General features: G+C 37.2%; 1 protein-coding gene across 1 annotated transcript; it reads left to right on the top strand.

The window, feature by feature from the left end:
• Positions 1-23,366: 23,366 nt before the first annotated feature.
• CCDC91 (coiled-coil domain containing 91) lies at positions 23,367-135,765 on the top strand. Its single transcript, XM_059472159.1, has 13 exons — positions 23,367-23,444; positions 46,180-46,222; positions 46,328-46,406; positions 51,260-51,417; positions 54,355-54,522; positions 56,443-56,547; positions 73,837-73,914; positions 83,381-83,488; positions 95,683-95,775; positions 95,933-96,001; positions 97,620-97,796; positions 109,805-109,918; positions 134,441-135,765. The coding sequence occupies exons 2-13, from the start codon at positions 46,193-46,195 to the stop codon at positions 134,558-134,560; spliced, it is 1,299 nt and encodes a 432-aa protein (XP_059328142.1). The 5' UTR covers positions 23,367-23,444; positions 46,180-46,192; the 3' UTR covers positions 134,561-135,765.
• The last annotated feature ends 8,414 nt before the right edge of the window (positions 135,766-144,179 follow it).

Below are 144,179 nucleotides of genomic sequence, written 5' to 3'. Positions count from 1 at the left end.
TTTTCACCTTCCACTTTTTAACAATGTTCAGTTCATATACTCAGTTTAAATATTACTCTAGATTGAGGCTGGGGAGTATGGCAGAGCTGCCTTTCTCCTCTGCCAAGATAAAAGATTTTCATAATTTCTTTTGAAGTTTAGAGTCTATTAAGCAGCAATATAACATTCACATTTTGGAAAAATAGGGTTCTTGTGAACTGGCAGGAAGCATAACATGACTTCCTGGTAATTACTTCCATGATACTAAGTTATTCCCTTTTGAGGTTTGCTTCGAATGTATGTATTTGGTGGAGCTAGGGAGGTTTATTGAGCAAATGTGCATACTGATGAGTGACAATGAAATTTTAAAAAGAGCTGTGACTGTTTCTTCAGACCACTTTGATATGAGGCAGACATTCCAGGCCAGATCTTTGAGGGGAGATGTGCAATGTCTATTCAAGTCTGGAAATTGAAAGGCTCAGTGGAACTCAGTCCCATAGACAGTAGGAATTCTCCCTAAAGATTATTGTATCTCAGAAATAAAGATGATACCGTCACTCTTATCTCACATCCTATCTTTTGCAGAACCAGGTTACTTTCCCTTAGCCCACCACCAGTTTAACAACTCCCCAAAAATAATTTCAGCCCTTTTTGACCGCGCTTTCTCTGCAGTACCTTCAGCATGTTCTCTGTCTTCTCCCTGCCAAAAACACTTCCTGTCCCCCAGACACAGGAGCTGGGTCAGCTGTGAGAGGTTTCCATGGAAGCAATTAAGCCTTCCTGGCAGTGGGAATTCAGACACCGTGGGATGCGATGGGACTCACTTCACACAGAGTTTTGACCTCATCCAGTCTCTGAAATTGCTCCCTGACCTCCAGCCCAGCATCTCCAGTGCTGCTACTGCCCAGAACACAGAGTTCCCAGACAGACCAGGTGTGCAGTGAGCTCTGTGCCTCCCTCTGGTACCGGAAATTGTTTGGGATTCAGCAGAATCCCAGAGCAACGATTAATGCTGCTAATTTTTCTGACAGGAATCTAAATGGCTTGGAGCCAGTCACAGCATCAATAGAGTTGCTGCCAACTACTAAAAACAAGCAAGTCAACCATAATTTACTAGCATTCCTGACTCTTTTTCTGAATTAGATTAGTGCATTTTGAGCGTTTTCAGAGAACATTTGAAAGAATTCAGCTGGACGAGGAACAAGAATTGTTTCACTGACATAATTTATTGGGATTTTGAAAGCACTTTTGACAATATACCTCACAAGAGGCTAGTAAGGAAACTGAGAGGTTGTGAGGTGGGAATTGTAGTTGTGTGTTGATCACAAGCTAGCTGGAAGAGAACAGAATGGAATAAAAAGCTCAGTTTTCAATATGGCAGTGGTCAGCACAGAGCACTGACAGAATTTCAGTGAATTCATGGCTGTCCTGGAAAAGGCCTTAATCAGCATGGTGGCATGATTTGCCATGGAACTGTTTTTTTTAAACAAGGAACAATTATTTAACTGAGCAGTTATTTAAGTTAAGACAAACCTAGGCAATTAGGCAGCACAATGGCAGAGGAAGTTCATGATGGAAAATTCAAAATAAGGTGTGTTGGAAGGATATTACTAACACACATTGTTGAATTTTGAATTAACAGTAACCACCCAATAAAATGACCCGTGTGTCACCTTGGAGAGCTTAATAAAAACATCTGCTTCATGTGGGAAGGCAATGAAAAGCACATGAAAAGTGACCACAAATGGAGAGAGGGGTGGGGTCGCAGTGAACCTGCTCTGCCAGGATGTGCAGTGAGCGGGACATGTTCTCACTCTGCTGCGCAATCCCAGGATGAGCTGGAAAACCTTGAGCACCTTTGACATTGCCTCCCCTCCTCTGCCCCCAGCTCTCCCCAAAAGGCCTTCCTGTGGCTGCAGAGCAGCTGTTCCCAGGATTTCTGCTGCTGAGTTCACAAAGCGAGCCCACCGAAATGCCGTCATTTAGAAAGATACGGGATTTCGGAACAGATGAATAACACCCCATCCACTTCAAAATAATAACAGAAAAATCAAGTGAGCAGAGTTTTCAATGCTGAAAATTGGTCTGGATGCAAGGGCTAATGTTCCCAAATATAGAGACCAACTTTTTTTTTTTTTTTTTAATTCCATAACTCAGTAGTCTGCAGGCTCAAAAGCTGTGAATACTTACTAGGCTGTGATGAAGAAAGATGTTCGCCACAGGGCAGCAGGGCTCACAAACTTCTGAAAGCCTAAATTAAAAACATCAAGCACCCACAATACCCAATTAATCACCAGGTTTTGTCGGTGGGAATTCTTTGCACCTCCTTATAAGCTTAATCCAATAATGGCAAGATATTCCATTATCTCAAACTTACACAAACTATTATTCTGCATGTAAAATCTCATTCTCTTTGCAGGGAAGGTGGGGACTAGAAGGACTGATAGAACCAGTCCTGCTCAAACTTACAGCATGAGGCAGAGATCAAACTTTGATTATATCTGGTTAAGAATGCATTTTTACTCCACAGCACACTAAGTGTCCTGTACGTGTCTGAAAACAGGTAAGCCAAAACAATGCTGATTGGAAGTAAAACAAGAAAGCAGCTGATCAAAATGCATAGAGGGGAGGAAAAAAAAACCCCAGCCATCCAAAACAGAGTCTGGATCAATAAAAAAAAAATTCCAGGGAGAAGCAAAGAGACTGGTCCTTAATGGAATCAGGATTTATCAGGCATCATGTTCTTACTTTGGTAGGAAAAAAAAAGTATTATTTCTGTTTATGCTGGTTCACCTAGACAATGGTTAGTCATCCTGCAATCAATCACTCTTGTCAGTTCATGTAGGGCAAAGCAGTACAGTGGATTTGGGTTCCAATCCTGCTGACATTTCACATGCTGCCAGAATACAGTAATTTTTTCCAATTCATTTCTTAAAAACTTAAGAAGAAATAAAACATTACATGGCAATTATGCACTAGGGTCATAATGTCAACTGTTAACATTTATGAAAAGCCCAAACTAGAATTATTTATGAAACCTTCATTTGGCCACCATATGCAGGGTTGCAATATCATATTTAATTACATACTTGAAGAGTTTTTTATACACAAGATCCCAGGTTTTTTTTCAGTATAATGAAAGAAACTTTAGCTACAGCATAAGTCCAAGGCAAAGGGAGTCATAAGGCAGAGAAAACAGTTTAAGAGAATATCCTAATGACTATCAGACACTAGCCTGGAGGATTCTCTTCTAGACTCTGCTACTTCCCATAGAATATCAGACAGCTGACTTAAATTTGTCTTTCCCAGATGATCTGCAAGTATGTTCTCCATTTTTTAGGTGTCTGCTTGGCTTACAGAAATGCCTGCAGCTCAAGACCACATTGGGTATGTGTGGGACTTGTGCTTTGAGCACATGAAGCAGTGGATAGTTCTGAAAAGATCCAACCCACAATAAGTGAAAACTTCTGACCTTGAGACCTTTGTGCTTCTCTGCCCATAATACCATGTTCCATGAGACTGTCTTGTGAAAACCATACCAGAAATATTTGTGAAGCATTCATAAAGTGTAGGCATGAATATTAAACAAAATAGGCCAGGGAGAAAGGAACAATTCTGGGTTTACATCAGGGATTCAAAGTCTTGCAATAAACAGGGCACTAAATCACATGCTGAAGAAAACCCTGTATTAAAGATGCCTGTTCATTAACTGAAGCCTCTCCACCCTCTGTCCTCAAGGAGACAGAGATTCCCTGGAGAAAATAAAAAAAACAATATGGTCTTTAATCTCACAATCTCAATGGACAGTCTAGGTACCTTATGATTTCATCATACTATAAAAACTTTAAGGCTTTTAACTCAGTTTCACCCATGTGTGATGATATGCAAAAACTGTTCTTTTGTAACAAAGAAAGATGGACACAATGTTGAGTGACTTGATTAACTATCAACCTATTATTTGCATCCTATTTTACATTAAAATCACATCAAAGAAAATTCTCAAAGACCTCTCCATGTCATAGCCCCATGATCCTTCTCAGTCCCTTTATTTGTGCAGGTATGGGATAGAAATTGCATTGGCTCAATCAATCTGAGACTGAATTATGACTTCATGGCTAGGGTAACACTGCAAGGCTTCTCTTCCACATTTCACTGGCTTTCATATTACACAACAGTGGTGAACATTGCTTTGGAACTGCTTTTTTCTCCCCTGATTTGTTCTTCCCAGAACATCTCATGCAAAATTCATTTCCTTTGCCAGAAGGCTCTCTGAGGAGGGACTGCACTGGAGATCTGCATTGTCATATTTCCTGTCCAATGTGTATTTGAGACTGTTGGGTGAGAGGGAGGTACATAGGATCCAGGTATTGTTTCTAGGGTGTTATCACAATTTTATCTCTCCTCCAACCATCAGGGCAGTAGTGCCTTGCCAAAAGTCTGGGCAAAATGCAGAAGGGTGAAATCTGCTGATGCATCCAGTGCAACAGGGATTAAATTGATGGCGTGGTTGAGCATTGCAGCTGAATTTGTAAATCCCCTAAATCTTTCATTGTTTCACTATTTCCTTCACTATTTTTGTAAACCTGTGGTTTTGATGAATAGCAGCTGCTCTCTGATCACAGAGCAGAAGCTACCAAAATGCTGCATTGCCTATGCTTGAAGCATTACCTTTAACTGTGGAATTTCCTGTTAGGATCCTTGCTTTCACACTTCACAACTGAACTACCCCAAAGTAAACTACACTGTGTGCAACCCAAAAATCCTACAAAACACAGCACCAGAGGAAGATCTGTGGCTGTTAGCAGATCAATATGTGCCCCTGGTGCTTCCTGCTGTGGAATGATTCCTTGCTGGAATATAAAAACTTGATTTTGGCTGTAAGGTGCTGTTTGTGAGTCCCGAGGACTGCCTTCTCATGGCCTGAGTAGACACACTGTGTGTTTTTGGCCTAAGTCACCAAAGGCTGGAAATATCATCTCAGTGGAAATACCTTTGGAAAATCTCTCTTGATTGAAGGACAGCAGGTTATCCATGGAGTATCCTCAGCTTGGGAAGGACCCACTCTCCTCTCCTCTCCTCTCCTCTCCTCTCCTCTCCTCTCCTCTCCTCTCCTCTCCTCTCCTCTCCTCTCCTCTCCTCTCCTCTCCTCTCCTCTCCTCTCCTCTCCTCTCCTCTCCTCTCCTCTCCTCTCCTCTCCTCTCCTCTCCTCTCCTCTCCTCTCCTCTCCTCTCCTCTCCTCTCCTCTCCTCTCCTCTCCTCTCCTCTCCTCTCCTCTCCTCTCCTCTCCTCTCCTCTCCTCTCCTCTCCTCTCCTCTCCTCTCCTCTCCTCTCCTCTCCTCTCCTCTCCTCTCCTCTCCTCTCCTCTCCTCTCCTCTCCTCTCCTCTCCTCTCCTCTCCTCTCCTCTCCTCTCCTCTCCTCTCCTCTCCTCTCCTCTCCTCTCCTCTCCTCTCCTCTCCTCTCCTCTCCTCTCCTCTCCTCTCCTCTCCTCTCCTCTCCTCTCCTCTCCTCTCCTCTCCTCTCCTCTCCTCTCCTCTCCTCTCCTCTCCTCTCCTCTCCTCTCCTCTCCTCTCCTCTCCTCTCCTCTCCTCTCCTCTCCTCTCCTCTCCTCTCCTCTCCTCTCCTCTCCTCTCCTCTCCTCTCCTCTCCTCTCCTCTCCTCTCCTCTCCTCTCCTCTCCTCTCCTCTCCTCTCCTCTCCTCTCCTCTCCTCTCCTCTCCTCTCCTCTCCTCTCCTCTCCTCCTGACCCCCACTGCATGCCAGACACACTCAGCTGAGTGCCACAGGAGTGGGATTTTGAGGGAGATTTGGGATGATATTCCTGTGATATATGGCAGGGATAGCCAGAGGATTCACAGCCTTCCTCTTGTGCTTTCCTGTGAGTCTCATTCAACACAAATGTTGAAGATACCTGGGACACAGAAGGTGCCTGGCATGTGCCACTACATGAGCAATGGGAGATGCAAGACCAGTTTCAGATTGCAACCCCATGAACTAAAAAAAGAAAAAAAAAGTGAAGGAAATCCTTCTGTAGGGAGAGAACACCATCAGAGAGCTGTTTTTTATTTCTGTCATTCCTTTCTTTGGACCAATAAAACCCCGCAAACTTATGAGAATCTGCACTTGTTATTTCATCACTTATGAGCAATGTAGCAATTCCAAACTCATGTTTATAAGAGTGTTACATCCTTTCAACATCTGTTTCCAATATATGTGAGAGCTGGGCTTATCTTTGTTGTCTGCTTCAGTCTGGCAGTTTTATTTGGGATTTAAATCCCCTTTGAATGCACTGTTCTGTTGATCTGGAGTTTTGGACCAATCCAAAAAAGCTCAAGTGGAAATGATAGATCCTTATGTTACATAAATGTCTTTCTGAACTTTTTAAAGTTCATTACACTGATGGACTAGAATACTTAATTATTGTCCTTCCTATCATTTTTCTTCTACTGTTTTCCTCTAATATGATTATAGAGTCAGAATAATACGATGGCTGAGTAAGTTGTCTTGGAGACATTTCACACAACCCTATGAACCATCTAGTTTAACCCTAAGTCTGTCACTTCCTATGGAATTATTTCAAAATACATAATAATATGTGGTAAAAATTAATGCAGGGTAGATGATTTGAGGTAAATTGAACAGGTCTGGTCATGTGAAATTTTATACTCCTGGAAGTTAAAAGATAAAAAGCAATTTTTTACTGAACGTTTTCATCAAACTGATAGTTATTATTTCCAAAAAATGTTCAAAAATTGCATTAATTTTGGAATTAGTTTTCCCTACTCTAAGTAAATTTTTATATAACATATTCATAAGGGTATACTCTTCCTTTCCTGTCCCATCCTTTCTGTTTTTCCTTACTAGCCACACTGTTACTGTGTTTGCCAGATTGGCTGTGCTTATCACCTTTATGGGACAAATAAGGAGAAAGGAAATAGAGCTTGCTTCAACATGACTTGTGCCTGCCAGCACAAATATAGGCCTGAGAATGGAAAGACAATTTATTTCATTTTTTTAAATCAAAGACTGCCAACATATGAATTGATGGAAGTTGGAAGTTGCTCCAAAAAAAGGGGATGATCAGAGACAAAAGGAATAAGAGTGAATTTGATTTAAATGACTGTAATACACTGACACAACTACTTTTGTAACAACCTGGGATGAGTTCTGACAGCTTTTCCTAGTTTTTATTCACTCATTATTCAGGCAAAACTCCCACTAACTTCTCTCCCACGGTCTGACTAATATTTATGTACATTATCTCCATGTCACCTTGTTATGGATCACACAGATCTTACTCATTTAGCTTCAGGAGACAAGTATTTCACACTCTGGGACAGGCAGAGTTGTTACAGCCTAAACATGAAAAAGGATTAGAAACATCATAACACTCATTACTGCTTCTCTCTGCAGCTTTATGCTCCCTTATGTAAAAACCTTTCTTTTCAGATGCAGAACTGCTTTCATTATACCATTCTGACAAATAAGTATGTAGCCATATGATGGCAGCAATATGCTTAAATACATGGATCCCAACATTTAATATGTTTTACTTGTCCAAAAAGGGAGGATACAATGCAAACCAGTGTTCTGGAGAGCAAGACACAGCAGTCAAACATCACATTCAGACTGAAGCTGTCTCAGTTTTTGACTACAAAATAAAGATTGGCCCCCAGTTTTGCTGCTGAGTACAAGTCTAAGAAATCCAGTCATTTGTTCCAAAGCCATTTTAACCTCTTTAAGTGTAGAAGAAGCATTTGACAAAACAATTTGCCTCAGCACTGTACATGTAATGGATGGCATGGAATTACCTATGTACTCATCATTCCACAGTAACCAAAGATTATCAGCAAAAATTAAGCAAGAGTATCAAAATGAGGTCCAAAGGGAAGATGCTGGAAATTTAGATTTTCACTGGTTGATCTAAATTTCTCCAAAATATATCTTTTAGCAGGTGATGAAATTGAATGAACACAAAATACAAGCCAAAATGGAAGAGAGATTTCATTGAAGTGCCATGCTTGATAAATAATTCAAATTATTTCCCAGAGAATTCTTAAATTCTCCAAAAGTCAGTGTAAAAATAGTGGTATGTAAAACCTGCATGGACATACAATCATGCCTACAAGGCTTGGATGAATAATTACAGCATTGTCAAAGAACAACTTTCTTTGTCATTTCCTGGGTTTTCTCATCTTGTATCACTGGCTTCCTCAGGAGATCATCCTATCTCTATCTAGCCCGTACAACAGAGCTCTTTTAAGACTAGAAATCAAAAAAAAATAAAGGAGGTAAGATCTGCAAGGATAAGGGGACACTGGAAATATATTCCCTTAACCCTCTGATAGTAATTTACTCTATTTTTCTTCCCAAGGAGAACTCCACTGAAAATATATTCAACAGATATTTCTATCCAGTGATTTTGAACTCCTCTGATTCCAGGGGGAGAAATGCTTCATGGAAAGGAAGTGGCATGCCTACAGCCTGGACAGTAAGAGACTCTTTAGATAAATACAGAGAGATTCAAACAAAACTTGAGGTCCCTCTAGACTTTGGTTCAGAATAAAGGTTAGGGCACATCAGAAACTGAGGGGTCAGTTCCCCTCTAGTACCTGCTGTGTAATTCCAAATAGACCTAAAGGGGCACAGCAGTGTTTGAACAACTTGAAGGAAATTGGGTAACACAACTTTACACCTCTTCCTTCTTTATTTTAATTGCTCTCTCAGCCTTTTTTCCCCCTAATCCTTTACTAGTTTGTGCTGTTATTAAACAAGGAAGATTATTCAGAAACAAACCAAAACAAAATAAAACATATTTTCACTGACCTGATTTCTTGTTAGTGGAAAGAAGCATTTTGTAATTCAACAGATTAAACATCTTGCAATAGATTTTATTATTTTAAGAATGTTAAAGCACAACATCTCATCAAGGGATCCAAATAATTTCTGGAAACAGTTTTGTGGTAGGAGATGATAAATGGAGAAGATTAGGATGTTTTAAAAAACAATAAATATCCATTTGGTTGTGTGTGTCTATGATTAAGAACACAAAAGACTATTCTTTCTTTTTAACAAATGGTTTCTTACAGATCATTTTGAGGGTCCACCTGTATTGTCTACTTACATGGCCATGAAAAGAAAAGTAATTCATAATGAAATGGAAAACAGGAAAACTTTGTAACTTAATAGAAAAAATAAAAATCCAAAAAAATCCTGAAAACCACATGGTACCTTGTTCTTGAAAAAAACACTTTTACTTATTTATCAGCAACTGAGCTCTGGTATCTACTGAATGCTAAAGATATCATGTCATTACTGACAGATTCCACCAAATGAAAAATACTAAAGTAATGTGATTTTATTTTTTTAAAAGTAGCAACTTTTAGAGAATATAAATTATTTTCAGTGAGCCTTTCAAAATTTAAGTATTTGTACAGGTTCTAGAAATTAATGTTTACTATCAACAGGAGTTCACACGCAAACAGAAAATCAGTTAAGTCCAGTAAAAAGTTGTTGTTCCATTAACCTCTCCCACATTAATATTCTTTTATATAAGAAAGTGAGGTATGTCATGTTTTTCATCTCTCATTCTTGCATTATTTACTGGTTTAATCCTTTAAGCTGCAGCTCCAAAGCCCAGATCTTTCGGAATTAGCTACACTTGTACAGAAAAAGTGACTTGAAAGAAATGTGGCCTTATAGATTCATTCCCCAGTTATCCCTAAACCTCACCTATCACCATCCTCACCTGCTTTCAGGTTAAAAAAGCAAAAAAAGCAAAACTAAACTAACAATAATCTGCATTTAGGGAATCTCTTGTAATTTTCACAATGCTTTTTTATTCATAACTCAGGGCTACTGGCATGAGAAGTGTCTGATCAACCAGTGCTTTATCAGAGAACACCTTGAACCAAAGCTGCAGAAGGCAGGACTGGAGAACCTGCAGGGAACCCACGTGTCTGTAGCCTAGCCTGACTGTCAGTCATCCTTGAACCACTAACAATACTCTCAGCTTCTCCAAATATTCATCTTTGGCCATTAGAAATCACAGAAATGACCCATGGACATTGCTGGCCTTTGGATCACATCTCAAATGTAAGGGAAATCTGTTTAAACAGGTGGCAGCAGGACCATGAGAACTGAAAAATACCTGTATAACAAGGTATAGCAATTTCACTGACACATTACCAAATGTATACTTCCACACTTAACTGAGACTTAATGGGTGCTTCCACTATATTCAAATTTCCCCTGTGTATTTTGACCTTTTCTCCTCAGAATATTGCTTCTAATTTTCGGTCATTTGCCATATGAGATGAAATCCACACACAGTTCATAGAAGACTCAAACAGAGTTTCTGCTGCTTCTGTTTTCATTTTATTTAGGTTTATTTTTCTAAACCACATGTTACCTTATACCTTGCCAATGTAACTGGTTTGGAAATAACATATTAATTCAAACAGTGTTTGTTTGGAGGAACTCTCTGATAGCTTTCAGCTGGCTAAACACACTTAGATAGCATCCTGTTGGTTTCTGAGACAGAAGTGAAAGGCGGATCTGCTTACCAAGCGACAGCTTTGATGCAACATCCTCACAATATATGAGCACTTACACTTCTATATTCCTGGTGGTAGCTCTTTCTCAGGCGTCCTTCAAGTGCCAAAGTTCATGCAGTTCATGTTTATATTCAATTAAAATCCCAAGTAAAATATTTGCAGACAAATGCTGCATTCTCAAGCTCTACGGAAGCCATTCAGACACATCTTCTACACAGATAACAGCGTGGGCTAAGTAGATAATTCCATGACAAATCACCTCTACTGCTGTTTATTTTGGTAGAAAGTGGTTGCCAAGTTTGTTTTCATGCATCCAAAATGAAATGTAACTTGATAACGCTTCCACCGAAAATACAAAATGGGTTCAGAAAAGGAAACTGCAATTCAGATTTGTTTTCAAACATTTCACAAACTGACTGATTATTTTGTTTTCCAGGGGAAACAAAAATCTAAGTGTGCCATGTGCAAAACTGAATGAAATTCAGTGTGTTTCTAGAATGAACTTGAAATACTAGTACTTAAATATAATGGTTCATAACCATGTTTTGATAGTGCTTTTCTCTTTTACTGCTCTCTGAAAGCCTTGTAGGAGCAATCAAGGAAAGCAATTATAAACAAATAATGTTAAATGCAGTATGAATAACAGTATACCTCCTTTTAGCATGAGAATATTTCCCTCCCACCTGAAAAAATGAAGATATTTCACTAGTGTTGTGGCAACATATTTTATTATCTACTGTTATTAAGCTCAAAAACCCCTGAAGTTTACTTAGAGAATGGTCCAACAATATAAAATACTTTATTATGGCACACCCATAGCCACACATTAAATGTTTCCTTTTCTCGCTGCCTATGAGAATGGCATTGACTTAAAAGTAATTTGTAAGGGAAAGATACAGTAAATAAATGTCGTGAACTCTAGGTAGATATAATCATTATTATTACGGCACCATGTTGTTTACTGCTAAACCACTAATGGTTGAGGTTGATCAGGGAAGCATAATCAGGTGATCAGTAATTAATCATAATTAATAATTTCCAAGTTCCATGAGTTCCATGATGGTAAGACAAAGTAAGTATAGAAAAACAGTGTCTGCCACTTGCCTGTCTCACAAACGCCCTGCTCTATTTATTGTCTTTACAGAGAAGAGCATCTTTTGTGGGATTTTGTGGGCAGGATATTTGATTTTCTGTGAAGGAAAAGGCCTCTTTCAACTACTTAGCTTTAAAAAACAAAAATAAAAATAAAAATGAGAAAAAGAAGAAGTAAAATTAAATATAAGTAAAAATACAGAACGTGAATAATTTCAAGATTCTCCAGTTTCAGTAGAGTAAGTTATTACCCATTTCTGGAACCCATAAGCACTTTCCCACTAAAACCCCTGCCTCTGATTGTTATGATGGTATATATATACTACCAATAATCAATGGTATGATTATTGATAGTACCCTTCCTTTCAAATCCCTGATAAGCAGCCATGACTGCCACTGCCAGTCTATCATAACCAGACACTGTCTACACATCATTCATAGGGGGTTTTCTTCTCTCATTTCATATTTGCTGCACAAAAGAATCATAACTGGCAGTGTTGATGTAAGTCTTATAATTTGTTTCAAAAGAATGTACTTAATGAATGTGCTTTTTTTAAGGAAAAAAAAAAGCAAATTTTGACTTCAGTCAAACCTCAGGATATTTGCTGGAGTAAAGCCAAAACCAACCCACCCTAAACAAAATGGAATCCCTGAGAATGAATCCCTTCCCAAAACTAAGAACAGGTTCGGTCCTGTGTTCCTGAAGCTGGATAGATTCTATCAGTACCACATAATTACTCTCACAGCTTCTCACAATGCCTGCTAGAACAGAGCAGTAGACCTGAAATGTGTCAGTGGACTTCAGAATGACGGCTGTCTCCTGAATAAAGGATGTTTTCTGTCAGCAAGCCCTGGTACCAGTGTATAAAATCAGACCTGCACTGCCATGTGTTCACAATCTCAAGCTTAAAATGTATTTTCTGCAACAGCTTTATTGTCTGTGTGTAAATGCATGTTCAGACTCAGCTTCAGCATATACCACCATGCTCACTGGCTGGAAACTCTGTGCTGGAGAGGGAACACGATCAGAGGATTGGGATCTGATTTATGATTCAGCTCTATTGTTACAGAAAGCAATGGGCATGGCTGAATTAATTTGTCCTGGCTCCAGTCCTCCAAAAACCATATCAGCTTGCCATGTCCTTCCACCATGACTCAATAGCAACATAATCTCAGGATTCTATTAAAAATCTGTTAGGCATAAAACACACTTGTGCCTCCTGAGGGAGTCTTTATGGGATTACGTAGCTCCTACATGAAGCAGCTTAGTAAATTACAATATAGAAGAGAATTATGTGAGCCTAGGAGAAAAATAAAATTTTTGAAAATATTTAAAGGAAGAAAAAGTTTTTCTCTAACCACCAAACAAAGAAGACCACAGAGGGAATATAATTCTGATCTGGATGCAAGAGGAGAATACAAGACTAAAAAATGAACAATTTAATATTTGTTCATACAGATCCCCAATATGAACCAGCCCTGCAGGGACACACATGCCTGTTCCACGGAAAGCAGGGTGGATATAACCTACATGATTTAATTTTTGAGCCTCTGTAATTCAATGGCAGGATCACAAGTGAAACAGGTAAGTTGGGCCATATCCCCCACGATGCACTCAAAGTGTGAGACCACAGGGCATCAGACCCTAACAAGGTGGATTTTGGAAATCCCACTGCCGTAGCTGTGGGTCCTACACACACCTCAGCTGCAGACCATCACTGCAGGTCCTGTAGAGCAAACCCTGCTGAAGCACAGGTGTAATGCAGATATTTGCAGTGGTTAGCACAGGTCTGTCACGAAAGGCGCAGCACATATGGAAAAACTGGGAAATCTAAAATTCTATTGTGGAAATTTCCTAAGTGTTTGATCCCAGGATGAATAAACATAAGCTGTGGGGACAGTCTGTGCACAATTCTGTGGGCTGCACCTTTCAGATCCTTCATATTTCTGTGAAACACAAAAATATGGACATACTAGAAGGGCAAAGAGAATAGGTATCATACTATAGGAAACAGGTATTTAAACAATTATCTGGTGAAAATTCCTATCCTACATACATTTCCTAATTTCCTTGGCATGGCTGAAAATGAATTCTCTACAAACCTAGTTAGAACAGTGTGATAAACTGAAAACCATCACGAAGTAAACCTGAGTGAACAGAAAATGAACATTACCTGGGATATCACACCTTCCTTCACAAATAGGTGTACAAGCTCTGTAGAAAATCTTTACTAACAGTGAACTTTTAAAAGTACAGGCGCTTTTATGAGAGTGAGCTGGGTTTATCCCTGCAGTTTCTATGGAATGTGAAGGGTTAGGTGCAGGTAAGCCCTACAGCCTGTGGGTCAATCTCCCACGAGACACACATGCAAGTGTCATTTATGCGCTGCAGAGCTCGCCAACACTTGCTGACTTCAGAAAGTATGTGCACAAAACCGTGGGCAAGACTGAACAGCCACTTTTCAAACCGAAGTTTGTTCACAGAAATGCAAACACTTTTTGCAATCTGTTTCTAATTAACAATAGAGTCATTCATTCATTCTCTAACAAATGAGCAGAAATCCCCTTCCTTTAGCAATACGCAGACATTTGATAGTAACCGAGTATTTGAGGTGATTATGTGTTACAAGATCTGATTCTCTTGTATTTAACACTCAAGTCTTGTTTCCACCTCAGCTATAGGCCACAAAACCACTGTGCAGGATTATTTGCTTTGGGGCATTGGAAGAAGAAATCTTCTATACACAGCTGCAAAGGAAAGCAGTGTTTTGACACAATGAAGAGAACCTGAGGGTTGCCCTGATACTTAGCTCATAATTCCCAGAACAGAAAAGTACCTGCTGAGTGTCAGCAGGAGCAGCCAACACAGTCCTTTTTTATGGTCTGAGATCTCTCCCACATGAAACTTCCCAGTGATTCCTTTGATCCCAACTAATAAAACCAGATCTGTGAGGAAGCATCCCTCAAGCTACTGGCAATATCCAATCGCTAGTAAGCGCTTGATGCAGCTATCAAGCTATTGTCTCTTTAAAAAAACCCACAAAACAACAAAACAATTCAAACCAAAACCAAAGAAAAAATCCCGCTGACCACTAAGCAAGTACTTTAATTACAAAAGAAAAAGTAAAATGCTTGCTGCACTAGAAACTGAGATTCCTGCCACAAGAGCCTATTGTTGGCTTATGTTCAATTTGTTGTCCACCAGAGCTCCCAAGACTTTTCTAGCACAACTGCTTCTCCAGGACACTTGTTTAAATCATGCAATCTTCAAGTTTGGAAATTCATTTTTGCTTTCTTCACTCATGCAAACAATATACTGGTGTGATATTCCATTACAACGTGCTAATAAATAATGTTATTTCTAAAGTATGTAGTGTACTAAAACGCGGATCAATGGATTAAGGTCAAAATTCTCCTGAGTAATTTTGCAAGCATTCATCCTAATTTTTTTAACATGTGGACACATTTCTTAATACATATTTTCAAAAAGAAAGATGTTTCAATTATTTTAAAAGTTTAACAATCTTTTGTCCAACTGAAAAATGCAAATTTTGTTTATATGCACAAGTTGTCTTACAAACATCTTGTAAGTAAACTGAGAGATTGTAACATTTCAGACCATGCCAGATGTTCAATACTTTCTCAAAAATTTTTGTTTGCCCAAAGTAATTCTATGCAATGAATATGGCCCATGGTAGGGGGTTTAGAAATAAATGGTTTTTAAGATCCCTTCCAACCCAAAACATTCAAAGATTCTATGACCTTAATGGGTACAAAACTACAAAACATTGGGACCCAACTTTCTGTTGCCATGAATGTTCCCAACAGGAATATTCTTTTGCTCATTGTGAAATGTAAATTTTGGTTCATGAAAACCACCAACAGTAGTGGCCATCACAATCTGCCCACTGAAATATATCACCAGAAAGCTAATAATCAATTTTTTAAAATTGCTTGTTTTTGGTAAAAATAATTGCCAAGCATTTCAAGCACCACTGGCAGATCATGAGTAGAGGTTAATTTCTAATGTTATAATGGCATCTTTTGAGGATTAGATGCAAGAACCTTAGTTTATAGTACACCAAATAGTTTACTTTTTCTTTGGTAATTAAAATATTTGCTAAATGGTTAACAGGGTTTTGTGCTGGATGGGTTTTTTTTGAAGTAACAATATCTTGATAGCTGCATCAATGGAAGATTTTCCCTCTAAAAACAGTAAGAGTTGCTAGCATTTAGAACCTGCTTAGTAATTTCTGGGTTTGCTCAAAAAACCTTTCTTAAAAATTAATCATTAGGGGTGTCTTTTTCACTCATTTTCCCTGTGTGATAATGTAATTTATGAGTACCAAAAGTCTCCAATGCTACTTGAAATTCTTTGCTTGGCAGGAGGTTTCTCTGATACACTTGCACATTAGCAAACATTTACCTATTTTCAATAAAAATATCTCATCCAACTATCTTTTTATGGTCCTAATTAAACTTTTGCATAGCAGCTTAACTACTTGGAAGTGTTTCAAGTGGAAAAACAAACTCCAGTTTGTGAATGAATAATCAGGATCAGAATTCTGATCAGCTAGTTGTTACTAGGATGTTATCCCCCCAAAAAGGACCACGTGGTTAATCATTCTTCATAAAATTTAGCATGAAGAGATGGCAAAACACGTCTTCATTGAGGAAAGAGAAGCGGGACAGGAACACGTGTTCCTTTGAGCTCTGCAATGTCAAGCTCAGTCTTTGACTATATGTAGACATGGATATGACATTCCTGGCGGTGCAATGGCCCAGCGCTGCTGGATTACTGCTGGAGAAAGGAATGGTCAGTCCCCTCTGACTGCCAGTGGAAGGAATGCCATTCCCTGGCTAAGAGCTGTCCAACAGGGATGGCTGCAGCCACCGCCGCTGACAAAATCCAGGTCTCACAAAAAGGTGCTCACTTTTTACAACGAGAACTAATTGAGGGTTTTTTTTTTTTCTTCCAGAACCTTTCTGGCTGTTTGCCTGAGTCTGTCTCAAACATAACAAATTCATAGGTGGTTATAAATAACTCCAGGATTGCATTCAGACACTCAGTCTGAAGATTTTTAAGTCTTACCACAGGCTATTTTTAAGAGTGGACATTAAGACACCCATAAGGAATTACATGCTAATATGCTGAACAATTTCAGGCAGTACCGGGCTCCAGCAAGTTTGGTCAGAGAGGATTCCAGGACTGAATAATGTGGCACTGCATCTGGTACAGCTACTGCACTAGAGTCATGATTGCACAGTAGGACAGACAATTCCAAGCAGCTGCTCCAAAACAATAGTATTTGTCCTTCTTTGGGGCTCCAGCTCGTCCCCTGAGTAACTGGAATAGTTGCTCATGCAAGTTCTCTGTAATATTTTACACCCACCTTTTTAGCTGTTGGATCATTTACCTGGCATTTCTGAGATTCTAGAATTTCTGAGATTCAGCTCTGGGTTTCCACAGCTTAGAAGTAACTGTGCCAGTTCCTGCTTAAGGGAAGTTCAGGATGGACTGCACGAGTTCCTAGATTACTTAATGTCTGTTTCAAGTCATTACTACTAACAGCAAACTGATTATTATAAATTTTCTCAGTAATTTTAGCAAAATAATAATAAACAACCAAAATTGCTATGATAAAGCTCTATCTTTCAAATATAGGTACACTGAGTAGAGTTACTAAATGTAAGGAAGTGGCATGATTTAACTCTCTCATTTCTTGAGTTAGTCTCCACAAAACTGCATCGATAGGACAAATCCAGTAGTGCTGCAAAGCCTGTCATTTTCTTTTCAAGTATTTATTAAAAATTAAAATAAATGCAGAACAGTAACACTGCAAAAACTTAAAGAGGAGCAAAATCTTTTGGTCCATTGAATTTCTCTGCTACTGGACATTAACCATACGCTTAACTTCATTGTATTTTGGCAACATTGTCGAGAAGATACTGCTGATGTCATAAATAAAGTTGTGTTTCAATCCTATCCATAGAAGCCTTAAATACTGAAGGTCTAAGAAAGCCAAGTGTGAAAAGAGCATTGTTTTCAAGTGGCAATATTTTTGTCCTCCAAAACGATTTCTTCTGGGAGTTCTTACCCTAGTTGTTGAGAGAATTTATGGACCTTGTTTGTCCACTCTTTCAAACACCCACAAAACATGTGCACATTTGCTGCCAGCTGAAGAATCCAGCCCTACTTCTTGTTGGTGAGGTCTGGCTGATTTTAAATGCCCCAAGTATGTTCATAATGGCTTTAAACAGAACTACTTGGACATTTCCCTCACAGCTAAACCATTCTCCCAGCGCTTGTGCAATTTTTTGTGGTTTTTAGGTGACCTCTTTGTGCCATATTGTTTACACTGGAGTTTCTGTGAGCTCAAATATTTATATATTTTGACATTAAATAAGGGAAGCTAAAATACTGTAAGAAATTACTACCTGAAGTAAAAGCACCGTTCATAATCGCTCTTGCAGATGTAAGCAAAAGCTGATTTAAAAAGAATTGTGCTTGTGACCCAAAAATCTGTCTTAAACCATTTAACATTATTTCAAAAAGATGTCTCCAGTGTAGCATTGCTGCTTATATAAATGCACTTAACATATAAATCAATTAAACCAGGAAAAAAGGTAGCTGAAAAATAGATCACTGATTACAAATTCAAAAGTACTTCCACAAGATTTAAAAACCAGCAGGATCCAATATTTAAAAAAAATCCACTCAACTCAGAAAAAGACTAAGCCACCTAGTACAGTGCTTATTTAAATGCACAAAAGCTGGGATAATTAGGGAAGGTTAGTTAGGCAGATACTACTAATTAACTGTAAGGACAGGACTGCATGACTTGAGATGGAAGGTACAGTACAACATGCTGCCAGAATGACTCTTGGTGAAGCTGCAGAAACCTTGGCATTTCTGCCAATAAACAGATTCTATAAATGGTGAAAAAAAACCCCAAACCAAAAACCAACACTTTAGAATGTGGCCTCTGGGTTCTGTCATCTAAGAGAAGAAATAGCTTTTAATAGGTAGAGGAGAAACGTTACTCTATAGTGGTTTTTGTGTTACAGCAAGAGTTGTAACTGTCTACTTTTAGTAAATTTTCTTGAAAGTAAATGACAATGACTTCTATACTATGCTTTTCCTAGAAAACCGTAAAAGGCAAACAAGTATGGTATGCCTTGACTGTGGGTTTTTTAGTGGGTAGAAAAGGGTGGCAGAATTTTGCTAAGCTGGATTGTGGTCTAGCAACAAATAGACTTTTTGCTTTATTGCCAATTGTGAGGTCTGAAGTATGTGAGTAGCTCGGTAGGGTAAAAATCAGAGATTTAAGTTGAAACAGACTGAATTATCCTACACATGATGGCTACTTGGACAGTTAATGCAATTCTTCAGTTAATATAGTTAATACATTTTCTTCTCCTGCCCTTTCAAGCTGACTGGACATTGCTCCTAATAGGGGCCACAAGAATGAGAGAGGATGTTGGTTCTTGCTGTGGAAATGATAGTTTGGCAACAAGATGAACTTGGTCCATTTTTCCCTGCTAATCACCAAACAATGGATCATAAAGACTTTAGATTCCCCAAGGTTTGGCTGTGTTTGAAAAGATAAAAAAATTGTGGTTACCTTTCATATAAAGAATCTCACTGTCCCACACCCCATTGTCTCCATCTGCTTCAGGGTAAGAAAAGTAAATACTTCATTTTGTTGTGTTCTATCACCAACTTCCCTCAGTATGGAAGTCAGCCCTGTAGGTTAATGATGGCATTTAACAGTGGTAAATCAATCCATATCTACTTTAAAAATCATGCTTGTTTAGCAGTTTTGCTTATTTCTCTACTAGGATTTAAAAAAAGCCTCCAGTCCAACAGCATTACAAACATTGTTTCCTTTGGAAGATGCACAAATATGACTGGCTTCATACCACACAAAAATGCTCAAATGAAGGGGGGTATCATCCACCTATTTATAACCACCCAGTGCTACCATGTAAGGCTGAATGAATTAAAAAAAAAACCCAAAAGTTCCAGAACTGACAGGAATCTCTATAAACTCTGCTCTCTAGGAGACAAAACAATAACATTCAGCCAAAATCAAGATGTTTTTTGGTCTTGGATTGTTTCAAACTATTTTGGGTGCAATTATGCTGGACCTTCTGTTATTCAGTATTATGAAAGGTCTTTTTCATATTTCATAAAGTTTTAGTTTAAAGCTGAGTACAGCTAAAAAATATAAACAATCAACTTTTTGCTATTTACTACATGCAACTTTAAGCCAGAATACAAGCCTCCCATACAACTTCTTCCTGATTCCTTCTAAAAGCTGTAATCAGTGTATAATTTGCAATGTCTTTCCTCTTCTTGCTTTTTTCTCTACTTGCTGAATTTGCACTTAATAAATTGTCCACTTCAAGGAATGAGTCTGAGGCTGAGACAAATGGATTTTCTTCTTTCCATTTTGCTTCTCTGCCCTTCTGTTACCCAAAATACAGTGGCTGTCGAGAATCAATACTACTTTGGAAAAAAATGCCAACAATTTATACAGACAGTCTGACCAAAGTGAGGTATTCAATGAAATGCAGCGCAGGACAGTAATAAAATTTTGGCTCTGTTTCCTCAGGGCACGCTATGAGAAGAAATACTCCTAAAATATAAGGGGCATTATCCAGGGAGATTTTTAAAGTGAGCTCATGGGTGCCTTGAGACAGGTCAGATGAAGAAAAAATTGAAGTAGATTCACCAAGAGCAGCTTATTTCAAGGACTACAGTCTGGCAAATTAGTAGGGAAGATAGAAAGACAATTATCAAAAAAAACTCCAACACATCAGACCCCAAGGAAACCAAAAATACAGACATTTTGAAAATTATAGCCTTAAAAAACCCAATAAATAAGTAAACAAAAAATCCCAACCAGAGACAGAGGCCTGTGTTACAAAGATCTAAATTGTGTGGAAGAGATGTTGAAATGGATTTTTGGACAAGCTAAATATAATCATTCACAAAAAACCCTTAATATTTGAATTCTTTCTTGGAACAGTTCTAGTATACTAGGCACACCTTCCTCTTGTGCTCCTGGTATATAAATTAAGGATAGAAGATACAAAATTAATGCAGCCGTTTCAGTGGAAAATCAAAACAAAGGTGCTTTCATTTTTCTCATCTACCAAGATCTGACATGGAAAAAAAAGTAAGAGAAATCTTTTATTGGTCATAAAAAATTAAATAAAATCAGGAATAATAAGAATAGTAATAATAATAATAATAATAATAATAATAATAATAATAATAATAATAATAATAATAATAATTTCTATTAAATTTCAAAATGGAGAAAGTAAGCTAATTAGAGAAGTCGACATTTTGAGGGGACATTTTTCTTTTGATAAGAAGAAAAGTGTAGTTATGTGTATTAAATATTAATTTTCACAACCCAAAAAGCATAGCTGTGCTTTAAAGACAGAGTGAAATTGTAATTATCTAAATTGGCTTGGTAAGAGCTACTTTTTCTTGGCTTTTTGCCCAGAATACATTTATCCCTTCTTTAAAAAACAGTATAGCAAATTCTAAAACAGAAAAGGAACATGTTAGAGATGTAATACAAGAACACATTGATGATAAATAACATACTTGTGGATTACTGCCTTCAGTAATCCAAATTTACATTGATCTGTACAAAGAGAATAATATGGTAAAATTTGATAGCAAAAGTAAGTGAAATCTTCAATTTATTGACAAAACAGGAGCAGGCACTGCACGCCTCAGAGCAGGTTTGAACACCACCCTGGAAAGAACCTCCTGAAGTCCTGAGAATCTAAACATTCACTTTCAGCATTACAGAAACCCACCAAATAACTACTGATTAAAACTTTCAAAAACCTATTCAATGTACCAACATTAATATAGAATATTGAGAAGGTGTTTTTAGGGAAATATTTTTCCCCTTTATATCCAAGAAGAAATTCTGTTGTCTGTCTGATATAATGGTCTTTAGCTGGAGCAACACAGCAGTAGAAGATTAACTAATGCTGAAAACAAGCCCTTAATTGCTGTTTTGTCTGCTGAGTACGAATGATTTCAGAAACTTCTATCAAATTGTCAAATTTTATAGCGCTCAGCACACAGGCACAAGCTTTTTTTCCCAAGGAGTATCTTAGAAGAAGACTGATAAAGTTGTATGCTATTTACCCCTCCAAAAAATCATGTCCTATAGCTACCTTCAGGAACACTGCAATCAGGTATAATGGGACACAAAACCTACACTGTAATATCTCTTCATTTTAATAATGTTTTGGTGAGGTCCTGGCACAGGGTGCCCAGAGCAGCTGTGGTTGCCCCATCCCTGGAAATATCCAAGGCCAGGCTGGACAGGGCTTGGAGCAACCTGGGGTAATGGAAAGATGTCCCTGCCCATTTGGAAGCCAAACCAGTCTGTAATTCTGTGATCTTATGTTTCTTCATGTAGTATGGAACAGGAAACTGCTGCAAGGTGCTGCTCCAGTGGCACAATGTTACATCTTTTTCATTCTCTGACTTTCAATGTACTGTTCATTAAGTAACTTTCTACTTGATACTGACACAGTTCTGTTCACAAAAAAGGTTCAGTAGTGAAATTAACGAGTTGTTTTCCCAGTTCATCACAATGTGTCATTCACAGCTCAGCTGCCTGCCCTTCCTTTGGCCTCTTTATGCCATGTCCTCTCATAGAATGGCACAAAGTCTTATCTCCTCCTGTCCAGCCTAGGGCTGGCGTGATCCTCACTGTCCTGCCAGTTCCTGATTCATTTCCATGCTTCTCAGCAAAGGAAAGACAAGGAGAAGGGCCACAAAGGTGAGAGTAGGTCTGGTGAGGAGAGACTGCGGGAGCTGGGTCTGTTTATTCTGGAGAAGAAAGGACTGAGAGGGAAACCTCATTAATGCAGATAAGTATCTCAAAGGAGTGCCAAGAGCAGGGACCAAACTCTTTCCAGTGGCACCCACTGACAGCATGAGGAGCAAAGGCCATAAACTAAAACATGAGAAGTTTCATTTTAACATGAAGAAGAATTCCTTCCCATTGAGGGTAGCAGAGCACTGGGACAGCTGCCCAGGGAGGGTGTGGATACTCCCACCCTGGAGACATTCCAAACCCACCTCTGTGCCACCTGCTCTGCCTGACCCTGTCCTGGCACAGAGGTTGGACTGGATGGTCTCCAGAGGACCCTTCCAACCCTCAGGATTCCTGAGGGGATTCTGGGGTGACACTGAAGAGACACCGCTGGTGCTCTGCCACTCACCGAACCCACAGTCGGGCTGGGTGAGCAAACACGGTCCGGGAACCAAAGGGCAAGGGGCAGAGGTTCCATCGAGGGTCGGGGGTGATGCCGGGGTTGATTCCAGCCGTGATTTCAGCCAGCTGTGATTGATTCCAGCCGTGATTCCAGCCCTGCCCGGCAGGATCAGCGAGCGGCGGGGGCGGCCCCGAGCCCGGCCGAGATGAGCAGAGCAGCAGCGCCCGGCGCTGCGGGGGCTGTTCCCTAATTCAAGAGCTCCCTAAACACAAACACAGCAGCCTAGAGAGTTTACAGAATGAATTCTGTTTATTCTCCAAAGGGCGCACAGTGGGACTTTCCACAAACCACGCTCAGGTGGTAACAACTCGCAATCTTTTGTAAAGCAAAACACACACGGTGGACCCGCCTATCTAATCCACGCTCTCCGCCTACCTAATGCATATTTATCCGGTGATGCAATCTTACGCAATGCTACAAACACAAGGTTGTTTCCTTCATTAAGCAACCCGTATTGTAGAAGTTATCTGACGCCATCAGTTGCGTTTACACAAGGTGAGACAGCCCAGCCTGGGGACAGACAATTCCGCTCGGAGGCATCAAGGTGACCTCGGCCGCGGGGAGCGGGGGGGCGGCCGGATCCACATCCGGGTGAGGCCGCGCCGGCGGGGAGCGGGGACGGGCCGGGGCAGGAGCAGGGATGGTCCCGGCTGGATCCGAGCCCTGCCAGCCCCGGCCCGAGCCGGGTCCGAGCCCTGGCAGTCCCGGGTCACAGCCAGGAGCTGCGCTGGCCTAGCGGGCGGCAGAACCCGGCCGGAGTGTGGCCGCAGGGATGGGCCCTTCGAGGTCCGGCTCCACCTGCCGCCATTCTCCTGCCTCCAGCTGCTGCAGCTTCATCTGTTCCCTCCTGCCTCCACCTGCTTCCATCTGCCTTCACTTGCCCTCACCTGTCTCCACCTGCCTTCTCCTGCCCTTTCCTGCCTTTTCCTACTTGCACCTGCCTTCTCTTTCCTTCATCTGCCCCCTCACCTGCCTGCCCTGTGGAGGCTCCCTGTGCCGCAGCACTGACAGCGTGTGAGGCGCTGGTGATGCCCTTAATGATGGGGAACGTGAAAAACGCCGATCACTTGTTTTTAAAATTGTAAAAGTTTAATAAAGTAGTTATAAAAATAGGAATAAAGTAGAGTAATAATAATTTTGACAGATTGAATTAGGACAATATGAGACAATAGAGACAAAGAGTTACGGATGTCCGGGTACCTTTTTCTGGGCAGCACAAGCCCGAAAAACGACACCCGTTAACAAAGGATTAACCCTTAAAAACAACAGCCTGTTGCATATTCATACATCTCATACATGATGCATAAATTCCATTCAAACACAGGATTCTGTCTGGTCATCAACAACTTCCATCAGAATCCTGACAGCGCCTTCAAGGCGGGAAGAAGTTTCTTTCTTCTGATAAGAGGGCAATACATTCTTTTTCTCTAAAAGATTTCGGTGTCCTCTGCCTGATATCTCGCTGCGAGTCCTTTTAAAAAAGTATCCTACATAGCATAGTTTCTATTTTAACATTTTTTATAACCTGAAACTATATTTAACACACTACTTAAGAGAATTAATACAGCATTACTTTCTAACACAACACATATAATATTCATTTTAATATTTGCGAAAAGCCAATTATAAAATACATGCATTTTTCACAGGGCATAAGGATCGCTACCAAAGGGATTTTAGAATTAGTTCAGAGGAGCAGCAGGGGCCTGCCTTCCTTCCCTGTGTTTTCCCTCTCTTGCACCAGAAAATTGGTGTCCCTGTCAAGGGGAGAACCCTTGGAGTAGTTCTCTAGCCCAGAGGTTTGGAAATCCTGGCTATGAGTTCTTTGTTCATCTGCTTCCAAAGCCAAACTGTACATGGCCAAATTTTCAAGCATTGTCCAGAATCTTTCAGTTGTGAAATATCCTGCATGATTTTTCAGAGGTGCGTGGGCACCTAGTGTCTGCTACTGTAAATGGAGTTAGGTGTTGAAGTACTCCTGAAAATCTCTCAGAATCTTCAGGCATCTAAACCACTTTCTGTAAATCCGGTCTTTAAATATTTTAGGAGTTTTGCGGCTTCTGATCTGTGTCCTCTTGATTCCTCAATGCCCGAGCCTACCCTTCTGCTCTGGGACATTGTCATGCTGAGCCCTGCCTGAAGCTTTGGTTCTTGTCAGTAGACTCTAGTTTATTTCATAAACAGTTTTTCTTTTCTCTCCTGGCAATTCTTTTTGCCAGTCAATTGCACACTGTGAATGCATCTTTTGCCACGTTACTGCAGCATTTTGGTGGAATTAAGAGTAGTGTTTGTCACAGTTCTTGAACACCTGTTCCAGTAGAGCTGCTTGATAGTTTTTGTTCTCAGCACTCCCTGGCTGTTTGCCTTTCTGTTCTTTAGATTTTATTCTTCCATGTGTATTTTTTGAATAAATGACCATGATCTGAGTGCCTCCACATCCATGGCTTGACTGTCTAGAGTAAATATTGATGCAAGTGTTGTAATTACTTCCTTGTTTTTCCTTCAGGGGCTATCAGTTTCTCACTCGCTAGTTCTGGAAGCAGACTGCTGACCATCCTCAAACACAGACTGCAGGGCAGACAGTGTCTGTTGAGTGCAGTAGTGACCCTCATGCTGGTAGGATCTGAAAGAAAAAAACCACAGTACTGTTCAAACAGGTGATGCTTGGAAGCTCAATGAATGGTAGATAATCCCAGAGCCTTTTTTAACAGCTTCTTAAAGAGATTCTTAAGTGTATTTTGAAGACAATTAAATACAGGAGATAAGTTTCTGTGCTCTGTGCCTCAGTGTGTCTGTGAATTGATCCACCAGTAACAGTTTTTGCTGTTGGTCTGAGACACTGAAGCTGAGATGGTGTTTTAGCTCAGCTGAGGGGGTGGGTGGGTCATGTGCACACCAGATTGAGACAATTGGCATTAAAATGGGGTCTGTTGCCTTTGGATTTGTTTTCATCCAGATCTCTCTCTGACCATTGTTATAATTAAAGCTTCCTACCAGTTTGATTCTACCTGGAGTGGTTGAAAACTGAGCATACCAGATGACACATTTGCTTCTATTGTATTCACACAAAAACCTCCGTGAGGATTTGGAGGTACAGTGATCAGACCATGCCTCACTAGAACTCCCAGTGCAGTTTTAGTCCTTTTGCAGTTGATTAGGAGCTCCTTGACTGTTTTCTGCACATCTTTGAAAACAGCCATGGGCTGTTGGGGCAGCTCCTTCGCATTTCTTTCCAAGTGACGCAGCTACTGCCAGAGCTTGGTGAGGAGTATCTGCTGTCTGGGTACTGTTAGCTGTTTCTCTGGTGTCAGGCTAATGGCAACCACACAGATTGAGAGATGCCAAGATGCAGTTATGCTATGAAGCATATTTCTGCTCCAGAGGAACAGTTGGATTGCAATCTTAAGGGCAATAACTCCTCAAATCTTTACGAAGCTACTGAGACAGATACCTAAGCGTGGTGTCTCTCTGAGGGCTTGGCTGGAAACCCAGCTTCCAGGAAAGCTTGCAACACCAAATGGGAAAAGGTCTGTGGTATGATGGAAATACACCTTCTGTGAGTTCTTAAATGTACAGTTCACAGTGCCTTCCTGCCCATGTTCAGGTACTTGAGGTGTGGTTTGTGTGTGCAGGGCCCCATGTCCTCATGTGTGGTAGAATCTGCTGCTGTCCATATCTGGCCAGTGCTTCATGCTCAAGTGCCCTTACAGGGAAGTTCTTTCTGCTCAAGGAAAACGAATTTGGTTATAGTAATGACACAGAAAAAATCTTGTTAAACCAGTTTTGATACTCAGAACTTTTACAGCTGGGTTTTGTTTGTTTGTTTGTTTCCTTGCTTGCTTGCTTGCTTTTTGTGTAGGGCTTTCCCCTCAGTACACTCCAAGTCTCAGGCTACAGACTCTAAATTTTAAGTCATGTGGACTAAATCTACTTTTAAGCGCAGTGTAAGTGGTAGATCATCTGAAAAGTGTTTCAAGGTGACTTTCAGGCACTGTATTTTGACATCTGTTATGCTTCATTACTTCGTTACTTTGATATTTATCAATGCAAGAATACATCAGAAGTTCAAAGTACAGGACTTGTTTTTCTTTTTTCTACCTCATACTTCTAAAGACTTGAGAATTATGTGGAAATAACCCCTGCTAGTGTTAGTAGAAATAAATACCTTAAATTTGAAGGTTGGATTTATCTTTTCTGATAAAGCCTCTTGCAAACCTAATCTTCTCTCATTACTTTGCATCCTTTAAGCAAAGGTATCTGCTCTCTAGACCTGAGTCTTCAGAAGTAGTATTATTTTTACACATAAAAATCAAGTGCTTTGTAATTTTCTTAATGTAGAATTATATTATCTAAACTTTCTTGGTATGCAGTAGGATTTATATTACTTTATCCTGAAGAGTTGGGATTGACCAGTGTGAAGAATTTTGCTTGTCTGACATAGCAGGCTTTTTTCCTTTTCATTGTTCAGTTGGCAGATTTATTTTAGGTGTGACTGAAATGAATTCTGGGGGTTCTGTCCACTCTTTCAATTAAACCATTAAAATTGTAAATTCCATTCTAGGGAGTGGGTGGAGAAACAGAATTATGCACCCATAAATTTCTTTCTAAGTAATCACAGAGGACTTTCTGAATTAGGAAAAAGTGAATTAAGTTTTTTTTACTTACACATACAAGTGGCAATGGATGTTCCTCAAGTGGTTTTCAGGGATGAAATTTTTATTGAGTTTTTCTGCAGTTTCCCATCAGATTTATGTGGCATCTGTGTCTGCCTTAAGTTTGTTGGCACTCATGAGGCTGAAATTTCCTGTGATCACCTTGTTACAGACACTGCCTAGTAAATGTTCTCATCCTTTGAATCACAGCTAGAGGAATGGGCATATATAAAGTTATTTTAGATCCTCAGAAAGAGAAATAGTTCTCATACCTACATAATGCCAATAAGAGAAAAGCAGGTTTTTGTATTTGTCATTGGAATGATAAAAATTCATTCATTTGAATGTCTTTCAGAGAAGAATTTGGATTTAGCTTAAAAATATGTCTTGTGTTATATTTGCAAAAATTCTTAAGTTTTAGTTTTAAGAAAATCAAGCATGTCTAAATTATAGTGCTAGTTTAGTACAAGGAATAAAAAGACGTAAAATCTCAGGCAGTTTGTTGAACTCTGAGGTCTTTAAAAACCTTCCACTCAGTGAAAATGATATAGGGCTAAATCTTGATTTTTAGGGCTTCCATGAACAACTGTGGTAAGTTTTAGAATGTAGAGTTTTCATGTATTCAGCATTTTCCTTGATGAAAGGACCAAATTTGAACCTCTTTATCTGATAACATATGGCATCATAATACTCAAATATGAAATAGTCAGGCAAGTCTTCACTTGCAGTGAAACATAGGTCAGGTTCAGACCCATTCTTCCAAAGACCCATCTAGACCCATTCTTCCATAGACTCCAGGAATATTCCTCTCATTTTAGTGCAGTCCTGGAAAAGATGGCAAATTTTTGTGCATGTACATAAATTGGTTTTAGATGCCTGTGCAACAGTAATGGTTGGAGCTGTTTGTTTCCTTTGAGGAAAAGTAATTAAAATATTTAGTTTTGATTAAATTAAATGTAATTTAAATTTTTACCTCTCTGGTAGCAGAGGTGGTTCCAAATGGAGACTTTTGCTTATCTTCATCTTTCCTCTGGCTGTAGCAGATCAATCAAAGCAATCTCTGCTGGAGGGTAGATTGCTTGCAGGAGTATAGTTGGAATCTGGCATAAGGGCTGACAGCATTTAAAACTTGGTATCTTTGGAAATGAAGTATTAAGGGTGTACAAGCACATTTTGAAGGGCAAAACATCCAAACTCAAATTATTCCAGTGTGCAAACTAGTAACCTCAAGCTGTAGCCTAGGGTCTGTTACTAGAGCTGTTGCTTTTCCTTCAACAAAGGACTTTAAAAAGGGACTTAATGTGCTGTGTTATTTACAGAAAATAAGTTCTCAGGGACATTGCTATCAGTGTTTGAGCATGCTGGCTGATTGGGTTTTGTTTCTGTACATGCTGGAGAATTACACTGTGGTTATAACCATGACATTCATGCGAGCTCTCAGCACAGCCACACCAAAGCACTGCATCTCTTGATCTGAGTAGAAGATGAAAAATTCACAAATGGCAATCCACTGCGTCTTTTGATCTGAGTAGAAGATGAAAAATTCACAAATAACAATCATCTCTTTCAAGTGACGGCGAGTGTGTATGAAAATGGAGTGGAAATTCCATACTTCAGTACAGATATGATAGAAGGCATGTCCTGTGAGGAGCAGCCAGACAAACTTTGGGTCTGTCCAGTTTGGAGAGAGGGAGGCTTAGGGGTCCCTCTGTGAGGGTGGCCAGGCAGGGCAGAGGCTCCCAGGTCGGTGCCCCAGGCACGTCCATGTCCCAGAGGCACTTGGAAAATGCCCTTCCTAATGTGCTCTGACTTTTGGTGAGGGCTCAGGCTGATGGACCAGATGGTTGTTGTAGGTCTGTTGTAGCTGGAGCTATTCTGTTCTGTGAGCACTCTGGGGAGGGGATGCAGCTGTGGGAGAGGATATTGAATAAATACGAGCTGAAAGGGATGACAGATGCTTGCCCTAAGCTGTGGACATTTCAAGAAAATCACTGCTGTAGACATCCTTGCTGGTACACATGTGCTTTTGGGCACATCAACTGGAGCCAGAAGAAATCTGGAAGAAGGTGAACAGGTTTAGAGATGCTTCATCAGTTAATAACCATGCTCTCAAAAAGAAAATATAATCTCCTGCAGCAAAACAGGAGCTAACCTAGTGCTGGAAGTAGTTTAACATTTAAAAGCCCAGCTGTACAAACCCCCTTTGTCTGGGAAGCAGAAACTAACAATCCATTACATCAATTCATAAGCAATTTGATCTCAATATACAATATTATGAAAGGATTCTTTGTAACAACGTTATAAGCCTTAAAGTTAGAAGCTCATAAGTAATTTTGTTGTCTCCTTCCCAGGTGTTTATATTCAAGTGAAATGATTCCACATCAAATTTAAATATTAGCAATACAAAACTTCCAAAGGTTTAGAAATTATTTTGTTATCTAAACTTCTGTTAGATTGTAAATAGAGGTACTAAATGTTATGAATTCATTCTGTGTTTCCTTAGTGTTTATTCTGTGTCTCCTTAAGGTTTCTGAATAAAGTGAATGCAGGTAAGAGCTATCCAATATTCTGTGCATTGTTGCAAAAACTTGGTCTTGTAGTTCTTTATTCCTAAATACTTAGCCAGAACCCACTGCTAGAATTTTTTTATCTTGAGGTGGGTTTACAGAAAGATGGAATTGCTTTGAATTGGTTTTAGTGTCCATTTCTAATAAATACCTATGTTTTCATATAAGTATCTTCTGTTTATTGCAGAACACAGTAATGTTTCGGATTTTTAAAAAATTTCTGAGGAAGAGAGACCTACAGTAAAGTTCTTTGTGCTAGGATTACTTTTTTCAAAATTTTAACAACACATTACTGTGTTACAGTTCTTGAGCTTAGTGTGTGTGTATAGAGAGAAATAAAGTGGAAATCCTGTCTCTGAGGATTGGAATTTAGTGTAGATTTAGATGGAAACCAAAATATTTTAGCATGCATTTGCCAGTTAAGCTTTTAAAAGGACTTTCCATGGGGTGCAGCTTCTGAAATAGTGTGAGTTTCTGAAGAGGTTTCCACACGATGCACATACCACAGTCAGCTTGCTTTTAGTTCACAAACTGCCACAGTGAAAAATCAGTATCTTGGCCTGATCCACTACAGACTGAAGAAAAGTTGTATTTAGTTTGAAATCATGGAATTGTTAAGGTTGGAAAAGACCTTCAAGATAGTTGGGTCCAACCATTAACCTCACACTGCCAAGTTCACCCCTAACCCCTGTCCCCAGGTGCCACATCCACATCTTTTAAATGCCTCCAGGGTTGGTGGCTCCACCACTGCCCTGGGCAGCCTTTTCCAGTGCTTGACCACCCTTTTGTGGAAGATTTTTCCCCAATATTCCATCTAAACATCTCCTGGTGAAGCTTGACGCTCTTTCCCCTTTTCCTGTCCCTTGTTCCCTGGGAGCAGAGCCTGACCCCCATCTGGCTGAATTCTCCTGAGTTGTGGAGAGCTAGAACATCCCCCCCAAGAATCCTTTTCTCCAGACCAAACATTCCCAGCTTCCTCAGCCACTCTGTTCACAACTCTCTGGACCTGTTCACCCAGCCATTTATTTTACTCAGCCATTTATTTTACCCAGCAAAGAGTGCACAAGTTCAAGCCAGGAGCAGCCAGTTTCTCCAGGTGAAGACATTGGAAAAAGATAAGTTCTACTAAAGTCCACATAAAAAAATCCAAAGCCTTTCCCTGATCCAAAATGTGGGTCACCTTGTCGCAGGAGATCAGGTCAGATCCTCCTTTCCTCTCTGTTGGTAGGTGGGAGGAATGCTTTCTAATGTCCAGCCAACAACTGCTAAATAGCCAGGACTGCTGGTGCATGGTTGGAAATGGCTCTGTGGCTCTCTCAGCAGCTTGCCCAGCACCCTCAGGTGGATCCCAGCCAGCCCTGTGGATCTGTGTGTGTGTGAGAGGCACAGCAGCATCATCTTCTGGAATGTGGGGTTCATTCTGCTCCCTCTCAGGGCTGGCTACCCTGGGGACACCTGGTCTTGCTACAAAGACTGAGGCCAAGACAGCACTAAGTACCTCAGCCTTTTCCTCATTCTTCCTCACTATTATTTTCCACTGCATCCAGTGGAAAATAATAGTGAGGATGGAGATTTAGCCCTCCTTTTCTTGTTGTTGTATTTATAAAATCATTTTTGTATTGTCTTTTATGGTGGTAGCCAGGTTAAGTTTTAGTTAGGCTTGAGCCTAACTAAGTTTTAGTTAGGCTTGGGCCCCCCTGAATTCCTCCCTGCGGAACCTCATGCCCTTCTTGCAGTCCCTCTGCTGGGTTGGATTTCTGGCAGACACCAACTAAAAGGGCCAGCAATTGTGAGACTTCAAGTCCTTTAGAGAATATTTCATCTATCTCCATACTGGTTGGGTGGGCTGTAACACACTCCCACTGAAATATCTGCCCTGGTCACCTTTCCTCTGATTTTTACCCAAAATTTCTGCCCCCTTTCCCCTTTTTTCTTTTTTTTTTTCTTTTCCTCTGGAAAAGTTCCTGCACATTTGTTTAGTACTGATGGACAGTAGCATTCTAAACTTGCTCTGGAATGATTCTCAGTTGTTTAGCACTGATGGACAGTAGCATTGTAAACTGACTCTGGAAGGGGTCTCAGAAACTGAGAACTTCAAAACCACTTTTGTTTAATCCACTTAAAAAATATGCTTACAGAAATTTAGGGTTAATCACGGTGTGATGAATGATAAAATGAGATACTGATGCTCTGAGACCAGATGAAATTTATTATTGGGAGCTAAAAAATAGGTTCTGCTTTAGGACTTTCATAAATACTTTTTCTAATTAAAGAGTGCTCAGAAAGTGTGTGATACAGCAATTTAACTTCCATCAATATTGAATTACCTGGGATTTGGTTAAATTATCCTTACAAATACACTTATGAACTGCCTTTAATGTTTATAAAAACTCCTGACTTGCCCTCTTGTTGGGGTTGAAAGAACAATATTGATTTAAGAATCTTTAAGTGGAGAAGAGACAAGAACTAACATGCTTGAAAATTTCAAAAACTGAGTCAAATTATATTTGGAAACTTTTTCATTTAAATTGACTGTGTGCCCTGAAGACTTTGCTATACATAGATCCTTTTGTTTAACTATCTGAAAATCAGTGTGTTCATTGTCTTTATATATCTATATCTATATCATCTATATCTATATCTAGGTACACACACCTGTATTGCCTCAGTGGTATTTTCACAGTTGAGCAAAGTTAGTTTCTTTGGGTTTTGTTTTGTATTTGTTTATTTTTCATTTTTTATTATAGCAAGTTGAAATGATGTAGTGTAAATCCCTAGTATTTTCAGAGCATACCTTTAGAAGTTACCACCTTTGTAATTCATTTATAGAGGACCAAGGTAATACTGTTAAAAATGAACTTATCAGTAAAAGATTTCAAAATGTTTTTGCAAGATACTGGCTTGCTAAATTGTCTTAATGTATTACAGGGTGTGTTAAGGAAAGATGGAAGAGGTTAGTTTATTGAGTTATTGTGATGTGAATTGTATTAAAGACATATTTTTGGTAAAGCAGGTGGATACTGAGTTGCAAGAGTACTCAAAAATAGTTACAAAAATGTAAATGACTTTTTACAAGTTATGATCTAGATGTAATATATGTAAAACACACCCAGAAATGAAATAATTCTCCTTCTAACATTCTTGAATATTTTTTTATTGAAAAAAAGGAAAAAAGTTAACAAAGTTGTTGCAAAAACAGAATGCATTTTGATTTTAAATGGTTGTCTTTCCAATTTCCTCATGGTGTAAAATACACCATAATCTGATTAGAGTCTCTAGTTAATAAATGAGGGTTTTAATGGGGTTTTTTTAAAAAAGATTTTTTTATGTTAAATTTTATGTCAACATTGAATCCTATGGAAAAATTATTGCATTTAAAAATTATTTGTATTTAACCTGTTTTAACTCCGCATGACTGCAGAACATGTGAAGTTGGTAAAGCTAACAAAGGATGGAACACTGACATTGTCTTTGGTACAGCAGGGGCTAATGATTAGTTTTTGCTTATTAATCCAGTCCAGGTTCCTCCAGAAGGTTTGAATTATAAACCCACACACCAAATAAAAAGTGAGGGAAAGCTGAGAGGAGACCAGCAGTCTCGGAGCTGAGTTTAGTGCTGGTCTTAGGCAGACTAGAACAGGCAGGCTCCTGGTCAGAATTCTGGTGCCAGCCAGCCAGGCTCCCTCCTGAGCAGCTGCTCTCAAGAAATGCGCTGGGTTTGAATTTCTTAAAATTATTTTGGCATTTAAAAGGGTTTTCTCTTTGTTGCTATTTAGTGAAATGCTTTACAGTAATAATTTTCTGTGTAAGTTGTGCAGTGTGCAACTAGTCATTTGATGACAGGAATAACCTATGAATTATGAGTGAAGGAGGATACTTGTGAGCTTTTCAGTTGATTTTTTTTTTACAATCTTATATTTTAGAAGATGGCTGGATTAGCTTGAGATTGGCCATTCACATACATTTCTTTGTCAAAGCCTCTACAGAAGATTATAGTTATCGCCTGAAACTTTAAATTGCTAAATGAGTTGGGTTTTTTTTTTTAATTACTATTGAGTGCAAGTGTAGGGCACTAATGGTTATTGTTGTGATATTCAAGTTTTTTCTTGCTGACTTTAGTCAAGCAGAACTTGTTTTCATTGGGAATTTTGCTGACTGAAGACTGTGTAATTGCCCAGTAATTAACATAGTTAAAAGATATCACTCTACGTGTAGCGTGTAGTTTGCACTTTGGAACCCAAAGGTTCTGTTGGTTTTCGCAGCATTGCCAGAAGCCATATTAATTTGAATAAATTTCAGTAGTCCTCTTTAAACAGTGCTGGTGTCAAAAGCCATGAATACATAAGGCCCTTGTTACCTTAAATAATTCCATAGAGTCTCAAGTATATTATTTCTAATTTCACTGTGTGCTTGTATAAATAACTGTCCACTACAACTTGTAACTCGTTTGTTCTTGTACCTACCTGTATTCTACATGCCTGGAAGTTTTACACTTTAGGATGAATATCTGTTAGGCATGCATTTGCTTCCAGTTCAGCAAAAGTCTTAGAGGACTTACAAAATTGTGGTTTAAAATAAATTAGCTGGGAGGAGGAACAATTGGTTTCTTTTAAACCGGGAAGATGTGAAGCATTTTGGTTTTGTCTGTTTGTTTGGGGCTGGGAGGGGAGTTTAACTCTTCTTGAATGAGAAATAATTTTTGCTACATTGTTAACTGACGTGTGATATTCTTGGTATGTGCCCTCCTCACTTAATTGGTCCTTGAATGTCCTTGCTGAGTATGGAATCTCTCAGGAAATATCTCAGTAACTTGCTGAGTATGGAACCCTTTAGGAAGCATCTCCCTCTTTCTGAGAGGGGCCTGGTAGTTCTGACAAATCTTTGTCAAAAGCTTTGGGCCTTAGAGAAGAGCTGTATTCTAGAAATGCATAGTAGGCATAAAGAATCAACCTGAAGTGATAAATTACTTTAAAGTGTTGTGATCTGATTAAAAGAAAAGCATGTAGGTGTTGAACTCAAATCCTGTTTTTGCTCTGGTCTAATCTGGAATCTCTGCTTGCAGCTCCCTCAGCATATTACAAAGGCATTGTTGGCAATCAGCCCTTTCTGTGAGGAATAAATATTTTATATTTTTTGATTGCAACAGAGAACATACAATTATGATAATATCCATTTGGTCAAAGGTCATGTGATGGAAAGTGTTGCGTTGCACGCTTAGGAGCAGACCAAAAACGAAGATGAAAAAAGGAAAGATAATGTGCACAGACATTCTGGCAGCAGTGTTTTCTGTTGGAAAGTACATTAGCATTTTGATTTTACTTGTTTATGAGTTGGGAGTTGGACAATGTGAAACCTCTCCAGTTTGCTTCATAAGAGTCATATGAAAAGGAATTTTAAGTCACATCGCAAGTTGCTTCTTCATGAGCTGGACCATCTCTTTGGAGAGCAGGGAAAATCAAGTTATTCTGCTTAATATGTGAACAGAAAGTCATCAAGTCTTCTTTTTAAGCATTAATAAAGGGAGCAAAAGGTGCAGTGATGATACATTCTTCTTTCTGTGTGGGAGGGTAATATCTGGCCTTGATCTGCTTCTAACAGTATAGCTAGAGCTTGCAAACAAAGGATTAAAAGGGGTTTTTTTAATGATCAGTTGTGTTGTATTTAATTTTTGCATTAAACTTCCATAAAATCGGAATTTCTAATTGGTGATTGGGGCAAAATGGATATTATTAGTGTTATTTAAGGTTTTCTTTTTCAAGACCAGCAACTGACTCCTATAAAATCAGAAAGACTTGAAAATCTGAGACATAATGTCATAATGTCAGAGAAATAGATTAGTGTCTTGTTTCTTGCCTGAAATGAGTACCTTTCCCTGTGAGAGGTGCTGTGCTTTCAGGATTTGGAGGAAGCTGAGGAGAGTTGTTTTATTAATTGGAAAAGTGAGTCTTCCAGTTCATTGGGAGACATAGAGGAATGATAAAATAATGCTGTGTATTTTTATTTAGTACAATCGTATCTTAAATAATGTATTTCTTTAGTATAATCCTATCTTACGATGTGATGCTGATTTTGTGGAGGTTTTTGGTTCTTTGGGTTCTTTTGGTTTTGTTTTTTACTTTTAATAAGAGAAAAAAGCCTCATTTTTAAGTGCATGACAAGATGATCTACAGAATTTTTAAAGGTTTTTTTTCTTGGTTTTTTTTTTTTTTTTCTTTTTTTACTTCAAAGATTCTTCTTCTTGTGAAGGAGTGTTGGTTTTTAGAATAAGTGATTCACTCAGCACCAGATTTTCCTAGGTACTGCATTGTGCCAAAACCTGGTATTACCCTGGGTTTGGTTTCGTTTAGTTGTTTTTTTCTACTTTTTATTTTCCTGTGAAGCATATATTCCTTTTTAATGTGAAAGGTCTTGAGCACTCTTTTCATAACATTAATGACATTTATTAGTGCAAGTTACCACACATCCATACGAGCATGCATTCAAAGACCTAGATTTTTGTTTGACATGTTGTTACATTAAATTGTGTTGCGGTGATGCTCTTTACTGTTACTAAGATTGTGTCAAACCTTCTATTTTCACATACCTGTTCTGTGACAAAGTTCCCTTGAGGCAGAACTTGGTGCCTTTTACTCTTGGAAAGCTTCTCTATTGTGCAGACACCTCTTTTTAAGTTCTGTTAAAGCACATTACTGTGATTTGCAGGTAAAAATATTCATTGCATTTGCTAATGCTGCTTATTAACATGGAGAAGCAGGAGAATTTCAGGTTCAGTCTGAGTTCTTGAAGCTCAATAATATTTTAAGTGGGAATGCATTTGAAACATGTGACCCTTTCTTTTTGCTTTTAAACCCTCCATTTCTTTAGTTTATCAGACATGAACTGTAGAAGAAAGGCCACAGTTTGTTCGGGCATTCCCAAACTCTTAACAGGAGGTATTTCTGTATCCTCTATTTGCTTCTGAGTAAAAAGATTGTGTTCCTAAATCACAGTAGAAAAATCAAGCATATAGTTGGAGTGACTGGTTGTATGAAATTCTGGAACTGGTATCAGCTCTTCTCTTGAGAGGGAAGCCCTGAATTGCAAAGCACTGTGTCTGTTCAGAGGCTGAGAGGAAGGTAAAGGCTGAGACTACTGAACCTGGCTCAAAGAGCCACTGGTTCATTAGGAAGCGCTAGACTTTTCTTTTTGGGAAAAAGAGTTGTTATTTGTAATTGTCTTGCCATGTTCATGATCGAATTGTACCATTTAATGATTCCTAGGAAAGGTTTTGAATAAGTTAATTAATTTACAAAGTAATTTATTGCTTCCAAAGAAGAAGCATCCCCGTGCAGTTTTGCTTTCTTGTGGGGATATTTTTTCCTTAATGCCAAAAGTTCACCTCAGCCTTTTTCATGAAACATTTCTGTAAGATATGTTTTCTTTGAACTCATGATGAAAATATTTCTTAGAAACATAAGATCATGGGTTGGAAGTGATGTCAAAGCTCATTCATTTCCAACCCCTGCCATGGGCAGGGACACCTTCCACTATCCCAGGTTTCTCCAAGCCCTGTCCAGCCTGGCCTTGGGCACTGCCAGGGCTGGGGCAGCCACAGCTGCTCTGGGCACCCTGTGCCAGGGCCTCAGCACCCTCACAGGGAACAATTTCTTCCTGATATCCCATCTAAACCTGCTCTCTGTCAGTGTGAAGCCATTCTCCTTTGTCCTGTCACTCCGAGTCCTTGTCAATAGTCTGTCTCCATCTTCCCTGTGGGCTCCCTATTTCATTAGGCTTTCACTCCTTTTATTCCTCATACAGCACTGAAGATTCTAGGGCTACTCTTTCCCTTTCATGCTCCTTTCTTGAGGTTGGTTCTTCTGTCATCAGCAAACCCAGTCATAAATGGTCTTGGACAGATGTTGGTAGTTACAAGTACGGCTCAGCTGAAGAACAATGTCAAAAGTGAATTCACTTTTTTTTTTTTAATGGTACTGTTGTGGATTAAAGTGAATACATTGCAACATAGACCATCCATGGAAGGATTGAAAGTTTGGAATTTTTGGAAGTTTTTGGACCATTTGGAAGTTTTCTAATCCAAACCACTGTGTAAAGCAGATCTGGTTAGAACAGGTGGGTGAGGGCCATGTCCAGTCAAATTCTTTGTGATTATCCTCAGGAATGATTCTCTGTGGCAGGGTACTTCTTCAGGGTAATTCCTTGTGATTATTCTCAGGTCCAACATGTTTGTGGGCAGCCCTTTCCAATATCTGGTCACAATTTTCACTATTCCAAGTTCTGTCCCAAGGGTTTTGTTCTAATCCCAGTGCAGCTCTGAGAACAGCCTTGCTCTGTCTTTTAGAGGTCTGTGTTCAATTTATGGGTTCCAGTAAAATTAGAATACTTTAAGTAAGACAGTTTTTAGTCTACCATGGTCACTTTTTCTCAAGCATTTGTGGGACTCATGGTGTCTGATCTTTGTGTCCTAATTAGGACGTGACAAGTCAGGCTTTTCTCACCTTTCTCTTTTTTTTTTTTTTTTTTTTTTGTTGTTGTTGGTGTTTTGTTGTTGTAGAATACGAACTAAATTCCAGACCTTCTGATTATCATCAGTCTGAATTAGGTTTCAGAGATTATTGTTCTGGACTTGATGTTGATTAATTATACATATTGCCTGGCTGTACTTAACACAAATGTTTAATTCCAGTTTAATTCAAGCTGCTTTCTGAGATTTTTTTTGGAGGTGGGTCGGGAGAAGGCTTGGTGAAAGAAAAGGGATTTCCTCCAAAGCACAGTATGTTTGAATTGTATCCACTTTGCCAGAGTTCTCGCAGAAGTTTATGTGCATTTTGTAAAAATGTGGCTTTTGAAGTAAAAGGATATTTGTGATAGGGTAAGCTTAGAGAAGGCCAATAGAGAAATGTGAAAAATGGTTAACTGTGTGATTTATAAAGCAAAAACTAGCCTTTCCATGTTCTGGTCACAAGAAACCAATTATAGAGAAGACTGAAGATTTAAGAAGGTGAAGACTGAAGCACTAATCCTTGAGTTCCTGAAATTGTTAGAATTAAGTCTTGGGAAAGATAGGTTCTGCAGGTATTGAAATATGCTCAATAATACCGTATTTTAATAATTCTGCTGGAGTAGGTAATGTATTACTTGAAACCATCTTTGAATATCTAGAGAGAAGAAGCTGGTATTTTTTAAGTAGATGATTGTCTAAGTTGGGGGAAATTTCATGGAACATGGGTTTCCCAATTTTCTCTGTTAGTTTCTTCTAGGATATGGTTGAGAAATTGACAGTTCTTGAATATGTTTTCCACACAAGGCTGTGGTGCTGTGGGTTGTTTTGTTTCCCTCCTCCTATGTCATAAGTGAATTTAAAAACCAGTACTTGCCCTCTCTGTAGGAGCTCTCAGAGCTCATTTTTCTCTTATGGGTAAAAGTAGAACTCTTAATTTCTTTTTGTGTGGTTGAGTTTGAACTATAGAAGTGAAATGGACTTCATTGTTTTTTTCGTGCTTTGCTCACTGTTTAAAAAAGCCAAAAGCTATATGCTGAAGAATAGTGCCCTCAAATTCTAAACCACAAATTTTTGCGGAATCGATTTTGTAGATTGTCTTAATAGCAATTTTTGTGGAGTTTCTGAGGTTTTTTTTCTCATACAAATTCAGCATCTTGAAGATGAGAATATTATTTCTAACGATTATTCAAGTTTCTTTCATAAAGGCTGTATGAAGCTGAGATGTTTATTTATACAATGTGGTTCTTTTTCCTCCTAAAAAGGCTTTTAACATTGGGAAAGGCAGTTATGGAAGTCTTACAAATTGTGTAAAATGGTCTTGCTACATGAAGCTGATACAAATGCTACAGCTTTTTCTGTAACTGTTTTGTTGCAGCATTGGCATGTGAAAGTAGAGTTATTTCAAAATTATTGGTGATGCTAGGTGTGGAACATTGCGTCATAGCATATGGAATCTTACAAGCTTTTTGCAGGATCTGGATCTTTCACTTCAGGGGGTCTCCTGACAACAGGACTAAGTGGTTAAAAAAAGTTTTTTCCTTTTCCTTTTCCTTTTCCTTTTCCTTTTCCTTTTCCTTTTCCTTTTCCTTTTCCTTTTCCTTTTCCTTTTCCTTTTCCTTTTCCTTTTCCTTTTCCTTTTCCTTTTCCTTTTCCTTTTCCTTTTCCTTTTCCTTTTCCTTTTCCTTTTCCTTTTCCTTTTCCTTTTCCTTTTCCTTTTCCTTTTCCTTTTCCTTTTCCTTTTCCTTTTCCTTTTCCTTTTCCTTTCCCCTTTCCCCTTTCCCCTTTCCCCCTTTCCCCTTTCCCCTTTCCCTTTTCCCCTTTCCCTTTTCCCTTTTCCTCCTTCGCTGTTCTCATCTCTAAGCATTGAAACCTTCTGGAAACTCTTCAGAATAAATGGATCAATGGGTAGACCTGAAATGTGAATAGGAAAAGGAAATTCTCAGGGTGTTTTCTCCAGTGCTTGGCTTGCTGCTGCATCTTACACCAAAGTCTCAGACCTTGCAGATATTCTGAGCTTGACTGTGTGTGGCTTTAGGCAGTGCCAGAGCTGGCCTTGCTTTCAGGTTGGGTTGTATGAGTTGTCCTGAAAGACTTTGCAAACTAAATTGTGATTACTTTAATGTTGAGCTGCATTATTTGGGCTGTGGAAGAAAATTCATTACAATGGGCCAGGCTTTAATATTTTCTTAAAAATACCATAAATTTGAATGGAATAAATTGTAATATAAGCAACTACTACTGCAAAATAGATGGGTGTGCAACTGCTGGCTTTTTTGGGTTTTTTGGGTTTTTTTTCTATTAGAAAAGTTTTAACATTAAGTAATGTACTAAGTGATTATTGAGTCCAGTACTGGTAGTGAAATCAGAGAATAATTTAGGTTAGAAAAGACCTTCCAATTAATGGCTTAGTTATACTATTATAAGTTCTTAAGATGCCCAAATGCTTATCCTGCAGCTGTAATTCGTATAGAGCAGGAGGAAAGCCTGTATCAGCCGGATAAAAAGAAGGAAGTTTGTTCCTGAATTTTAAAATTTGTAAGGAATACTTGGAGTTTTGGTGAATGCCATGGGGAAAAGTGCATGTGAGCTAGTTAGATCTTGGTGATACAAAAATTTGTCATCTCCCCTGCTCTTTATCACAAAGGTATTGCCACTGTACATGCTTTCTAAATGATGTCTTTTTAGTTTTGTTTTATTGTTTTTTTTTTTTCTTTTTGTTTTCTTTATTTTATTTAATTTTATTTTTTTTTACATCTCATGCTTATCCTGAGTAGACTTTTTGGAACCTGCAGTTTTGGCCAAAGATTTATTCTTCAAAGGCTGTTGCCTATATAGTGTCCTGTCAAGGAACAACTAATAAGCCTATCCTGGACTGAACACATTAGATGAGGCATTTAGGAAATATAGGAATGAAAGTAAAACTGATAGGTTTGTCACAGATAGGAAGTTACCCTGGGGTCTGCCAGAAATACAGATGCAGCAGCCCCACCCTCAGGGCTCCACACACACCATTCTGACAAAACAAAAGCTGTATATTCTGTCAGTTGTTCCACTAAAATGTACAAAATTCGGCCTCAAGCTCAGACTTACAGGCCAGGTTGTACAGAAGTCACTTGATTGTACCTGGCAGAATCAGATCTCTATTACCTAGGCAAATTTAGGTTATCAAAACTTGATTAATTTGAATTCTCACTTATCAGAGGTGGATGTGAATGAGAAATTCTTCCTAATTCACCATTTGGTGTTTCCACCACTTCTGCCTTTTGCATATGAAGAATACCAGGATTTCTGGTGGGATTACAATGTTCTTTCTCCCCCTAACTGTTGGAATAGAAAAGCTTTTTTCCCCCAGCTTACATTTTTCTGCCTTATTTCTTGGTAAGGGCTCTTGATCTTCCTGTGTATAAAAACATGCTTTTGGTGTGTGTGTTAGGTAAGCACATTTCACAAAGTTCTCATGAGCTGTTTTAAGCTGCTGGCCAGGCTTTGGTGACTGGATTTGGCACAGGAAATCTTGTGAGCTTCTGAATAAATCCATCATGCAGCCTTACCAGCCATGCAGGAGAAAGCCTTGAGCATTGAAATGCAGTGTTGACCCTGCTTTGAGCTGGAGCTTGGGTTGGATGACCTGCTGGTCTGAATTTTGGCAGAATTCACTGTTCCATTTGGTGGATTCAAGCTTGTTGATAAAACCTTCTCAAAATTCAGTGGCTTGCATATTCCTTGTCCGTGGAAAGTTTCCTTCCTTTCATGGCATGTGACTGGAGGGCTTCTCAAGCCTTTTAGGACATGGCTGTCTGAGAACTGCAATGTTTTGGAAATGACCTGGGCTGGATGACCTACTGTGTCTTTTCCAACCATAATTTCTATGACTCTGTAATTTTGAGGTTGACTTCTTGTTGCCCAATTTTACAGTTACTTAATTCCAGTATCGGGCATATTTCAAGAGACCACATTTAGTCATGGTAAGACTGTGTGGGTTGTTTTGTCTTTTTCTGGTATTTTCCAAATCCTGGAGATTGTCAGCACTTAATGTATTCTTTCCTGTTCTGGTGCCACAAATAATTTCCTACCCAGTGAGGAAAGAAAAGTCTGATTCCCCATTTTGGAATAGATGGTTGATTAAAAGAACTTGCTCCCAGATTTTTTGCAGTTCTAAGGAGAGGTGTTAGGCTACTTCTGTTATTTATTTGTACCAGAAATGCATTTACATAATGAAAATAAGGGATAGAATTGAGGAATTTTGTATTTGGTCAGATTTTCGGCATTGTTATCAGTCAAATTTATAATGCATTATTAATACATTTTTAGAGCTAAATGCACATGTACTTTGAGGACTGTGAATGTCTCATATTTCTTTTTCTAAACATTTCCCATAGCATTGATGTGGCCTTTTTCCTTGCAGAAGGCTCCCTTTTTATGCAAGAAGAGATCATATTTTGGGAAATGCATTGCCTAACAAGAGCTCTTGCACCAACATTCTCTGAAGAGAACCTCAGACTCTGAGTTTTTGAAGTGCCTTATATCAGCATCCCTCAGGATTTATTCCATGCTTTCTATCCTAATCTGCTGCCTGCATATTTATGACACACATTGAGTTTACCAGTTTCTGGTATTTTTAGGGGTTTTTTTTGTCCACAGCAATCAAAGCATGGAAAAAAATCAGGATTTCCTTTAGAAACAGAGGTGCATGCACATGTATGAATATATATTATACACAGCTAAAGAGCACACAGACCTAGAATTCACTCACCTGGGGGCGAATCACTTGGCCTGGAATTCCTGTGGGGTTTCTGAAGAACTGGGAATTAGAGGATTATCATCTAGGTGTGAAAACACCATTGGTACTACAGAGAGTTCCTGGGGGGTTTGTTTATCTTTTGTTCCATTGGAGTGATATGTGGAATAATTCATAAATTAATCACGCTGTTACAGCCACAAAATGTCTGTGTTTAAAACTTGTGGGGTAAAGGTAATCTTAGGTCAGAATAGTCCTGGGATTGTTACCAGGCTTAAAAAACTGTATATGAAATGCAGTAAAAAAGGATGATGGATTCAATAACAGGTTGGTCTCCAGTTTTTCTTCTGCCCTACATTCTTTTTCTCTATCAAAAGCTCCGTTTTATTTATGCATAGTTTCTTATAAATGCTCTTGAAGGAGAAATGGAAATCCTCACATGTTTTCCTTTCAGGGCCTTCTGTCTTTACTGCCTCAGGTCAGTGTTGTATTTGAAGAGAAATCAAAGTAGTTAATCACTTCTTAGAACATGATTTTACATATTTTCTATTTTTGTTTGCCTTTTATTTTTTTAGAGACTCTCCATTTTAGCATGCCTTTCCAAAATTGCTTTAATTCTTGTTGAACTCCTCTGAACTTGTTCCAGTTTGTGTTTTTAAAATACAGTGCTGAATGTAATTTCCCTGGTTGAGACAGAGCCAGTTCTCAGATGATGGGAATAATGTCTCATGCACTTTGTGGAGAAAATCTGCTTTGAAGGAACTTTGTGTAGAGCCTGTAAGACCTGTTGATGTGATACAGAATGTATTGCAGATAAGATAGATCAAATACCTGTTTGCCTTTCTAAAGGCTCACTTTCTCCAGCTGGCTGCTCTGCCTGGTGCCTGAACTCTGGGTTGTGCAGTGATTGTGTCAATCCTCAGTCTGGTTTGGGTGGTTTTCCCCAGAATGTGGCATGAATACAGTGACATTCTCAGTCTGTGCTGTCTCCATCTGCAGTCCTGTGCTGTCCACACAATCTCCATCCATTATTTGTGCACACACTTGCTGCATTCTTGAGCTGTGTGTGTTAAAGCTCTGAATGTTGATAGACTGCATGAATGTTTGACCAATTAACCTTAACACTGATTGGAAAAATACTCAATTACCTTCTTTGTCTCTTGGAAAATGATCCAGCTAAATCCAAAACCCAACCGACACAAAACCCAACTGACACAGAGCCAACAAAACCCCTCCTAGTCCCTAGAAAGATACTTAGTTCTGATACCACATGAGGCTATAGAACAATACTTCAATTTAGACAAATATTTGTAGTTACACTGTGATAGTGATGATTTGTCATTGAATCACAGGGGTTTGGGTGGAAGGGACCTTAAGGATCACCCAGTCCCATGGCAGGGGTGTCTTCCACCAGCCCAGGTTGCTCCAAGCCCCATCCAGCCTGGCCTTGGGCATTTCCAGGGATGGGGCAGCCAAAACCTCTCTGGGCACCCTGTGCCAGGGCCTCAACACCATCACAGGGAAAAATTTCTTCCTGATATCCAATCTGAACCTCTTGTAAATCTCTTGTAAACAGTCCCTTTCCATCTTTTCTGCAGTAATGAAAGTTTATCCATCCTATAGACTGTTTTAACTGAAGTCAGTTAGCTTTATAAACATTTTAACATCCTATAAAGTCCTTATAGGTTTTTTGGATCATCCTTCATTTACCTCTCAGAATTACAGATATATATATATATTTTATTAATACATAATACCTTTCTTTCAACAGCTTTGTATATCTTGAGTTAGTTTCATTAGCTGAGTAACTTTGCCTGCTTTTTTTTTTTTTTAAAAAGGAACTGCAATTTAACTATAAATATATCCAAATGCCACAGAATTCAGGGCTGCAAGTCAAAAATGCTGATCAGTTTGTAAAATCTTAATCACTCCCTCCATGAAACCTAGGGACGGACCTCTGTGGTAGCAGAAGAATTTCCAGAAATTCGCCGCAGTTTTTTTCCAAGCTGCAGTTTGTTCTGATGTTGCCAGACAGCTAAGAAGATATGGGAGAAGCAGGAAATCTTTTTGGATTTAATCACAATGCTGATTTGGAAAAGCAACTTAACAATGGAAAATATTTTTTGTGCTTTAAATCATAAACACAAAACTATACAAGGTCCATGGTAGATCACGACTGCATTAAGATAGATTGTTTTCCTTACGAGTGAAGATAACCCTTCATTTTGGAATCTGGTGGTCAGAAATCCTATTTCCTAGACATATTTATGTATTTATTTGTTTATTCTATATGTATATATCCAGACTAGATTATTTGATGGTACTAGTACCATTTATTGAGGTACTGGTGACCTGTTTGCTATACCTGAAATATTTAGATACAACATTTAGGTGACATCTTCATATTTTCCTCTATGAGGAAACTTTTCCTGCATTTTTGCTTTCAAAACATGTTGGACTATGTTGATGGGCAGTGCTTATGTTTTCCCCTGAAGTTATTTAAGTTCTGTTGTAAAACACCCAATGTTTGGTTTTTGCTCGATCAATAAAAAAGCGCTTCTTAAGTGATATCTTGCAATTCTTGGCCTTGCATCCTCTGTGTGAAAAAGTTCTTATTTAGGCCCCTTGATCTGTTTTAGGGCTTACAAATCTTGGAGACTTCAGTTGGGCTACGCAGATGGGACTGGAGGGAAGGACTGAATGCTCATTTCTGAGCGAGCAGGGGATGAGGTTATGAAAATGTTTTAAAATCAAGATTTCTTTTGTGTTCCAGTGCCTGCTGAAAGATGGATGATGATGACTTTGGAGGATTTGAGGTATGCTGTTTGGATAACTTTGCTTTGAAATTTAACAATTTTCAAGTATTTTATGGACATTTATAGCATTGTGTAAAATATATAATGGTTTCTTGTTGTTTCCAGGCAGCAGAGAGTTATGAGTTTGGAAATGGTGAAAAGCAGACCACATCTCCTGCTATTGCTTGGGCAGCATTTCCTACAGGTATCGACAGAATCACTGTAAAAAAAAATCTTAATTTTCTACTACTTTCTTTATGTCCTCACTGTAAATATCAGGGCTTAGAAGGATGTATACAGTAAAACAATGCACAATAAAAGAATAGCCAGCAGTCAAAACTTGATCATAAGGATGTTCCTGAGCAATTATTTTGGGAAGCTGCACTTCTCAAAGTTAAACTTTATTGAGCAATGAAAGAGAAATTCAGTTTATACAGTAGACAAGGAATGAAAGTTCTTCATTCAAAGGTTATTCTTTTCTACTGAGTGTGGAAGATCTGTTGCAAATTGTGGGAAAACAGAAAAAGTTAAAAATGGGATTGTGATGAAGTCTTTTACTTGCTTTGGGGAAGAGAATCCTTGTTTTTACTGAAGCAATTTATATAGTTGAAAAATATATTACATATTCTTTATCTCAAGCAGAAGCAGAAACATTAGGTAACTGTTGTGTTAATTTATACAAGTGCCTGGTGCCTGTCTGGATTTTAGGAAATTGATAGAAGATTATTGATAAATTAATATTATCAGTGGAACAAAAAATATTATGGAGGTCTTAACTGATTTTCTTGTGGTCTAGATTTCACTCTTTTCACAAAGCACAACAGCACGTTTGGTGCACCAGGAAAAAATGACCAACAACCCACATTGTATTGTTGTGAAGAATAAATTTTGTAAAATAAGGCAGGGATTTTTCTTAACATGAGCTCTCTATAAATCATGCTCTTAAAATGTTTTTATTAATTTATTTCTAGCTTTTATCTCTTACAGAATAATTAGTTTTATTTGTCATTGAAACAGAGGAAAACAAATACTAAATAAACAATATTTTTCCAAATAACTTTATTATTCATCTTGTCATTTTGACTGATATTTAAAAATGCTGCTGAAATTCAGTAGCATGTTTTAGTGTGTTTAATAAATTAAATCCAATAGAGCTGTGCAGTGTCTGTCAGTGAAGTCCAATTAAAATCCTTTAAAGTGTGTAGAATTGAAATTATTTGTACATAACACAGAAGTTTTTTGTATGATTTCAAGTGACACAGAAGTCTAGGATAAGTTATACCAAGGTATTTTAAGCATTTCAAAATGAAAACTCCTTTGTTCTGGATATTTTGTTACTGTAGAATCTTTATGTGACTTTTTCATGCAAATATTGCTGTAAATAAATTAGTTTATTGCAATAGGCCAGGTTTTAATAGTATTGGCCAAGTGCTTCTTGGGCATTGACTTGTAGGTGGATGTTTTTAGTAACAGAAATAACTGAATTGTCTGCCCAATGTTATGTGTATATAAACATGTAACTTTCTTACCCTAGAAATTTCTTAGTAAGTCTTGCTGGAAAATTCAAATGTATTATGGGGCTATTGGGGTGATTTTGATAAATTCAGGGGGTGATAACATTGCATACCCACAAGATTTGATAAATGTTCCAGAGGAGTTCTTAATCTTGTGAATTTCCTCCATGTCTGCTGTTTGGAAGTTACAAAACAAAACACTGAAGCCTGTGGCTGTATTTTTCAGTGTGCAGGCAGAATTCAGAAATTATTTCTAAGGCCTCAATGGTGACTTCATTGCAATTTTTGCCTTTGAAATTGGTCTTGGGCTTCTTACTGTTGTTTTGGTAGTATGGACCACGTGGCTGTAGATTTAAAATGTGAGGATAGTAGATGCAATTCCTTTTCTTCTAGAATAGTGTGGCCTTGGAGGAATAAAATGTGGGGAAAAGTTACCAGAAATCATCTTGAGAGTGCAACAGAGTGGTTTTTCCCACTGTGGTCACAAAACCAGTTTTAAACTCAAACTTTCTACCTGAATTTTACTTTTAATGAAAATATTCAGGGATTTAGTTTTCAGTGTATGCAGTATAACTGAAAGTGTCCTTTAATTATAAAATCAAGAAAGGAGAGTTGTGGAAGGAAATTTGATTTTGTTTCTGAGGTGTTTTTCATTTTTAACAGCTGAAACCTACATGTAGGGGAACTGTACTACAAGTCGTTTGCAACCATCTACAAAAATATGTCAAATAATTTTTATATGATCTTTTTCTCAGAGCCCTGCTGTCATATTTCTTCTTAATTGCTAGATATAACTAACATCCAGTCAGTAAATATTACCCATGTGATACATTTGATATTTCATGTCTTCGTTCTGAAACACAGTATGAAGGATAAGACTCAATTGGAATGTTGACTTAACAGTTCATCTTCATCCATTTGGTTTTGTTTTCAGAATTTCTGATGCCCCAGGAAATTTTAATAATTGTTTAAGCTGCATTACCAGCATAAAGACAGAATTTTCCTTGCATTAGCAAGATTGCAGGCTGCCCCTGATCTCTGCTGCTATTAACAAACTGCACGGTTCTGGCAGTTCTTACATAGAAAATTATGACAGAATATTCTTAATATTGGGAAGCCTAGGCTTCAGAAATTTTTAGATACTTTTAAGGTACAATTCTGGCAACTAATTATATCTGCATCCTATTTCAGCCTTTTCAGGTGTATGACTTTTGATATACCTGTAATTGTGTGAATGCTTCTTTTCTCTACAGTGCTGCAGCTCTGATCATTGAACAATAAATTTATTTGAAAATTCATCAGACTTAGCCTGTTGAAGTCAGGTCTGGTAGTTCCAACAGAGGCAAGTTTTTGTTTCAGGGGTTGTGAAACTGTTTCGTTATGGTAGCTAAGGCATGGTAAGCAGGAATGATTTAGGAGTTCTCTTTATAAGCGAATTTTGAGCTGAATTAAACACAATTTCACCAGTATATACACAAGAGGAATGAATTAAGAGAGCTTGGATTACAGACATAGCACATGCAGTTCTAGGAATGTCTAATTTATCAATCTTTAGCATTGCTGAAAAGTGAAAAGAAGGTTTTGTAAAAAAAGATGTTTGATACCTTGGAGAGTTGCCACCTTTTCTTGTCTTCTGCAAGGTCATGTGTTTAGTTGAAAACTTTAAACCAAAATGTTCAGAAATGCTCACCAGTGGTTGCTCCTCATTTCCTAGGCTTCATTTTGACAACTTAAGGAGTGGAGATTTTCTTTCTGGTTTATTTTCTCCCCTTCAAGATGCAAAGCATTCATTACTATAATAAAACTACTGAAAGCTTCACCTGATTGTAAAAGATTCCACATAAAACTCTACTACCTGAAAAATGGAGTTTTATCTCTAGGATTGGACACCCTAAAATATGTGCCCAGTCTCCATGGCTGTTTTTACTTTTGTGATAAATTATTTATATGTGAACTATGCCTGTGCTATGGTAATCCTCACCAAACGTTGAACACTCTCATCATGGTCAGAAATTGCCAAGGATCATGGTCAGAAATTGCCTGGTATATTATTTTAGCTGTTTTTCAATCAGGTGGAAATTGATTTAAAACTGAGACTAAGGACATTAAGTGATAGCATCAAGCTGAAGATTTAAGGTTTGTTTAGATACAAAGAGATCATCTTCTATGTCACTTCATTGCCACTTGAACAGAGTAGATAATTTTTATTGGGAGCTGCCTTTGAAAGGAGACATTTGGAATGGGAGGGGAGTTTTATCTTAAGGTACTTAAAAGAAAGCCATAAAAGTCCTGTTTCCAGCTCTGGAGAAAAGTTAACTGTTAAAATGCAGTTACCTATACTGGTCCCCATTCTGTTTGCTTTTTAGCCAAGTTTCCATCTTCTGCTGGACTGTGATTTTTTTTTTTTCCAATTTTTTTGGCCACGTCCAGATCTACTATCATTGCAGTTACCTTACTGATACTTTTCTGCCTCATGGTGTATTTTCTTTCTTCTTCTCATTCAATGTGGTTTGCATGTTCCTCTGTACTATACCTGAATCCTAGAACTGGCACCTGAAGAAGATGGGACAGAGTGCCTGGATTCAGGGATTAGTGTGTTTTTCAAATGCCTTGAGGCTGTTTATATACTCTGGTTTGTACTGTGTGAAGAAGAGATATCCAGAGGCTGAGCCTGGCTAGTGGCATCTTTTACATGTTGTCAGAGTTGTAATAATAGTGGGAGCTGCTTTTTCTGAAAAAATTTGGATGTGCTTTTTTGCCTATTGCGAAGACACACCTGGAGATGACGGTGTCAAAGTTTGCAGGACTTCGCTGTTAAATTACCAATGTATGCAAAACTTTCTCTTTTTCTTTCTTTGTATTTCATTTGTTTAGTTTATGTCTTTTTTTTAAACCAAGATTTTCTGTTGTGCTGGGTTGGTAATGCTGATTGAAGGTTTTTATAGCATAACTGTAATTTGGTATAGAAGAATGCTCGGTCCAGAGTTGATTCCACTTCAAGTTTATTAGCTAGAGACTTATTTACTTTGTTGTCTTTTTATCTCTTAAAAAAATATAAAGCTGTTTTATTGTGTGTCTTGACAAGCTGTTTGTATGTGGCTTCTAAGACTGTTGTGGATTTTTTTAACTTAAAAATGTATAAAACTTGGGAAATTATGAGTATACTTTTCCTGTTGATTGAAACTGATTACAGATCATGCTGAAGCTGTAAGGCTGTGTGAATCAAAAGAGACAGAGTTAAAACTGATCCATTTGAGAGCTGCTGTCTTGTAAAACCTCTGTGTAAATTAAAAGTCTGAATTTATTGTGACTGAATTTATTGTGTAAGTCTAAATTTATTATGATTTTGATTGTCCTTAAGTTGATACTACTGAAAAACACTGGCACTTTAAGTGAATTACTTTTCAGTGAAGTTGAATTATAAGAGGTACATAAGCTTACATTGGTATGACTAGACTTGTGATGGGTTTTTCTAGGCATGGACTCCAGACACAAAACTAATTTTTGGGTGTTTCTTCATATTGTGTGTGCTTTCTGTTTCTAGTACCCGAAGTCCATAGATCTGCTGATGTTCTCCTGGAGCACTCTGTGCCTTCTTCCTGCCTGCTTCCTTCTGACCCTTTCATTTTATCAAGTGACAATGTGGCAACTGTTATTCAAACAGGCAAGGGTGTGATAAATCCAGCTGTTCCTGAAGAGCAGGTAAATTTCTGATCTTCAGTGTGAGCACTCAATGGAATAAATATCAGTTTTGCATCTTTTCTGTGCACATTTAGGTGGAAATGCTTTTTAAGGGCAAATGGTCCTTGGATTTCTGTGATGCAGACTTTGAAGTAAAATGATTTTTAGATTGTTTATGAAACCTATAAGTGATAGAAACCATACTACTTTGATCTGAACTGCAAGAGAGATAACTGTATTGGAGTTATTAAAAGTTAAAGGCATGCTGATGGTGATTTCCATGCTCATTTCTTTCCATGTATGAAGGAAATTTCAGCAGGAAGGTTGTCTCAAAAAAACCTGTTAAAGCTTGTCATACTTGTATGTTTTCTCAACTAGATTTTTAGGATTTTCAAGGATGGGCCTCTGAGCAACCTGGTCTAGTGAAAGGAATCCCATCCCTGCCCATGCCAGAGCATTGAGATAAGATGATCTTCAAGGTCCCTTCCCATCCAAACCATTCTATGATTAAATAGTTAACATTTAATCTTTACCTAATTATATTTATATTAATTTTAGAGGGGGTTAAATTGCTTTACTTTGTTTTTTCCCCATTACTTTTAAAGTAGATTTTTTTTTGGTGGTCTAGTTGTGGCTTCTTAATCTCTGCTGCTGAGAACTGAGCTTTATTTCTTTCTGGGGTGTGAAAATATTTAGTTTTCAACTAAAAAACTAGGTGAGCAAGGAGAGAGAAAGCCTTTCTGCCTGGAGATTATCATAGGAATTCTATCAGAATCACAAGAGCTTCTGCAGATGAGACTTAAATATATTAACCCTACTGAATTTTTTACTGCCATTAATTGCAGTGACCCCCATTTGGACATGTTAATTCATTGTAAACTTCCTTGTTTCAGGACGTGGGGTAGCACATACTTCAATTAGAAAAGGCTCTTTCTCACTCTGTAGCAATCAGTGTTTTGGGCTATTTGTCAACTCCAAAGCCTCCTGTTTCCAGCACTTCCTTGGTTTTTTCTTCTTCAGTTAGACTTATCAATTCTTAAGGCTGCTCCTGGTGAAAGCTGAATTTCATGATTAAGTCAGATTTTCAATTTCTGATCATTTAAATTCATTTCTTTAGAGCTATTTAAACAAAATTCACAAAATACAGGTTTTGGTTTAACTGAGCCTTATAATTTTCTTTTGAGGGGCATCTGTATGTTCACACTGCCAGAAAGTCTGTGGCACAAATTTTGAATTAATTAATTAATAAGTTACCATTTTGTGTTTGTACCCAGGCAATTGTTCTGTGGAAAGCCTATACAAAGAAAGGAAGAGATGTGCCCAGATGCAAATGATATCAAAGAAATGTATAAATCCAAAAATTATGGGTTTTTGTTTCTTGAGAGGGAGGAGTGTTTGTTTTCTTTTTTGACTTATGCCAGCCACAGTAATTTTCTGTGTTGAAGGCTCTTCATCTGGCTCTTTGACAAAGTTTTGATAAGTAAATTTCTTTTACTGGAAGTCTGATCAAAAAGTGATTTTCTTCAGCCACCACAGATCCTGCCTTTTTAAATTTTGGCGAACAGTGAATAACCTTCAACCTTTCTCGTTTGAGCTAGGCCAGCAATTTCAGCTTTTGTGTTCTCTGGAAAGAGCACTTGGGTTATTCCAGAACACTAAGGCTTAGGGGTATTTTTTAAAACTATAAAGTAATTTAGTTAGGTAATCCAACAGAAAAATAAAAAATACACTTTGCTACTTCAGACTAAGTGCGTGTGCAAATTCTAGTTGTGGTTCATGTTTCAGTTTTTCTCATCTTGTTCTGTTCAGCTACTGAGAGACCCATTATTCTATAAATTCTCTGTAATGCAGGAAATAGTCCAGATTAAAAAGCTTTATCAGCAAGTCCTGCTGAAGGGAGTTGAGAGCAGGTCCTTTAACATTATTTTGAGATGGAGATGGCTTTGCACTAAGGAGTAAGCAAAAGGAAAAAGGTGGGCAGAAAACTAAAATAAAATATTCTTATACCTATTAGAGGGCGGTGTTAGTAGAACTGTATTTTATAATTCTATCTCCAAAGCCTCTTGAGGTTTCAGGTAAAAAAATCCTTCCCTGTTACAGGTTCCATACTCACAGTTTTTGGTGGTGCCAGACTCTAATCTTGAGTAGTACTCAGACATGGAATTGGCACATATGGCTCCCCTTTCCTTCTTACAGGAGAATTCAGAGCACAAACTGCAGTTTTCTCTCTGTATGCTTTCTCTGCTGTATCTTATATATTCATGTACAGTCAAGATCTCAGCTTTGTTTGTTACTTTATTTGAATAATTTGAGAGATATTTATGGGAAAGACCATGCATTATCTAAATGTATGTTTGGAATAAAGGGTACTAGGGGGTGGATGAGTTCAGATCAGTCAAAGCTCTCTTTAATAAAGACACTGAGATGTTCCTTTCACCACCCAAATCTCAAGCATGCTTGGCTTTCAGGTTGTTGAAAAAATGGCAGCTGAATTAATGTACCAGTTCTTTCCTTGGAGTTCTTTTGTGGTGAAAAGAACAAGTTTTTGCCCCTTCCCTTATTTTTTTTTTTTTTTTAAGGGGAGAAATAAAGCTTTGAATTTTGTTATCTATACTACAAAATGTTTTAAACATCTTAAACAAATTTATTTGTGTTCTTTTCTGAAAGTGTGGGCTTACCATCAGTGCTTCACCTGTTTTCTGTACTTCCACAGTTACTGAAACAGCAGTCACGAAAGGTTTAGAGATGTCTGGATTTCTTTTAGCCTGTTAGTCTAGCCTAAGGATGAGATATTTATTTTAGATATTTATTTTAGCCCAAACCCTTTGTATTCCCTCTCTGTGACCACTGAGTGCAGTGTGCACTCCTTGCAAACATGGAATGACTAATCCAAGGAGAGGTTGTTTCCCTGAGGCATTGAGAGAGGTGATTCAGTTCCACTTTTCTCCTCTGAACTAGGCTCAAGCAGATGTTCCAGTTGCCTCTTCAAATGCAACTGAAGACAAGGCTTTAGCTGATGTTGAGACAAAGAGAACAAATGAACCCAAGAGCTGCCTTCAACAAGCTGTTGCAAACCTTGAAACCAAGCTCTGCAGTGCTGAAGAAGAAAAGCTAAAAATCAAAAAGGTATGAATAGTCATTTTGAAGGAAAACATTTGGCATTTATATAGGAATTAAATATAGGTGGGACTGGCAGAAGTTTAAAATTTATTTGAAATTCATTTTTTTCATAGAAATTAGGCAAATTCCAGAGAAACTGGCCAAATTTAGAATCAAAGACTTCCAAGACTATCAAGTTCAATCTGTGCCAGATCCCCACCTTGTCACCAGCACAGAGCACTGAGTGCCACATCCAGGGATGGGGACTCCACCGCCTCCCTGTGCCTGCCTCCCTTTTCCATGGAGAAATTCCTCATGATGTCCAACCTGAACCTCCCCTGGCACAGCTTGAGGCCATTTCCTCTTGTCCTGTCCCTTTGTCCTGGGAGGAGAGCCTGAGCCCCACCTGGCTACAAGAGATAAAGTCCCCTTGAGTCTTTGTTTTTCCTCAGCCTCTTCTCATCAGATTTGTGCTCCAAACCCTTCCCCATCTCCATTGTCCTTTTCTGGATGCTCTCTAGAGACTGGCCAGAACTGGGCACACCACTCAATTTAGCTGAAATACTTTTTATTTTAGGTCTGGTGTCTATTTTAGGCTGAATTTTCATAAACTGTCAGAAAAAAAAAACCAAACAACCCCAAAACTTTTTTTAGCCTAACTGATAAAAAATAAGGGACAAAGAAGAAAAAAAAAAAGAAGATACCAGCTTTCTCAGCATGAGGATTGTTTTGGTTTTTTTTGGGGGATGGGAGTTCTAGTAGCTAAATTCTTCATATTCCTTCTGACCTGAATCCAATATGAGCACCAAGCAGGGCTGTGCCTGCAGTTACACATCTAGAGTTAGCAAAAGGTCACTGAGGCATGGGAGAGTGAGTTTAACTTCTGTTATTCTTAATATTGTTTCTTGGGAGGCCTCAAGCTGTGCTGGGGAAGGAGAAATCAGCTTTTTGGAAATGAAAATGAGGGTGAATAACTGGAAGAGGAGACAGGTTGAGAGAGAGGCTTTAGATTGGTGCTCCACTGTCTGTTTCTGTCTCACCAGTGAAGTCTCTGAAACTGTTTTGACTATTCTGTCCAAAAGCAGGGTTGAACTAAGAAGACCTGCTCTTTCTGTCCTCCTCATGACCCTCTCAGTCATGCCTTTGTTTGAATAGCTGTGCAGTGACCTGGCAGGTCATTTTTTTCTATACTGGCTTCCTGCATGGCTTGGAGGAATAATTGCTCCTGAGCAACTGAAAGGGTGCCAGCAATGTCCAACAGCAATGGCTGCATGAAGGAAAAATAAAAATCTTTAGCTCTTTGTACAGCAAATAATTTCGAAGTTTATTGTCAGTGGTGTTATTCTCCTTCCTCTCCATAGATTCATATTGTTGGGCAGGTGTCCAGAGTTGCTCTCTGCAAGATCCCAGAATATTTTAAGATTTTATTCATTTTGGAGATGTAGATAGAGATCATTGCATACATGCATAAATGTCATAGGATTCCTGCCTTTTCAGTGAAAACATTTGCTGACAGTACATTTAATATGCTGCTTTTCAAGAGCAGAAAGGCAGAGCAAGATACTAAAAATATAAAAAATAATTGGAACAGAATAGAATGGTTCCAGTTGGAAGGGACCTGGGACAACAGGTCCAGCTGCCTGAACCCTTCAGCGTTCAGAAGGAGTTAGAGGATGTTATAAAGGGCACCTTGTTCACTTCACATGGGTCATTCCTTATACATGAGACATGCCTTGGGTTTTAAATGCCTCACACTTGTAAAATACTGTGCCAATTAAAAGACTGCGGTCAGATTTTTCTTGCACAACCCTTTATCTCTGGAATAATTATTAGAGCAAATGTCACAGTTATCAGAAATTAAATTAGTTTGAATGGTTTAATGAATCTGTATTTTCAAAATTTGCAGATGTTTGTAATTTCAAGTGTTTTATTTTACAAACTTTATAGGAATTGGAATATTTGCTGGAAAAACATAGTGCTCTAGAAATGGATTTTTTGAAGGAAAAAAAAGAAAAAGTGCTTCCACATCAAGACCATTACAAGACACTCCAGGTAATTTCTTTCTTGTAGTATCTTTGTTTTTCAGGAGGGTTTTTATAGAGTATATTTATGTCCAACAAATATTCTTTTCGCCATCTGTGGGCCTGCTCCAAAGCATTTTGATTTTAAAGAATTAATAAGGTTTTAGATCACAACCTGATTTTTTACATTAGCAGGAATGTAAGTTTAATATCCCACTTGCCTAATAACATTTTTGTAACTCAGAGCACTCTTCTTTGTTAGGAACCTATTTCATAAAACAGATGAAAAGGAAACCACTTTGCTCAATGGTTGTGTTTAACAGCATGACTTACCACGTTCTAATGTGGGCAACTCTTTGTGCTGTTTTACCTAACTTCACTGTGGAATAACTCATGCTACATAATAAAAATCATAATAAAAAATTAAGTGTAATTAGATGATGGACAGTGCAATTAGAATTGTTTGCATTGTAAAAGTTAACATCTTCCATTAGATACATGGGTAAAGTTTCACATTCCAGACAAAATTTTCATTGAAGTTTTCAGTCATTGTCCAGTGTTAAAGCAAAGCAAACTATGTTTCAGCATTTCAGAAGCTTGTGTCTGTAACTCAGCTTCACTTAATTTTTTGTGGATGGTCTTTAATAGCTATTGCACTGTTTCCCATTTTTATTTAAAGGGTTGCTGTAGTAATTTGTTTTGAATTTCTTATAGCAGTACATTCTGGAATTTACAGTAATATAATAATCTAATACTGGTGGTTTTTCCTTTTTTATGTGTAACACTTTGCTCAATGAAAGAAATGTTGCTTAACCATTATAGAAAAGGAAGTTTAACTTAAAACCCTCATGATTTATGGAGTACCACAGGGGTTAAAATTATTGTTATCCTAAACAATAGAATGAGTGGATTTCATGTTGTTAATACTCACTTCTGCTTGAAGATCACTGTGAATTTGAATAGTGGAAATGCTACCAAGGTTTGCAGCTATCAGCCAATATCATAACTCTTTGAGTCAGGTGCTGCAGTTTTCAAAAATGGCAATAAAAGGGTCATAACCTTTAACTTGGTAGAAATGCTTGTGTGCCTCCTCTTGATGTCTTCTGGCTACAGCAGGAATCAAACCAGAGGAGGAAAGTGAGTCATGTTTCCAAGAGCTGCCTTTTAAAGTTACTTCCATGAGACTTGGATTGTGGATGCCTGCTGTCACTACAGCTTTCAGTTCCTTTTGTCTTTCTCCCCTGGCTCCTGCAGCACCAGGGTCACCACCTGTGGTCACACACGGAGCAGAGCTGGCAGCTCCTGGGGACAGATGTCTGTCCCTGGCTCTGCCTTTTCCACTGGTAATTAGTAATTAATAATTTAAAAAACATTAATTAGTACTGGTAATTAGTGCTGGTTATCAGTGCTGCTGACCTGAAGAGCTTTAAAGTAGACTGCAGTGGTGCCTCTGGCACAGCTTTGGGAGCTCTCTGGATGAGATTTCCAATGGAACCGATGCCAGCACCCAAAGCTGTAGGGTGTGCATTGACTTAATTCCTTTTAAATGAAATTGCTGTGTTAATGTTTGAGTAAAAAGTATAAAACCAATACCTCAGGAGACTTTTCTTACTGCCTTTTACATGAACATGCACTGTTTCATTCACCTTTATATTTACTAATTTACTGGCTTCTGGCACTTGTGGTAGAGAACTCTCAAAAGCTGCTCTAGATATAACAACACCACTCAGTTAGTCTGTTAAAACTTTGTTTTAACAAGGTGATATTTAGAGAAGACCTATGTTTTTTTGAAGAAGAAGTTACTGCACTTAATTCTGAGAGAAGATTTCAGTGATCTTTGTCAACTAAGTCACTAATCTAATTTTTTTGCATCTTTTCCTATTGGTTTCTGCATCAGTCAAGGGTGACAGTTATGTCACCACAGTTTTGTTCTTACAAAATTGCATCAATTAAATATGTTTTAAGTTTTTTTGATATAGAAAAAAAAAACTTTGAAAGGCAAGGCAGGAACATAAAAATATTTTCTCTAAGCTGGGTTACCATTCTAATGAAGCAAGTTTTGTTCTGGACTAGTCACAAACTTTCTTTTTCATAGGTGTGCAAAAAAGTAGTTCTGAAAAATTGAAGAATTGAAGGCTAGTGATAATCACTATTCCTAAGCATGGGAGGCAGACTTCCAAATCTTTGCTATAGTGTTAACATTTAACCCATGGATGATAATAGAGTTATCATACCACATTTATAATTGTGTAAAACCAAAAAGTAAAAAGTTCTGTGTTTCATTTAAATAAAATTAGCTTTAAAAAAAAATCAAGATTGAACAGACCATGTAGTATTTTCATGTTCTTAACATTATTTCCATATGTAACTGCAACAACCAGAGATTGTAAAGGGGCAGCAATGGGTTCATAAACAGAATAAACAAATTGCTATTAACTGGTATTATAGAGTTGTTTGAATATTTAATGCAATGGTCTCTTTGAGATCTTGAATTCATATAAGCTAATAAAATTAGAGTTATGATTGCCACATTCCTGCTTCAGTGTTTGCACTATTTAAGAGGCAGAATAACGTAGTATTTCTAACTTCTTTACTTGCAAATTTGAACTGAATTAAAATTGCTGTGGGAAATGTAATTTTAGGGGTTTTGACTTGTGTGCAGTGTTGCAACCATAGAGTTGCAATCTTCACTTTATAATTCCTTGCTTATTTTATGCAGCAGAGAAACAGGTGCAAATGTATGTCTGATTTTTATATTTTCTTGGTATGTCGGTTTTGTACTTTTCCCTTTTTTGATCAGAGTTTATATAGTCATCTCAACTTCAGCTTCAGCTCTTCCTTAGGTGTGAGTTTCTACATATTTTTAAGCCATTTGGGGCTAATAAGTCATACAAGGTTTTGGAGATAATGCAGATTTAGTGGTCACTTAATCATAGAAATCTAAAATTTTGCTGTAGCCACATTACAGTAAATTATAGAGATGGGCAAAGGTGGCATTTTAAAACTACCAAACTCCAACATGTAATACAGTGAAAACCATCAATAGCAAAGTTATCATTTATGTTCAGTAGGTGATGTTCTCTTGTTCAGAAATCACTGAGGGAACACTTAATTTGAAAAGGAAAAATAGTGCCTGGTTTCCACTCCTCTGAACAGGAATTTAATTCTTGGGACAGATTGTTTAGCTGATAAGGCCCCTGATGTTTGGTCTGTCTACAGACAACTGGTTTTGATGATTCACTGAGAACTGGATCATACTTTTCACTGCTATTTGTTTGATTTACCACACACTCACATTTGAAGTGCTGCATTGCTACTGGAAAATTCTCGCTGCGGTTTTACACATTTTTTCCCATCATCATCCCTTTCTGGAAGTTAAGCAGGCTGTTTTTCTAAAGAACAATATTGTTGCTGTGGTGTGACCTTTCTTTTTGAAATAAACCTCTCTTTTTTATCTTTTGACAGCAGACTTCTGTTCTTCCAACTTATCAAACCTGTAATTGTTATGAAAATACCAACAGGTTTTGGTTTTTTGTTTTTTTTTTTTTTGTTTTTTTTTCTTTTGGAAACCATTGTTTCTGTTCCATCTTTCTTTAGGGAGCATCTTAGAAATTTTTATTTTAAAAGGGACTTTAATATGCTTATTTGATGCAGCAGTATTACAGTTATTGGAAAGAGTAGTGATTGGAAATGAATTGGTTGCTAGTGTGACTTCACTTTATGTAATATTTTTGTGTGTAAGAAAGCAGGTCAGATAGACTCCTTGTATGAGTGGTTTTTCAGAAGGGCAAGAGAGGAAGATTATCCCTAAGGAAAACATTGACAGAACAGTACAGAATGATCCAAAGGAAGTTCACTAGGTCATGCAGTAACACCTCGCTGGGATAAAGGTAGCAATAACCTAATTTCAATCATTGCAGGTATTAGGTGTTGTTTCATTTATGTATTTCCATGGCTGTTGATGTTTTGGGAGATTTTTCATTTGAGTACCTGTACAAATGTTATATTGAAATTATACAGCTTCAATTTATGAGAAGAAATCTTTAAACACAGTTATATAAAGATAGAAAATGGTAAACCTGAGATTTTGGGCCAGTTTGTTCCCTCTTAATTCTGAAGGATGACTTTATTTTGATTAATATCTCTTGTTGTTCTGCAGGTTTTTATATATTAGACCCATTTATCTCACAAATTCACATGAGCCAGGATGCATATTTGGTGGTGTCTGTCTCCTTGTTTTTGAAGTTAGTGCTTCCACTTCCCTTTTATGTCAGAGTTTAGTGATGTTCATCCATGCAGGCCTCCTGCTGCCTGTGCTTGTCCTTATGGACCATTCTTGGGTTTGGAGGAGATAATCCCTGAGCAGGAGCCAGCTCCTTTGGAGCTTTCTCTTTAGGGTGATGTCCCATGTCCCAGGCAGATCCCTAAGAGGCCAAACCCTTCTTCCCTCCATTCCAGTGTTGTGATCCTTGGTTTTGTCCTCCTGAACTCACCATCTCATGGTCACTGCAGATCTTCACATCCTCAGAGAGTCCCCCCATGTTTTTAAGGCTTGGGTCCAGCAGAGTACCTCGTGGATTGTTCCTCAGTTGCCTTGTGTTCCAGGGCTTGTTATCTGCATGCCCCAGGATTGCTGCCTTGTCCCACTGGCAGATTCTGGGGTTGTAAAAATGCAGATGTTAGAATGGTAGGTGCTGCAGCCTATTTCTTGTTCCCAACCCACCTCTCCTGGTGAAAAGCAAGCTGAGTGAACATTCAGGCAATGCAGTCAAACCTCCACTCAACACTCACCACAGCTGGCTCAGCAATAGAGGCAAGAAAGGCTCTTGTGCAAGTTTTTATTCCAGCAGGGTCTCATGCAGCTGAAGGGGAACCTGGGGAGAAAGAGGAGGAACCACGTGGAGCAGGCAGCTTAAGGAGGGGAAGAAGTGTATATTTGTTTTGGTTTAGGGCAAATTTGGGAGAGAACAGCCAGTGGCTTAGGGTGACTGTCTGATTTAGCTACAGCCTGACTAGCTGGGGTGTTGGCTGCAGCCTGAGTGAGTGGGGCAGCTGCTCATTTATCTCCCTTGCCCCCCTGCCTCTATCTGCCACCCACAAGCCTTAAAGGTGCAAAACAACACACAATTGGGGATAAAAGCATCATATAGTTAACTTAGGGCAGGGTTAGAGGCAGAGCTAAGGGCTGGGCAGAAGGGACTGGCCTCCAGGGGAAGGGGGGCAGCCACCAGGGATGCTAAGCCAGTGAGGGGAAAGGGAAAGGAGAAACTAGGGGAAGTTTGGACACAGAAGTCCATGGGGGTGTCTGTTTTTCCCCCCAGGAGGGCTAACTCTATGGTGAGTAGTTAGTGCTGTTTCCAGGGCCAAAGGCTTGGGAATTGGCCAAGAAAGATGAATTCATGGGATGCTACGGGGTTGGACACGCTCCTTGCGAGGAATCACATGAGGCTCCCTCCTGTTGTCTGGAGAAGGTCTCACCTGCCCTCATCCATCTGGAGACTGTCTGGCACAGCAATTCCCACTTAGCTGGCCCTGCCTGCTAATCCTGACCCCCAAATCCTTCACTGATCCCCCAGGACAGAGCTCCACACATTCCAGCTCCTCCCTTGCCCACCCTGTCATCGCCTTCCTGGCCTTTCCTTCCAGGAGAGTGCATTTATGATCCTGGAAAAGGTGTTCTTCTGCAGGAGGCTGGAAACAGGTCTTGGAGGTAGGTGGTTTTTATGACTGGAGTACTAGAAAATGTATGTTTTCTTACAAAACTAATATATGACTTACATCCTGTTAAACACTATCTTCTAAGAAAATATTTAGGTTGGTTTTAGGTGCAGACATAGAGGAGACAGAATGTTAATAACAAAAAAAAAAAAAAATAGGTGTGAAAAAAAGTTTATGTGCTGTACCTGCAAACAGATTTATAAATGAGATTCCAGGAAATTTCATGGGTCACAGCAGGGTTTAAAATTATGGAATATGGAAAAAAAGGGGGAATTTCAGAAAAGACACTTTAACAGATAGCAGTGCATCTTTTTGCTGAACTGCTAAAGGTATTTATGGATATGGCAACAATCCCTTGCCCACCTCTTTTTCAAGTGAGTGCCAGATAACTCATGTTTATTTATTCACCTTTAATTTTTTTAATGTTACTCTCTGTACTCTTCTTTGAGACACTCATTTTTATTCAAAGTCTTTATTTATTAATAATTTCAGAGCTGTTTACATTTTGACCTTTTTCCCCCCTGCCTTCACTGCCCCCCTCTCCCCTCCTAGTTTTGATGTCTTATTTCCTCTAAATTATTTTTCTATTCATGAGGAAAAATAAATTTTTATTTTAATTACAGAAAAATTCTGCTCTTTTGCCTTATGTTTTCCTTTTAAACTTCAATTCTTTTATTAATTGTTTTGTTGTCTTGTTTCAGGATTATTTATTAGAAGAGTGGATGTAAGACTAAGCATTTTAATTTTGTTTTAAAAATCCATCTCTCTCATGCTGTTGTACTGTTATTTAACAGCTTTGAGATGCCCAACTTGCCTTATAATCTGATATTCAGTCATAGAACATGACAAGCATTTTTTTTACACTTATGTGCCTCCTTTGCCTCCCTGATTTTAAAAGCATTCAAAAAATTGTGCTTAAATAATGTGCATTTTCTTAGTGTGCAAGTAGGTGCTAGCAAAGCAGTTGTGTTTTTTTAACCCCTTTTTGTGTCCTGATCTGCTTTTTGCCAATGCACCCTGGATTTGAGTGCATTTATGATTTATGTTCAGTGTGTTAAAGTCTGTGACAGCTGCTGCACGTCTTCATTTGCACATTTATATCAAGTGCATTCAGAGGGATTCATCATTTACTTTTTCTCCTACTTGATACGGAAATTCTACTTAAGAAGGTTGTGAAATTCCCAGATATATTTAGCACTGGTTGGTTGGGGTTCTTTACCACCAGTCTTGTCTCATCAAGATTTCTGCATCAAAATTTTTCTTTTGTGGATAGGAGTAGTATCTGGTTGGATTTTTGAGGGAATGATGAAAATCTGCAAAATTGATCTAAAAAGAAACCTGTGTAGAAAGGAGTAGCTGTATTGCTAAGACAATACTTAAGGCCAGTTATTTGTTATATGAATAAAATTTAATAGAGATGGAAAAGGTTTAAAGGTGTAGCAGGTTAATGAGCTATAAAATTTTCAGCAATCTACAGCCTCTCATAGTTTATTAATGAACTCTGAACTAGACAAGATGATTTAGGAGTTAAAGGGAAATATTGTAATGCTTGCAGGACAGTTACAACACCTTAAAACATGTGAGGAATGGTGCCAGATCATCTCCATGTCTCTGGGTCCACTCCAGTCCTGTTTGTGTTCAGTGTGAGGCATCTGAGACGGGGTAATTATTGTACCTGAGCATTATTCACCCCCAAAATAGTAAATCCTAGCCAATATTAGCCAAAATTAGTCAATACTTTTAAAAGACTTTGTATTTCCTTTTTATACACTTCAAGGTATAAGATGCACTGCAAATTTCAGGATGATGTTTTAGGGAGAAATTTGGGAGATTGTCCCTTCATTGTCCTTTACCAGTTAAATCATCTTACTTGGGTTATAATTCATTAATAAACTATGACTGACGGCAGAATGCAGCTTAATACATTACTGGAACTTCTATTGGTAAATTAACCTGCTACACCTTTAAATTTACTTTTTCAATCTCTATTAAATTTTATTCATCTATAGTATACACTTGGTGTTGAAACACAGTTTACTTGTGTTTCTAAACCCAGCTGAAATGTGTAATTTTCCGTGTATTAAGCAAATTTATTTGTATGAATGTGTTCTAATCTAACTAATTCACACACTGGAAGTTATAGCCAAGAAACTCATGTGATTTACATATCAAAGTTGAATTTATTCATCCCTTCTAAGTTCCCTTGGAAACTTCCTTATTAATTATGGTGATACATTTTTTTATTTGAGTGAACTGCCAAAATGTTAATATGTAGGCAAAGTGTCAACAAATAACTACTATTTTAGACTACTACTAAAGGTGTGTATCAGGTCACTTCTGTATAACTCCTGATATTGAGAAAGCAGTTCCAGAGATAAAGTATTGGTTACTTTATTGTTGCTGCTCTTAAATAAATAAAATTTTAATGCTGAGACTTGTATAAGGTTTTTTCCTCACTAAAGACTCACAAGGTCCAGAAGGGCATGTGACATTTAAAATAATCATGTACTTAAACTACTGAGAACTTTTTTACTATTCTTGGCAAAACTTTTATCACTGAAAGAAAGCTGATATTAATGAAAACCAGAACATCTGTTCTTAAACCTGGAGGATATTGAGATAAAACAGATTTTCCCAGCTCTATGTAATTCCTTAAAAATAAACCTACCTTACTTGAAGGTATTTTTAAACACAATGCAGTGTTTTGGTTTTGGATATGCATTACAAATTAAACCATTCTCAGGCAAATAATTGGCTAGGATGATCAACATTAATTTCCAGAAGTGAATATCATAATGACACAATGAAATTATGAAAATGAAGGTATGAATAATTCTTAAAAAATAATCTAAGGCATTGCGATGAAGGACTGAGAGAAATTCTGAATTTCTTCAGTTATTATATTTTAAATATATTTTAAGAATAATTTCAGCCAGTAAGTCTGTGCTTAATGTACTTCATGTTTATGTAAGGAGAATGCAAAGTTTCTTTGCTAGGTTTTCAAAGGGCTGAGTTTGTCTGGCTTTTGAGATAAGTAATAAGTGAGTGTGTCGTTGAAAAGCAAATTTCCATTTACTTGCTAGGCAGAGAATTTGCAATAAGTCTTGATAATTCAGGGAAGCTCAGAAGGAAAACACCTATTGAGCTCATAAGCAGTGGAGAATGTAAAATGTCCTGAAGCTCCCTTATATTCAAACTTTATAACTGGAAAGGTACTTTTTATGCTTGAAGAACCTTCTTGTTAGTGATAAGCAGAAGAGGAGATCCATTTCCATCTTTTTGAGCTAAAACCTAATTCCACACAGTATGTGACGCCTGCTTTTTTGAAAATACTTAGTGAAATACTTTTGCGAAGTAATTTGTTTAAAAGAGTGAATAAAGAAAGAAAACCAAACAAAACAAACTGAGGTGGGTCAGTAGAGGGAACAATTCTGGGGTTTCTTATGGAGTGTGATTGCATCTGGCCCTTGGGAGTTCCATTACCTGCACAGAATCCCCAGTGGGAGAACAGCTGTGTTCAGCTGGGCTTGTTGTGGAGTTCCATGAGTCCCTGGGGCTTGGACTCACTGCTTATAAAGACACATTTCAACTCTGTGTCACTCCAACACGTTCAGTGGTGGTTTGAGATCGATTTGTCTTAGATATCCCACGCTGTTATTTTCTATAAATGTGGTGACAGTTGTCAGCTGAGGAAAATTATTCAGGGCTGTATGGAATTCAGCCAGAAATGCAGTGGACATCTCCCATGCCAGAAGAAAAGGGATATTGTAGCTAACAAAGACTACAGGAATAGTTTAAAAAATCTCATGTTTCGCATAATATTTTCGTTAGAGAGTTCTCTCATGAATGGGGGTCTGGTGGCACTTGCCATCCTGTTTACATCAAATTTGTCTGTCTTTGCTTTCACATTTTTTTGAGAAATGATTATTTGTTAAATAAAAATAGCAGCTCTTTGAAGCGTGTTGCAACTCTTGTGACAATATTTTATCAACTTTCAGCACAGTCCCTTTCTGTGACCACCAATTAAATTACTTTCTCCTGTACCAATCACTGACATGGCTGATGAATCTTCCATTGCACAACAGAAACACAGTAGTAATTTTTAAGGAATAATACAATTTTTTATTCATTTTTATGATATTTTGTATTTTTTACTGCTTCTGCACTACTTTACATTTTTAAATGTGGCCTTCAGTGCTTTAAATACCTTTACATATGCTTAATAAATCTGCATACGTCCAGTTGAGAAGGCTATATTAGAGCAGGATTTGCTTTCCCTTTTTGCAAACACTTTTAGCCAAGAGCCTTACTGTAAGCAACGTTTGTGCCCCTCTGAAGAGGGGAGCTGCTCAGAACAAGAACGTGTCTTAATCATGATTTTTCTCATCTGGGTAGGCCAATTTGTGGGAGGTCTGACGTAGTGTAAAATACCAAGAAGTTTCAAACCAAGCTAAAACACAGCTCAAGATTTCTATCAAATTCAGTCCTAATGCTACAGCCTTTTTGAAATGTATTTACATTTTAATTTCTCATGTACAACAGAGGGAGAGTGAGCTTGTTTTTGCCTCCTTGCCAGTTGGCTTGGAGAAAGGAACTGAGGGACTTTGAAAGGGGCAGCGTTTTTATGGTCTGGGTTAGTAGAGTTAGAGGAAACAATATTTGTGTCCAAATTAGAATCCCTCTGCTTCTCCCTCTCATTCTTTCAGCAACAACAAGGCTCTTACTGGGGAGGGAAAGTTTTGGCTGCTGTGGGATGTTTGGTGGGTTTTTTTGGTTTTTGGGTTTTTTTTTTTTAGGGGGGAAAGGGGGAGATTGCCTTTTTGTTCTCAACTGCACCATACTGAATAGATTAAAGAGGGAGCTGTGGAATTACTGTAATTCAAAATAAAAAATTCAAATACGAGAATTGTGGTTTTAACATCGTTGGAGGGAAAGACAGAGTGAGGGGTAGAAGAAAGTGAGGGGTGTTCTAGAAACAGGGAAAAGGCAACAAGGAAAAGATCTGGAGAGTGAATGACTGTCAGATACAGTGATGGGAAAGTCAGTCCCTGCTTCATATTTATGCACTTATCAAAGAATATTTCTTTCAATAAACTTTCAATTTATTTCTTTCAACAAAAAATTGAAAGTGATGATATCGTGTTAATATCATCAAGATGAAAAAGTAAATGGGGTGTATAAAAATGTCAAGAATCTTGAGTTATATTACTTTTATACTATATTTCAAAAAGCACAGATATATGTGTATTTTTGTTTATTTCACTGTACCTTTAGAATTCTGAATATCTGTATGAAGCCATTTGCTTTTTGTGGTCAGTAGTAATACATATTAAAATAGATTAGTTGACATAACTTAGAGATCTGTAATTTTAAAAATTTAATAAGACTGTGTTTCTTAAATCACAGTTTAATTAAAAAAAAAAAAAAAAAAACACCAAAAAACAATTAAAACCCAACATAGCTTTTAGTTATCTCTAGGAAACTTAATGTGGTATCAATCACTGCTGACTCTTTCAGAATGTTCCATTTGATGTTTTCTGGCTTAACTTAAAAAATAAAAATTGATTCTGACTTTGGTTTAGTGATTTTAGTGAGACTGCTTTGCTTTGAGGAAGAGATTAGGTTGAATTTATCTTTTTTTTAAGAGACTGATTATATTTGCCACCTACCTCACGTCCTCAAACATAACTTTCCTCCTCTGACGTAAGTAGTTTTGCGGTCGGTTCAGTACCATCAGTGTTTCACAGTAATTAAAATAGAGACAGTAATAAATGTATGTTATAATTTTCACCTGGGGTTGGTTGCTCTTTAGATGCCCAGGTTTATATCTAGTCTCCAGACTATAACGGGGTTTTGGGAGATATCAGGGTGATGTTTGTTTGTTCGTTACAAATCCTGTAGAATTGGAACTTCATTATGTCAGGCCATTTGATGACGTCAGGATGTTGTCATCATCTTTGCTAATCAAGCCCAATTCTTTAACACATTCTTGAGAATTAAATACTGTCATCTTGATTTGTCCATGTTATTTGTTGCTTGTAAAAGAGCTAAGCAAGGCTTTCTTTCTCCTCCCACATGTGAATTTGGCATCTATTTGTAAGTGGGGGTTTATTCACCTCAGAGGTGGGAGATGGTGAAAGAAATAACCCAAAACAGCCTCTCATGCTTCAACCAGCACAACAATTGGCTGGACTCTGGGGACCCATGCCAAATGTACACACACAAATGCATGTTGTCTAGGAAGCCAGCAGAACCTGAGCTTCACCAGCTCAGCAAAAAGGAATGGGAGAGAAGAGGTGTCGTTTGTGAAAACGAGCAGCTTCAGCCCACAGAGCTCAGGAGTGATGAGAGAGTTGGCTGTGAGAGAGTTCTGCATCCACTCAGAGGCTGGGGGAAGCTGCTGGTTGTTGGAAAGAGAGAGAGGAAGGATGATGGATGGATGGATCCACGCACACCAGCCTCTTTGGGAATATCATGGTGTAGGTGCTCTTGGCAGCCGTTTCCAGGCACACAAACAAGGTGATTGGAAATGGCCAACATGGATTTACCAAAAGACAAGTTATGCCTGATTGCCTTCTGTGGTGAAACTCCAAGATTTTGGACGAGATTTACACTGACTCAGTCTGGAGAAGAGAAGGCTTAGAGGAAACCCAATAGCAGATGGTCAATACCAACAAAGTTTTCAGAAAAATGGAGCTAGGCACGTTCTGCAGAGGTGTGTAGCAGGAAATTGTGATAGCTTGAAGCATGGGAAGATGCAGCTTGTTATAAGGAAAAAGGTATTTTATGATGAAGATAATTATTAGGATGTCTTAGCCAGTGATGTTGTGAAATCCCCATCTTCAGAGTATTTCAAGTGCTCACTGGACAGGGATCTGAACAATCTGGTTTGAATTCAGTGTTGATCTTGCTTTCAGCAGGAGGTTAAGCTAGTTGACCTCCAGAGGTTCCTTCCAACCTGAGTGATTGTGTGATTTTGTGATTTAATACTTTGGTCACAAACTGAGAAAAATAAATAGCCTACTCCCAGTCACTGAAGTTATAAGTCCAGTCCAGGGGATATTCCCCAGGCTGAATTATTTGGAATATTTTACTCCAATCTGGCCTACCTCATTGCCAGTTAAGGGCAGGGTCAGGAATGCCTGAACCAAAAATCTGATTAATGCAGTATTTGAAACGGTAAACTTGTCAAAATATCAGTTACTGTAAACTTAAATAATTGTTGTATGGAATATAACATTTTTGGTGGTTTTCAGTGTATCTGCCATGTAAAAATAGGAGCTTGTACTATGAAACCTATCCATGTTCAGTGTGAGGTTTTACAGGAAGCAAAATAGAGTTGTTCAGCTGCATTAAAAGTTCCCTAAGATACACTGGAAGTGTAAAGGACTTCTTATAAAATCTGTGTATCTGTGATTTGGATACCTTTTTCTAGTCTGTGGGAGATGCTCTCTTTCAGCTGGAATTTTTCTGAGGTTAGGCAAAAATCTTGCAGAATTCATAGCAGTATCTTAAAATAAGGAAGCAGTAGTTAGTTTTCCTCTTTTCTTTATGTACTTCTTTGTTTTCCCTGGTAAAAGTGTAACTTCTATCTCTTTGGATTTTTTCCCCCTTCATGCTTAGACTATTTTTGACTTTTTCAGGAAGTACAACAAAAAACCAACAAACTAATCTTGAAGTTGACAGCTTGATAGCAGTTCTCTGATGGAGGAGAATTTTGGGAGTTCAGTTGCAGATGATATTCGCGTTCTGGTTTGGACAGTATAGTCTAAATGATGAGCATCTGATTTTATTTCATATCCCTCTTTTCTCTGCAACCACACAGTCAAGAGAAGCTTTTCATGCAGATCTTCGGCTAAGAAAGAATTTAAAAGGCTGCATTGTCATCCTCAGTGCCTGTATTTCTTGGTATTTACTTTATCCCAAACTCTTTGATTTGATGCTCAATTTCCCAAGCTGATGGTTATTTTATTTATTTTGATCTAAATTCTTGTCAATTTTCTTATGAAACAAATACAGCAAGTTGATGCAAAAATAGATACTTGTGTCTCTGGTTGTCCCGTGAATTCTCTGAGTTTTGTTCAGCTTGCACATCGTCACTTGTCTTCTGGAAAGCAACAAACAAAAATGTATTTGTAGCCCAGAATGAGCATGGCAACAATTTGTGTTGAGGCTGCTTTGCTTGTACTTTGATGGGAAAAGAGCTGTTGTTCAGCTAGTTTTCATATAGTATGTCTGCTTTGGAATGCTTTTAGTGTTCCAAAATATATTTACAAATCAGAAAAGGAATTAAGATGAAAAGAAAAGACAAGTACATCACTATTGTTTGCTCCCAGAGTTTTAACTAAAGAGGCAGACAAAGAAAATGGTTTACATACTGAAAATGGAAAGGATATTCAAATGTAAAGATGTAACTTATCTTTCTGATGATTTTTTGCTAAGTATGATTGTTGATGTTATAATGAAACTTATTTTCTATGCTTCAAAAACAAGGAAGAAAACAATTAGGTTTTTTATTACGTTAGAAAAATTTCAAAGATATGGTGATCTTACAGCTTGACATAAAATTATTATTTACATATAATGATGCTATGAGTTCTTTTTTTATATCTTCTAGAAGTAAATCTTGGAAAGTTTTTACTCATGCTGAAGTGAAATTTATTCCTGCATGCTTTTGAAGCCACTTACTGAGTGTCAAGTTTCTTTGTAGATGTCTTGGGTTTTTAAACATCCATGAAAAGACTGAAGGTATCCTCTAGGAATGTGCTGTGAACATCATTATGTGTTATGAATGGTACAACTCTATGAAAATTCAATATACATTCTTTCAATTAGTTATATTTCTGAAGAATATTCTAGTTACTTCTCAAAGGTTAACAGAGCTGCAGATGGAACTGTTACCAATTTTTGGTGTATAAGATATCTCTAATTAAAGTTTTGTTGATAGAAATTGTGGGTTTGATTACTATTAGTTTTGACATTTGACATTTCATATGTTTGAAACTGGTAATAAAAGATTGTATCCGGAATAAATTGTATTGTAGTGAGCTGTATGCAGTGGGACCTTTTGGAAGGGCTCACCTGTGATAAATATGCAGCACACCACTGTTGTTTGCTGTGTAAGATCTTTTTTAGTGCTTTCTGTGGAAAAGTTTTCAGAAAAACCAAATGTAGTTTTTTCATACATATCTATATGTATCATGAAGTGTACTACAGTAAAGAAATACTGATATATTTTGATCAGTAATTAATTATAATTATTTAATTAAAATTAAAATTATGTTATTATAATACAGCAAATAAATACAGATTGATTTTTAAATACATGCACTGTGTAAAGTTGTGTTGGGTGTTAAAACTGGTGTCAGTATCAGTAGCCATCGATGACAGCTGGCACACTTTTCCAAATTAATATTTTGTTCTTTATGGAAAATGGTGGAATTTAAATTGATCTGAACACTGATGCTTTTGAGACAAGAGACATTAAAATATCCTAATGAAGCTGAGAGTTCCTTTTATGCTTACTGTGTTGTTTAATTAAAATATTCTCTTCTTGTCATCTTCCCTGGCACTGTTCTCCTGTTCACTCCTCCCTCCTTCCTTGCTTCCTCTTGCTATCCTGTCCCACCATTTAGATTATGTGGGGAAGTAGGAAAGCATCCAGGACATAAATTGCCCTGGCACATTTGTAGCTTCATCCCAAAGAACTATCTGTGTAATATTTTAAGAACCTCAAGGCAGCCAGAGAAGGTTTCCTGAGCCAAGTGTAGGTGCTATTTACCATATCACGCAGTTTTGGTAGCAAAATGAGCTTTCATACTAACAACACTTTAGCTTTAGCACTTATTTTTATTGTTTAGTGTCCTCTTCAGTGGAGGGTCTCTGTATGCACATCCTGTAGGGAAGAAGAAAGAGCAGATATGTTCTTCACAAAATATTAATGTCTTAAATGTGACAGGGTAGAGATCCTTGTCATACCCCCCAAATACTCAGAGTGTGGTGTGGGAACTGTAATTCTGTTTCAGTGTGGGGCATGTGCAGGCTCTTCCATACTATTTCCTTTGCATAGTTTTTCACATTTAATCAGTCACAATATTCCCAGCAGGCTGCTCTGTTCACACTCACTCAGCTCTGGCTCAACTCATTTCTAACTCAGCAGGAAATGTCCTCACCACCACAATGTTAGGCACTTGCTTGTGAAAGTTTATTTGCTACCTCACTTCATTTTTCACCTCAGAGTCTTCCATTGTTATGCTTGAGGTACAAATTATGTTTACTTGTATGAAATAAATCAGTGTATCCTTGCTTCCTGTGGTGAGCTTAAGGCTGTGTATAATGTGGGGGTTTTGGTTATCTTGGGATATCTGAAATCTTTCTCTCCTCCCTGAATTTTTCCTTATCTTTAGGTTCTTAGCTGTATCTTTCACTAGGATGTTGATGATAGGACCAATGTGGAAATACTTGATTTGCTTGAGACCTGGAGATGCTCCCGTGTCTTACTTCTGTAGATCTCACATTCTCATTTCACATGAACAGAAATAGTGACCAAACTCTATTTTATACACAATAGCACACTCTAGTGTGTGTATTAATTAGCCATTATGGACTGATTCTCATCATGTTTACCTCAGTTTCTCATTGTTTTTCATCATGTTTACCTCAATTTCTCCTTTGCATTCAGTATTACTGTTATTTTTTCTCTGCACTTGGGTGAATTGAAGGAAATATTTATATCTTCAAATAAGAACTTAACAGAACCATTATGATGCTAAATGTTAAAATCCAAGATGATTTAAAACTACATCTTGCCATTTGAGCTGATACAAGAAGAGACCCTGAGGAACAGGGAAAGAGGGAATGTTTTTTATCTTCTTACTAATTTATGATTGGAAAAAGTGGTGCTTCTCACTGATGAGGGGGAAATGCTGGTGAAAATCCAATGAGGGTTCGCATTGCAGCCTTAGCAAACTATTAGGTAAGGAAAAAATGCTAGAATGTTTTTCTCCAGGTTCCTTTTACATAACTGTGCAGAAAATAAAAAGTGAACAATGTAGCTTCTTTTGAAAAATCTATTTAAAATTTCTTCTGCAAGAAGACTTTCCCTGAAATCTTAAGAGTAAAACAAATGATAAAAGAGGAGCCACATAATAAATAAGAAAAAATGTGCATTTCTAAGGAAACTCAATCTGATACTACTTTATCTCAACATTTTTATTGGTCGGGGCAGTAAATAACATTTACTAAGAAGGTGATTTGGAAGTCCTACCATCCACAGGTATACTAAAAAACATAGAAAGTTCTGAAAAAAAACCCTAAAAAATTGAAGAACCATGTAGAACCATCTGTGTTCTATGAAGTAAAATTAAGAAATAAAAATAAGTTTAATAGTGGGACCTCCTTATAGATATATACATATATATATGTATATAGATATATACATATATATTCATATACATTGTATATATAATATTTAAAGGATCCATCTGTGTGCATTTCTTCATGAAAGATATAAAAACATGAAAATAATTGGTATTTATTTATTTATTCTCCTGAATTAAAATTGTTATGTCATGTGCCTAATGTTTTCTGTATTTTTGTACAGGAAAAGCATAAGCAGGAATTAGAAGACATGAGAAAAGCTGGACATGAAGCCTTAACTATTATTGTTGAAGAATTCAAGGTAAATGAGTTGCCAAGCTAACACAATTTCCAAATGGTGTTATTGTAGTAGTGAACAGGATGAGTGCCTGCAGTGCACAATTATTAGTATTTCTTGTGCTGATTGCTTGACTTCTCCCACTGTCTTTTCTGTTGCTTTCAATTTAGATTGTTTGGTCTGAAATTTTGCATGACCTGTTTTCCCAGCCTGCACTTTGGAAAACTTCAGATAGAGTTGGTTAGCCATTTTCAGTAAGGAAACTTAAAACCAGAACAAACCCCAAATTCTCAGGCAGTTGTGGTAAACTTTGGGTTGGATTGTTTATCACAAATCCGCGTTTTGGACCTCTTCAGTCTCCAGAGCTGCACTTGCAGGCAAGCAGCATCACAGAGCAGTTCAGCAGGTTTTGATCCACACAGCACTGAGGGAGGGAATTATGGATGAAATAAAGCTGAATCTGTAGTTCTTCTTTCGTGCTGTTTTGGTTCCTGTCAGCTTGTAAAATGAAAGAACTGGATGTTGCCATGGAGCATAAATCTGTGTCTTTTGTTCTGTTGTGGAAACTGTTGGGTAAGAAACTCACAAGGGGCAAAAACTGAGTCAAGTTAGGAGGAGAAGGTAAAGCTAAGAATTCTAATTAGACTTAAAACTGATAATAGGAAACAGAAATTAAGGCTGGTTTTGAAAATGAAAAGGGAAACTTAAGACCTGGTAGGCAACTGTGAGCCGAGAACACAAATCTGACAATGTCGTTAGTGAAGGGGAATATCAGATTTTAACTGTTTGTTAGCAGCAATTTGTAACCAAAGAATGATCTGGCCTGGAGGGCAGGAAGATGAAGTTGGGGGCTTGGCAGTGCTGGGTTAGGGGTTGACTTGATGATTTTAGCAATCATTTCCAATATTCATGATTTTGTGGTAATAAAGCCTTTTAATAATCTTGCTAGTAACTGTTAGTAGTGTTCTAACTAATTAACTGTTAGTGTTCTAACTAATATTGAAGTTGGCTGTCTGTGGAAATATATTTGTCTCCATCAATATGACTTATAGTAATTTCATTCTGAACCTATCCAGAAAAATGGTTCAAAAGTTTCCATTCCTGAGAAAACTTAAACATGGCCACTGATGGTGTCCCACTTCTCCAGTGGGAGAATTTTGCTCCTCCTCCCTTAATTCTTTGAGGACCCCTTTACCTTAGAAGCTCTCAAAAGGGAATTTTATTTGGCGTGTGCACCTTTGGATGTGCCACTGAACATCTTCAATGGCAGCAATTTTAGTTTCTGTTGTATTCTAGATACGTGTAAAATGTCTGTCTATTCTGTGTGGACTTATATTTGAAAACTCTTGTGAGCTTTTGGTAATTGCTGCCCTTACATTTCCTTCTTTTTAGTTCTGAAAATATAGGTAAAATTATATGTGAAAATATATGTGAAATCTAACAATTTTATGGTGTTGAATGAAAGTTTTGAATGTTTTTGAGGTGTAATTTTTTACCATTTTAATGGATTTGTGTCAACTAAAGGAGAGCTCTACATGGGTTATATTTGCATTTTAAAGGAATAATTTCTTCCTGTGTAGTTGGGTAAAGGGATACATTTATGAGCCATAATAATTTTTGAGAGCTGTTTTACCAGTCAGCAGCAGCTGGGTAGATCAGACATGCCCTCTGGAAAATAAGATTTATGTTTATCAGTTTCAGTGATTTGGCACAAAATAGTAGGGAATTAATTGAACCCTGTGTTTCTAAACTATGTTTATATTTAGTGTATTATTTCTCATAGAATGTTTATATTCAAGTTACATAAAATCACTCTTTAATACCATGGAACCATGACATGAATATGCCTCATACAAATCTTCCTGCTGCATCATGTGGTTAGTTGAGCACTCTGATGAGAAATAATATCAGATATGCCAAGCTCTGAGTAAATTACTGCAATCAGCCCTGTCTGCAAACATGAGGTGACTTATTCATCAGGGTTTTTAAAAAAACCCAAGCATTTTTTGGTTGGTTGTTTAATACCTTTCTTGTAATACTTTGCTATGTACTTTAAATAAAAAAGTAACACTGTATCATCAGTGGAGATAAAATCTGTTCTGTAGTTTTGTTTGAGAAAATTATCTCATGGATTCTTTTAAAATGTTAATTCATTGTTCATATTTCAATATGAAACAGGGCTAAGATCTATTTTTTCTTAAGTAAGCAAGTCAAATGTGGTTTTGTAATTATAAAAGTAGTATCTTACATTCTTGGGGCTTTTTAATTGCTCAGATCCTTAGGAGTTAATTCTATTTTTCAGATATGGTGACAATTAGATAACCAAATAATGGTTCCTAATGCAGCATTTTTTAGGAATGTAAATGAAATCTGACTAATCATTTTAGTGAAAGACAGAATCGTGAGATTCATTAACTCTTTTAATTTACTCATGATTAGCCAGACTTAATTTTGTGCTGAAATATGTCTCCTTTAGAATTTAGACTGTGTTACTGTAATACGTATTGTTTATATGCAGAAGTAATTTCCATTTTCAGTAGGTTTTTGTAAGTGCTATCTAATTAATCCCCATGTTACCTTGAGTGTGGAAATTCACCAAAACAAGTCTATGGGTCATTTAAAAAGATGTGGGAAGGAAGATCTTGTTTGTGATGAAAACAAGCTTATTTTGCATTCCTGGGGATTTAATAAAGGGAACTGATGAGGGTTATTCCAATCAGGGGATTGCTCAGGCCCTAATTAGGTTGCGTTGCAGTCAGGAGTGTTGGAATTCTGACTAATCCTCTCTGAAACCAGTCAATTATAATTCTGTGGTGCTGCTCCAAGCAGAGCCACAGCACAACTTAAAAGGCCCAACATTGTTGGGTTGTTTGAGGATAGCTTGTGAAAAATATGAGCAGTTCATCCTTAGCCCCAGGAAATAATCCCCAGAATGCCTCAAACCCCAAATCCTCAGGTATTGAAACCTTGAGTGGAACAACAGTGGCAGAAAGTTGACTGGCTTGTCTTTTCTGTGTTCCTGGCACAGGTAAGTGCTATTGTTGGTAGATTTGTGAATGTGCCTTCCTCTTGGTTTACAAAGGAAAAGAGAGTTGCCATTTTGGTAACCAGAAAAACAGTTTTCTTTCATTCAGAGCTAAGTCCACTCCTTCCAGATGTGCTGCTGCAGACCTCTGTTGTGTTTGATGTATCTTCCTGTACTTCCAAATGGCTTACAATTCCTTCTAGTCCCTTTCCTGTGTTTTGGGGATTTATTTGTTGTGGAAAGGACAGTATTTCTCCACATGGATCTTTCACTAGTGTGGTATCCCTGGGCAGACCAGGTACTCAGGTTTGAGGACAAACCCCCTCAATTCCTACTCCTGACTGGTCCTTAATATGGCAGCAGTGCTGAAAATACAGCTTACACAAGAAGCCAAAAATTTAATGACCTGTTTTCAACAACCTGGATATACCAAAACCCTTAGAATTAAATTCAGTTATCTTTGGAATGTTCAGTTGTTGAATGTGTTTGGAAATCCATTAATAGAGACCATTAGATGCTTTGTAGCACAAACTCTCAAAAGCTTTGGCCATTGTTTAGCATCTCACATTCTAATCTTCCTTACAACAAATAAACCATCCACAACACAGTCACAAAATTTGTATTAAAAACCACAGGAAAGCAAATTAAAAATTAACTCAGTGCTCTGTGTAGGCCAAGTTTCCCCTTCTCATGTTTACCTAATTTTGTTTAATTTCTGTCTTTCATGTCAATGTTGTTTTAAACTTTTATCCCTGGTAATTAACCACGGTAAAGAAAAGTAAATGTAGATCTTGGAAGTTTTGCTTGTGGGATCACATCACATCTGAAGATATTTACCACAAGCAACATAAGAATTTCTCCTGTGCTTGTTTAGTCAAGCTTTTGTTCTGAAATTGTCACAGTTCTGTAAATAGATGAGTTAATAGTTTTAATCTGTTTTATTTCTCATCCTATAAAGTATCTTCTAATGTAAGCTTTAAAGAATATAAGGTTACAGGCAGGTGTATTTATTTTGATGGGTTTTATTTCCTTAGATTATTTAATGCAATTAATAGTGTTCTAAAAGAAAATCTGCATGAATCAGATGTGCGTTCCCTTTATAGAAATGAACTTAAAGGTGCAAAGTTCTTCCCAGCCCTTGCTGCAGTAAGAGTTTTGTCCACCAGTTTTCAGTTTAAGGTGATGAGATTTTTTCAGATTTTCAGAATGTAAGAACAGACAGATTTTCAAAGCATTGAATATGTGGGGGTCATCAGATTTTCTTTCAAAAATATTTGTGCCAATAATACACCTCTGAACTGAAAGGTTATCCTCTAATAAACAAAGGAAATTTTAATGGATTTCATTACAAAAGAAGTTAATCTAGAATCAGGATATCTTTTTTTAGACATAGTTTATCCCTAGTGAGGGAAAGCTCTGAAATGTGTCCAGTTCTCAGCTCTTTTAAACATCAGCTTAGCTTATTAAGTTTCCAAGTTGACATCCTGGCTCAGAAAAGCCTGACACATGAATAAAAGGAAAAATCCAAAATTGTTGCAAGGGCTTGTATTTCACTTCCAACTTCTATGCTTGTTCATGTGCAAGTCACACTAGAATTCAAGTGAGCCTAGAATATAAAACAACATTGTTTTTTCTCATGGAGAGTATTTTCTCATTTTTCTCTGGTGGCTGGAAAAGGAGAGATTCCTTGGGATTTTACAGTATAAGAGTACTTCTTTACAACAGTGATGCTACTGTGGAAGTCTCTCTAGAGACTTCCAATTAAAGCAAGGTGCAATCAAGTCTCATACTTTCAGAGATCTGGCTATTAAAAATATTTTATCATTGATTAAATGGCCTTTACCTTTTGAAAGCAATTATAAAAATTGCAAGGAGTCTCTCCCTCCCCTTCTAGTAAGGATGAATTTTGTAAGTGCTTCTAACTATAGAATAATAAATAGAGTGTTAAATATTATAAAAATTGGAAGGTTAATAGAAGATTAAGAGTGAGTTTGCAGTTTGTGTGTGGTAGGAGTCTGTGGGAACATTGTTTTGTGGAAAATAAATCCTTTGCCCTCATATACCATTAAAACTGAGCTATCTAGATAAATCCAGCATAGTATTCAAACTATAAGTTGTTGATCCTTACTGGTATGAATTCAACCACAAGCAGTTGAATATGGTTGTGGATACTCAACAAATATCCACAAATATTCAACAAATAAAAAATTAAATTTTTTATATCACTGCAAAAAATACTTCTTCTAAATAGTTTTATTTGTATAATCTCTGTTTTAGCTAATAGCTGAATTAAAACCCAACTAGCCAAATACTGCATTTTATTGAGTTAATGCATCTTTTCCATGGGTTAGGAAAGAATTTGCATTGTGTCCTATTGGTTAATTGCATTTCACCCTTAAATTAAGTAGCAGCAATTTATTAAATGGTGGAGACAGGATGCTGAATTAGATTAATCATTGTCTGATGCTATAAAGCATAAAAATTTCCAAAGCACTATTGCTGTATTTAATGCAATTTGCATGTTTGAAGCAGTGTGGTAACTTCTCATTAGTAACTTCTATTTTTAAAGATGACTTGTTTTGGTCATCCTGACTCAGCAATTTTGAAGTAAAGAAGTGGTTTTATGTACTGACTTCCATTTAGCTAGTTAAGCCAATGATGCTTGAGCAGGATATTCTTTTGGGTTATCTGTGGCTTTTAAGGAATATTCTAAAACATAACCCAGCAATTTGTACACCATTATTTGTATTTCATACTGATGTTACATATGAGTTTAACATTTACACACAATGCTATGTATCTGTATGTGGGAAGCCTGTGTTTTGCATGTGTTAGAATTGCTTTTAATTTTTTTTTTTTTTTTTTCAAAAGAGATAGGAGAGGATAATAACCTCTGCTTTGTTTTTCCTGTTGCCTTTATTCTGACTAGCTTTTTCCTGTAGTAAAAAGAGTTGAAAGAAAGGGGTTTGGTAATTTGTTACTCTTGGGGAATTCGGGAAGAATTGGGATAATGGTCCTATTTTGGCTATTTAATTCAAGAGGGTTTCTCATAAATTCTAGCTTCTGGCCTTACAATAAATTCTGTCTGGGCAAGTAGCTGTGGTTTCTACTGCCAGTGGAATGAACACATTATGCACTAGGGCTGTGCAAGTAGGTTTGTATTAAAAATAGGCTGGAGTGTCCACTTTTAGCAAAACTGTAGTTGCTGCACTTTTGCCTTTTTAAGTATGAGGAGAAATTTTAGAGATAATCTGGTGCTCAGTGCATAACACACTGTAGAAATACAGGATGAAGTGTTGTGATCATTTGTGGTTTTAAGCTTTTCTTCTCATATTGGGCACAGTGCAATTTTTCAGTCCCAGGTGTGTGTGCAGGAATGCTGTTCTCCAGGATTACCATGCACAGGTAGTGTTCTGTCAGTTCCAGGACTAAATACTCTGACCAGTGATCATGGATCTTATGATGATATTTGAGTTTACTTTCAGCTCAAGGTCTTCTAAAATTATTTCAATGTATGAAACTTATGGCTAAGGTTAGTTCTTTATCTGAGCTCAAACAGGGATTCAGACTAATTTACTTAGTTTAAGAATGCTTTGTTCAGTCATTTAGATGTGTGAAGATTTTTATAATGGTTTGAGGAAATAATATTTTTTTCTTTGATTTTTATAATGCATCACATATCTAACTGAAATGAAGGCTCTATAGAGAATTTAAGGGGTGTCACTCTATTTGTTCTGTAAGAAGCCACCATGATGTTTTGGTTATTGAAGGAAAAGCAGTGTCAATTCTCTGACAGTGTTTTTGGGTTAGTAGAGGGATCAGAAAGTGGGGAAGAAGCCAAGGTTGGATGGGGCTCTGGGCCACCTGGTCTGGTGGAAGCTGTCCCTGCCTGTAGCAGGGAGCTCTGATCTTTAAAGTCCCTTCCAACCCTTAAAATCCTATGATCCTTTGATTCTGTGATGATCCTTCCCCATCCGTGTCTGGGAAGTTCATTGCACAATACATAGAAGGAAAAATTAATTAACAAGAGCACTCATATTAAAATGCTACCCTTGAATTCATACAACAGGTGCCATAGGCTTCATTGTGCTGTAACCTCACTTGAAATTATTCCATTGAAAGGAGAGTGTTTCAAGAATGCCAGCTTGGTATTAGGTCATTGGCTGTAGATCTATGGAATGTCAGCCCGGCAGTATAATTAATAAATCCTCCTTAAATAATTAAGGAAGAAAGTGGTATTTCAGCAGTGATAAGAGTGTTTGCCCAGGATAGCAATTAATCAAAAGACTTTTGATGTCATTGTTGTTGTAACTACAAGATTAGAGATACTGATCATCAAGCAGCCAAATGTGTGTTTCAGTTTAGCAAATGAGCTAATTGGTAAATGATTAAAAAAAAAATAAATTGATTAGTAGTTGATTATCTTGAAATTTGCCAGAGATTTGGATGGGTATCGCGCAGCTATGCTGTATTTCCCATTGTGAAACCTGTAGTACTGTGCTACATAGAGAGATTTTTCTCTCTTTCTCCTCACTTGGCCAACTAGTGGAACAGTCAGATACAGCATCAACCCTGTGGTACTATTTAAACTGTGTTAATAATGAGTATGACAGAAAAGGAAGACTTTTGTTTCCAAATGTGGAATTTTATGTATTTTCCAAAGAAAAATAGTAATAATAGGTTAATTTTTAAAAAATTAACAGGCTCTACATGCCATCCAATGAATAATATTTATTTCATTGAAAACTGAAAGTTCTTTATACCATTTAATAGGATTTTAGCAGTTGCCAGTGAAGGCTGCACAGCAAAGTGCATAAGGTGACTCAACCCTTGGCATGAGCAAGATCTGTCTGAGAAATGCCATGGCAGCCTGATGACCATTCTGTGACTGTGTTCCCTAAGAACAGAATTATTTTGTTTTCTTTTGCACTGGTTACATGAAAAATTCCTTGCTACAATAATTTAGGCAAAAGAAAGAACCCAAACCCCAAGGTCCAGGATTAATTTTTTGCCAGTGATATGTGGCTATTCTAATTCAGGCAGAGTTCAAAGATTCATGTCCAGAGGTTACACTTCTTTGAGAGTTCAGTTTTTCTGAGTGCTCAAATTTTTATGAATGAAAGAATTTAATTTAGTAAGAAATAAATTGGCTTTTTTGAAAGTAAACTTACAGTTTGCTAAATACCTTGCAAACACCAGTAAATGTATTCTTATACTTTGATTAAGCACAAATTTTAACCTTTTTAATCACTGAGCTTGTGCTGAGAACTGCTACCATGGTACAGCATTACTGAAGAACAGCGATTTTGGCATAAGAGCAATAGTTAGTGAAAAATTTGGAAAGGTAATTGAAAAATTGTCAGAAGATTTTATCTTTTTTATACATTCTTGGGGTTTTTTTTTAAAGTATTCAAAATTTTATTTGATGTGTGTGTTATGTTCCATGAAGTAAATGTATCTCTAAAATAAAGACTGTTTGAAAGATGGGGATTTTTTTTCTTTGTCTGCATTTGGGCCAAAGGTCTGTTTTCTGTAAAAGTCATGTCTGTTTTAACTTACCCAGTCATTTTGACTATTTCAGTATATTGATTACTAGTCAAGAATAGTTTGGTACACTGTGTATAAATAGCCCTGTGAATATTTGGAAAGTGGCCAGAAGACTTTATACTACCAGGGAAATAGGCTTGAATCACGCGAGCCAGGTAAATGTTTAGCTGCCATCATTGTTTAGGGAAACCTGAGTGTAATTCTCCAAATGATAAATTGGTTTCTTCACGTATGTTCAAGTTTTTTGTTTCCATTTCTGCATTCTGGAGGTTTTGCAGGGCTGAGTTGCGCGCGTGTGAGTTGAGGCGCTCGCACACTCACAGCTCCTGCTCCCATCAGCTGCCTGTTACTGCCCTGGTGCTTTGACTTTCCACACTTCGGCTTCCACTGCCTCACATTCAAGTGTGAGCATCCTGGGGGGGCATTCTTTCATGTTTTATGTTGCTCAGAATTTCCATCTGCTTTTACTTGACTTGTGGTTGTGAAGATCATGCTTGGCCCATGGGATCTTACACAGTGCCGAGAGGATGTGGAGTTTTGTCAGCCAGGGAAATATGTCTGGCTTTTTCTTTTTTTTCTTTTTTTTTTTTTTTTCTTCTCTTCAGCAGCTTTCATATGCTCCTCTTCTTGTGTGGTCCCACTAAACTGAGTATATTTAACAGAAATACTCTCCCTCTTTCTATCTTCTGTGTGCTGCTGTCTTTTAGGCAGACTGTGTAAGAAATCTGAGATACAAAAAATGTTAGTAATGACTGAAAACAAGGTAGTGTTACACAGAAAGGTATTTTAATCATTGCACGTTACAAATTTGTAACAGCCTTCCACATTCTGGTTGTAGATAAGTCTTTGTGGATCTTCAGTTACCAATAAACATCCCAGTTATATCTTTACTGAGTATTTTGTGCCCTTTTTTTGCAGGCACTGCTACAATCTACAGTTCAGCAGCAAGAAGCAGCTATTGAAAAGCAGTATATATTAGCCATTGAAAAGCATTCTCACAAATGTCAGGAGCTCCTTGATGTTCAGGTATGGATGTGCACATGCAAGAATTTCCATGATTTTCTTTTAGTGTCAATTCTTTCCTGTTTGAAAAAAATATTAACACATATGATCCCCCAAAAAATGATCCATCTCTCACCTTGTTTCCTCAGCATGCCACTATACACGAGTATTTAAAAATGCTATATAAATAGAGACTCTTCATCTGTTGGGATCAAAAATGTTCTATAACACTGGAGCCTGCTTGGAACAGATTCAAGGAGAGTGTGTAGCACTGAGAAAAAGTCTCAGAGCAACTTAATACTTTTTAACAGATGCCATTTTATGTGGGCTTGGAAAAACCATTCAATTATTTTTCATTTATGTAGATAAATGAAGGATTTGATTGTGTGGGATTTGTACAAATTTTTGGTCCAAATTTTGAGATGGTTCTTAGATGGCAGATGAAAACACATGTTGTCCAGACTTATTTTTATTTCAAAGAAATCCTACCTAAAAATAAAAAAGCCATGAGTTATATAATATCCAGAAGTATATACATATATGCATTAATGGCCTAAATTGGCTCATTTAGCATGACTGGAGTAAAAGCACACTGCACAGCAAGTATTTGAGATCAGAGCAATTAGAGATGAGTCTCTGAACAGTGTCAACCTGGTTTGTTATCAATAAGATCTTGGTTTGACTGAAGTGCAGCTCTAGAATCAAAATAATAATGATCATGAGCATGAAAGTCTAAAAACCAAGAAGTTAATTTGTTAGTAGCCCCCTGAAGTCATTTATATTGCAACTAAGTTACCTTTTGAGTACTGTTAGCAACAAGTCTGCAAAAAATACCAAAGATTACTTTTTAAAAATTTTCTTGCAGTATCTTACTCCTAAATACATCAAAAGTCCCTTTGAAGGACTCCACTATTTCCAGAAGTGTTTTATGACCATTTGACTCTGCTAACCATATCAATTAACACCTAGTGCAAATGTGTATTAAATACATAAGCATCTGTGTAAACAGTATAAAGGAAAGATGTCATAATGTGAAGAAATTGATTGTATCATGAGTGAGTTTATTGCACAGAATTGCAGTTATTTAATTCTTGCTTTAAAGCTCTAAGAACAAGTAAACTTAATTAAAAAAAATGTTTTGTGTTTTTGAAATGAACACATTGTTTGCTTACTTGATACCACTTTCTGAATGTTAAAAAGGAATGAACCTCATGAAATGCAGAAATTTCACAGGAAGATTTTTTGAGATTGTTCTTACAGACTGACCAATGACTTGCACCTGTGATCAGTGAGATTTGCATCAAAACCCCAAAAATGGGACAGAAGTGTGGAAACATGCTGTAGAGGTTCAGATTTACCTGGGGAGAACCCAACAATGTAAAAAACTGTTCTTGGTCATAGGATTGGGAGTGGTTATGACAAAACACAGTGCCCAGTTCACATCATGTCTGCATTTAACACCCCTTTGGATCCCAGAAAAAGTGTAAATTTTGTTCACTAATTTCCAAGTCATTTCTCATTCAATACAATCGAGGTTTTGCACTTCTCTTTGTAATGTAACACTGGGATTTTGAAGCCTAATCAAATAGACAAGTGTGGGTGCTTGTGGTTGAGCTATCAGGTTTAATTAAATATGATTTATACTGGCAGATTTTATTCACTCATAAAACTTTGTTGAAAGGTCTGAGAAATGGGTGGTATGTTTTTTTATTATTTTTGAACACATCTATTCTTAAATGTATGTTTTCATGTTTATTTTCACACTTCCTTTTCTTCAAATGATTCTATGTGCTAACAGTTGAGTTTGATGAAATTACTGCTGATATTTGTACACAGATTTCATTACTGTTTTATGTTATGGGATTGCATAACCACCTTTACATGGTGATCTGTGAGTGTTTGTATCACTGTAAAGAATTTTTTTGGTGCAGCAGTAATCGCACAGTGCAAGTATACACTCAACACAAAAATCGCTTTCTTTTTCTGTTCCCTTCTAATATTTGTGCCCTTACAAGCAGCATTTTGCCTTTAAAGTTTTAAGCTTGTGTAAAACTGTCAAACCACATAGTTTTTTGTGTTCATTTGCCATTCCTTTTAAATTTTCTGCTTTTTATTTATTTCTAGTTCCGCACAGATTATCTCATGATAACTCCTTTGTCATGCCTTCTGCTTACTCTTGTTTCCCCCCTAAATTCCCATGCTCCTTCCTCACAAAAATCTCTTTGAGATGGAGGAAACGCTGTTTTTCTCTGTTTGTCTTTAACCTTCTGTTAAAGTTTATTGAAGTTTCTGATTTTGAGGCTTAATTATATCAGGTGGAGGTGCAGGTTAAAATCCTCTCCAGAGAGGTGCTGTCCTGCTGATAATCTTCAGTGTGCAAGGTTGTGTTTTCCAGGATGGGGAAAGAAGTGAACGACCTCATTGCATTGTCCTATCCCAGTTTCCAGCTGGGAAAATACCTGCAGCTGATATTTGATCATTATGTGTCAGGCTTGTCAGCAAACTGGCTCTCTGTAGGAAGCATCCTGGGTGATGATCTATGCTATGCTTGTCAGTTTTACTTTTCTAGAGTTTGAAAATATCAGAAAATACTATGTCAGTTCTTTACATGTTGGAAAAATCACAAATTCCATCCCCATCTTTTTCTGATACTCAAACCTTTGATGCCTTCTGAAAATGAACATCAGCTGTGATCTTGTGGTTTTAGTCATGTGTTGCGTGAAAATATATGGTGAAAAACATAATCAACAAATTTCTGTATAGGTTTTTAATACTCAGAAATTTGTCATACTATTCAATCAAAGCAGATGGTGTTAAAATGTGTCTATAGCAAGGTATTTTTTTTATTCTTCTGAAAACAGTCAGTGATCTGTGTATCAAAATAAAATCTTAAATACCTACAGCAGTTATTTTTCACGATGATTTTATGTGTCTGAACCATATCTCACATTGGTAAATGCAACAGCATTTAAGACAAATAGAGTTACTCCCATGTCTTTAATGCTTTTTCCAATCCTTTATCATGATATTGGCTGTCATTTGTATGGTAAATAGTAGTTCAAAATCTCTTGCATGAAATGTTTTGTCTCTTTGAGACTCACTCAGAGAAGTATTGGTTTACCTTCAATATGAAAACAATTGCTGAAAAGTCAGAATAAAAATTCCATTGGCTGGAGCTCATCTTTTAAAGTTTATGATGCTTTCAAAAGCAGCCTGTGGACAAGCAGGAAACTGGTGTGACAGTAGCCACAAACTGCTGGAATGTGATAGGTATCTTATCTTCTCTGTATTTGGATGATTCATTTTGATGTGTTTTGCACAACCTTTTGTGAAAAGTACCACTATGTCTCCCAACAACTCCTAGAATGTAGAATGACAGTTCTTTTACAGCAATTGTTTGTATGCCAGGGAAAATGTTTGCTTCCATTGGAAACTAATTTCACAGGTGATATAATTTTCTTTGATTCCAAATAATTGCTTTTATAACTACTCAAAATGGGCCTCATGTTCCTCTAATAATGCTTATTTTGTGAACTTTGATTATGTTTTTCTTCTCTGGAAAGAGGCTCTGTGTTTTTCCCATCTGATGGTAGTAATTGTGAAATTTTTTTTTAATGCCTGATCTTGGAGGGGCCATATGCAAACTAGATTCTGAGAGTCTTGTGAATATTTGCATTTTTAGGAGACATTGGCCAAATTTTTGCAGTGAGAGTAGTAATGCTAAAGACTTACAGACTGAAAATACCAACACTGCGGTGGGCATAACCTTTCTAGTTCAATAATTCCAACTATGATAGGTCTGGAAATTATTTAGATTATTTACCATGTCCCCTTCTTTGAGCATTTCCTCTCAATTCCCAGAAATCTTGTCATTTGCTGCTGTAGAAATATTTGTTTATTCATTCCCTTCAAAACCAAGTACTTCCAATCAGTCCTTCCTGTTACATTTTCATGTAATTCACCTTCACATAATTCATCTAGCTGTGTGTTTTCAGGTCTGCTGCTCTTTTGCCAAGAGTGAAGTTACACTTTCTCAGAACTTAAAGGGGCAAAAAACAAGGATTGATTAAAATGCTATGGCAAATTTGAGAAATGTATTCCTGAATTCCAGACGCCTCCTTGATTTCCTTGTATATAGAGGGAATCAAAATGAAAAGAGCAAGAATCAGCTTTTCCTGTGCTGGGATGGCATTTTGTTTGTTCCCTTGCTTGTTTTTTTCCTAATTCTAAAATTTTTTCAGGATTTATCCTGCTTGAGCAGGGATGTGGGACCAGATGACCCACTGTGCTCCCTTCCAGCTTGACCCATTCTGAGATTCTGTACTTCCATTTAAAAATATGGCAACAGGCAGAACTGTTTGGTAGCTTTTTTTAAAATATAAACCCTTACCAGAATTTACTAACCCAATTTCAATATACCCACTCTCACATGCCAGTTGGAGGTTGATTTTGCAGTCCCTTTGCACTGTTAATTCATCCATTTAGTGTCCCCACCAAAAATCTGATTTGGAAATTACATTTGCTTCTTTGAATTTATCAAGTGGCACTTGAAAGTAGCTCTTTGGAGTGATTTTTTTCTCTCTCTCTTTTGCTTATATAACTTGTTATCTTCAAACATTCACTACTTGTTAGGAATTTGCACCCTCGACTCTTGTTGATATTCTGAACAGCTAAGCAATACAGAATGGATTTTTCTCCTCACTTGTTTTTATGTCAGCTGTAGTTGAAAAAAAAAATTGGGTTTGTTCTTTTTTGCTGTCTTTCATTATTGAATATTTCGCTGTTTACATTGGTCATGTTTTAGGAGTTCATTTCCTTTATTTCTTCCTGATAAATGGAGCGATTTGTGGAGAACTCATATGGGAAATGAATTAGATCAAAAAATAGAAGAAGTCATTGATACTTTTTTATTATTGTCACATTTTTATGAAGTTGCTTATCTCTGCATCCCCAGGAGCTTGAAGTGTGTTGGGTTTTTAATGATCTCTATTACAATGCATGCTTTCCAAGCAAAGTATTTTCATTATTGGATGTCTTTATATATCTTCCTACGTTATTTATAAAAATTATGAAGTACTTATGCAGCAAAATGTTTTAAACCTAATTTCATCCTCTCAGTGGCTCAAATGGTGCAGTTTGTGCCCTCACTGTATGCTGCTGAGTGGAACCCTGAGTACAAACCTATCTTAGCTATTTTATTACTGCTATTACACTTTTTCTTTATATTTACATTGTTTCAGCTTTTCTCACGTAAGGATGTTTTGCTGTTTCCTGAGCTGTCTCTTGGAAAAGCTCTGCTGCTTTAGGAGACGCTTGGACCTCAAACTGGCACAAAGATACAGCTCAACCATGCAGGCAGTAATAAGTTATAATTTGAGGAAGTGGAAATATGTACCAGATGTTGGAATTCTGCAGACAGATTTTCCACCTTGCACTGCCAAACACTTGAGATGCCACAGATAGTGAGGACAGTGTAAGAAACCATTTAAAATTACCAGTCCTTGTCATTTGACTTAGGCAGAGCTGAAGAAAAGGTGCAGTATAAAAGAAAATGCTGTTAAATGTAGACAGCCTTGTTTAAAGGAGCAGAAAACCATTACTAGTATTTTAATAAGGTTGCCTTTTTCCTCAGGATAATATTTTGAATAGGGTTTAGAAATGGGAATATTTTGATCACATTACAAAGTCATGATGTGTTTTTGTTACATCACCTTCCTCTCACATAGATAATAATGTTTCCCATGACCTGTGTTATTTCTTCCTACTGTTAGATCCCTTCATGGGAGACAGAAATAAAAGTAGAATTTAGTGAGTTAAGGTTTCTTTTAAAATAGGTGAACAGATTTGAAGTGTTGAATTCTTGAAAAGCCTCATCCAGTGTTTTATTTTCCATCTTGGAGAATGAAGTGCTGAAACATTTACTAAATATTCCTGAAAATAATTTTCCCAAGTCTTGAAGGAGCAGGATGGTTCAATGTCCATATATTATGAAGGTACAAAAAAGCCCCTGCAGTGTTGCAGATGACATTATTTTGTTTTTCTCTATTAAACAGTTAACTACAATGCAGTTTCATTAGATTAAAAAATTCAGTGGATACTTGTTAAAAGGAAAACTGGTCTTTCACTGAGGGTGAATTAGACATATTAATGTCTTATACTGGTTTTGGTGATGATGACATTAAAGTAAGTTTCCAAGTATCATTTCTTTAGTGTATGACAACTGTCTCCTCAGATGAAAGATCTGTGGAAGAGGGAAACACCAATAACTTCTTGTAGTGATACACCAATTAATGCAAGGACTCCTTTCCCTGTTTATTTTTAGGATATTTGATTGTTCTGTGATGTTCTTTGCTGTTTTATTTGTGGATTATTGTCTAACTGACTACTTTTACATAAGCTATGAATAGCAGTTGACAAAATTAATTAATCCCTGCCAAATTTGGTGATCTTTGCATGATGATTTAGTCAATATTGAGAAGGAATCAATCTGCAGAATGGTTCTGCAGATTCCATTACTATAGCAAAAAACCCCCATTTTTATTTATGGATTAAATCCTGAACACATTTAATTTTAAAGGAAACAGTACAGGACTCAGAAAGAAGCTATTTTTTAAAAAAGCATTCCAGTTCATGCAAGACACCCAATTATTTTTTTTAATTTTATATTTGGAGTTTAGGATTAATAGGAATATACAAGGATTTATAACTGCATTAAGTTAGAATTAGTTATTGATAGCTTTAATGCATCATTTAAGCTGTAAAGGAGCTCATCTCATGCATTATTTCATTCACCCCATAAGTTAGTGTAATATCTTCTGTGTAATCCTTCAAATTATGCTTACCTGAAAGAAAAATTTCACAATTCTTCAGAAATAAATTTAATATATAAAAATAACAAAATAGACAGACTAGTTGCTATTGTGATTAAATCTGTTTACAATGTCTTCTCTGACTCACATTCCAGGAAAAAAAAGAAAGATTTTTTTTGATTTCTTTTTTACAGGAATCAAGAAAAACCACAGGACCTCTGTATTTATATTTGAATCTACATCAAACGATTTTCATTTGGAACCATTGCCTAGAGAATGTTCTTGCAGGGAGGAAAACATTATAACCTATTTTTGAATGCCTTTTGTTTTAAGCTGATTTTCACAAGACTCTTCTTGACCCTCTCATGCTACTTTCCAGAGGGTAGGGTAGAAATACTAGTACTTCTCTCCACTGTGGAATACCACGTCTCAGAAAAGTTTGGGGGTTTTCTTCTATTTGTTTTGGAAATCTCTTTCCTATGTTTTACTGGGCCATCATGTCATGAGACAATTTGCTCCTTAGAATTTTTACAACTCAGAATTTTGCACTCTTAACCCTAAACTCCCTGTCTAAGGAATGAAAGAAGGTAAATTATAGCTTTGTTGGGAAGAAGTGAGAGTGCTGGGCAATGGAAAAAAGGTAAAGTGATGGATTGAAGAGCTGCAGTATTTGTTGTGCCTAAGCTAAAGGTTTTTTAGATCTCTCTGGGTATCTCTACGTGGTGTTCAACTCTCTGCTGTGCCTACAGATAACACACACAGTGTGAATGTGCAGCCTAGGAAAGTTTGAAAACTGGGTGAAAACTTCCCTGGTGCTCCAAAGGGCAGCTTTCGGTGACATTTATTTTTTTCCCTCACTGATTCATGCACTATATTTCCAGTTCCGTAGTCATCACTTTTTATAAGTGTCCATCTTTGCTCTTCATTCAAGAAACTTGGTAAGATATATTTCTTTATTAACAGTTGGATAATTAGATTCAAAGTTCCAGCATATTTAGATTGGTTTTTACCTTTTTTCTGCTTCTTAGGTCGTTGATTAATAAAAAAAGCATCACCTAGACTTCTGTTTAAAAACTTCATGGACCTTTGCAGGGGTTAATTGCTTTTTTCCAAATTTAAGGCTTCCTTTGCAAATCACCATCCTAACTTCCACAGGAAACCTGGGAGACACTTGGTTACTTTTCACAGGACTGTTGGGTCTGATGAGCTCATTATCCTCCTTACAGGAGACAGATCACTCTGCCTTGAAAGCTTTTATTAGGCTTACTGTTTGAAGCATGGGCAGTGTGCTCTTGACAGGTACAATTACCAGGAGAAAGTGGCCTCCCCATTGCTTGGGAATTGGAGTTCAGGGTATAAATAGCTCAGAGTGAAGTCTCAAATCTCTTCCACTATTCCTTTAATACTGTCTGAAGGAGAGGAACATGTTGATAATTCTTACCTGTGGAAACTGCAAATGCTGAATGAGATTGATTCAACTCCCACCCTTTGTCTGGCTTTAATTCATGGTGTAGAAAGGGAGGGTTTGTGTCATAAAGCTGCTTATCTGTAGCCATTTAACTCAAGAGATCTTTAATTCTGCAGTGGTCTACTGTTCAGATGCCTTTACCATAGCAGAACAAGAAACTACAAGCAAATAAATGAACCTAAAACTCCTTGTAATCCCCTGTTAACTAAAAATACAAGGGCACTTGAAAGCTCTCAAACATGGAAGTGCTGAAGTAAAACTCTTACCTTCTGTTTGTTTTTAACCTTCAACCCTCTTTAATAAATTTGTCTGAAAGACCAACTGAGGAAGCACTGATTGTATGTAAAGTTCACTGTGAGTATTTGGTACCAGACTCCGAAGTCATTCTGCATGTCTAGAAATTCAGTGTACCAAATGCTTCTAATAATTTCTACTTAAAAGGGTGTGTGGATGGTTTTAAAATCTGAAATAAAAACCTAGCTGCCCCAACTAAAGAATAGTTCCAAAAGGCTTAGAATAGCTTGTGATGCTGATCCATTGAAACTAACAGCTTGGAATTCTGTTGAATCAATTGTTAATAACTTTCTTTGAATTACTTTTTTTTTCTTTATGTTTTTGCCAAAGGCTGTCTGAACAGTCATTATACAGAAAGAACTAAAACTTTTTTGTTGACAGAAGCCTTTACTATCCATAACTTCCAATATTTCCTGCTCAAGTGATATGCATAACCAAGACCCCTGAATATGCCTTTGAAAGATCTGTGCTTCTGAAATAGGGGATTCAGATGCATTTGGGTACATTCTTATCTAAAAGATGGATTAATAATACCACCAGTAATTCCACATAATTTTAATAAGCACATCTTTCCAGGAAATTCCATGCCTCTGTATGAGGACTAACACTGCTGTGGGGCAAAGTACTGTGGAGAAAACCAAGACATTCTTTATTAGTTATTAAATTGCATATTAATTACATACAGAATGGAAGCTTTCATGTGGTACCCATAGTAATTATGTCATATGGGTTTGCTGGACTTAAGATCTGTTTGAGGGAGAAGCAGTTCACATAATATTTTATTCTGTTTTTTCCATTTCCATTTACTTTTTTTTCCATATAATTTATGTAATGCAATAGCTTAAGGTATGTTTCTCTCTGAAAAACATGAGTGACCAAATACAGATCCTCAAGCCAAATAAACAGTTCTCCAAGGCATTTCTCTGGGACTAATACAAGACAATTTGCTTTACTGGGTTGTCTGGACAGCTGTTGCAACATTTGTGATGATAAATGATCTTCTGGAAGTTCAGATATGAAGGTAGTCATCTATGGGAGGATTATTCCACATGAATAAGCATTTATATTACAACAGGAAAGGACATACCTAGGTATTCGCAAGAGACTTACAGTATTTAAATGATAAATTCTGTATTTCCATGAGAAGTAGTGATACCATTTTATGTAAAATAAGTTATATTGAATTATGACAGAAGTTATTGGCTTCTATTTCGAAAGCTAATAGGGTTTGTATTTAGGGTTTTGATTTGTAAAGGCATTCAGAAAGCATTCTAAATGCCCTTTCAAATACTTGCCTCTGGTATCTTGAAAAATATGAACTAACATGTTTTCATAAACAGATGCAATTCTTTATGAAGTTCTTGTTGAATTTCTGTGAATTCCATAAAACTCCAAATGCAATACCATATAGATTTTCTAGTCTCCCAAGGAAATAGGAGAGCCTAGCTTAATCAAAGGAATCACACTTTAGTCAGAGCAGCCTTCTGGTTTTTGGAATTCTTGACTTAATTCTTGAGGCAGCTTTTTTTTGTAGTTAGAGTTTTGGTTGTGATATCTGTGATATTTGTATTTATCCTGCAGAAAATTGCTGGATTGCAGGTTCCTGACAGGTTAATGAGAAGTTAACTCTGCATGAAGATTTAGATTATGTGAAGCATTTTGGTCATCAAACTGTTTCATCATCAGGGGGACTGACATTGATTTTCTCCATGTGTACATGTTCTATATTGTATTAATGCAAGTATCTGCATTCCTAGATTACCAGGATGGGCTTGAATGCCTTTTCATACATACATGGAAAATAAAATTTTAAAACTCTTCTGGAGTTTAGAATTGGAAAATTTTGGTCCCGTTGAGAATGGTGTGAAATACATCTGGTAGCTGGCCTGATGTGGAAACTTGAAATGTGGATACAGGTAACCCAGAAATCTGATGGATTCATAGAAAGCTAGGAAATCAGATGGTCAGAGTCAAGCTGGAATTCACTGCCTGCCAGGTGTAAACTAGAAAGCCTCATCTCACTGAAAAAAACAACTTTTATTGCAAATTTTGTTGCAGGTGTTTTCAAGATAGAGTTGGTTTTCTCTAAGGAACTCTCTGTAGAATCTCCTGTGCTGATTCTCAACACGCAAAATAAAGATTCAGTATTTTGCTTGGCATGATTAGTGAGCTTGAATTTGTGGCATATGTCTGCAAAAATATTTGCATGTTTTTGTTTTATGTTGTGTCATTGTGAAATAACATATTTGTGACCTGTGCAGTTAGTCAAGTGAGGAGTCATAGAGAGCATTTAATAATAAAATCCATTTATTGTTTCATCTTTGCGTTGCTGGGAAAATGTAATTTCTGTAAGTGTCCTGATAGTTAAAGCTGATGTCTGAAAACACAAGAAAAGTGAGTTACACATCATTAAGTATAAACATGATGTGAATTTTGCTACTCCTTCCACAGGTGTTTTCCGTTAGAACATGTCTACCACATTCAGAGCTATTTTAAGTAAATTCACAAGGAAATGCCTCTTTACGTGTTTATCCTGGAAGGGCAGATAAGCATTTTACTTAATAAAGCAGTCTTAAAGTTTTCTATTCTTCAAATGAAAAAATATTTTTCAGAACATAGTATTGCAGTTTGGTAATGTATTTCTAGCTGCCATTAGAGACACTTGAAATTAAAACATAATAAAATTTGTGAAACATTTTTTAAGAAATTACTAAGAAACACAAATTACTGTTTCTTAGAAAGAAAGGGGGGATTTTCCTGCTTAACTGTATGTGTAAAAAATTTATGTTTGCTCTATACACTTATACTAATAAAAAACTCTGCTGTAACCTTCCTCTTGGTGATCTTGTAAAATGTTATTGCATTGAGGCTGTACTTTCAGGTTATAATAGATCATCTCTTAAATAACTTGTGAAAAAATGTAATGACTTGCTAGCAATTATATCATGACAAATACGTAGCATCAATAACTTCCAGCAGTAATTTTTGGTTTTGGGAAACAGCTTAGCTCTTAGAGACAAAACCCACATCCTGCAAATTCTTTACTTGATACAGAGAAAAAAAATTGTCGTGATTATCAACAGTTCTATATCTACATATAGAATACGTGGTCACTTCAGAGTTCATTTTCTCCCTGAAAAAATTGTTCAGGATGACAAGAAATTGACAAAAAAATAAAGCAGAATTGTCATTTGTTCACATTTCCTGGCTCTCCAGGGCCATGGTATCACAAATGGTTGAAAGAAATACATCTGCCTTCTACTCTCTGTACATACAACTGAGGTAGTGCAAGACTAATTTAAATTCTGCAACTGTTTAAATGAAATAAAGTGTGGTGCTGCTTAGACCATCTTTATCAATTGTGTAAGTGTTGCTTTTACATAGTGATTCATTTTTCAACTTCTTTCACAGTACTTTTTAGAGTGAAAAGAAATATTAATTATTCAGGAAACCAAATATTTCTTGCTATTGGAATTTTTCCATTACATGAAATCACTTAAAGGAGTGCTGTGAATGTAATTTAACTGAATCTACATTTGAAGTAATTTTGTGAGTAACTGACACGTCTGAGTGTCTTGGATGAATTATTTTTGTCTGTTTTACTCACTGGCCATGGTTAGTAAAATATGAATGTTTTCTCCCTATAGCATCAGCGACTTCTTGACATTTTGGAAGCGGAAAAGGAGGTGTTATCAGAAAAGATAGAAGAAGCTATGATGCAGCAGTCACAAAAGCACAAGGTACTGTTTTCGTTTATCAAAAAAGAGACCAGCATCGTGGAGTTCATTGGGAATTATCCTGTCACAGATATTGACAGGAAGCACTTTGACTATTTGAAATTATTTTTAGCCACCCTTTTATTGTCTATTGCAGTTTAATTTTTCATAACATTTACAGGAAATGCTGGACAAGTGTTTGGATGAAGAAAGACAGAGAGGCAAGGAGGCTCTGGCAGCTGCTGCAAAGGTATCTGTCATCAATTTGTGGGCATGCTACGTGGATTCCATGTGTGTCATTAGAAATGCCAAGCCCAGACACTCAGTTTTGTTTCATAACTATATTTATCAAGCACGGTGTTCTCATCTGTGCTTAGGAGAAGCTGTTTCTACTGAAGATGAACATGTTTGCTATATCCCATGCCTTGATGCAGAGATGTAACTGCCTTCTCTGGGACAATAGCCTCTGAATTTTTTATAACAAGAAGTCACAGAACTGCAGTTCAGTTGCTCTTGTTGCTTAAATATTTGTTTTTGTGGTCCTTTGACATCAGTGCATCTTGATTTGAAGAGCTAGGTCTCAGGGTCAACTGATGAACTTAATAAAACAATCATGTTCTATTTAACTTTAATTTAATATGGTCGTCTTCAATGAGGAGAGAACTATTATTAAAATCATAGACAGACAGAGACAGTTTAACAGGTTTTGAATTATTTTATATAAGCTGATGTTTGGCTAAAAGTGACTCTTCAGTTTTTAAATATGATTTCTCCTGTCTATTTCATTATTAAGTGCATAGGTGTTAGGAGAATAATTTTGTAAATTTTAAGCTGGAATTAAATTCTAATACTGGTGTAGAATCCAGTACAAAAGTTCAGTTGCATGTAATGATCTGGGGAAGCTAGTGGTGTGTATTACCTGTAATCAGGCTATATTGTAATTTTCTGTGTCTTTCTTGTGTAATATATGAACAGTGGCTCAGCACCTCACTGAATAGCATTCAGTAGTACCACAAACATTCCTTATGTGGTTGATATCTACAGGAAAATGTGTGTATAATAAAACTTCCTAATTTAATTGTTGTATTTTTAATATCTAAGTACAAAATCAAGTCCCAGTGAATTGAAATAAACAGCTTTAGTTGGAAGGGTAGGTATCTGATGAATACAGTATTTTTAAGCTGAGGGAATTGTGATTAAGTTTTGTTAGCCCATTTTTGCTTGTTTTGAACTTCAGTTTGCCATTTTTTATTTGTAGATATTATGCAGTGGTTGTGTTGCTGGTAAATATATTAGTGTGGCTACTCATGTGTGGAGCTGTTGGCTTCAAGTTCCCAGTTATTTCAGATAATGGTTAAATACAATGATTGGGGAGCAAATAAAACAGTACTTCTTGTAGCATGGCTAAGGAGCTTTGGGAGGGAAGACACTTGTTTTATCAAATGTCTATTGGCTTATTTTCTACAAAAAAGACTCAGACAGTTTTTGCACTTCAGATATTTGTAGATAAGAGCAGGAATATCTCTTACATGGGAATATCAAGGGAAGCCCATGATGTGCCTACTCATGCATGGGTTTTGCTGGGTTTTGTTTTTGGTTTTTTGATTTTTTTATTAAGCAAACTAGTTATGAATGTCTGTGTTTCCAGTAGGTGGAATTTAAGGGCCTTCCTGTAACTTCCTTTTGCTTTCTGTAACTACACAAGTCATTGCCCAGAGGTAATACCTGCTTGGTAGCACTCTAAGATAAATTGAACCTCGTAGTTCAGAAGTGAAAATGTTCACATCCCATATCTTGTGAAGGTGATAAATATGAGTCATTCAGTTTGGGTGTGTTGCCCATCTAATTGTGCCTGGTCTGTTTCAAAGGCTGAAAAAGAAGTAGTGCAGGAAGCTGTCCTGAAAGCAGTGGAGGAGGAGAGGAGAAATATGGAGAAGATTCATGCAGAGGAAAGAAAACTGTGGGAAGCAGAACATGATAGTCACAGAGAGAAGATTGCCCAGGCTGTTTCAGAAGCCATGCAAGAGCAAAGAAAGCAGAATCAGGTTAGTATGTTTTACCCTTCCATGCACCTGCTTTGTGTTTTGGTTTAACTTTTGTATGTCCTCTGTTGTTGTGGTAGATTTTCCTGTGACATCTGTCACTGGGTTGATATTTGCAATGCACAGCAAGCAGTTTGTCTTCATCTGTGAGTATGGAGAGAGGCTGGCACATTCAAAACAAAGTTCCTGTGACCTTTAAAGGTACATATATTGAAATTATGTAAATCATGCCTGGTTTTGTCATCTGACTTCAAAAGGAGCCCAGGATGAGCAGATCAGAGAGTGGCATTTATGCTGTAAACAGTTTAGATGACTTCCATACCTGTGGGAGACTAATGTTACATTTCTTCCTTATAGAACAGGTACAAAATAAAGTTAGAAAAACTGGAAACATAAACCAGTAATGAACCAGAAATGTTTCTAATTATTGGAGAGGTGCTTCTGTAACAATAAATGTATGTCACTTAACACAAACTGAGAGAGACATTCCCAACAGTGCTTTTAGCATTTCTACAAATTGCAAATATGTTAAAATCACAAGTAAATTACTCTTCTAAAACTTGCATTTTGTGGTCTGTGATGCTGGAACTATTTGGAGGGACAGCCTGAGAATTCACTAATATTTTGGTGGCATATTTGAATGTTATAGTCTTCAGAAATTTAAGGAGTATATATTTCATTGGTGTGTTGTAATTTGATATTGCTGCATTTTTTCATGTGCTGCATAAGAAAAAAAAAGTAAGAATTTGAAGTAAAATAAAAGTACTCTTTGGAAACAGCCACCATTTCCCTTTCCAGTGTTAAACAGAAGTAATAACCTCATATACCTAATCAGCTACAAAAAAAGGGTTTGATGCTATGCCATTGTCATACTCTGTATTGCCTGAATTCCTGATGTAAATAGAATGATTTTATTTTTTTATATCTTCTTTACTTCTTTCAAATGTAAAGTATCAAATGGTGAAATGTCACTTTTCGAGACTTTCAGCAAGCCTTCAGGCAGTCAAACTCTTCTTCAGAACAGAAGGATTTACAGCTGGGTTCAAAGCTGAATTCAAGCTGAGAACAATTGCTTGGGCTTTAGTTAGATACAAATCATTCAGACTATCCAGAAGCAGAACTGGTGCCAGTGGTGTAGAGAGTCTGTCCCTGGAAGGGAGAGTGGCAAAGTGTTCGTTTACTGACAGCAATGCTTGGTATTAAAAGACATGTAATTAATGGTAGCTTGTGGAACATGAAGAGATTGGGAGGAGGAGGACGATGGTAACCAAGTTTGGGAAGGGTTTTGATGGATGCTGAGGATTTTGGGTGGAAGATTCCTGTGGCTGGGTGCTGGAGTTCAGCCAGGGTTCTGTGTTCATGGATTTGGGGACACTCAGTGTCCTGGGAATGGGAGAGATGTGGGCTGGGCTGGGCCAGTGACTTGAGGCAGGTTTGCCTTCACTCTGCTGGGTGCTGCAGACTCTCTCATGGTTGATCTTGCCTTTGAAGTTGTCACAAGACAGGACGGCATTAGAAGTAGTTTAATATGGATGGATATATTCTTTGATACAGTCCTAAATCCACTGCCATGTCTGTGTTTCCCTGAGGAAGCAATTCAGGCCTCTCCAAGGACGGGTTTTTCCACTCAAACTTCTTTTAGATCAAGTAGTTCCTAGTGTGGAAGTACCTAGTGATGTACTTGTTGAGATGGTGACAGCACTGAGGTGTTGGAGGCCCTTGAGATTAATTATGTTGTAATTATCTTGCACTTTATGTACTCCTTTAGTAGTGTCATTAGTTAATTCCACTTCTTTTAATACCAAACAGCTCTAACAACTTTTATTGTAACAGGAATAATCTCTCTTATCTGGTTATAACATGATTATTTCACCTTCATGTCTGGTTCATTTTTCAAACATCTGATCCATTTTTAATTAAGGAAAAATGCAGATTTTTCTTGAGATTTCCAAAGCTCTATCACATATATCTATGGCATATATGAAGTTACACTCTTTATTCTCTTATTAATGAGTACAAATTCCCTGGGGAGGATGGACTTTCATGGAGAAATTGGTTTCTTGGAGAAATTTTCCCTTCTTCCTATGCCAAGAACTTGCATATGTCCTTTAGGCCGTTGCAATTATAAGCGTACACAAAGTACAGAAATTTTCTGTCAGCAAAAGAAGTCCTGCAGAGCTGATGTGCCAAATGATAACTTATATGTGGTGTCAGATACAGCTTTGGTTTAACAATGAGAAACACTTGGGCCTAGAAGGCACTAAGTGTTTGGGCAGTAATTTTTTCTATATAGAGCCTTCCACAGAGAGTTGTTTTTTATTTATGTTTTGTTTTCTGTAAGATTTGTCTTACAAAAGCTGTAACTGCAGTCTTGAACTCTCTTGTAGTCATTGTTTAGGCAATATATTAAGTCAGCTCTGTAAAGGCCAAAATGCAAACACAGAGTCTAACATTTTAGACAATGAAATATTAAAAAATATTAGAATAAAATTTTATTTTGCTGTAAATCATTTTAAAGAGATTTGCTTTATTGATTTGAACTAAAAAAGAAATTCACCATAGTATTAAAGGGAAGGAGTTTTCCTTCACTGATGCAGTAAATCTGTGAAATTGGAAGATCACAAAGGGTCAGTTTGGTCTTCTGCAAATAGGTGAGACAGAATGGCTTACAGTCAAAGTGCCACAAATAACTCTAGGAATAATTAATGGAAAAATTCAAAAACATTGAAAATGTTGTTATTTTCTTTGAGATGCAAACCCATAGAGAAAAAGGCATTTTTAGCTGCATGATGCAAGAGTTTATAAAAGATGTATTTTAAAAAGTGTGGCACCACTGTGTGTCTGCAAAACATTTAGGTTATGAAAGTGAGGGAAAATAAATTTCCATGTAAAAGTGGAATGAATTTGTTGGCTTCTCCTTTACCCTCTAGACCAGAGATACATTATTAGGAGTTTTGATTTGTTGATTTAAAAGAGTAATTTGCTATCCATTAATTTTCTTCATTAAAATAAAATATGTTGGTTTTTTCCACCAGTTTTTAAACTCATGCATTAGAAGTTATATGACTATATATAAAAAAGCAAATGGAAAAAAGCATTAAAGTACAGGTTGTTCACACTTCCTTGGTGAGGTAGTTTTAGCATAAGAACAATAAAGATTTGAAGATCACACTTGTGCGAATTAGTGAAATTTTCCTTCATCACTTACATAATTTGTTTAAAAGAAGAAAATATGGGTGTTTCCTTTGCAGGGATGATCCAGGTATTGTTTTAGATGTTTTGGGGATGTTGTTGCAGAGTGGCCAGGAAGGAGACCCACAGGGGATCCAAATCTGGAAGGTTTATGCAGATGCCTTCTACTTGTGAGAAATTAATCCTTGACAAACCTTTGTCCTAAAAAAAAAAGTTTGTCCTCAGTCAAATGGTTGTCAAGTCTGCAGATAAGGAAATACCACTTCCATTTAAAATGTATTATACTAATTTAACATCGCCAGAGAAAAAATGGGAGATTTAGAGACAGTTTAATAAATAAATCATATTTAATATCAAATATTTTGTTACCAAATATGAAACCGCCAAGTAAAGATAAACTTAGAGTGAAAGTAGGAACTAAAACATACTGAGTTAATATTTCAACTTGATGGAGCAACCTTGACACACCTCCTTCTTTGCTTTTTCTTTAAGAAATTAAAGGATTACAGCAACATGAATATTGTTTTGGGTTTTTTTTTTTTAATGAAAGCTTTTCATGAAATCTTTGCCTGTTCCAGTGACTTGAGGTCTCTACTTAGAGACATGGTATTTGTACTTAAAATAAAGGTATCACTTTTTGAGGCCTTATAACTCTAAAGGGATAAATGAGATATTTTACATCACCAGGGGAATGGAAAAATGTTTTTAGAGCATGCTCTTGAGGTTGCGAAGTAGTAAAAGTCCAGATGACTTCCATTTTGGTTAAGACTGTCAGCATTTTCAGATTTTAGAATTGTGGGTTTTGGGTGCTTCATGATTTTATAAGAGTTTTTTGATTTTTTTTTTTTTTTTTTTTTTGGTTGTTTGTTAATTTTTTTTTACTTTAGAAGAGCATTCTCCGTTTGGAGGAAGAGCAGGCTTGCATTTAAATCAGGAAGAACAAGCTCTCCTTGAAAAGATCTAGTAGTCTTTTGATTAAAGATAATGTTCATTTGCACAGGAACCTCGTGATCCTCTTTCAACACATTGAAAACTCATCATAGATTGGGAACTCATCTGTTTAACAGACTAGATGTAGCTTGGCATGTCTCCAGTATTTTCTTTTCTAGTTTTTCTATAAAAACACTGTAAAAAACACAGTGGCATCTTCCCTGAAAGGAGATTTTAATGTCTGGTAGTTATCAGTGTTGAGTGGTGAAATTCCTCCACTAGAATTTTTTTTCCTAGAACACCTATTTAAATAAAAAGTGGATGTCCTCTAGATAAGGAGAAAGCATAAGAGGTAGTTTGGCTGAAGCAGAAGCCTTTTACCCCAGAATCTAAAATTGCAGTGAAGCTCCTGGGGTATTCTAAACTGAAAAAAACAGTGAACAATTCTCTCTATCCTTCTTTACATTTATTTTTACTCATTTAAAAAACTGAAGTCAAAAACTCTTTGGGGATATAGGATGGTGATATCCATACAATTCTGAATAAAGGCTGCTGTATTCAATTAATAATTAATTGAGAATGAAGAGTAGCTCCCATAGCTATAATGCACAGAGCCCTCTGCATGGCAGTTGTTATCATCTTACAGAGCCAAATACTGAGCTGCACAAAGGAGGTGAAATCCATGATGGTGTGGAAGAGAATGAGCAAAAGAAACTTGAAGAGAATTTATATAGCACTATTTTTGCTTTAAAATAAATTCATTAAAAGCAAAAGGAAAGCCAGCAGCTGCAGGGTGAGCCCTGGAAATTTAAATCTATCTCATAGCTTGAAATAAATAATTCTGCTAAGGCATTTGAGGCAAAGAATCACCTTTGTCATTTCCTGAAGGCTTAAATTTAAAATACTCTATATATTCTAGTGTAGTTTACCCTAATTCTCCAAGGAAAAAGAGCCTGAGTTCATCTCTGCCATAATCCGCACAGCAGATCCATTAGAGGCTCAAGTGCTCAAGTGTTCTGAAAGCTGAAAATATTTAGGAAAGAAAAGAAAAAAAAAAAAAAAAAGCCTTTAATTTATTAAAAGAACTGACATAAACTCTGCTTCCTCTTGGACATGAGGAAAAGCAGTAAGGCAAAATTATCTTACCAATGGGAAAGTATTTCAGGAAAACTGAGGCTGTGGTGTCTCATTCAGCCAAACCACAACTGAGATATACTGAGATATACAAAGAAAAAATATTTTTGTAAGAAAAGCTAACTGAAACACTTATTAAAAAAAAAAAGAAAAAAAGGAACTTTTCAGTGGTCTTTGCTGAGTAAGTCTTTAAGAATTAAAGACAATTGAGTTTGTTCACACTTCTGAAGGTTCATGTTGTGGTGTTCTTTGCAGAGCACTACATTTGTAATCTATGGTCTTAGAAAGCATTAATACAATTTTACTGGCAAACATCTAGATAGTTGAAAAAGAATTTATTCTTTAAATGGTTTTTAATTCATTTTCATGGATTTATGAATAGCAGCATATGCCATTGCTTAGAAGGTACAATAAAAATATATTAAACACCTAAATCCTAAAATAAAAATGTGTAGATTAACCAAATCCTAAGGACTGAGTGGCTCCTTACCTGCTACATTATCAAAACTTTTTTTGGTTCTCATCTACTTGAGGCAGTGCTTTTGGTAGTAGTTTGGCAAGCCTGAAGGAACTTGGTATTGAAATTCTCAAGGATTTCCATACCCAGTGTTGTGTAAGGGAATAAAAGATATGTAAATAAAAACATGGAGCTGTTGCCTTTGTTCCTAAGGATCTGGCTTTTGTTTCTTTTCTACAAGTGCTAAAACTAGCTGTTTAATTCTTGTTGAAATTTACTGTTTGTCTAAATATTTTTCCCCACTGCCCTGCATTTGAGAAGGTTGTAAGGACTAAGAAGGAAAAAAAGGTTTTCCAAAAGGTTATTTCCCACTCTAACTTTCAGTCAGATTTATTAGCTATTGAATGGCCCTTTCTTAACCCTGTAATCTGTAAAAAACCAATTCACTTTTTTTCATGCATCAATTGAGTAGGTATTGAAGGAATTTTTTGGTGGACATTGTAAGGGGAAAAGAGGAAATCTATGGTATTATACATCTGTCTTGTCTTTTCATTGTCCAATAAATTTGTTCTGTACAAGATTGCCTCTTGGTTCATATAAAATTTTGAAGCCTAACTCACTTTTTCCTCCATGGGCCCTTTGTGAGCTATTTCTCTACACAATGAAAACCCTGATAAATCTCTGTGTTGTCTCTTTATAAATGCACCACTATCACTCTAAGGTTTCTTAGTCTTTCTTTTTTCCTTACTCACTTCCTAAACACTTTCTGCACCCTCAAGACAAACCCTGTTGCTTGTTGCTCTGGAGTGTATCATGGTTTTGTTTCAGATCTAATTGTAAATATAATTTTTTGTTTACAGCACACATTGGCATTTTATCTGTAAGAGATTAAATATCATATCTAAAAGAAAGGTACAATCTTCATATAAGGTTCAATCTTCAAAGCTCCCACTTTTCCTTTTTTTATATTAATGCATATTCTTTCTCTCCTTTGTAAATACTGCTATAATTACTTGTTCAACTTTCCAGCCCTTTACTCCATCACACTTTTGCTGTTAAATAGGCTATAAACTGCTTTGTGCCTCTGTTTCAGGGTTTGCTGTTGTCTCTTTTTCCTCATTAATCACTCTGTTTATAGTATTTGTTACCAGAAGATCAACTTTTACCTGTGTTGGCATTGCTTGCCCTTCTTCTATGATTTTTTTTTTACTATGGAGGGCTTTAACATGATGCAATAATAGCTTAACTTCCTTGAAATTTAATTTTTCTTTATCCTCAAAGCTCTTTGTGTTTATGATATACAGAGCTTTGAGTGCATTGTCAGTTAAGGGAATACAAACTATGATGTTTATCAATCTCTCTTTGTCCACTTGTTATTTTTTTCATCTTTTACAAGGGTTGCAGAGTCCTGTGGAGGAGTCAGAATTTGAAATATTCCCTTTGTTCTGTTTCTGAAGTACTTAGCAAAGTGACACATTTCTTAATGTAATTTCAGAAATAACTTTTTATGACCCCATAGGATTTTGATTGGGTCAGTGCTAATCTTTGGAAGACAAAATGTTTTTTCAGTAACAGGCCTGGGCTGTTGTAACATTGCTCTTTATGTTCAGTATTTTGTGGACTCATACAAGGAGTTGTTGGGGTTTTTTCCTCTATATCCCATTCCTAACTAAATAGTCTGATAACATGGTATCACACAATGTGCTGGAGAAGAACTTGCTCTTCAAAGGAACTCTTCTCCTCTTCCTCTTGCCTTTATTGTTCAGCTTCAAGTAGGAGTGTGTGCTTACATTTCTCTCAAGAAGGCAGCAAACCATTATTTTCAGTTTTACTTTCTTCTTGTTTTTCCACCATCTTGCAGAAACTTTAGTGTGGCCAGTGTTTGCAGAGACACATTAGAAGAAAATTCTGTGTAATCTTGAATGTGTGAGGAAGGACACAGCTCAGTAGGACTGAGTGGAAAGAGATCCCTGCCATTAGATGAGTTTATTTTTAATATGCTTGCAAAGTCTGGAAAAGGAACAGTTCACAGCACACAGACCTTAACCATGTCTGAGTTCAGAAGTAGATTGTAGTAGTTTGTAACCACAGACATTATAATTTGAGGGTTACTATTTTCTGAAAAACCACTAACATTGCAGTCTGTGGTTGCATTTCCTAGATAAAGTTTAGTGCTACCACCTGATCCTTGTGTGGAAACAAAAGAATTTTCCTATAAAATTGCAAAGCAACATATGGCTTGTTTTATTTTTTAAATACTGTCTGGAGTTCTCTGGTGTATCAAGTACACTGCTTTTTCTTTCTGTCTTCATACGGATTTATATCTTGTGTTTGTGTGGTTGTCATTTCTAATACATGGTTGAATGTGATTTGTCAATTGAGTTTTTGAATATCTGTATTTTATTTTTGATTAGGTATTCTTAATCTTCTGACTGGTGTCATTTCAAGCACATGTATAGAGAGTCACGTAACAAAGCCAATTTTGTGACTATAACTTGGTACTCCAGGCACTGATCAAATATGTAAAAAAAATAAAGAGAAGAGAGAGAGGAATTGCACCTCAAGAGCCATTTTGTGGAGTGTTCTTCCTTACCTTCTTACAGGAAACTGGGTTTTTCCATTTTCTTGAGTCTATTAAAATAGCACTAAGGCTCAAATAACGCTCTACCCATTCTAGTTAAAGATTAAATAAGGGACAATTTTTGCCTTTGCAACCAAAATCTAAGTTAGGATAGAATCTAAAGGTGGATATAGCATTAGAGGAAAGAGCAAAGAGATGAAGGAAAAGTAGACACATGCTGAGAGAGTGTACCTGCAGCTAAGGCTTTGTTCAACAGTAATAGGTAATAACTGAATTTAAATACATTTATATTAATTGATAATTTACTCTAATGACAAAAATAGAGCAAAGACAGTGTCTGAGTACCTAGGGGAGAGCACTTAGTGAAAGGTCATATAAAAGAAGTGAGGATTCTTGTCACAGAAGGAAAAATTAATATCAATGATTAAGGTCAAAAGGAAAGGACTGAGTTGACTAGGGAACTATTGTGCAGTGTTGGCTCTTTGAAGTTTTCTGAACTGAGTAAAAGGGTTTTCTTCCCATTTATTGATATCACAGCAAAGCTATCTTTTCATAGTCTCAAAAGAGTGTCATTGTTTCACAGGACTCTATGTTTGCCCATTTTGAACTGCAGGTATGGGACAGTGCAAACCACATCAGCCAGTTCAGGAGCATTGTCAGAGGTTGTAGGGTTATGTTTTTTAAGACATAACCTGTGCAGAAAGCTGTGTGTTTTATGGAATTGTCTCATTTCTCCTGAATCCGGTCAGCAGGGTAACATTTCAGCTCAGATGAGAAACAGATATTGGGATCTCAGAGAAACATGATCTGTATGATTCATCCTGTGATTAATCACAGAAAAAAACCCAACAAATCGAAAGTGTTGTGGGCAGCTGCCAGCAGCCTGGTAAATCCAAAGGCTGGGATGAAGCCCATGAAAGCAGGAGTCTTTTTGTGCAGTCACATGAGATTGGCCTGTCTGGTGGCCACAGGATCTGTCTGGTGACATAAGTGTTGAGATGACTTTCAGGTGGTAACAGGAGGCGATCAGTGTCTGAAACAGAGAATGATTTATAATTTGGGAAGATTCAGCAGCACTTAACTTGGTTTACTAGAATGTGGTAGATTGTGATGGTGTTCACAGGGGTTTTTAAATGAGGGAAGAGACGAAGATCTGACTCCATGTTTCAGAAGTCTTGATTTATTATTTTATGATATATATTATAATAAAACTATACTAAAAGAAGAAAGGATTTCATCAGAAGTTTAGCTAAGAGTAGAAAAAGAAGGAATGATAAGAAAGGTTTGTGGCTCAGGCTCTCTGTCTGAGCCAGCTGACTGTGATTGGCCATTAATTAGAAACATCCAACATGGGCCAATCACAGATGCACCTGTTGCATTCCACAGCAGCAGATAACCAATGTTTACATTTTGTTCCTGAGGTCCATCAGCTTCTCAGGAGGAAAAATCCTAAGGAAAGGATTTTTCATAGAAGATATCTGCGACAGTAGATGAATCCTAGAATCACTTAGGTTGGAAAAGACCCTTAAGATCACTGAGTCCCTCTGTTAACCTCACACTGCCAAGGCCACCCCTAACTCATGTCCCCAAGTGCCACACCTACATGTTTTTAAAATTCTTCCAGGGATGGTGATCTAACCACAGCCCTGGGGACTTGTGCCAATACCAGCAGAAATTAAAAAGAATTCTTTCCAATTTTACTTTTTTAATATCAGTGCAATGAACTAGTGTTCCATAAGGGTATTGCTAGGGGTTTCTGTTTTCTTGCATTTTATTAACAGACTTGTAGAATTTAATTGTGTTTTTGTTTAGAATTTATAGTCCAAATACTTATTTGGACTATGTAGTGTTTCGAGTATCATATTTAGGATACTTAACATCAATTGATTGCAAGTATTTTATGGGTGTAAAATTTTCTAGATGTTTAGATACAGCAGTTTATCAGTTCTGTAATTTGCTTTGAAGAGTTTAATGGGATAGGTTATGGGATTTTTGTCCATTCTAACAGAAGACAGTATTTTGGGACCTTTTGACAAATTAAACTGTCATGAAAATATAATTATAAGAACAGCATATTTCTGTAATATGTAATTTTCTGCTACTTTTTCTGTTAGTCTTGCCAGAGTTCTGTAGTGAAAGAAACCTTTTTCTTGGGATTTTTCTTTGGTAAACTGAATTAAAATAGAAAAAAATTCATAATCACTTTTCACAACTGATTTTCATGTGTACTGCATTCTGGAACAGTGGGGACTACATAGTTACACATTTTAAATTTGGGATTTTAGACTTTTTCTGCTATAAAAATAGCGAAAGTGTAGTTTTGCAGAAACTATTCCATTTTGGCTGAAATAGAGCAAACAACTAAAGGTAAGAAATAGAGCCTTCTTTTTCAGTTGAATAACTTCCACTGAAGGGACTTCTTTAAAAAAAAATTAGTTTGATCCAATTTGGGGGGGTTATTCATTTTGTACACTAATAGCTTATTGTAAAATGCCACTTAAATATACAGATGAATTATACAACTTCATAAATATCTTGTATTTCCAAAACCTTAGAACTCCACCTGTCCTCCAGCCAACCTTCCCCACTCCCCCAAACCCAAGCTGTAAATATGTATCATAAAATGTCTGTACTGCTCTGCAGTCAAGCAAGCCTGTAAACAAATTTGTGGGTAGTGCAGTGTTATGTCTAACCAGTGAAGAGTAATAAGGAATCCATTTATATTTACCTTTGATTTTCTAAAAGTTTTGATTCAAAAATTTAAGAAAAAATCATAAATCATGTATGTGAATAAATACACTAGAAGTCATGTTGTGTTCCTGGTTAAACCACTGAGGTTTTTTCCATTTCCTGCTTAATTCTTCAGGTGCACCACTAGTGCTTCTGTTTCTTCCAATTTGGAATGTCCAGAACAAAGGCATAGGAATTGCCAATTTCTCCCTGATTTCTGAGGCAATCTCCATCTTCCTCTTGATCTCCCTGAAAAATCATTTAAGATCATTGGATTACTTTTACTGGGTGCTTTTTTTGCTTTCTGAAAATGTTACATTTTCGGGATTTATAGGGATCTGTGTCTTGTCATTTTGTTCTCCTGAATCTTGGGAACAGAACACTTGGATTAATAATGTCAATGCTTATTCCATGAGTGGCTTTGGGAAGCTTTGGGACTTCAGTTTTGGGACAGTTTTGTGACTTTAGCCCAGCAATTTGTTTCCTTAACCAAATACTGCAGGTGACAGGGATGTTTTAAGGAGTGGTTCCTGGCTTTCTCTACTGAGAAATGGCTTTTGGAGAATCCCTTAATAATTTAATTCTTGGGCAGCCCAGAAGGGCTCAGGCAGCTGGAGCAGATGATCTTGTAGGGCTCTTCCAGCTGACTTGTTGTTGACCTGATAACAACAACTGGTAAATCCCTGCCAACCCTGCTCCTGATGGAAGGTAAAACCTGAATTGCTTTATTATTTTCTGCTCCCAGGGAACATTGTGTTTCTATTAATATAGCTTTAAAGTGATTATTTCTCTCTTTTTTTCCCCCTCTCTCTTATTTACCCTTTAGTACTGAATTTATCGATTTTGATAAATACATGTACGATAGCTATAACTGGGAAATGAATGCAGAGGCAATAAAAATTTAGCAGGAGGAAAAGAGATGATCTTTAATCACATTTGTGACTTTTATTTTTTTCATGTACACTTACATGCTTTTCTTTTGGAAAGGAACTTGTCAAGGAAGCATTACTGGAGGAGCAGAAACGAAGTGAAAAGGCAATTGAAGAAGCAGTAAAAAGGACAACAGAGGAACTGATGGAATACATGAAAGAGCAGAAGAGGGTGAGTTACCAGTGGATAATAGGTTTCATCATGAACTGATAAATTGATGAAGTTTGCTAAACCTCAGACCTCTCTTGAAATTCACAGGAAAACAGAATCAGGAGTTAGGTCTTCAGATCTTTCACTCATTTTTTCAAACAATTTGTTATTATGATACCTTCATATATATTTGCAGACTTTTAAGTCCATCACAAGCTGAAAAGCAGACATTAATGGTTCAGTTAAATTTTATAGCATTTCTTATTACATAAAGTACCATTAAGATGGGGCATAAATGCTATCAGATTTAAATTGTGATCTGAGCTCAGATCATAGAAAACATTTCAGTACAAATAACAGGTGTTATTTTATGCTCACAAATGAACTTTATTGTGCAGTTTTTATGCACACAAAGGCCATTAATTTTTTCCTCTCAACCCATATTATATGAGAACCTGAAAATGTACTAGTATTCTATTAAGTGTGATTTATAGTCAGTGCATTGGTCTTGTTATGAAATGTTGCAATGTTCTGAAAGTTGTTTTCAGATGTTCTATTCATGCTATATCCTGGCAGTTTAATGCTTGTGTATAAACAGTAAAATGTAGCTCAAGGGACTTTGATTTGCTCTCAGTAGGAGGAGAAAAAAATAACACACTTCTCCCCTTTGAAGCTCTTTATAAAAACATGAGCAAAAAATAATTTTTAAAAACCTCTTTCATAGGGCAGTAGCAGCCTGAGATCAGATTTCAGTATTCTCAATAAACAAAATCACTCAGCTTGAATCTAATGGGAAATGTTGTCCTGAGAAGGAAGTAGAAATAATGAGATTGGCCTCTGCTTCTATATTCCCTGCTTTTATAGGTTAAATAATACTATGGGTAATAGGATTTACCTCCAGAAGTTTCACTCTGCTGGTAGTTAGGATTGCAGTTGGGTGAGTTCCTTCCATTATGCTGTGTGTGGAGACATTTCCTTTTAGCAGGATTTGTTTGATTTGGAAAGACAATTTAAACAGAATCCAGTGCAAAACATGATCCATAAGGATGTTTGAGCATATCTGAAGTCAATTATTTATGAAGGATAAGCTGTGGGGAAGGTAAAAGTCGGTCTACTATTAAAATAACTTACTTATCATAAGTGTCATAAATGAATGGGTCAGTAAGGCCTCCAGTGCAGATATATATGAAAATATCACCTTCAAAGAAACAAAATCTTTGGTTTATCTGGTAGAGCATAAATTCATTTCACAGAGCATATTCAAATATTTCAGCCAACCTTTTTCTCTTTCTGATCAGTTGACACATATGCATTAATTTTTTAAAAAATCATGCATAAGGAGAACTAGATTTTTCTGGCATAAGATTTATAAAGATTGTCTATATTCAGGTTGGAAGTGAAAGACTTGTTTAACTCCAAATCATGTAACATAATAGTTTTTATATAATTGCATAGGCGGCAGAGGAAATGGTCAAAACTCATACACCTGTAAGAGTATAAATATACTTTATGGACTGTGCTAAGAGGTAGCAGCTTATGTAAGGAATTCCTGGAAAGAACTCGGGGAAAGTGCCTTGTCTAGGATTTGGAGAGATTTTCTGGGTTTTTATGATTGACAGGGGCGTCCCAGGTACAGACTTGCAAAGGTAGTGGGCACTCTGTGTCATGATTGTTTTAAAAATCTGCTTGTAGAACCCTCCAAACCATTGGCACAGCAGTATTTGTACCTGGTTAGCAGGGGATTATTTGAATTAGGAGAAAGTTGCTTAACAAAAAGCAACAATAGCATCATGCTAAAATGCTGACAAGAATAAATGTAACTTCCTCTGTATTGAAGCCAAAAAAGTCACCAAAGCTAGGGGAGAATTTGTTGGCACGTCTTTCCACCTTCAAAAAAAAAAAAACACTAAAGCTAAAACAAAGAGAGAAAAAAAAGAAAAAAAAAATTTGATTGAAACAGGTATTTTCATACAATAAAGGAAGATATGGCATGCATTGTAACTATGGCATATGAACTCAGGTTTTTACGGATATATTGCACTATGTTGGCAGCAGTTCTAATTTTATGCTGCAGTCTTAGTTTTATTTCATCTGTTCTATAATAAATGAAAATTTTTATAGTAGAATTTTTTTTTATTGTTGCCATAGCTAACACCTTAAGAATGGGGATATGTAAGATGTGAAGGAAATTTCAATCAGGAATTTAACTGTTTGTTATGTCATGATTATCTCATAGCCACCACCATTCCAAAGCAGGCATCAAAACTAAACTGGAGTCAGGCTGTCCTGTCTGTTCAAATACATTTTTCATAGCTACCAAACTTGTAGAGATTTATTTCAACTTTTGTAACACCTTGAAGAATCCACCTGAGTCAAATTCAAATACATGTTAGGCAGAATTATTTTCCCCAGCAAAGGTCCATGCACCTATGTGCAGAAAGTTATCTTTATTAATTGCCTGAAGGCATATTTGACTGTGTAGTCTTCCTTTGCCTTCATCTGCAATAAATATCAGGAAGGCAAAACAATGAGTGAGGGGACAGAGGTGAAGGGTAGCACACAGATAAAAAGCCACTTTTCTTGGTTTGGAAAGACAGATGTCTGCTAAAGAAGGCAGGAACCTCCCCTGAAATGGAAAATGTAAACTCCCTCTCTCTGAATTGTTATAAATTTTAAATTAAGGGGCTCTCAGGAAAAAATGGGAGCAGGAATAACAGTTCTTTATTAGGGGAGAAAATAAAAAGATAAAATAAACAATGCAGTAATACAAAACAACACTGACAGAGTCAGAACACAACCTGACACCCTGTGGGTCAGGGTGCTGGTAGCAGTCCCATTGGAATTGTGGCTGCAGAACTCCTGCAGTGTCAGGTGTGGTTCTGTTGGAGCAGGGATCCTGTAGAAGGCTGTAGTCTTTGGAAGTGAAAGAGGCAGCTGTTCCTTTGGGAAATCCAGTGGAGAAGCTGTGCTGGTGTTCCAGAATCTCCAGATCATATCCAGGTGGGAATACTTGGCTCCTCCCTCTGGGCGGGGCATCTCCCAATGGGATTCTGTAATTCTTATCTGTCAATCAGTGGCATTCAATGGCCCCTTATCAGTAGATGTCTCCCCAAAGGGAGGAGTGGTTGTGGAAGAGATAAGGAAAACTGCCCATTTAGTGGGCAGAAGACAGCTGCCATCCAGATGGCAAATAGAATACAATTTGCTTGGCAATCCAGGACAGCACTGAGTGGGGCTAAGAGGCAAGCCACTGCTTTCACTTCTGTCATACAAATAAATGTTATTTTTTGTTTGGATTCAATGCATATCATGTGCCATAGAGCTCTGTCTGAGACACAGATGTAGAGGGAAGCAAAATCTTTCAGTTTGGTTAGAATTGAGTAAAGAAGCACTTGTCCTTGAGTATCCAAAGTCCATCTGTTTTGATGTAAGCTCAAGATTCACAGACCCTATTTATCAGTACTGTCTTGGGTTGCCTGATGTTCACCATGCTGTAACCTCTGGCTCTGCAGTGTGGTTTCTGATCACCTGAGTGCTCTGGAAGCACCCAGCCCTGTGAGGAGCCCCAGCACATTAATTGCCCCAATTGGCACTAATTGGCACATTCCAGCCCCTCAGGCTCTGCCTTAGTGTTTGCCATTCATGCAGGAAGTGTTTGCCAGCTTTTTGCATTAATTGTTAACTATTAATCCTTTAAAAAAACCCCAGAGCTGAACTACCTTGTATAAGGAAATATCTCCACAAGCGTTCAGTATAAAAAAAGCACTAGAATTTTTAAAGGATTAATAGTTTTATTTTGCTCAAACATCTTGCTGATGTGGTGGAATAAATGTACATGTCTGTACATATATAGGCTCTCAAGTGTAGGTGTGTACATCCATGTTTGTGTTTGTTACCTGGGCATCAGAGCAAGGAGTAGAGCCTAATGCCTTGTAAATTCTGGTTTAGGATTAGATCTCCCAAAGTCTGATCCCTGGGCTACAAAAGAGAAGCATAACAGTGCCCTTCCCTGACCTGTACAACTGCATTGCTTCTGCAGTATTTTTGGTTAAATTCTGATTAATGGGCACATGCTGCTCTGTTAGGAGTAAAAAGACAGGCTGGGTCTATGCCTGCTCCACTTTTTATAGACTTCACATGGGGCTTTGGCCCATTTACTAAAACAGTTTGCTTCATTGGCTGATGCTGAAGTAAGTGGATATAAACAAAGCTTTTTCCCAAATTGCAATTTGTAAGAGCTCCAAGGAAATTTCACATTTGTTGTTTGCGGTTCCAAGGTTGACTGAAATTTTGGAGGTGTGCTGCAAGCATTGCAGATATGTGAGCAAAGGAGATGTGTGATAATTCCCTGTGCAAAGGGGGCTCCAGATCACAGCTTTTCCCTCATCCTCTGGTTGCATTTTGTCTCCTCTCCCTGGTCCAGGATGTGAAGGAGGTGCTGCCTGCACCTGATGGCCCAGGGAGATGGAAAGACAAGAATTACTTCAAGGTACTAAGGTGAATTTTCAGAATCCACGGGTCTGAGAGAAGCCAAGCCAGCTGACTTGAGAGAGTAATGCTTCCTCTCTGAACTGAAAATAAGCTGGAAAATAAATAGTAAAATAGCAGCTAAGCAATATCTGAATAGAATAATATCACTATTGCAGTATATTAATTTCCTTGCTTCTTAATATTATTTTGAGGCTATGTGTTGGCCTTTTCTTTGTGTTTATACTGTGAACCTACAGATATTGTGCAGTTTTCTGTAACTCCTGCTGTTCTATGAAGACAATTCCTGAAATATATTTAAATTTTATATGACTGGCTGAGATTTTTTAAAATTAATTTGCAGATAGGAAGTAAAAGACACAAACTAACTCGATACATTTTCTTTTCTAATAAGTGAATTAAAATATTGAAAGCTATGTAAGTAATACTGAATTAAGCAAGCATTTCTGTTTGTCAGGGGACATCTATACAGACCAGAATGTCACCCAGAGAATTCTGGTGGAGCTTTATATTTTCAGGTGTCTCATAAAAATTCTGATGATCAAGGCAATTGATTGATCATTATTGTACTTCAAACTGAGATCTGTATCCAATTATTTGTTGTTAGAAAGGAAATTCTCTGCTCTGCTTCTTATTTTTTCATACTTGGACAATGTTCTGGGTTCTTGAACATAATCTGCAAATGTTAAAACTTTCAACAAAACCTTTTGTTAAAAACTAAGCCTTGTTATTTACAAAATCACACAAATATTAGGAAGTCTTGTAGAATAGAGGTTTACAGAAGTATTCTGTTATAATATTCAGGTTGGTGCAGGTTGCAAGGTGTTTATAAATGTCATGGTTCAGTACTTTACTGCCTATTCACTCCAATTGAATACTTAAAATATTAATTCAATATATTTTATTTATTTATTATGTATTTTTAGCAGTCAAAAAAGTGATCTAGATTATTATGCCTAATTAATTTTTGTGACCATTAGCTGTATAGAGATAAAAATAATTTTTGAAGTTGGTATACAAAGGAGAGAGTAAGCTGCAAGAGGAAAAGTTTTCTACCAAACAAATCTTGTGCTGAATAGGTTATTTAAAGAACTTCTCTAAATCACAAAGATTCACTTCATGAGGTGATTAGCTAGCCAACAAGCAAATTTTAATTTTTCCTATTTACACTGACATCCATCTCCCCTCAAGAAAATCTTCTGCTTGTTTTCTGACAGCAAAGCTGAGGACATTAATCGGTCACCTTTTGTCTGCTAATTGTACACAGCTCTTGCTGGCTTTAAAGGACATATTTTGGCCTGTCAGGAAAAAAACTGCGTGTTGGGGCCTGAGTAATCACTGGAATGACAGATCTGTTTTTAATGCAGCCCCTGTTTCCCTGAAGGTCAGACACTTGCCATAAATGCACTCCCATCCTGATTTAAGGGTCGGATTCTGAGAGCAGAGATGTCACCAGTATAACAAAGCTCTCTGTACTACTGTGTGCTCCCATATGATTTGTGCAGCTGTGCCTCATAACCTTTAGAAGAAAACAGAGCTAAACATTCCTCTGACTAATGTTTACCAAAATACTGCAGAATTGAGAATAGCCAAAGAGATACTTTTGGGGGTTTTGTGTTTAATAGATAATTACTTCTGACATTACAGAAAATAAGGGCCTATTTCAACCACAGTATTTATATTTAAGAATCACTGGCAAGATGATATAAGCCATGTCTCCCAAGAAAGCAAAAAAAAAAAAAAAAATCCAACAAGTTTCTCTTCTGTTTTTGCATAGAGGAATTACCCCTTTAGTTTGGTAATAATACAGGTGCTTTTTAGAAAACAGAATTCCAGGCTCATCCCAGGGATGTGTGGGATGTGCCAGGACAGGCAGCTTGGCTCTTTGCCACATAACCAGAAGAACCAGAGTTGTTTTTGCTCTTTTCTGAAAAAGACTTGGAATATTTGGAAAATACTGTTTTACCATGATAAAACACCTTTATAGAAGGTCAGTTTGTTCCAGGCAAGAGCAAGTCAAACCTTTCCCCACTTTCAGTGGGATTATTCTGCAGTGCAACAAGTATTTACTCCTTGAAAGGGGAATTGTGCATTTCATTCAGTGCAGAGATGCAGTGTAGTCACAATGCTTTTGAAGGGAACAAAAATAGTGATGAAGTTATATCCAAGACAGCAGGACATATCTGACATAATCTGACTGCAATTCAGATTAAAACTGGTGATTTCCTCCATGGTTATCCTTATTTTTCAGGGTTATTTCTAATAGCATACTGTGTTTATGGAGTGTATTTTGTATGCTTGTTTTGTCTGAAGGAAACAAGTAAACCTTTATTTCCACCTTTTGAGTAGGCTTCTAACTGATACACTGACTTTTGGGGTTGGTTATGGTAAAAAATCCCATTTTAGGGGTTTTTCAAGTGGCACCTGCTATGTGTCATAATTAAATATAATCATACAGATCTGATTTATTATGAATGCACTTTTAGAACTTCTTGGGGGTTTTATGTTTGATTTTTTCATTTAGCAGCAAAGCCTGTATAAATCTATTGTGAAAGCACCTTTACCAATACAGATTGTGGAAGATGATCTATTTTAAAATTGCTATAACCCCTGTTATCTATGTAGATTTTTTTTTCTTTAAAATGTGAAGTATTTTCTGTGCAATTTCCTCATTCTTTGATATTTTAAGAGAAGATTTTATGATGAAAACTAATATCTTATGTTTAGTTATTTAAGGTAAAGATTGAAAAAGAATACATGAAACTCAAGTTTAATTAGATTTATCCGCCTTGTGGAGGAGAGGCTGCTGCAAATTCATTTGGGTTTTCAAATTGTCTGAAGAATTGTCTGTAATTCACTCCTGAAATCTGACCTTATGAGAAGATGTGTGCACATCAGCATAGTTACTCTGATTCATCCATCAGAACCATCACAGAAAATCGTCAATTTTCTTAAGTTTTCCTTAAACAAACCTGACTAAAAGTTCTCCCTTTACATTTCAAGTGCCGCAGTTGAAATAAAATTTTAGTCCTTTACAATATTGGCATAAATGCCTTAGTTATCATATAGGTCATGTAGTCATTATAAAGACCTTGTAATTTATAACCCTTTTTGTAGTAAGAATTCGATCAAACTAAGGAGGAAGGTCAGTACAGCAGAAGAGAAATAAGATGTCTGTCTGGTGGCTGAAACTGACTGTGATTGTAAAAAGGGATTTGAAAACAATATTACTACCAGAAAACACCTTCAAACATCAGTTTAATTGGAAATAACTGTGGCTTATTGGCCCCTCTTATCAAACAGAAAAAAACCCATGTTTTTTCTTGCTATTGATTTTTAATTTCTTACTCTCAAAGGTGACTTTATTGTTGTAGAAAAATCTGTATATGTAATTGGTGTTTCTGCCACTGAGGAAGTGTCAGGAGTCTGGACCCATTTTCATTTTACCCATACACCAATCCTCATGCTTATTGTCCTAACTGCAATCACAGCAAATTTTTAAAATTAAAAAGTGTTTTAAACAGCAGTTTAGCTTCCTGTCCAACTGAGAATTGACACAGACTTCAACTACTGGTTATCTATATTTTGTCTTTCCTGAAATTATTGAATTGGATGCTTTCTAGACTTTAATTTTATGGGTAACATCTCTATTTAGATGAGAAGTCCTTAAACCTTCTGTTGTTGACTGCACCTTTGCTTTCCTCTCTGTGTTTCCATGCATGATGGTAACTCCTTTTGTGATACATCTACTGGCAGTAACCATTGCAACTCACAAAATCTCCTCTTGAAAAGTGAATCCTAATGTGGCTTTAAACCCAAGAGCTCAGATTCTTTGGGTGCTAATCTCATTTGGATTAGAAATTGCCGCTTTTGCTTTACTTAAATTGCCTAATTTTTTTCAACTGTGCACATCCAGTATTTATTTTCTATTAAGTAAATTTGCTCAATTATTTTATTTCTAATAAAGTAGATAGTTACACAACTGACATGATGATGAATGGAAATAAAATAAGAAACCCCTATACCTGCCTTTCAGAAAAGTACTCCATGTGATTGTGAAACTATTGCTTTGGAAGGCCTCTAAATTACTTGCAAATGTCTTGAACAGAAAAGAACTGTTCCCATATAGTACTACATTAACTTCAGTAACTAGACTGGTATTGCAGTTACTGCAGGTTATTACATCTAATATTCAGGTTTTTTTAAATTTATGGTTGACTTTATGGTTCCAGCAGGAGTGCTGATGTGATTCCTGTTGAGGACTGATGTGCTTGCATGGTTTAAATGAGTCTGCTGCAACCAATTTTGGCTCTAGCTTAGAACTATCATAAGGATCTGCCCTCTTTCTAATTCCTTATTCCAGGGGTAGTACATCAAACACACAAATCTGCTGCTTTCAGACCTGAATCATGGATTCACAATGGTTTGGTTTGGTTTGGTTTGGACCTGGAAGGTCATGTTGGGCTCCAACCCCCCCACCATGGGCAGGGACACCTCCAACTGACCCAGGGCACCATCCAGCCCTGCCTTCAACACTTCCAGGCATGGAGCATCCACAGATTCTCTGGGCAGCCTGCTCCAGTGTCCCACCACCCTCTGATTAAAGAAATCCATTCAGCCTGCAAATAACAGTGCAGGGTTTCTACACAATGCTGTTGGTTAAGCCAAGAATTGACAGGTGCTTGGTCTCACTTTGTTATTCACACTGAGGGGCTGATTTTAAAGGTAAAGCTTGGAATTCACTTCATTTATTGGGTAGCAGGCTAGAGTATGTTGTATCTGATATTATTCAAGTTAACATTGTGTGTTAGTGGAGGAACAAGTCCCTGTACCAATTCCTGGTGCACCCTTTCCTCTGTCTCCTTGGTAAATTGGCAGCTTCTTCAAATTCCCTACCCATGACAGGTAAATTATTGTTAATCCCTGGTCTGAGTCATGGGTACAATCTGCTCTCTGAGTCAGATCAGTTTTCAACCCAGATTCACATCAGGGATTGAGTGTCTTAGAGCAGTGTTTATATTAGAAGCTCCATATATCCCTTGTAGATCCAGACTGCAATTTTTCCCACATTGGGGATAGTTCCTATGCATCATGAGACATCAGATCCTGGGATTAGGATGGGCAGGGCTGACTATTCCCCTCTCAGGAAAGAGATCCCAATCCCTTACCTGGAACAGAGGCTGTACTTTATATTGCATCCCTTACTCCAGATCCATCTACATAAAGAGATTGCAGAAGGCTGGAGATTTGGGAGAGAGAGAGAGAGTGAAAAACTAATAGCTGGAGCCACACGATCTCACCTTGAACACAGTGTTTAGGAAAATAATTTGGGAATACAAGGGATAACTTAAAGAGATGCTGGTAGGAGGTGTTCCAGTGACAGAGTTCTTATATTAGCTTGTCATATCTCTGTGGATAGGAATTTATGTTACAAATTAGTGACTTCCAATTATTGATCCATTCCTGTTAAGTCACTTGCAAAATCATGCATCAAAACCAGGGAATTTAGTTTTGAGCTCTTGTAGGTAAAGCTTATGCCCTTAGGCAGTTATTATCAGAACTGTGATATGTGTTACTGTTTTGCAAGTGTGTTTGATTTCAGGAGTCAAGCACAGCTTTCTTCTGAAGGTTTATTATTTGAAGACAAGTGCAAGTGAGAGAGGTTATGAAAATCAGTTTCTTTAATGTTATTAATCTCAAATGAGTGATTTTTTTGCCTTTTTTTTTTTTTTATAATACTTGCTATATTTTAATGTGCCTTAGAACAAAATAGGGTGTCATTACCATTCTTGTTGCTGAATGTTTTGCTTGGCATTTGATGCAAGGCCTCAATTGCAGGCTGACGTGCCAGCAGCTGAAGCTGAAAACAAGACTGCGGTGGGCAAACTCAAGATTTAATTTCAGAAAGAGTGTTTATATTTTCCCTGGGGCCCCATTAATGGGAGTCCAAACCCTAAACGTTACCACCAACACATTTTAACAGACCAGTTTCCCAGTTTTTAAAGTGTGGTGTCACCTTGAGTGTTTTCCTTTCAACTTTTCCCCCTTCTTCTGACTTTTAAAGAAAAGCGATGAAGTTGTATCATTTTGGGCTGAATTCATTTGGGAATTCAGTGTTGTGTTTGGGGAACATAAATTTCTGTGTAAAGCAACAAGAATTCAAAAATATTTAGTCCTATCTTGTGTTTGTGCATCAGCTATTTTAATAACTCTGCTGCCGCAAGGTACCAGTGCAAAATTTTGTGTTACTGCAGAGATCACCCCCATCCAGTGTGTCCCAGGGGTCCCCACGGTGATGTCCTGAATCCACCTGGTGTCAGGACATCTGAACTTGTGACCAACAGGTCAGTGCAAATAGAGAGTCCTCTGGAGATGGGGTCACTGAGAGTTCCTCAGCTCAGTTCCCTGCTCCTTCAGCTGGGCCTGTTTTGTGGCTTTAATAGGATTAAAGAAACATTTACATTGATGTTTTAGGAGCGTTTTCACACTGCTCCTTTACCCAGCTCAAAGAGCAGCATAAATCCAAAGGATTAAGGCAGGGATTTATGGGATGTTGTAGTGTAAGATGAGTTTGGTGCACCTGGCTCTCCTTTTCTCCTCTGTGGATGAGGATCCTGGAGCAGTGTGATGTATCTGCAGGGGATACAGAGGTGAGCCTGGCATTTCTTCCTGAACTTTTAGGTCTCTATAAGCTTTGAAATTATTGTTTCCAAATATTAAAAGGAAATTATAGTCTCCTGTGGAGGAATGTAGTATTTCTATCAATTGATATTAAAAGGAAGTTATAGTCGTCTTCTGTGGAGGAATGCAGTACTTCTGTTGATTGATCCTATCAGGCATTTTTCTTCAGAGGATATTTTGGCATTTTTCTGCCACTTTTCAATAGCAAAACATAATGCATTCAAGAAAATGTTTGTTTTCCTGGAAATTACAGTGCTCTGGTTTTAACAAATGGAAAGGGGGAAAAAATACAATTCTATGCCACTTAGTTTCATTGAAATACAAAGAAAATTGTTAAATAACCAAAATTATAATTTTCAAACTCTTTGAGTGATCATTTATGCTGATGAAAGCGATTTAGTTGAAACTACATACATAGCCTATTGTAGGGTTTTCTGCAATTACTTCAGTGTAAAATTGCCAGAGTTTGAAATTCTTTTCTTAAGTTAAAACTGTTTCATATATCCTTTTGTGCCACAGTGTATTAATCTACAAAGGCTGAGATTATGCCTGTACTCTTTAGTCAGGCGAGATTCCAGCTGAAACTGAAATCGAGTGGTGTTATTACTGAGAAAATATTGTGCTATCAAAGCCAAAAAGGGAAAAAAAACCAGGATGAATTATGATGTTCAGCAAGGAGATGACTGGACACTCCACTATTTCAAAGCTGCTCTTGTGATTGAGATGTATTGTGTTTTTAATCCAATGTGTATCATCTTAATTGCTGTAGGAGTAACTTTGGATTTGCTCTGCAAACACACAATTATTCATCTGGCTCTGTGGATGTGGAGTGTTCACAGGAATAAAGACTTGCAGTGTGCACTGTGCTAATATCACCCAGATCTGTCTGTCTGTGGTTTTCTCATCATCAGGTGATTGGGCACCACCTGAGGTCCAGAGAAAAGCAAGATCTGACACCCAGGGCCCCTCTGTTCTGCAAATATTTGATAAGAAAGCACAGGAGGCTCCCAAAAGTCTCTGTTGTCCATCAGGAAGGCTGTGTGTGACAGGAGGAAGCAAAGCATCCTTACACACCTCTGCCCCCCTGCAAGTGAGGCTCTCCTGTGTTACTCCTGATCATCCCTCAGTGTTAGAGTTTCACGGTGTGCTTCTGGAAATGTGAGAATTGTAACGAGATCGTCTGTTTGAAGATCAGTTGTTTTGTGTTCTCTATGGCTCTCTCAAAGTATGTTTTGCTATTGAGTAGAGAAAAAAATTCAAAGTTCTTGATTAGGTGTGTGTGGGATTAGCCATTTTTAGTGCAACTTGTGACTCTTGTCCAGGGGCATTTTCAAGAGACATTTTGATTAACTAAGAATAGGTAATTTAAAGGAAAAAAAAAAGAACAAGAACAACAAACCCCAGAAAAATCTGTGCATCCATGTGTGCAAATGAACACGAATATCTTGCCATCCTAGTGAAAAAGTTAGGTCAGCTGAATTTTGAAGCTTAAACATTTAATATTCTATTAGACTGAGTAAGTAAATGTTTTGAGGAGGAGGAGAAGGACTTTGGGGATTTTTTGTCATTCCTGTGAAAATAAAACCTTAATTATTTGCTGTCTTTGTCTTTCAAATTCAGCCATATGCTTGTAACTGTATTTGTTTTTCACCGTCATTTCTTGATTCAGAATTTGTGAGAATGTACAACTAGGTATTTTTGTAACATAACAGCAGTTATAAATTTGATCTTTAAGTTGGTGTAATTTTTTTTACATTGCTTTGTACTAGATGGAAAGTTTAATCATTTCAATATGATCACTTGGATTAATTAAAGCTAAGAATATCATCTGCAGTTTTATTTTCTTAGTCATAGGTCAGCTTCTTGGCTTTTTCCAAGTCCCTGCTGTACCATTCTTTTAGCACCAAGGGGATCCTAAAGAGTTTCAGAGAGTTAATGATGGCCGTGCTCAGCAAAGGGTTTTTGGCATGCACCTGCAAGGCTGTCACGCTGCAAAAGAGAAGAAGCAATTGTTCCACCCTGATTGATTTTATTATGAGTTCCCGGTGCAGAGATCAGAAGTTGGGTCACTGTCTCTTCCATCCCTAGATTTTTGTGATACCATTTTAATTACACTGGAATTGAGGCCCAGAGAGACAAGGACAGAAGACAGAAGCCCCTTTTCCCCGTTGTTTCCATGACATGCAGGGGCAGTTTTGTGGTCTCTGTGTTTGTGTTGCAAAGATCCAGAAATCACAGTAATTTTAACGAGGTGCTCTGTGGAATTTCTCTGTCCATGTACCAGGATAGGATTAGCCCAGAGTCCTTGCAGAACCACCACAAATTCACATTATTTCGCAGATTGTCTTGGCTGTCAAGTTTTGAGGGCAAATTACTTTTTTCTCTTGTTCACTGCACAATTAAAATGAGTAGATAACTTTGTGTTTAAGGATGGTTTATTCTGTTTTAAGCTGTGTTTTCCTACAGCTGAGCAATATTCATAGTTCAGGGTTTGTTTGGGGTTTTTGTGCTCCTTCTCATTTACACCCAAGTCCTTTTATGTGGAGGGAGATACTTAAACCTCAATAGTTTTATCTGCTTACTCTTTTAGCTGGGGAATTGAGACTTTTCATAGTTGGTCATATGCAGGAAAATTCTGAGTATTTTTACCCCAAATTTTGCAGCTTCTTTGCTCTTTTTTTCTAGTTATGTCTTTTGCTGTTTTTATCCTTCTACGGAACTCAGATTTTTAAAAAGTAAATGGGCAAGTTGGCCTTACCATATGTGTTTTGATGAATCTTTCCTATAATTATTTCCTGTGATTAGATTCTTGCAGCAAAGCCAGTGGTAGCAAACTTTGAGACTTAATTGAGTTGTCTGTGAAGCTAGAGAAATGTGTAAAGAAATAAATTTTTTTACCTACAGCAATAGCAAGATTGGATAGGCAAAGCAAAGGGATGTGGTTTCCTGTTTACTTTTTTCATTCAGATATTTACCTGTGTGTTAGAAATTCAGCAAGATGCTTCAATGATTTATAGTTATAAGTATATATGTTATTTTTCTGCTTTGGCTGCAGGCTACTGACTCATATAATTTGGACAAGTATATTTTTCTCTCTCTTAATCTTTCCCCCCGCCTCACCCTGCTAAGCAACAGTTTCTTCTGGTTTTTTGTTTGTTTTTTTTTTTTTTTTTATTTTATTTTTACTAATGTGAAACATGGTATTGCTGATGTGAAAAACTGCTGTTCTGTTTGTGGTTGTGTGTAGAAGAGGTTTTACAGCAACTTCTGTGAGCTAGAGAGAAGTTTGATAAGAGGATCCACATTTACCCCTGAAAGAATTTTCTACCAAGGTCATTGACATAGAAACCAGGAAAGAAAGAAGGATAAATAAGAGAAACCTGCAACTGTCTATTCCAATAAGCACTTTGTTGGTCTTTCCTGACCAATGAGTAATCTTAGGAGTTTTGTAGGAATGTATAAAAAGCATGCATGCTATAATAAAACAGGGTTTGAAGCCTTCTGAAAATGGAGTGTTGCTTTGTATTGTGACCATCTCACCTACAGCAATTGTATGTGCTGGGTGTAATTTCTCAGCAAAGCCTCGACACAAATTTGCATCTGGAAAAGCAGCAGAACAGCCAGGCAGCTACCCAAGGGGAACTGCTTTGAGCAATGCACTCTATCCCTGCTGTCGAGGAGTCTGCACTGGCTGGCAGCTGCAGGAAGGATTTGGAGCAGCATGGAGCAGAAAACCTGCAGATTGTTGTTGTGTCCTGCTGGTTATTTCTCCCTCCTTTTCAGAATGTCCTGCCTGTGGTGTTGTAAGTGCTGACGTGCTGAGAGCCTGGGTACTCAGTCTGAGTGTGTTTTGAAACAAGGAGGGCTTGCCTTTGATGACAGTGCTGCAGCTGCAGCTTTATGAGCTGTTTTGCCAGCAGCTGCCCTGAATTTTGCTGCAGTAGCTTGGCTTCAAACTCCAAACTGAGTTTTCCAGTAAAATGTTACTGTCAGTAAAAAACATTGTGTTCAATCTTCTCAATACTGAAGAAGTCCAGTAGTAAATGCGGGCTCAAAAATTTCTGTCTGAATAGTAGGACATTGATTTTTTATTCCCTGAACCTTAATGTATAATTGCTTATCCTAATGCATTTATATTGCCACAGATTTAATGCTATATTTATCACAGATTTGCTTCAGGTTGTTTTTCCTCTAATTTCTTCATGTGAATCCATCATCTGTAGCTTACAATGGTAATTTTAGAAAGATATCTGTATTTCATGTGATATCACCTTTGCCCATGACTTTTAGAATGTCCTGTTTCATCTGGTCACATCTTAAAGTTTCATTAAAATGGAAACCTGGCTGTTAAATCAAGTGATCCTCAAAACCAAGAGGTGAGATTTTTCTGCTTCTGCTGCTGTTTACAAAACTCCAGTGTGTTGTTAGGGGACACTTTGCTTTAGAGGTTGTGGCAGATAGTGTCACAATTTCACAGGAACCTTCAGATAATCAGGATGCAACTGCAGTCTCCTTGATATCTAGGCAGATTAATTACAGCCTGACTCATTTTGTTATTTGTAGCTTCAGCTTTCCATATAACGCAGTTTTTTCACCTCTCAGCCTAAAGCAGTGATTCTCTGCCATGTGTGTTATCACCCACCTGTTACCCTTCTTAGAGGCAAGGAAGTTTTGCTCCTGCTGAGCCTTCTGTTCATGAAGGGTCACGTTAGATAGAGATGTTTAGAAAGCACCCATGGCAATGGAGTAGCAGTCATACAACTGTGGTTTCACAGTCATGCACATTATTAGGGTATTTTTTTCCAATTTGTGTACACTGCAAACACTTATGATGCAATGATTATGTCTATTTTACCTACTTATTCATAGATAATGCAAACTACATATTCACAGTAACAAAAAATATTGTTCTGATTAATGCCTGTGTTTGCTGTTTGCTTTTCAGTTAGGCTTAATTAATCCAGTTCTGTAGATATCATCTGGGTACTGTAAGGCAATTCTGTGAGCATGACTCAACATGAGCCCATCAGATAACATTTTTTTATTTGGCTGGATAACAATAGAAATTTTTATGTGTAGGAAGATTGTTGCTGCTTTTAACCAAGCGTGGTTACTGTGGATTAATTTGGAACATGTTTGCATTCTGACAAATGAAACACATCTTTGATAGCAGATCTATCACCCAGCCCTGTTCAGGGCTTTTCAGGAAGCACAGGCTGCTAGTCTTCAGGCATTTTCCTGCAAAGGTGGCAATTTGGGTTTATGAAGCTCCACAGAAGCCCTGTGTAATCTCTGCCAAGTCATTTGTAGCTGTATTAAATCAGGATGTGATAGTGCCCAAGACTGATTTGGTTACTTAAAACAGTTGGAGATTAGGAGAAAACTATTAAGGACTTCTACACTCCGTGAGCGCTCAGGCTCTGACAAGCCTGGATAGAAATCAGTCTGAGTCACTTATAAATCCTTTATTTAGGTGCTGTTGTAAAGCTCTAGTTCTCTTTTTTCATATCAGAGGAAGTGATCTGATGAATTTGGCCACATTGTGGTTAGCCTGCTGCTCATGCCTGCCCTGTGGAGACTGTAATCCATTGTGTTTCAGAAGCTGTGTAGGCATCTGCCAGGGCCAAATATCAACTATTTGTCAGTCAGAGATTTTGGAGACACTGATGGCATGTGTTTCTGTATGTTTGTTTTAAGAATCTTGAATATGCGACTTAAAACCACAACAATCAGATTGCTGGACCAATCAGCAATTATAGTAGCAATTATGGTAACTCCTTTTTTTAGTGTACGGCAATAGTCAATAAATAATCTTTAGAAAAGAACAAACCCCATGTTTGTAACCTGTTAAGTAGATAGGTCACTGCAGAGATGTCTCATATGCTAATGCACATTAATGTTTATTATTATTTTTGTGGGCTTGAAAATGCCTATTTTCTAATTCATGTAGAAAATGCCTACCTTCTACAGTAGTCTGAGCAGATGCTACAATGGTTTTTAGTTCTTTTTGCACTTGATCCAATTTCCTTGATTGAAAGAAAATTTCTTTCTTGTATTTATATGAAGAAAAGTTAGTATTTTCTTACATTCCTGGGTCCAGCTGGGAGACAGTGGAGATTCTGAGAGGTTTGACAGGCTGTTTTCCCACCACCTTCAGCAAACTAGGCAAATCTGTTTTAAAGATGTGTCCAACATATGGTATTATTTTAATGATCAAATTCCAAGCATAAAATCCTTAAGGTTTAGAAGGTGCAGCATTATTTAGTTAAAGGGGGGAAAAAACCCAAACATTTTCACATGGCAATATAATTTATTAAACATCACTATTTCCTAGAGGTTCTCTTTAACACTGATGACTTTCTAATATGGAGGAGATAATGTATAAATTACAGGCATGAAGAACCTTGTTTTTATATACTTAGTAAGTGTTATCAATAGTAGAAATTCACAGGTGGACAGACAAAAATGTCCTGTCCTGGGATTAACTCTAAAATAAGCTCTGCTGCACATATGTACCATATGGATCTGTTTTCCTTCTCATCCATTATAGAAATGAGAGGAAGTAGCTCATTGTTTCCTCATCCAACTCTCAGATTTGCAGGTTCCTCAAGGTAATAATTTTTCTGTATGGTCTGTTTAGTGTGCTAGGGAATTTTTTCAAAGCCTTCTGTTCAATCTGTGGGGAGAAGTTCATGTTAGTGCACCGAGAAAGAGTTCTGAATCCATAGTTTTACTAGAAAATATTAGCATGTGGCTGAATTTCTGAATTTCCTCAGAACCTTTCAGGATTGTGTCACGCTCATTCACTGGAGTGGGTTAATTGTGGTGGGGAGACAATCCCAAACAAAACCTGTCTATATATCATAAAAATTGTACAAAGCTAAGCCTTTGTCTTTGAATTTTCCTCAAAGAGGAGCATTGACCAATCAAGCAGTGAAAAGACACTGATGAGTGTTTAATTACACTGCAAGGGTCTGTTGGACTGTGTTTGTTGGCCAATGTCCAGTACAATCTCAGCACTAAGGTGAAATAGTGCTTTTCTCCATCCATTGGGCCAGCAAGAGTCTGCTAAAGTTAAGGTTTTGATCATACATGAAAAGCCATTATTTTTCCAAAAATACTTTGTCTCTAAAAATATTTAGAAAGAATCACATATTTAAAATGCAACCATTTATTCACTTAGAACTGAAGTTCACACCATTGTTCAGAAAGACCATAACTGTAATTTATAGCTCAGACTGATGCCAAAATCAATTTTAAATAATTACCTATTGTCAGGTAATTATTTTTAGGTGCAGATGTAGAGGTGATTAGGAGAAGCAGAAATACCTAAAGGCAAATTCAGTTGCAACATCAATGGTTGACTCCAAGCAAGAAGTTGTGTTATATCTGCATTCCCTGCTCCAGATGCAACCCAGAGTGTTTTGAACTTGTTGTCATTGTCAAGCAAGTCCCTGCACAGAGGAGGAAGGGCCACTGACAACATTTTTTAGTAAATTGTTTATATACATGAACAAATCAAGCATCACTATAATTTCTGCTTTATACTAAGTAATGTATATTCCTGATTCCACTGATTTCCAAGGGACTTAAATTTGTTCCTCTAGTATAGAAAAATTTAGAAAAGTAATCTGTCATCATCAGCACTTTTTACTGGTGTTCTGCTCTCCATGGACACATCCATCTAAGTGCTGATCAAACAGTGCTAAGTCAGAACTATAGAATAAAATGAAAAATTATTCCAGAGTCTTTTCAAGTAATAATAGGAATTGTTAGTTTAGTCCTATAATAATTCTCAAAATTATAAAAAAACATAATCTGAAGTATGCCTGTCATCATTCTTCAATTTCTACTTTCTTTCTTTTAGAGAAAAATTTTTAAATTAGTAAAGTTATATAATACAAAACCATACAGACTAATAGCAAATGGAAATCAGTTTTTTTGCAAACAGCAAACAGACAAAGCTTTAGTAAATTTATCAGCAATAAAAATACCTAGAGAAATTAAGACTAAATTAACTAGGACAAACTATTTTACCAATTATTTAAACAAAGCTTCAATTGTTTTACCTCTGGTGTCAAAATGTCCCCTTTCTATTGAACATTCATCAGAGAGGGGACAGGAAATATATAAGAATGCTTATACTGCAAGTTCTTTGGAAAAGATGAAATTATGCCAGACTGATGTCTATGAATAATTACCTGTGGTTAATAAATATTTAACTTCAAAGAAATGCCTTGGTGATTAATCCTATTCAGGAGCCAACCAGCAGCTACTTGTAAACACTAAATAAATGAAAATCCTTATTATCAGTCCCTTAATTCCACCTTCAGAACCCATTCTATTCACACACCCATCTCTATGTTTTCAAGTCTCCAAAACATTCATTTTGCATTTGAAATTTCTCTGTCTTTGCATGAACAGGATTTTCTTTGAGTAACAAGGATACTTCTGAGGATTTTAAGTCTTCCCCCACTGCCTCTTCCTCCTGCATGGATAAACATAAGTGTAAATATCAGTGCTGGAATAATTTCTTTATGAACTTCTTTACATTTTTCCTGGAAAAATAACAGGACTCAAAAACTTATTTTTGATTTTATGCTGTTAGGGAAATTGCTCTGCTTCATTATAATATGATGGCATTGTTTTTTATTTACTTTATGTGTGATCAACCAGAAAGACACCAATAATAAAAGTACAATTAAAAGCTTTCTTCCTCAACATCTTTGCTCTTATTTTTTTAATCTTTGGTCATTGTATTTGCTGAATTTCATTATAAAAAGAAGATTGCAGTTTTTACTCATGTTAGTATTACAGAGCCAGTTTAGTGAGCTGCTGCTACTGAATACATTAATCCTCTAATTATCATTTGAAGTACAGGTAAATTTTTCAATATGTGTTTGAATAAATGTAGCTACTATTTCTACAGCTGAAAATACACTTGATATTGAGAAGTTGTGTTATCTGAGAGATAATTTTGAAAAATAAACTTTTAAACGGTCATATTTATACAGACAGGAAAACTGAAGAGACAAATTTAACATTAATTTTGTTTTCTTCACTTTTCTGGGTGAACTTCAGGCCATAGTGAGATTAATAATAAAATATACCTTTACTGTAGTGAGATCAGGATTTCATCTCATATGTTTCAGTGCTTAACCTAAAATCATGTTTTCCATGTGCCATTTTGTTAGTTACTAGAATGGGAGAGTATTATTCTGACATACAGCAATTATTTATAGAGTCCTGACTGGGTTTCTCCTCTAATAATTTGAAATGTTTAAAAAAGTTGGTGAATATTTCATAGAGGAAGATGAGTATGAGTGCCATGAAAACAAACCTATTTGCAAGTAGGGGAAGGGATGAAGGATGTGCATGCTGAGTTGTTTGTGTAAGAAACAAATTTCTACTTCAGGCATCACTCATGTAGACTTTTTACCCGGTTCACAGCGAATTTGAAAGGTAAGATAAATCTAGGAAAATGTAGAGCTAAGAATGGTTGTTAACTGTGATTCAGTTTGAGCTATGGGTGGCTGAAGTGATGCAGAGGAACTTCAGGGGATCGGTTGGCTTAAAGTGAAATAGAGCAGGCTGGGGTAGAAGCATTCTCCTGGTGGTAACACAGTGCCTTTTATTTTTCTCTCTTTTTTTCCATTTCTCATATCCAATTCTTGCATCTGCTCAGGAGTTCTGCTGGGGTTTGTGCCTTCAGGTCGTGCCTTGCATGGCCCCAGGGCACATCATCCTGGCTGTGGATGTGACTGGGGTGAGACCCACATCTGAGGGTGTCTCATCCAGGCACCTTTGGCCAGAAGCACTGTGGAAATGCTCTTAGATCTGAGAAGTGGACTGAGGCTTTAAAGAGAGGGGAACAAACAGCACTGAGTGTGTTGGATGGTCCTGCAAGACTCTGGTCATTTTTGGTAAATGAAATCTCTGAAGGATAGTGGGAATTTAAGGAGTGGAATTCAAGGAGTGGTTTTTTTTCCAAATCCCATATATCCACTTTCTCAGCAGGATCTATACTAGTGCCTAGAGAGCAACCTCTGGTTCTTAAGGGAAAAAAAAATCTGTACAGAATTAAAATATACTGTTGTGTAACTTAAAATGATGAAGTTCTGGAACATTAAAGCTTTGAGCAAATTAAAGCTCCATCAACTAGACACAATCTAAATAGTTTGGAACTTTGAACTATGAACTATGAACAATGACAACAGTGACAGTATGGTGTAGGAAAATGCCCTTTATTGGCAGATCTGAACCAACTTGATGCATAGAATCAGAACAATTGGTTTGGTTTGGTTGTGTGAATGCTCCAGCCCAAATATGTTATTTATACCAATTACATTTGCATAAAAGTCTCATTTGAATTTGCCAGATGTCTGTTTATGTTTGTTTAAATCATGAGGTCATTCCATGAAAGGAGCAGGACCTAAAAACACAGAAAGACTGTTAGGAAAAGTGAGATTTAAAATATCTTATAAATTTTCCCATTTTGTGGTACATTATGCAAGCAGGAGCACAGCGATGTGGAGGCACTCTTCAAGAAGGCTGTGTCCATTGCTAACAGTTCATTAAACAATATATTATATAACAAAGCTTCATTTGTTTCTATTTCCCAGCAAGCCAATTTTCCCATTAGCAAGCATGTTCTCCTTTTGAATACATTCAAATGTACCATTTTCAAAGACAGCATCATTACTTCTCTTTTTGTGTTATGTGAAGATCCCAAGTCTTTCTGGTTTATTTTGTCATTTACTGTAGCCTTGAAGATTTTTAGAATGCCCTGCTCAAGGCAATGCATATTCATAAACTGAGCAAACAAGGAGGAACTGAATTCTCAAGTGTTATGTTATTGCATTTACATAAATGTTTAACAAGCAATAAACTTTTCTTATGCACAAATGCAAACTACCAACTAACCACTTGAGTTCAACAAAGGCTCCTCAAATGTGTACTTAATTCCTTTGAGACTTTTAAAATCTTGCTCAAGCCTGAAGAAATTCTGGTTTGTTCATGCTGCAGCCAATCACTACACACATTAAACATTTACTTTAGTACTTGGTGAAATAAATTTAATCCTATACAATTTGTGATTGCAGCCTTGGTAAAGAAATTGAACAGCAGCATATCAGAACACACATCTGGTGAGCTACTCTGGTCCCTTTAAAGCAGAATTTGCAAGGAAAGGCTGCATGGAAAGAAAATGGAGAGTTTAGCCAAGGCTCGTGGTCAAAGCTCAATAAAGAATTGTCTAGGAGTATAATGATATAACATGCAATAAAAGGAAACCACCAAAATTCAGTTTCATGCTGAGCTTCTCCAACTGATTTACCTGCCAGAAGCAAGAGAATCTGATGACCTCATGTGAGAATTATATTAATTAGAGAAAGAGGTATCTCATGTTCCTCCTTAACATGCAATAAATGATATTATGTGAACTGTGCTGTATCTGTCCATTCATTCCCCAAAGAAATTTGGATCACAAGCGCAAAAACATATCTGCAAGCTTCCCCAAGCAAAATATTTTGGTCCAGAAGATACAGAGGAGGCAAGATACTTTTCAAATCAGAGAAAATGCACCAGCACAACAGAGTGGGGTTTTTTGTTCCATTGTTCCACACTCTTCCAGATACAGCTTCTTTAGAGATTAGTTTGCCGTTTCTTCCATTTTCTTGTCAGTAGCAGCTGTTAGTTGAATATGTGAAGAACAGACTTTTTTTACATTTATTTGAAGTAGATGTGCTTTAAAATCTGCTGTAAATCAGCGGGCCAGGTTCTCCTCAGGCTGTGTATGGAGCCCTCATGCCTGCTTTTGCAGAGAGATGCAGAATTTTGAGCAGCAGAAGCAGAAACACAGGCAGACCAGGTGGGATGGGGCTCTGAGCAACCTGGTCCAGTGGGAGCTGCCCCTGCCCATGGCAGGGGATTGGAGCTTGATGTTCTTTAAAGTCCTTTCCAACCCAAACCATCCTGTGATTCTGTGCTTCTGTTACTGAAGGAGAGTTTTATGATTGTGTGGTGTTTGGAAAATACTTGTGTTTTCTGCTGGTGGCTGGATTTGATGCATTCATGTCTGTTGAAACAAATTGCCAGAATATTCTAACTACCCAGTTTTGCATAAATTAGAGGAACTTGTGGAGCAGAAAAGCACAGGGTCATAAAAATTTTTCCCTTTGTGTATTAAATCACAGTGCTGCAGCTTTTTCCTGAGAGCATTTGCAAAGTGAAGTGGGAAGCTGTCACTGTCCTTGCCTTGCATTCTGTGTTATGTTTTTTAAAAAGGCTATCTGTTATTTAAAAAAATGGGCATTCAAGTGACTGCTAGGGCAATTAACTGGACTGCTGATTGATAAACAGATCAGTTTTTGTTGAAAGCTGTAATTAAAGCTGTGAGTCCGAAATATAAGAGTCAGGATACACTTTCTTGAAAAACCTTCAATTTTCCATTGCATGTGAACCTGTGCACAATAATCTGGCAGAAGTGCTGACTTCTTCAAAATTCCATTACTTCCTTTCCCTTGAGAGACATAATTTTTATGCCATATTAACCTTGTACCACTACTTTTCAGTCTCACCCTGTGTTGTCATTATATGAGTATTTAGATGAATTTGGGCTGATTAAAGGACAGTCAGATTGAAAACATCTCTCAGTTTTGATAATATTTGTTTGACGTCTGAACTTCAACATCCAAATGGAAGGAATTTTGCAGTGCATTTTATTCATTAATTAATGTTTAAAAAATTTAAATGCTTTTCAGTAAACCATATTTTTGTCCTTTATGTGATAAACCCTGCCAAATCTTGCTATGGTGTTCTTATCTTTTTTGGTGGGGAAGATTGTCTATACAGCAAAGATATATTTATATATATATATATAGTTCACATTGCTTGGCATTAGGGGATAAAATGTAGGAACAAGCGAAGTAAATGGCAAGTATGTTGAATTTTCCTCTGGGAACAACTTTAATATGCTGCCATTTAAATTACAAGTAGGCTTTGAAATTTTGAATGTGCCGTCATATGTAGTGATCACTTTAAACCCAAAGCAGTGTTTCTATAAATCAACAGCTGTAATTTCCATGGGGATTTACCTAGCATGGCAGTTAGGCTGTTTAGCATTCTCAAATAGATTATGTGGAATTTCACAGCTTTAAAGTTACTTTTAGCCTTGTGTACATTTTAATTTGGAGAAAATCAAATAATCCATTGAAAAGTTGTTATTAAATGATACACATTGAAATTACTTAGGTTCTTTAGTTGTTGAATTTTTGTTGTTTAATGTGGTTGGTTTTTTGCTGACAAACCCTGGCATTTATTTTCAGGTTTTCTTAAAGTTAATGAATCTTTTTTTTTTTTCTTTTATTTCAACAGCTTGATGAAGTTGTCCGTCAGAGAAATCTGCATAGTTTGGAACTTTTCCTTTCATGTGCACAGAAGCAGTTAAATGTTTTATTAAAGGAAGAGCCAACCCCAGCAGAAAACAGAGACTGACATTCTCAGTGCTGATGATACAGTGTGATTTGTGAAGCTGCAAATCTCCATCTAGCAAATGATGACTGTATTCCAATCTTTTTGGATTGTATCATTGAGTCAAGATTGATCTGAAATTCTTGATAGAAATGTTTGTGGATCATGTTCTTCTATTTATTTATTTATTTTACTACTATTATCAGATAGCAAATGTGAGAGGGAAAAAAACATCCTTGGAAAAAATTAGTTTATTTAGGGTTTGTTTTATTTAGGATTTTGCTTTCATTATATTTTCTAGTAGCCCATGACAAAAATTTCCGTGTTATGTCTGAATTTTTAACATTTCCCTGTTATGTCTGTTTTAAATTTGGCACCATGTGTTAATGTGATTCACTGTTATTTTTTTTAAAAAATTGGAGACAAACATAAATGTTTGTTGATTGTAGGTACAAATCCATCTCTATTTCTAAAATATCTACCCAAGTCCATTGCCTCAGGTGAACCTGAGTAGCTTATTATTTCTTACTGCTTTTGATGTAGAACAGAAGAATCAATACTGAAACATAAGAGCGTTGTCAGGCATTTTTAAGTCATTTATAAACAAATCCAGCTCTAGGAACAGAAAAATTTAAAAACTAAACAGTCTGTCTGTTTAGGGTAGTGTTAAACATTACCATGACCAATGTATAGTATGTATTTCATTTCTGTTTTACAGAGCTAGTTCAACTCCAAAAGTCATTTTTCTCATGAAATTACGATTAATGTGACTGACCTCAGTTTCAGGAAGAAGATGTATGTAATTATGTGGAGACTGATACTGCACTGCCTCAGTGGAATTTCTGACACAACAAGGAGTGCAGCCTGCTGACCTCACATGCCCTTTCTGAGCGCATCCAAGGAAGTAGAAAAATTCCCCACTGACATTACTGGACTTTGGAACACTCATAGGACTTTTCTAGTCCTGCAAACAGCAGATGGAATGGAATTTCTGTGCCTACACTCTATTGATTGTAGAACTGGGGCCTTAGCTGTAAAAGAGCTCTGAATGAAGTAAAGGAAAGTAAGTGTTCATGCTTAGGTACTTAAATAAAGAATGATCTCTCTTACAGTGAGATTACAGACATTTTTTAAGTGTGGTTCTTCTTCTTTGGCGGTGTTTTGGGGTTTTTCATTGAGCTGATTTTTTTTCATCAGCACTTTTCATAAATTGCTTTCTTGTAGTAATAAGGAACACCAAATGGTTGCACATGTATGAAATATGTACTGCAGAATGTTAACGTTTTTATTTAAATTTTTCTGTGCTTCATTTTTGTAATCAAACCCAAAGGTTTTGTCTTTTGTATACACAAAGGTTCACTGAAGAAGTAAACAGTGCTGGTTTTACTGGATGATAATCTTACCCTGCAAATGGATTAAAATCCAGTCTTCTCTTTGATACTTGATTGACTGATCAGTTTGCATTTTTTCTGGCTGACAAGAAAATCCTGTAGTGGTAACAAGTTGCCTACTCATTTCCTGTTCCTAAACCAGTGAAATTTTTGTCTCTGTAACTGCACCAAAGATGACATAGATGTCCCCATGGGATTTTCTGAATGCCAAGGTACTGTAGAAGGAAATTGATTGACTAGTGCTTTCTCCCAATGTGTGTTTAGTTGTGGAAAATGTGGTATGAGCAGATTCCTAGATGATCTTCTTGATTTTGTTCTAGGCCTGTACATGAAACAATATTCCTTTTATAATTCAGACATCCAAGTGTTCTCTTTCAAAGCCAGAGCCTGTTAATCAGACTTTTCCTAATTCAGAGATATTTGTATTCTGACTTGCAACACTGTGTAAAATCACTTTTTGAAGAAGCTTATGATTGGAGTCAATAAGATTTCACTGGCAGCTGTGGTGCATCTTTCCCACTAGATCATTTGTTATTTAATTTCAGCTCTTGAATATTGTGGTGGTCACACAGAACTGTATGTATTTTTTCCTTATCTCTGACAGTTTTAATCCTTTTATCTTCCTGTCTATCCTGCAAGCAAAATTACAGACTAGATCACTAGACCAGATTGGGAGCTGGGGTTACATTCAGAACTCCAAGACTCAGAGAGCAAATTTACTTATACAGCAAAACCAGACCTATTCAGTAGGTGAGCTTTGCAGCATACAATAACTTCCACCTTCTCCATACCTCATCCAAAGCTTTAAAGCTTAGGGATATTTTTCATTATTTCTATCTAACCACTGGAGAGTGCAGTTTGCAGAAATTTGGGAGACGGGAATCAGAATCACAGAATAGCCTGGATTGGAAGAGGCCTTAAAGATCATCGAGTTCCAACCCCCTGCCATGGGCAGGGACACCTTCCACCATCCCAGGTTGCTCCAAGCCCCATCCAGCCTGGCCTTGGGCACTGCCAGGGATGGGGCAGCCACAGCTTCCCTGAGCAGCCTGTGCCAGGGACTCAGCACCCTCACAGAAAGGAATTATTTCCTAATATCCAATGTGAACCCGCTCACTTTCAGTTTAAAGGCAGGAACAAGTTTGCTAAATCCATCCTTTTTTTTAATTATTTTTTATTCCTACATGTAGACTGGAAATTGACATAAAAGAGAAAATACCATGTTGTACGTCTGTGGGGGTAGAACTTCATCTGCCTCTGAGGCCTGGCATGTAGTAGTAAATATTGGCCAGACTGTACTGGGAGGAAAAGAAACCCTGGAACTAATCCTCAGAATCAAAATGCAAGAACTAAAACATCAACAAAGCTCAAATAATAAACATTTTATCTTTATGGTCATATACTTCATATTAGAAATAAACAATAAATCTTTTTATATAAAGACATGTTGGACAGTTTGCATTAGAAGAGACTTAAAAAGCAGGACAACAGTAGTGCCAGTGTTTAGAATGCTGTCTTTCCTTGGTGTTAGTCAGGGTCACTCTATCTTAACACTTTTACTCCATGGTCTGGAGCTGAGCAGTTCTAGACTTTGTGATTTGTGTGATTTGTAGCCAATAGTTTACACAGAGTTAATACTGAACATTGTGGCATCATACAGTCCAACACATTTGTGTTATATTTCTGTGGATTTTTGTTGGCTCCTTATCTGCTTCCACTGCAGGATTCTAGATTGGCTCTGAGACCATGTTTGTGCAAGTCATGCACAAAAGGGAATAATGGGCAAGGGTTTTTGTGTACTGTCAATATGGGAATATTTTAACTTTTGCCTTGCTGTAAGAATCTCATTGACAAATTACCATTGAATTCCTTCACTTCCATGATTAGGTGGCAGAACAAAGAAGAAGCAGTAGTCATTCCAGAGGCTGAAATCACTTTAGTATTTTGAATTTTGTGTGCATCTTTACATTGGCATCTGATCAGCAGTGTGTCATGTCCTGCCAGCTCAGTAAATGATGAGGTTAATTCCTGACTGTCTGGAATCACCCATGCAGACATGACCTTAGAGAGCCTAATTCCTTTTCACACCAAAAATCCCTTACAGCACTCGAGACCCTGCTCTTCCTCTATTTCCTGTGCTCACATTTGAGCTTACAGATCTTTCTCTACTCGTTTGATGAAGGGAGTATGAGTAAGATTTTGTCTTATTTCCTGGAACAACTTAGCCACCTATATAAATAGTTCATCAGGGGGACTCATATAATTTATGCTCACTTTCAGATCACATACAGTGTCATTGCAGTTATCAAATGGGCTTAGTTTAGGTACTGGAAACTCCACTGCAGGAGTGACATAATGTGTGGATGGGATTGTCTTAATTTTTTTTTTTTGTAATGTGGACATCCTGAATACTGTATAGAAAGATTTTATAACATCTGTGGAATTCCTTTTTCGTCAATGGTCCATAAATGTGCCAAAGAAATACTGGAAAACACTTTTTACATTGGTACAATTCATGCCTTGCATACAATTTAATGTTCTTGTGGGAATTGACAAAAAAAAATGTTTTCTTTTCTGTGCTCTGCCCAAGAATATTGTTCTTTTGAGGCTTCAAGAAGATTCATCTGCTACCATTGTTTTCATTGTTTATTAATTTTAAAGCCCACATAAAGCTAATAGTCCTGCTGCTGAATTAGAGTCATATTTGAACAGTAGAACATCATAGGAAAACCACCCAAGTTGCACTATCACGTTTTGTGTTTTGCTGAGTTGCTCAGGTTTTGTATTTGTTTCACCATTCTTGATAAATCATTCTTGTGATAATAATTATAATTATAGTTATTATCCTATGATAGTAGTAATAATAGCAACAATATTTTTCTATACTAGATGTGGTATTGATGTTTTATCCATGCCTTAACTGCTGTGTAATTGTAACCATGTTAATATGCATCAAAGATTCACATTAGCTTATATTGCCTGTAATTCCTCACATTTCAGACTTACACAACCAGCATTTTTAGATGCTTTCCATTATCTGGAATGAATAATACAATGCACAAACTATCACTGAATAAACACTCAAACTATTCTTTTTTTCCAGATGACAATTTTAAACAGTGCAGCAGTGAACACTAGTAAAACAATGAGATGTTTATAAATGCACATATCCTAAAAATATGATTCCCAACAAAATGCTAGAAATTTATCTTTTTTTCAGATTTGATAATGAATCTGTAGTAATAGGTATAGAACACTGTCAGAAGTCAAATCATTGGCATTTAATCTCTTTCCTCATGTTGAAATATTTTGTCTTCTCTCAAAAGCCAAAGCAAAAGGCATTCTTTTTTCAGCAATGGTCCATTGATGGTCATCAAATGCCTCACTGCACTTAAAAAGAAACTTGTCTTAACTGACCCCCTTTACACAATGCTGTAGGAGGCTCTTTAACCCAGGGAGAAAGAGAACTGTTTTTGCTGAATGAACTTTGAGAGATATTCCAGTTCTTGTGCTACTACCAAATTAGGGCACTGGTTAAGTGTTCACATCAATGTTGCTGCATAAATTTTCCAGAAGATGGCTGGTCATGGTGATATATGGTCAGTCTCTATTTTTGTGGCAATAATTTTAAATATTCCATTACTTGAACATCCCAGTCTTTTATTATGATCATAGATTACATATTTAGAGCATGATTGGGAAGCACTGGCTCCCAGGAAGTCAGCAGGAATTCTGCTGGTGGTTATTTACAGCTCAAAATATCTTCCACATTTCTTGCAATTCTGACCGTAATGAATATAATGCATACAGTTCTGTCTTTGTATGGTTCAAGAAATTAGGAGCAGATTTTATGATCAGTTCTTTGAAGAAAATGTCAGCACTTTTTCTGTTGATGGTGTTGGCTGGAGATGTTGGTGAGGGAAAAACTTGTGTGTCATTATTACTACACTACTGGTCATAAAATAATATGAAATGAGAATTTGCACTTCAAAATTACATCCAAAACCCCAAAATAAAATAAAAATATTTTAAATTAAATTAAATCAATTATAAAAATGGAAGCTTATGCTTTTTAAAACTTGGAAGCATTGCAAGGTTGACGCTCAAATACATTAGTCTGACAAATGTTAATGATTTCCTGAGCATCCTCAGCAGGATGTTTTAGGAGCTTCTCTGGAGCTTGCTGGGGATACCACTGAATCAGGGTGATGAATATTCTTGCTTCATTGTCACGCTAGTATTAAAAACAAAGTTATATACATAATAGAGAAGTCTTTATGTGTCTGGCAAATAAAATGGAAGAGGATCCAGATGTCGTGTCATAAGATAATGTGTCATCTAATCATCTTCTTGGGAATCAGAAATACATTTGCTTCTCAGATTAAATAATTTTTCACTTGCACAGATTGGAACAAAAATTCCTGTAAGCTCCAGACAGCAAGTGCAGAAGGTACTGATGGTTGCACGGGAATGACAAGACTACTCAGAAGAATAGAGATTATCACAAGCAGGGTGAGCATCAATTTCACTCAATTTGGCTATATCAATATGTAATATAAATGTCATAGTCAAAAAGTGTGAGCACATTTTTAACACCATTTTTCTTCAACAATTTTTTCAAAGAACAGGTGAGTTGAAGGCAGAGGGGACAGTCATTCTCCTCAACATTTAGGAAATATTCAAAAGGATGATTAATTGAGTGAGTGAGTGATTGATTGATTGATTGTATGTTGGGACCAAATGTTGATATTTATTTTGAATTATAAGCATCCAGAATTTTGTGCTGATTTTTACAGAGGAATCGTGTAACTCAGTTGTCTCTAGCAATTATATGTTTTGATCAAATTTTTCCTCTTGGTTAAACTGCTAAGTGGATTAAAGTCTTTTGTATCCCTCGTATACTCTTGGTATTATGCAAAATTTACTCACGACCATCTCCAGGACAAAGCTTAGAAATTTCAGTTAATAACTTTAAAAAAGCTTTTCTATGTTATAGCAAGAGTTGGTCCACACTTTGTAGACTTCCTGTTGTTGGCTCCATGAAATAAACACATTTTTCCTTTAAAGAAGGCAAAACTGGAATGCCAACTGGTTTGGCTTTATTAATCAAGAAAGCCTGTTGGTCAGTTGTGTTTCTCACAATGCTCTGAAAAGAATACTTACTGTTATGAAAGCGTCCAGAAATCGACCAGAACAGATGTGTGTGCTGACTTTACAAGTCAAAGTTTGCTGGTGGATTTTACTCCTGCTGTTAAATACCAAGGCCAGGATTTTGCTCATTGTTTCTAGCTAATGTTTTGCCTTCTTCACAATGGAGCTTTGAGGGAAAGTCAGCTATACCACCCTCAGAAAGGACTCTCTGATGAAGAAAACCACTGAAAAGTATTGCGGCCTAGAGTCCAGCTGGGAATGTGGTGCGTCCATCTCCAAAGACACAATTCTGTCAACTTCTCTAGCCAAATCTGTCATTGTACTCCAAGTTTGCAGTGGGAACTCCCCCACTTTACATAGGTTATGGTGTTCTGAGCCTCAGAGGAAGTGTTTTAGCACAATTGCTCAATGAGGATACATCTGGTACACAGCAGTGCTTCCTGAGATGCTGTGCTACTGTCTTGGCCTTTTAATGTTGAATTTTCTGTAGCTGCCTCTTGGGCATTGTGTTAAACTCACTTCAGATACTATACTGAAAGAAAACTTCGAAAACTCTTGAATTTTCTGTTCTTTTTTATTAGTGAAAATCTCTGATATGTCTTTGCACAGAGAAGGAGGAGGTTGTCAGTACCGCAAGACTTTTGTCATTCTTCTAGTGACAGGTATGGTGTGGAGATTACAGTGCATCTTCAAACACAAGTCCTTTGTCCTTAATGCTTAAAAATGGCTGATGGGACGGAATGAGTCCTCCTCAATTTAGGAATTTGGGATTTTTTGCAGAAATGGTATCACGTATGATTCAACTTTAGGTTCAGATTTGGTAGCAATGTGGTGTGTTAGCAGAGTTCTTTTGACAGATTTGAGGAATTGCTCACTTTCTACCCTTGTGTTTTCCTCTCATTAAATGGCCTGTAAACTAGTGCCCCAATATATATCTGCTTGACAATGCTAGAAAATCCCAGTCAAACATTATCATGAAATATGCCAACAAGATCTTAATGTATTTTTTAAAAGTCACAGAGTGGCTTTAGACATTTTAATAATAAATAATCTTGCTTTTTTTATTATGCTTTGTGGTTTTAAACTCCTTAAGATTCAAGCTTTCCACTGGAAATGCAAGTGCTATAAAGTCTTTTTTCCCCCTTAATGGAATCTGAGATGTCCAGGATTGCAAGAGGTATAGTGTTAAAGAAAACATCAAATATTATGAATTCTGTGATAAAATCACCAGGTGAGTAGCCATGGCTGGAATGTGGCTCTCCTGAAGGAAGCTGACACACTTCTTGTTGTATTCATATCATTGTTATCATATTTCTAGAGTCCCAGCTCTCAAGCTGCCACAGCTCTGAGCTCTCCTATCTTCTATCACGTCGGGGTCACCACTGGTTGTATTCACATTGTTGTTATCATATTTCTAGAGTCCCATACCTTCAGGGTGGTTTTCTCACAAGCAGCTCTTCACAGCAGTGTTGTTCCTGCTTCTTCATCAGAGCTCCTCCAAGGCTCTCCCTGACTGGCCAGCCCACCCCCTTTTATCCCAGTTATCTTCATTAGCCACAGCTGCTGCCCAATTAGGAACATCACAGTTGCAGCCCATTTAGAACAACTAGGAGTGGGGCAAGGCCACTTATACAATGCATTTATTTTACTAGGACTCCAACTATACTTCTGCCCTGCTTCTCCTGGCCTTCAGTTATGTGGCCATAACTTCACCTGCCCCTCTGGTACTAATGAGACAACACAAGCAATGTGCCACTCTGTCAAGCTGTCCTACACCCTACAACCTCAAAACTCTGGGCAAACATATTTTTACTAAGATTATGCAGAAGAAAATGTCACAAATATCACTGCTGTAGGATACACTAGAAAACAGAGGGACTTAACTTTGTATAAAAAATTGTCCAACTGCTTCTGCTGCAGCTCCCAGAGCAGCAGCCTTTGTGCTTGGAGTGTGGAGTCCTCACTTGCACCAATTGATGGTCGGCCACAAATGTGAATAAAATCATGCAGACCCTGAACTAATCACTCCCGTATTGTCTAGCTCATTCCATACAAAACTGACAGGCTGCTAGGCAGCTTGGATGCAGATAAAGAAAAACGTGGGAACTGACAAGTGCTCCATGTGTCAGATTTCTGTCTATGGTCCTGTTTAAGGGAAAGTTTCTATGTATTAGAAATTCCAAGTCTTATCTCATTCCAATACACAAGAAAACAAGATAAAATGTGCAGAGATAGATATGGTCAAAACATATATTTGCAGGATCTATTACTTAAATGTCAGCAATTGTATTTCAAATATGATTGGCAATGAATAGAAGGAAAGCTTGGTACTGCTAAGGAAAAGTAGTAATCCTTTTCCTTGTTGGTTACCCTAAAGATATCTAAACTAAAGTTAAAAACAAAGAACATAAATAAAAGTGGCAAATCACAGGTTCTCAGCAGACATAGAAATTTTCAAAGCTTATTGTGTCCTCCTAAAGTTCATTAAGGCAAAGACAATGCAATGGACTTTGACTCATTAGAGCACCCAGAGCATGCAATTCACACCCAGAATTGACTGGAAAAGTAGTAGAAAATTACTGGTTCTCATTGTGCAAATCAATACCAAAAGGCAGCTTGGGTCTTTCAATGGAAAAAAAGGAAAAACTGTGGAAGAATAATGATCCATCAGCAGTGTAAGAAGATTTAATTTAGTACTGTAAGTAAATAATGATTTAATACTGGACTAAGACCAAGTTAATAATGTGAAATATGAATATTCTTTTTTCCAATGCTGCAATATTTGACATGTAAGATAATGGAAAACATGAATAAATGGCCATGCTGGAAAGTCATTCTTCTTGTCCTTTGAAGTAGGTCTGCTGCTATGGATTTCCCAAGGACAGCAGAACTGCAGGGAGCAGAAGGAAGGTGGAGCAAATGGCTCATCATCATTAGCTTAGAGGATAATTATAAAACAACTAGGTAAACTTGCTCAGGGTAGTCAAGTTTTAGTGTTCCCTGGGAAAGGTGTTTTCACCTTTCCAGATCAGATCAGACCATGGATTGCTGTGATAATTCTGAGCCATGTGGATTCTATTAATGTATGAGGTTCGCTCTTT

The sequence above is a fragment of the Ammospiza nelsoni genome, chromosome 5 (genome assembly GCF_027579445.1).
Source record: "Ammospiza nelsoni isolate bAmmNel1 chromosome 5, bAmmNel1.pri, whole genome shotgun sequence".
NCBI lineage: Eukaryota > Metazoa > Chordata > Aves > Passeriformes > Passerellidae > Ammospiza > Ammospiza nelsoni.
Note: the sequence above shows the minus strand (reverse complement) of the source record. Positions and strands in the feature narration are given on the sequence as shown.

Coding starts and splice junctions, on each gene's coding strand:
- CCDC91 (XM_059472159.1), top strand. CDS start 46,193: ATGGATGATGATGACTTTGGAGGATTTGAG. Junction 51,418..54,354: donor CAGCTGTTCCTGAAGAGCAG/GTAAATTTCTGA, acceptor CCTCTGAACTAG/GCTCAAGCAGATGTTCCAGT. Junction 73,915..83,380: donor TTATTGTTGAAGAATTCAAG/GTAAATGAGTTG, acceptor CTTTTTTTGCAG/GCACTGCTACAATCTACAGT.